General features: G+C 39.5%; 5 protein-coding genes across 9 annotated transcripts; 3 read left to right on the top strand and 2 right to left on the bottom strand.

Annotated features, from left to right (window-relative positions):
• The first annotated feature begins 26,639 nt into the window (after window positions 1–26,639).
• Window positions 26,640–66,031, top strand: vipr1b (vasoactive intestinal peptide receptor 1b). The gene is made up of 13 exons (XM_020646613.3): window positions 26,640–26,905; window positions 32,670–32,760; window positions 35,632–35,742; window positions 47,196–47,296; window positions 49,578–49,675; window positions 52,231–52,363; window positions 58,901–59,054; window positions 59,182–59,242; window positions 59,355–59,427; window positions 60,327–60,418; window positions 60,978–61,107; window positions 61,596–61,637; window positions 63,183–66,031. Exons 1-13 carry the CDS (start codon window positions 26,852–26,854, stop codon window positions 63,372–63,374), a joined length of 1,332 nt encoding a protein of 443 aa, XP_020502269.1. The 5' UTR covers window positions 26,640–26,851; the 3' UTR covers window positions 63,375–66,031.
• Window positions 66,032–77,365: 11,334 nt separating this feature from the next.
• On the bottom strand, window positions 77,366–84,407 carry sec22c (SEC22 homolog C, vesicle trafficking protein). The gene is made up of 7 exons (XM_020645619.3): window positions 84,092–84,407; window positions 82,112–82,323; window positions 81,777–81,940; window positions 81,369–81,548; window positions 81,073–81,191; window positions 80,784–80,849; window positions 77,366–80,687 (listed from the first exon to the last, which is right to left on the bottom strand). Exons 2-7 carry the CDS (start codon window positions 82,291–82,293, stop codon window positions 80,487–80,489), a joined length of 912 nt encoding a protein of 303 aa, XP_020501275.1. The 5' UTR covers window positions 82,294–82,323; window positions 84,092–84,407; the 3' UTR covers window positions 77,366–80,486.
• nktr (natural killer cell triggering receptor) lies at window positions 84,389–99,529 on the top strand. Of its 5 annotated transcripts, none has more exons than XM_065948677.1 (17): window positions 84,389–84,499; window positions 86,293–86,371; window positions 86,976–87,050; window positions 88,085–88,192; window positions 89,312–89,356; window positions 90,569–90,656; window positions 91,453–91,482; window positions 92,356–92,501; window positions 93,313–93,526; window positions 93,721–93,888; window positions 93,982–94,069; window positions 94,323–94,471; window positions 94,725–97,283; window positions 97,422–97,505; window positions 97,764–97,823; window positions 98,586–98,687; window positions 98,873–99,529. In XM_065948677.1, exons 2-17 carry the CDS (start codon window positions 86,314–86,316, stop codon window positions 98,940–98,942), a joined length of 4,044 nt encoding a protein of 1,347 aa, XP_065804749.1. In that variant the 5' UTR covers window positions 84,389–84,499; window positions 86,293–86,313; the 3' UTR covers window positions 98,943–99,529. The 5 variants fall into 5 exon arrangements, with proteins under 5 accessions (XP_065804749.1, XP_065804747.1, XP_065804748.1 ...); XM_065948675.1 differs by having other exon boundaries at window positions 98,870–99,529; XM_065948676.1 differs by having other exon boundaries at window positions 84,412–84,429; window positions 98,870–99,529.
• A 1,245-nt stretch (window positions 99,530–100,774) lies between these two features.
• zbtb47b (zinc finger and BTB domain containing 47b) lies at window positions 100,775–125,011 on the top strand. The gene is made up of 6 exons (XM_020645847.2): window positions 100,775–101,207; window positions 115,936–117,309; window positions 118,502–118,649; window positions 119,093–119,208; window positions 120,041–120,185; window positions 120,982–125,011. The coding sequence occupies exons 1-6, from the start codon at window positions 101,205–101,207 to the stop codon at window positions 121,407–121,409; spliced, it is 2,214 nt and encodes a 737-aa protein (XP_020501503.1). The 5' UTR covers window positions 100,775–101,204; the 3' UTR covers window positions 121,410–125,011.
• Window positions 125,012–126,676: 1,665 nt separating this feature from the next.
• On the bottom strand, window positions 126,677–131,120 carry klhl40b (kelch-like family member 40b). The gene is made up of 6 exons (XM_020646363.3): window positions 129,762–131,120; window positions 128,377–128,537; window positions 128,158–128,265; window positions 127,843–128,028; window positions 127,317–127,466; window positions 126,677–127,067 (listed from the first exon to the last, which is right to left on the bottom strand). The coding sequence occupies exons 1-6, from the start codon at window positions 130,887–130,889 to the stop codon at window positions 126,956–126,958; spliced, it is 1,845 nt and encodes a 614-aa protein (XP_020502019.2). The 5' UTR covers window positions 130,890–131,120; the 3' UTR covers window positions 126,677–126,955.
• Window positions 131,121–131,340: the final 220 nt, after the last annotated feature.

Genomic DNA, 131,340 nt, shown 5'->3' with positions numbered 1-131,340 from the left:
GTCTTTGATTTAAAGACATTTAAGTTGATATCTGTGCCTTATAGTAGAGTGTAAAACAAAGATATCATTGATCCCTGCAAAAGAAAGGACTTCCAACACTCTTTCACCAGTGTTTGGATGCACTACAGGACCATCTTAAGAAAAATAAGATCAGTCAGATGTGCTGGTTATATCCTATCAGCTCTATCACTTTATAAAACTTATCTACCTCTTCCCCTGTTTTAACTCCACTGATCTTATCTTCAGTGTGAGTACAGGTGTTGAGAAGTAAGACTAAATATGAAGAAGATGTTCCAGTGGGAGCTGAGTGAAATCTGATGACCGTCTGAAGTTTGTGAAAAAACACAAAATCTGTGGATGGAGTTAAAAAAACAACAACATTTATCTTGTTTCTGCTTCCTGCTTGAAAAAACAAAAAAACCAACTTGCCTTCAACAGGCAAACCTGAATCTCAAAAACAACTGTCTTTTCTCACACTGCATTGTGGGTAATGTAGGCACCAAGGTTTTACAGGGACAGTATTGAAGATATGTCGATTTAACATGATTTTATACAATCACTGTCATCCAGTGTATCCAGAGTACCACAAGGTTGTTAAGAGTACTTACTCAGTGGTGCAGTCGTAAAGCCTTCAATGCAAAACGCAGCAATGGTGTTGAACAGAATGAACTCCTTGTGGTTGTATGTCTCTGAAAACCAGTGGAGATGCAGTTAATAACGGTATAAGCCCTCAGCGGTACATGCATCCATACATTTTGTTTATCTGTGTTCCCATGATAACGGGTTGTTTCTGGTTGTTTAATTTATCCCCAGAGTTGGAAAAGCACAAAAACAAACACATAAGCTTAATCGACCTAATGAACGGGGCAGCAGGGCCTTTCACAGTGACCTTAGGCCTACTGATTTGTTTTCTTGATTACAAAGCATGTGTTGGTGTGATCCCTTTATCACACCAACACATGCTTCTCAAATGAAAGACAACCCAAGACGGGTTCTATCATGGAGAAATAGATTGAATGAAATGTATGGATTCACGTCTGCTTTGGGCTATCGTAAATCAGTGTTTGGATACACAATATTGAAATTATTTGAAGAATGCGTAACACCAGTCACAAAACAATGGCGTAAGAAGCATGACATTGGAAAGGTTGCACCACAATCCTTTACAGCACGGACCTTGTCCACTAAATATCTTATCAGTTCATACTCACGTCCAAGTGGATGCTTGTGCTTTGAAGATATTCCCTTCAGGTTTCCCTCTGATACGATGTTCACAAATGTGGTACAGACATACACACAACCTGAAAGCAAAATGCCATCAGCCACAGCAGCCGTGTGTGTGTGTGTGTGTGTGTGTGTGTGTGTGTGTGTGTGTGTGTGTGTGTGTGTGTGTGTGTGTGTGTGTGTGTGTGTGTGTGTGTGTGGGAGCATCAAAATCTCTCTCCTCTGTTGCAGGCGACATGAGGAGAACGTTTCAGATAAGTTGTCACATGTTAAATAAAAAAAAGCCCCAGTTTGTGCAAACATGATCTAAAAGTGAGGGTACCTGTGAAGTTGAAAAAAATAAAGCAGATTGGGCGAAACTTCTCTCTAAAGTCTGTTCTAACCACCTGGATGAAAAACTATGTCTTCAGCTTGGTGATCAAAAACAAAGATGGATGCCAACCAGCACCCTACCCTATAAAATATAAACCCTGGAACATGGGAAAAAACTGTTAAAATGTGTTGACTACAAGTGTCTTTCAACCAGATTGCTGCCGGTGATTCTGAAGTCAGGCTGTGGTGTGTTATAGCAACATTCTTGGGTTTTGAGATCACAATGAAGTCATATTTATTTAACAGAAACAAATGATATGCTGATGCATGTTAGGCAACTTGTAAATATCTGATTGTGGTCGAGGTATCCCTTTGTATTGTTTAGTTATCTAGTTATCTACATTTTATACAAATGTAAATGTCGGTGGCTGTGGCTCTGTTGGTAGAGTCGTTGCCTCTCAACTGGAAGGTTGAGGGTTTGATCCCCAGCTGAGCAACATGTCTTCGGGCAAGATACTTAACCCAGCATTGCTCCCGCTGCTTTGGTGGCCGTGTATGAATGGATTAGTGTTGTACTTACTCTCTGATGTACGTTGCTTTGGATAAAAGCGTCTGCTAGGTGAATTGTAACAAATGTTAACCTTTAGTTAACGGCAGCTTTGACAGTTTGATTTTGAGAAACGGTACCTTTGCTCACACGCAGGCGCAAAAACAACTCAACACACATACACTGATCTGTCATGAAACATTAACTTCATTAAGACCCCAATTTTGTTGTTATTCCTTTTCCCTTTCTATATACTATGAAAGAGATAGTGATACACTGTTCCCTCAACAAGAGTGCTGGGATTGCTCCATGATATTTAAATAAGCTACAAAGTGATTTTGTTGCTTCTTCATGAAGTAAGAGCAATCTTCTTTTTTTTTTTTTTTTTCCAAATAAGAGCTTCAACAGCCTGCCATCTGATAAATGATCACCCCTAAATGTCAAGTTTTATCCGTCTGAGTAGTCTGACTGGCCTTCCAGCACGACCGCAGTCAAGTGGAAGCTACTTTGACCACCTGAGTGTACACTAGACTGACCTTCCAGGGTCTTGAATTGAGATATATGATTATAGTTCAAGAGTTTTTTACTTCACTTCAAAGAGCATTGTTGGTACGTCACCATTGGATCAGTCTGAATATTGGTTTGCCCGTCTAAACTTGTGATGAAGTTGATAATAAAGCGAGATAAACTCAACTGTTTTTTGGGGAGAATTCATTTGTTGTAGCAGATCAAGAGGGAAAGTCGGCGGTAAAAATCACATAATCAGCAAAAAAGGGAAAATTGGGATGTTCATTTTGTGGTTGCTGCGTTAACATGAGGTGACGTGCAAACGCAGAATCTCATTCTGAATATTGTTTTAGTGGTGAGACAGCCACTGAATAATGTAATACTGAGAGTCTGCCTCTTAAGTTTAAAATCAGCCCTCACCAAGAAAAATGCTATTTCTGACTCACACTGCTATCCCTTAATGTGTCTCATAGTTTAACTGGATACAGTGAAGACTCTTTCAAACATAAACGTTAAGGGTTTGAGCTGCAGCTATGTAATTACAGAAATTAATTTGTGATAATGATTACGTTTTTGTGATAATCTGGAGAGATCATTTTAGCGAAACAATGTTTTTCTTTTGCCAAATAGAGATTATATGGTGTCATTTGTCGAAACTGAAATGTGCATATTTCTTGACCACAATTCTTCTCAGGCATTAAAAGCAGATGTAAGCCCCTTAAACTCAGAAAGTGTTCACACCTCTGAATAATAAATGTGACCTGCAGCATTGTGAGCCTTTAGATGCATGAAGAAACAACGTCATCCCAAAACCTGTTGGCCGGTGAACAGAATCAATAATCAGCGCGTATATTTATTACACTTCACTTCTCTGAGCTTTGCACGCCATGAATTCATTTGTCCACACAAAGGCTATACAGGGTTTCTGCCACCAGTCTAGGTCTTGGAACAGAGCTCTAGCATTCAGTATGATTTCCTTCCTTTGTTTAAGTTGGCGCTGCACATTAGTTTGGGTCCGCATCTGAGCCAAAAGGCCACAGGAGTTAATAAACTCTTTACAGGGTTAGCAAACTAGGAATTATGCAAGGATATTTTACATGTTATTTTTATTTGTTTATTTCAACATTCATGTCAAACACAGAGGCACAATCTAAAGCAAAGGTGTTTTAATAGCAATTTCTTTAAGATGTTTGTGCATCTTTTGCACAAATCTGCACCCTGTGTTACTCAACAAAGCACAAGAAGAGTTTCACACTCATCTCTAAACCCATCTGTCCCTCTACTCTACATGTGTTGTTTTTCAGCTAACCGAAGAGGTCGACACATGCTGCAAAGAGACAACAAGAGTCAGATTACTTCCCTGCACCATAGCTGTAACTGCTGGTTATTAAAGAGTCCAAGTTCGACATTGATGTCGACATTGATGTTTGTCCTTCACATACTGAAGAGTGTCATAAAACTCAGGGAAAACATGCAAAATGTAAACATGACAATTTTAAGCCTTGAGCTTAAATAAGAACATATAAACAAACTCTCTGTCTCTTTTATGTTTTAAAATAAAGTAAATCAGCTCTTTATTAAGGTAACTTAATCCATCATGTTCAGAGCAGCAGAATGATGGCAGAAGGGACTGTAAGTTTCACCCCCCTTTTCTCTCTGGCTGTGTTGGAAACCTCATACTGTCATATTATTCCTAATAAAAGGGCTTTCAAACTTTCATTAAAAGAACACTGAAAACGTCCTTGAAATTTTCAAACCCAATTCCATATTGATTTTCTTTGTTGTGAATTTGAGTCTTGTGGCAAATGTTTGGACAACAGAGGAAAACTTACTTAAACAGTTTAGTATCTCACACCTGTTTGTTCATGCCGGAGAGAAATTTAGAAACAAACACACAACTTAGCATTTTCTGATTCATTAGTGCTTTAATACACAAAACACTGATTGAGAAAAACAAGGCTGTGCAGATGTTTCTGTGTAAATAGACCGGAGGAGAAACAAACAGCGACATGATGACTAACGTCAGTAGATTCCTGACACCGTGCTTTTGTTTGAATTTATCAAACACAGCAGATTCACTAAATTAGCCAATCACTGTCAAGGAAGATCAGGTTATGCAACTACACAAAGTTGATAGTACACTGAATGGATGATAACAGATTGTTATTTTAATGTAATCTGTTTAATGTTGTCACACACACACACACACACACACACACACACACACACACACACACACACCACACACACACACACACACACGCACATATACACTCTCAAAAGCAGATCTAATTATAAAGTTTGTGTTTGGAACGAGTCCGATCACAGAAACTGTTTCCTTGATCTAAGCAAGTGTGCGTAGTACAAAAGAAAATGTTGATGTAAGCAATATATTTTTAGCTCTACGTAACATTTTTTTGTTCTAGCATGCTGTAAAAAAAGACTTGTTAAAGCATTGAACTATTACACTTTAAATGGAGCGATCACATCTGATCTGGCCCCCTTTCATTTCAATTCCATATTGATCTTTCACATTAATGATGTCTACCGGTCACACACCTCAGCAGCCGAGCTTGACTCAGTCTCATCCACCTCCAGCCTCCCGGGTAAATTAAGTCCTGGTCCTTTTGAACTCTCCGAGGGGAAATTAATAAGATTTCTCTTGAGAATATAACAGATGACTTATAAAGGTTCTGCAGAACAGATGTGCAGGGTAACAGTCTTGATGGGTCCTCTGGGAGCTACAACATCCCCTGCATCTAAAATTCCAATTATCTTTTGACAGCCAGTTTGGCAGCTTTAACGTTACCGGTTTGTTAAGAATTATCGTTGGAAAAAGGAAATCAATGAACAAGCTTAATATTACAGTTGCCCACGCTAGTTTTCTTCTCCTCGATTAAGGGAAAAGTAATTATTCACACGTCGCCTCTCCGAGTATTCACTCTGGACCGCTAGCAAAGTAACCTTGAATGCACTGCACACACAATGCTCCATCTGAACACTTTGAAAACTACAAATAGACAGTGAGAGCACCACTCCAGTTAGCTGCTCCAAACTGTGAGCTCTCTGAGCTCTGTGATGAAAGACACAAGAGGGGAACTATACATTCATAAAAGAGTCAGTCAGGGCATTATATTTGTGTTCAGAGTCAAATCTATTGGTTCTTTTCCTTTTCTAACATAGATTTTATGAAAAGTGTGTTAATCACTTACCTGGGCAGTCGTCACAAGGATTAAAGAAGCTATGTAGAAATCAATCTCCAAACTGATTACATTTTTTTTTTCCAAATCTGTGCATACATGTATAAAAAAAAAAGAAGAAACTAGCTCAAACTGCTTTAGGATGGATTCATAAATATAAAAAGAACAAGGACGATAACATCTAATTAATAAAAAAAACACATCTAACTTTCCCTTTACTCAAGCCTTTTCTGTGCTCTGGCCCCAAGCAGTCAGGCAGAAGGTTCATAACCAGCCTGGAGCTCCTTTTGTATCTCGTCTCTTCATCCTGCTGTCAACCTGTTGCCTATGTCTCACACTCTGGAGGCATATTAAGCATTAGTGATGGATAAAAGGTTCAAACAGCTAAAAGCAAAAGCTTAAAATGTTTAAAAAATGTAGCCAGGAGTGATGGATAAATACTTTGCATGTCATTGTTTTCAGTCTGTATAAGAACTTGTCAAGCTGGAGTTGAGGGATGACAACTAGGACAGGATAGTAAAATAGATTTATATGCAAATGTCTGAAACTGAAAATGAAATGCATCGCAGCCGATTAGATCCGCCTCTTGCTCTCTGAACATGTACCTGCGTACATCCACAGCCTGCTGAACTGCCAGTGGACAATACGACTCTGATTGCAAACAGAAACCAGAATCTCTTGTCCCTCGCCTGTTGATTGTGTTTACAGATTATTCATTATCTGTGAGAGTAGCTAGTGATTAATAAGAACCCTTGATAAAGGGAGCTTAAAGAAATATATTTTTTAGTGTATATAAATCCTCTTGAAGGGATGAATAGGGAGCACCAGCATGCGCCCAAAATACAGTACAGAGTCCCACTGCCGACCCAGGTTCCAGCTCAACACTCGACATTTGCCGCATGTCGTCCTCAAATCTCTCCTCCCAGTATCTCCTGTCATAAAATGGAGGATAAACATCTTTTTTAAAAAGTGATGAATACGAATTTAAACCATACAATACCATGTGGTATTGGTATTGGTACTCCTCAAATCTAAATGAACATTTGGAGTCAACAGGTCATTGAACCAGATCAGGACCTACAGACATACAAGCCATGTGAAAACACAATACTTTTTCAAAACAAATGATTTTCTATAAAAAACTTATCTAATCTGATAGTTATCATCAAAAATATCGCAGCAAAAAAACACTGTCAAAATATAACATACTTAATGTTTTTTGCTGATCTCCTCTAAGTATTGACATCCTTTTACTTTAACCTGTCATTAACACAAAATGTGACACACTAATGAACTTTTATATATTTACCCACTGTCCATATAACCTCCCTCAGGGATTGACTGCCTTTCTGGTGATGTTGTGACAGATGGAACCCAAAACAAACATAATTTCTCACTCAATGTGACTGCTTTGGGAGTTTCAAAAGCCACAGTTTTTAAAAAACGACATTTAAGAGTTTTAGTCACAATGAGAGATAAATTGAAGGGGAACTTTATAATTGGTGTCTTTCTGCTGCAGCACTTCTCAGTCGTGTGCTGCTGAGATATCCCGGATTTAGGTTCAATCAGAAACTAACAGATTGAGTTTCTAGTGGTTAGAAGTTATGCTGTCTGAGTCTGGGGTCTCTTTTATTTTCCGCATTTGAACCAATTAAAGCAGACTGCTGTCTGGCAAGGAAGCCATGACATCCCAAATTCAGTTGCCTCAGAGCATTACTGCATGTCATCACCTTGCTGGTTTCTAATTCCCTTGGCCCTCCACGTCAGTTAAACAGAAATACCCAAAAGTCAACATTTAAAGTATTTTGTTTGTTGTACTCCAAACAAACACACGTTTATCCAAATTTTAAACATTTTTTAAAAAAAGAAGTGATTCTTGAAGACAAAGACGCTTTCAGGAGGAGAGGTGAAACAGATTCAAGATCTTTCATCTAGTCCAGTGGATCAAGCTTTGAATGACCATAACCTGGATGCCTACACAAACATTACATGTGTTGGTTTAAAGCGAGCTCTTGAATCCATTTTTTTTGTTTATTTTAAATGAGTTTGTTTTGTGTTTGTTTATCTTGGTCCTCTGTAAAGCACACTGAGTTTATGTTTGTATGAAATGTGCTATACAAACAAAATTGAATTGAATTATTGAAGACCAAAGCTCTGAAAGTGTTGATGCTGCTTTACAATCTACGTATGACCCACAAAACTATCACCAAATTATCATTTCAAAATCTGTAACAGAGGTTTCAATATGGAAATAAAATTAAATACCTATAACTGAAGACCAAAAACCAGCAGAACAGCTGCACAAATCCACTCATCCTAAAGAGATGCCGTGCTGCTCACCTGTTGTCTTGAATTTAGGAGTCTTTTTAGAAAAACATTTAAAGTGTATTTACTTAACATTAGATCCCCATTCGCTTTGCTCCCTCATTATTTAAAATGCATTTAATAGGGAGAGAGAGAGCTGTCTGGGCGAGTGAGAGTCAGGGAACATGCCATTGCGCCTACAAGTGGACAGAAAAGAATCAAAAACTTAAATGAATCAGCTGCTCTTGGGTTTAGAGGTTAAGTGTGTGAACAGACCGATGACATCCAATCTGCTCCAATGTGGGCTGAGGGCTCATCTGTCTGTGCGTCTGTGCGTCTGCATGTCACCCTCACTGCCTCCATTTGCCTCCAATCATGATACCCTGACCCCTCTGCTCCTTATGGTTTTAAAACACAGTATGTGTTATGGCTCTGCCTGTCTGTCTCTGTGTGAGTGTTTTTGTGGGCGTGGTGTTCCCATTAACACTCTGTGGCTCCCTCCTGATTGCAGTTCATTCCATTCACCTGCTCAAACCTGCACACCTGCTGTCCATCAACTCAACAGTATATACCCCATCCACTCATCTCCAGATCGTTGTGTCAGCTGCTGCAGTAGACCACATCTCAGGCTTATTAAGCTTTTGATATATGAAAGAGTTCCTTGTGCTTGTTCTGGTTTTGATTCTCATCCTGTTTTTCCTTTGCTTCAGGATCACAATTCACACACATAATCAAAGTCTCCAGGACAGATGAAATATCAGGAACTAAGATCTTATTTTGCAATCCAGATCAAACCATAAATTAAGGCTTTACAAAATAAATCACAACCACTCAGTTAATATTCACTCATACTGAGAAAGGTGCTACCTTCAGGGCCTTTGATGTTGGTTTGCATAATGCATGTGTATATGTTATTCTGTCCACTAGATCTCATGTTGTCTGATGCTTTTGGCTTTTTCTTTCATCGCCGCTCTCGAGGACAATATGATGTGACATCCATATTTCTGTTCTCTTATTTCTCGGTCAATCTGAAAAGGTCCTTAATTTATGTTGAACTCCACTGATCTGTTGCTTTTGCAGACAACATCCGGCTGTAAACACATTTCTTTGAAGCTTCTTCTTAACCTGCATGGAGACTTGCAAACTGACAATATCATTGTGGTGATTTAGTGCACAATAATCATGTTGGCTGGGTGCATGCTCCCCCATGAAGAAGGGTCCCTTCTCTTGCATCCTACAGTTAATCTCTCACTCTGAGACAGGCCTGGAATAAAAAATAACATCCATAAATTCACAGGGAGGGGAGGGAGGGTAGTGGGCAATCATGACACAAAATAGATCTGAGCAAGGTGGGATACTGACAAAAACACATCTGATTATAAATCCATTAATTAGAATCTTGCACATTATAAAGCTCCACATTTTTAAACTCTAATCTTCAGCATAGGCTGGCGATTGGTCTCTTGTTTGAATGTTTGAAATTGTGCATGAAGGTCAAAAGATTTGGAGACAGATGTGCTTTTCTCTGAGATCAATTCATCAGGTTGTACGTCAGTTCCTGTTTATTCAGAACAATACTTCCAGTGACAAACACTGCACTGTTCAATAATCAATGTGTTCCATTGTATTTCTAGAGACGCATCCAAGGTGAAACACAATTCGGTTTTATGCTGTCTCAATGAAAGTTACGTCATTTCTGTTTTGTCTTCAGCTACAATGAACTGTTCTGTTCGCATAGTGAGAGCCTGAGTTGAATACCTGGTATTGATAACGGCTCAAACATACATAAATGTGCCACAGCTTTGCACTTAATAAAATTTTCACTTACAAAAAAACACACAATTAAAATACACACTGTATGGTTCTTTGTCCTAACCCTGCATATAGCATCGTGCATTTGTTATATCATCACAGTATGACTGAGAATTACGTCCATTTTGTGATTTGTGCCTCACGTTGTGTGACAACTATTTCCATCCCGAGTAAGCACTTGGTAACAGTGGAAAGGTAAAACATGTTTTTTTATTGGCAAAAAACTTCAAGTATGCTAGCTAGACGGCTTTCTGCCTCAAACTGTTAGGATGGGAGAAAGAGAGAGAGAGAGAGAGAGAGAGAGAGAGAGTGTACAGAAGACAAATAGCGACTCAGTTATTTACAAAAAAACTCTACAATAATAGAAATAAGACTAAAGATTGCAATGCCTATAATAACTGAAGTATAGCCTTGACAACTAAATAATACAACAAAAATTAATAACGATCATGGGAGTAAAGCAGGTCCACTGCAGCTGTTCAATAAAAATGGAAAAGAACCTGCAAGAAGAGAAAGCACAAGAATGCTGAGGAGGACAGAGGAGCTCACTAGCAGTATAACAAAGGCTGTTTAGTGACTTTTGGTATACTTTCTTCCACCCATACCTCCCACCTGTTTTCTTAGACAGGATGTTCACGATTAGAAACTGAGGACAGGATAGTCACGGTCGGGTTTTATTTCTGGCCACAATCAAAGTTAAGTAGCTGGCGCCCTGTGGAGGGATGTTGTGTTGGGAGGCTCATCACAGGTTGTTTAAGGGGGACTGCCCACTCTCCCTGTCACACTCATAAATCCTCTAATTAGTGTAAAAGCTCTGTGAATCTTCCCTCTTTCACCTTGCGAAAGGGACATTTCAGAGACAGACGTAATGGTGTTGAAAAGCAGCCAGGAGCCTCTGAAATCCATCTGTTCTCTGACGGAGTAAATTAATAGACAAGAGATACTGACTCAGCTCTCTTAGGTATACCACTGCCCTCTCCGGTCCTGATTCAAAAGCCAGAGATGAAAAGCAGTAAAAATGATAACAGATTTTTGCTGTTTAAGAGGAAGAAAACTATCCCCCACACTGCATTAAATGTGTTATGAAGGTGAAACAAAGTTTGAGGGAAACAAAAATCTGACATTTGAGGGAAAACACCCCTTTAGAGTTGAAAACAATGTTGTTGTTACTGCAAACTGTATGCAGGACCTTGAATGTGGGACACAAGTTAACATCTGCCTACCACCCCCAAACCAACCTTACAGAGAGAGTGAACCGTGTTCTAAAATCAATGATAGCGTCCTATGTAGGGGACAATCACAAACACTGGGACAAGCACCTGTCTGAGTTTCGGTTTGCGATTAACTCTGCAGTCCAGGAGTCAACAGGCGTTACTCCGGCAGAGCTTAATCTTGGTCGCTCCCTCAGAGGACCTCTGGATGTAATGTTGCAACCTCGTGAAACTGCTCCAGACACCCCTTCCTACACCAAAATTACACAGCTAAAAGATCTTTGTTCGTTTGTTTCTAAAAATCTGGACTCTGCTCGTCAACGGCAGAAAAGAAACTACGACAAACACAGACGTGACCTTGAGTTTCAGGAACAGGACAGAGTCTGGTTGAGAGCCCATCCTCTCTCCAAGGCAGAGAAATCGTTTGCCGCCAAATTAGCCCCAGAATGGCAAGGACCATATCGGGTAGTGGAACAAGTTGGGCCTGTGAATTATAAAGTTGTTCTGGAAGATTCAGGCAAGGACTTGAAAGTTGTCCACGTTGCCCGTCTCAAACCTTGTTATCCGACTGCTCAGGACCTAGAGGAGCAGGAGAAAAACTGCATTCTTGAAATCCTGAATGAGGAGTCGGATGATGAGGACTTCCTTGGATTCGCGGACACCTCCTGTTCAACTTCAAATGAAGGATTGAGGAAAAGATCTACCTATGACTCACATTAATCAACCACCTGGACTGTGATTCTGTGTACACTATAGGACAACTACTGCGCCTTACCTTTGGTCGGCTTCTGCTAAGGGGGGAGGAATGTAGCGCCTGCAGAGTCAGAATCCCCTTTGTACACACCTCCATTCATTGCTTCCTCCATCATCCACCCACCTTTCATCTCACACTCCAATGGAAAACAGCCACAGTGCACAAACCCGGAGCTGAGTTTTTGTTTTGTAGTTTGAACATTGGATTGAAATGGGCTGAACTGTGGGTTGTGGGTATAGAGGAGCGGACTTTTGCCGGAAGGGAGTGAACTTTGATTTAGAAACAGAGACTGTGAAACACATTCACACAGCGCGCACATTCATTTTGTTTGCAGTGTGGTTGATACCTGTGAAAATATACATTATTGAAATCGCATCGCTGTTTTGTTTGATTGTTTTGTGGCTCTTGTTTATGTCATATTTTGTGCAGGTTGACTATTTTTTGTTTGCATTTAAATATTATCTATCAGACTTGACTCTGACTGGCACCCCAAAGTTAAAACTTTGTCAAACCTGCAACAAAAGACACAGCAGGTACTCACGGTACCAAAGTTTTTAGGTCAGTCAGTAGGTTAAGTCAGAGTTGGCTTTGCTCCATTGCGATCGGCATCTCCTGACTCCAGGGAACAGCTGATCCTCCAGGAACAGGGAAATAAACAGATCCAACCGGGAATTGGCCTGACAGCAACGGACCTCTAGTGACGAAGATGTCACACAAAATGGATATAACACGGACTTCAAACACGCTCCATGCCGAGGTAACACTTCTCCTTCACTGACTTTCTTCCAATAACTCTCCGCGCCGATCACCGGTGACTTGTACCTATACAAATGCCCTTCATGGAGGACGGATTCAGACTTCGCGGGCACTGTGGCTGTTTTTCATTGGAGTTTGAGATGAATGTGGTTGGATGACGGAGGAAGCAATGAATGGATGTGTGTACAAAGGGGATTCTGACTCTGCGGGCGCTACAATGTTCTCCATCAACCTTTCTCTGTAACATCAGACGTTTTTTTCCCCACTTCCTCTCAGTTAGTCTTATCTATTTCTTCCCTACAGGTGGTGATTTTTCCAACCTTGAATGATCGATGTCAGCATGTTGCCTTAAGCTGTATGCAACGGGTTGTTAGTCATGGGGTAAGATCAAAAGAGTGTTCTTACTAGTGAATACACCGTGTTTTCTGTGTGTGTTGCATTATGATCTGTTAAAGCTATATACACATGAACTAATAATTAAATCTGTTAACATTAAGATCATTTAAAATTGTTCTAATTCAAAACTTTAGTTAATATTCACCATATCCACGACAGCTCTTTCCCTCAGGTTCAGGTTAGGAAGCTCAAAGGCTTTTAGTGTTGTACTGCTACATTCCAGGTGGTAACTTGAATTGATTTATTTATTTTATGTTTCACTGCTTCCAGATTAACCAGCAACTGAAAAGATAGTGGATGCTTCGATTCTAAACGGTCATAGTGGGGCTTTTTCAGAGAATTTAGGTGCTACAGCTACCTATCAGCTCACATTAGCATTAACACTAACTAGCTAATGTGACTTTTTGATACTGTTTCACAATTCAACTGGAAAGGCATAAACAGCTATTACAGCCATTAGCTGAAGTGTTAGGTTGTGACCTTAGTTGACTATGCTAACAATTTGACTTGCAAAAAGAATAGATAGAAAAATTGTAAATTCCTAACAAACCTGCTGAATGCAGGCCTTTCTTGTCTTCTATTAGCCTACACTATAAAACTGTTAGCATGGTTGAATGTGAGCTTTTTACTAATGGTAGTGAATGAGATAATATTTGTGTTGGCTTTAATTTGAAACATAGCAAAATATTCCTTCCAAGCTTTGAATATCTGTTGTCTTTTCAGTTGTGAGTGAGGATACATCAGGAAGTGGTGAATTGATAACAACTTGTCTGATTCACTACATTTAAAAAGAGGCTAGGCTACAACATAGAACACAGCGGTATATGCATATATGACAGAATTCAATTTTCCCAACCTGAGAGTGATACTAAAGGAAATAAGGCTGCAATGAAACTGGAAAGTCCTTTACAAATTTTTTAAGTAAACCAGGAGTTACCGCATTGAGATTGAGAATCTGATTTAAGAGAGTCCTGGTCAAGAGGGGCAGCAACACACTAAACAAGTTACAGACATAAAATATAGAGTCATTTCAGTCAAAAGATCAACATGTCCTGAGTCACAAGTACAATAACGTAATTATTCAAAGCATCTAGAACAATTATAAACAGCTGTTTTTACACATTAATTCCTTTTAGAATCATTCAAATCTCTGGTATTGATTCTGCTGCCTTTGTTGTGGATAATAAAGAAAGGGGGGAATTGTTTCAGATAATCAGGCAGGAAACTGTATTATTGTGTGACACTGTGCCGTGCCAAAAACAAGACTTCAATGATCAACAGTAGCTGGATATGACTTGATGTCACCAGCATTCAAGTCACAACACAGAAATCCACCATGAAAGGCACACAGAGGGCTTTGACTGTCTCTGTTGTGAATGACTGCACCTGATGTGACCACAGGGTCCTCTGATCGCAGTGGGCCACTGACCACTGTGTGTGTAGTATGTGGTTTACTATGATTAAAGAGTAAATGACCTCCTAAGCAGTGACTTAATGCATGTTTTCTCCCCTGGGTGCTATAGGAGTAACATGAGCAGGCTGTGGTCCTTATTGTGTGTGCTGTTATTAACCACCCACATTAAGACCGAATGTTCAAAGCTGTGTAGAGTGTTGTATTATAGGAAATCATTGCATTGTTGCTGTGGTTGCCAGATGATGTTGGCACTTCAATCAGTTGTAGCTGCATGAACATGTGTAGTAACATTTTTGGTTTTAGGTGGTTTCAGTGCCTTCATTGAAGGGATACAAATCAAACATTCACAGTTTGTATGTTGTTGTTTCCAATTGTCAAAGTGCTTTTGGAAAGTTATGACCTACATTAACAGACGTTGATTAACGCATTTGCAAAGCAGTTGGCTCTTTGCACAAAGAAAAAAGATAGAGTAATGCTTCACTGGTTTCTCTTTTCTGTGTCTGCTGTTAGGTACAGGTCATGTGACAGTTCTCAAGCTTTTTCATTGCCTACTGCAGATGATGGAAACAAGGTTGATGACAGTTGTGATACTGTATTAAAAAAAAATCACAGCGCTAGAATATGCTTAAACCTTTCTAATATAAAAGTCAGGTGTTAACTCTGTGTTGGTTTGTCACCACAAGTGACATCAGTCATTGCACCCACCCAGTGTTTATATGGAAATATTGATTCATGCTGCTTTAAAGCTCTTTAAAACAGTAGGTGTGGAATTACATGATTTTGCCACGTCTGTGTTTTATACAGTCCATGTTTTTAACATACACAGCAGTCCTCCAGAATCAGGGAGCTGTTTGTCCAGTAAGTGCACATCTTCCTGTGTGATTATAATTGAAGTGACAGGCAGCTCAAGCTGTCGTCTAGCCCTCAGGTTAAGCTAAGGGTACGATGATGATGGCTGAGGAGTGATAAGCCAGAACAAATTCAGCAGCATTTTCTTTGACTGCCTGTATACAAAATGAAAAATGGCATTAATGCATTTAAGGATTTCTATCTTGTAACTTTTTTAAGTATCTACATGTTATTTGGTAAGTTGTATCCTGTTTGAGACTTGTTGTGTAAACGGCAGGTTCTGGAAAGATGGCTGTAAATTTATTTTGAAATTCACACAGCATCTTACATTTGTATTCATATTCAGAGTACATGTTTGGCTGTAGGTCTGTCATTTTAAAGCAGCGTCTCAATGTGTTCAGAAGCTGCTCCTGCTGTGATGCTGGAGCTTAAATGAAAGAACTTCCCAGCCTGACACATTTTTGAATTGATTGAATTGATTGAATTGATTGAATTGATTGAATTGATTGAATTGATTGAATTGAATAAATCTGGCTCGCAGAAAGCTTTGGAAATTGAAAGATCTGTTGGATTGAAAACAACAGAAAACGTTCCTCAACAGTTGAATTATGGTCACATGCAGTTAGTTTCTTACTTTTTCCTTATTTGTTTTCTGGTAACTCAACATTTTGTGCCCCTTCTTGCTTAAGTATTTTTCTCAGGATAGGTTCCATTGCAGACAATAATCAAAGAGTGTGATGTATGTCAAGAGGAAAATACAAGAACCAGCACAGTGTTTGTCTACAAGAGCCCCACAGGGATGTTAAAATATTTAACCGTGTCTGTTGCGTTTACAAGGCCTTCTCGGGCACCACAAACATTATTGATCTATGATATAGTCCCGCTGATCAAATTGGTTTGGAGATCCACGGGGGCTGCACAGCATCAAACAATGTTTATGCTTTGGAACTAGTATGACAAACTGATTTGACCAAATAGCATAATATTTACTATTTTTTTTTAAATGAGCCACAATTTTTTAACTTCTGCCGTTTTACTTGAACTTTTCCATTATAGTCGTTTTCTGAACATCCCACTTAAGCATGGTTCATGATTGTTGCCTTTATCATGAAATCGTTTTTTGTCAGTAAGGATTCCTCCCCACACAATTAAAAGTAGACATAAATATGGACGATTTGAATCGCTGAGACAAAAAACGTTGCACTGCTCTGTTTTAATCACAAGAGGGCGCTATCTGTTTTTTTGTACAAAAAAAGAAATAGTCTTGATTAGATCTGGGGGGGTGGTATTTTTTTTATAATGCATCTGTTTTGATTTTATGAACAATACATGTTAATTTAGAGTTAGCAGTGTATAGCTGACCTGATTGACAGGTGGGTGTGATGTAAAAGTTGGTCAGGAGGCTTAGAAATAAGAATAATACTTTTTTTGATTCTTTAAGGCCAGAGAATGTAAATAAAAAAAATATATTCATTCATTAACTGACTTTGGTTCTATTTAAAAAATAATAATAATTAGAAAATTGTGATTAACTTACAGTGTGTGGTGAATTCAGTATCATTGAGTTGAGTGTATTGTATTGTGTGCAGGTAGGTCACATCCTTTAAATGAACAAGCTACTGCCTGTGAAGAGCCATTACAAAACTGTGACTGACAGCGCTGACGCTGGGGGAAACACAGCCGAGGTTCATTTTCAGGTCATAGAGAATAAAAGTCTCTCTGTAAAATGTACTCACTTAGCCCTCAGCTCACACCAGCTCTCTGGGGCATAACATGCCCGTAGTCAAAATTGTTAATGTCTTTTTAGATATTCATTTGTTTGTTTGTTTGTTTTCACCAACAGCCCAAAAGTGAGCCTGTTACTTCCATCAGTGATATAATAACAGCAGACAGTCCCATAAGCATATTGGGTCATCTCTGCCGAGAACAGAGGAACACTTTAAAATTATGTTATTTAAAATAACATCCAGTATGACAGAACATATCATGCTATTCATGCTGCCGGATGGATGCAGATACATATAGCTAGAGGTGACTCAGTGTGCTGATTTGACACTGAAGAGGCTGAAACCTGGAACCAAACAGTCGCTAACTGCACCGCATGCACACTAATGCTTCCACTTCTTCCCTTGAAACTTTAAATCATTTTCTTCTGTTGAGTTCATGTCAATGATTTGCATCTGGAGCCCAAAATTGAAAAGACTGTGTTAGGCCCCAACAATTTCACCCAAAAATGGTAACCTTATGTTGCGTTTTGTCTCTTTGCTTGCAAGACCACCATGTTCAGGTTGCTTAAATATGCAAAGTTTTGGAAGTGGGATGGATAACCTTTGAAAACAGTGTTGTCTCTGTCTTTGTGTAAACTGGTAATATGCAGTTCCTTTGAAAACTGAGACTTTTCACATGATGCACATTACTGTTCCAGTAAACAGCCATGCGTGAGTAAGTGGACGACAACAACAACAATGGACTCCCAAGTAATGTTTGTGCTGCCCACTCTGCATCTGGAGCCCAAAAATGAAAAGACTGCTTCTTCAATGAAGTTTAGCTTAACTGCCCCATCACTTTGATTAGCAGAGACGCATCACAAACATGCCCCGGTTACTGTATCTACCTAAATGCTAGTAAATAGCAGCCAAAAGGCCATTATTGCATGTTGGCATGTTTTCACCTCAACCTTCTGTAAAAAGAAGAGTATGTGTGCATGTTGTTTTATTACAAAGTCACACTATGGACTATTAGCCTGGCATCCATACTACAGCATTTTAGTCATTTTTCTGGATCCATGTGCACGGCAGTCAAAATGTTGTCAACCTGATGGAGAACTTTTTTATAAACACAAACAAAGAACTATTCAATTTCCAGCAGATTGTTTTCAAAGAAACGTGGCCAAAATCATGAAAACATTTGAAATCTATAAAAACATTATTTGTTACACTATATGTGTGTGTGAACGTTTCATATTGGATGGCAAAATTCAATACCTTTAAATATAGCCTTTCCATCATATTCGCTCCCATTTCCTTTTAATTGATTTCAGCTAAAAGTTCAGCTTGTTCTGAGTCAATAGCAAACACTGTGAAAAAGTAAGACACAGAGGATCCAAAGGAAAATAGACCAACAGTGACTGACTGAGATAGTCTCAATATGTCAATACATGTGTCTCAAAGCTGCCCCTTAGTGCTTGTCCTCTGCTGTTGTACATCTCAGGCAGACCAAGGCCAGATCAAGATTTATTGTTTCAGTTCAGATTCTCTCAAGTGGTTTCATGCTGCTATGACGCACTTAGAACAATTACACAGTTGCTGCAGTTAAAAACATGCTGATCACCCTTCGATCTGTCCCACTGAAAATATCAGTCATTAAGATTTTGGACTAAATATTTAAGATTTGTACCAACACTACCTTAAACCTTGACATATTCTGATTTTGAATGCCAGGACACAGAAACAAATATATTACTGCAGTTTCTTTTTACACTGTGAAACTAAAATGAGGATATGTAGCAATTGGAATCTCTGTTTTCCTTGCAGTTGACAAAGAGTTGGAAAGGCTACACACAGAGATGTGAAATTACAAGACACAGGATAATAATATAACAATCCCACCTGTCAATATCAAATGAGAGCTGTTGAGCAAAGCATTTGAGGAAAATGACCCTTATTCAGTACTGTTGGGGTTTAAAAATTGACCAATTTTGTTTTTGATTGCAGAGGCAGCTCTTCAGGTCCTTGCAAAGTGTTCAGTGCAGATCATCCTGCTAGCACAGACTCATAGAATTGTACCAGAAAACAGATATGCTGTGTTAAAAAGAGTGGGACATTTATCTGAAAACACTTAAGATAAAAACCCCTCTGTCTGTATAGCTGGATACATATTGATTTAATAAAATGTGATGTTAGGTATGTTCTGGCTCATGCATCAACTAGAATGAAAGAGTTTATTTTTTTTAAAAGGGTTTCTTTTTTTTATCTCAAGTGTTATCATTTATTAAATATTTACAATATGTGACAAAGCCTAAGGTCTATATGTTAGCATCTATGTGAAACCGTGGTAGCATCTGTATCAAGGCATACCAGCATCAGCGTGAGACTACATCAACAGCAACGACTTAAGCTATATACTAACCCCAACATGCTAACATGCTTACAGTATCAGTGCGGACATGCTCATATGAAAGACTTTGCAATACATGGACGTAGTCTCAGTGATCACAACAGGCAAGAGTTGGAGCTGAGGCGGGCCTTCCTGTCCAACAACTACAACGCACGCTTTTCAGACGAAACACGTTTTTTTGAACCAGGCTGTCAAAATGGGCATTTTAATGTGGGTGTTAATGGGACTTCACGGGCTTTTGCAACCCGCCTCAGGTGGACACTCAAGGAACTGCAGTTTTTTAAACTCCAACTAGGGGTCACCACTTTCCTCATGTTTAGCAGATGTGGTCAATACTATGTTAACCGTCTTAATGTAAGAAGCTAGACTTTTTTCCGAATTAAAATCAAGGACACCATTCTGAGAAGGGGATGCAAACATTCATCCCCTTCTCAGAATGATGTCTGCAAAAAAAATAAATAATTAAAGCATCAATTTTCAGTCAAAATATTTCAGTAAGGATCCAAGCATGGCCTGTCTGGCTGAACAACAGACTGCTAGCATGAGGAACAACATGCTTATTTGTCTGATATGCCACATCCCTGAGGCAAGTTGTTTCAGGCTGTTGGTGGTCTGAGCATCTGGTCTTTAATCCTTCTGGATGTCTTCCTGTGAAGGTATTCTTGGCACATAAACTGGGAGAAAAACAAGAAAACTATGGAGGGATTAAGGATCCAATCTGGCCCTGAATCGTCTTGGGATTCCCCAGGACCAGAAAGACTGGAGCCAGTGTGACCTGGAAAAACATTGGAAATATTTGTGTGAATTTTTATCTGTATAATGTAATGGATAATTTCAAAATTTTAGGTGTATGGGTCGGATCTGAAAATATAACAAAATGCTTAGATTAAGATCTTAAACTCTATGAACATTAGTCATGTAATTTCCTCTGCCCCATATCCATTGTCCCGGATATTGTAGACCCACAGGTCATTCGATTACTTCTGAAGGTCAAAATCATTTTACACTCTAGAACCACAATTATTACTTTGGGGTTAAAGGTGAGGTCTTGTTGTGAAATAGCATTCAGCTAGACTAATTTCCCCACTGGGAGCTGTGAGGGAGGAGCTGCTCTTTTTTTCATTTTGCTTTCATTTTCATAACTTTCTAATCCTTCAACCATCATGACAAATACCTACATCTTATCAGGAAATTGTCTGGCATTTATAAAAATCTTTCAACTGATTGCAGACCATCCTATGCAGGGGCAAGTACAATTGATTATCAGTCAAACCTCATTGATAACATAAGTAACACTTTCTTAACGACAGCATCATCATTCCGGTAATGATAGTGATTTCATGGTTGCAAAGTACCAAATTATCCCGTGTTTAAGTTAATTGAACAGTTAAAGTCTCTTTGGTTGTCCTTGAGATGGTTCTTCACTCATTCAAATGCTTGTACTCTGATTGCTGATCAAGTCTCTGCTGACTGTGAATGCATGTTTTCTCACTTTTCCTGTCAAACTTTATTCACCTCTGAATAAATCTAGAGGTTTCAACCAGTGCAGCAGGAAATAAACAATTCTTAAACAGCTTGCTTTCAAAACTATCTATTTGGCAAAAAAAAGCTAAAGCTATACTCCCTTTTAACACATTCAGTTGAACTGCCTCACTTCTAGTGCAGAACAAGTTCATGACTGAACACTGGGGAAATGAGTGCAACACCTTGGCTAACTGTATTCAACAACCTGTCTTGTGCAACTACCTTTATTAAGAGTCCTGATATTGAACCACCTCAAAAATTAAACAATAGAATGAGTTGTTTATCCATATGGTTAAGGGTTGGTTTGGTTAACATAACACAACAAAACAGATAGATAGCCACAGGTAGATTAGAAAAAAATATAAAAACACAGGAAAACAACTTGGCTGTAAATGTAATTGCTGTACCTTCATTTTTGATGCACTATGTATATGATGTTTTCACCTTCTTCTTGCAGCTTAAGCTATGTTTAGTTAATCTCACCCTACCCTTTGATTGGTGTGGAGCCTTGAAGAAACAGGGCTTATCCTCAACACCTAGACCACGCTGGAAGCTGGGAAACTGTTTGGCACTCAAATATAAATCCATACTTGTGTCCAAAAAGCCTCCTCAAGTAAATCACTTCAACAATCTGTTGCTGCATTTGCCACAGAGCCATTGCCTTACCAATTGCCTTCAGTCTTATGTACGGAAACTTACAAAAGCCTACCTTCTTTGTAACCCAGACAAAGCTTAGGTGTTCAGTCCATTTACACTAGGAAGAACAGGATTACATGTTATGTGTTTGTTTTCCAGGAATGTAAACATATGTGCAACTTTTGTGAATCACTGTTCTGGCTGTGAAGATCACCCAGGGGGCACCCTGACCACTGAAGCAATTTCTTGAATTGCTTGACGGTGCAGAAAGTGATCCTTTAGTTTGATTGTAGCGACTCAGGCGAAACCATATTATGTGAATACTACTCGAACAATTTTCTAAACAAAGTGTTTAGAAATTCCTCAATGTTTGGACTGATGGCATTAAAAAAAAAACTGATTCTTCTTCCTCCTCTTGCCCTGCCTTATATAAGCTTTTAGATCCCTGGCCAGCTCTAACGCCTGCAGTCCAGATAAGACAGAGAGCCAGGCAGATGGAGATGTGATTGACAGCAGTAGTTATTCTTACAACTTTTAAATCATCAGTCACAACATGGAGAAGCATCAAGTTACTTGGAAGGGGAAAACAGTCATGATATACAACTGCTCAGTCTTGCTTTTGGGACTTAACTGTCTCGTGTCAAATTGTATTGTCGTTGCTGCAGCCTTCATCTTGGTCTCTCTCCTGAACAGCCAATTAAAAACCATTCCACACTTTCCATTCATTTTTCCCCTCCATGTGATCTCGATGGTTCTCAATTCAATTTCCGCTATTTGATCTGAATCAGCAATGGCCCTCTCATTTTCTCCCCATTGTTAACAGATTACAAAGAGATGTTCCTGATTCAACAATATTTAGGATGAGCAAAAGGCTCAGATGCAGGAACTCACTTCCAGTTTCCTCTCGCCTATTCTCTCTCCTCTCCACCCCACTCAGGCTCACATGGCAGTGGTCCTTCCTTCATATGTGTTTGGATCACATTTCTGACAAAATCACACAGTATTACACACTGCCAGTATAAATGGAGGCAGACAAGTCCAACATGTTGTTCAAGTGCTTAAACAAACAAGCACCACAGTGGTTAAGAGTATCACTGGAAACAATGATTGTGAGGATCCAACAATGATGACAGTCATATCCAACCCCAGTATCTGTCTGTTTAAAACCCTGCTCTATTGTTTAAACATACAATTAAATTAAATGTTCCTCAGCTTTGGCCCTGAACACAGTTTTTAAATAGAGTAATATTTCTTCTGAAAAATAAAAGGTTTGTTAACCTCAGGACAGTCCGCTTTGAGGACTATATGGGGCAGGCAATTTGACCGATAGGCTTTCCGGCCTCTCAAATGCTATGTGATCTGAAGAAAAATAGCCATATACATTTAGATTTAATATATTTGAGAACCTTCACACATAACAGCAGTGTAACCTTAAATTTGCCATTCTGCTTCTTTTTTTTTTTTTTTACCAGATGGCATACAGTGGAGCCATTGAAACCAGACCTACCCTATGTTTTAAATGTAGTTATGTTAAATCTTTGTTCAGCTATAAAGTCCCTCACTTAAACCAACCCCTGGTTGAAATCCCGCTACATAAACAGAGACAGTAAAAAGTAATGTTGTAGTACTCCAAATTGATCTTGGTCTCAAGACCACCATGGCAGGCTGTTTTTGCACGTCATCACTGTGATTAGAAGGAAACGGCGCCTTTCTAATACATTCATCAGTTTAATTTTATTCCCCAGCTACGCCCCAACCTTCGCGGGGTTACGGGAGGGCAGTGTTTCCCCTAGCTTTACAGTGTTGGGGGGGTGGGGACAAGCCGACATGCCGACACAAACACTTAAAGGAATCTTGGTGTTACTTTTAATGACAGATGTCCTTTTCTATTGGAAAGGTATCTGAAATGACTTCTTTCCCTGATTTCCGACTCTATCTGATATCCTATTCCGACAATAAAGGCACAAAAAGCCCAAAAATAAATCTTAAAAAAATAAATATATATATATATATGGTAGGGAAAACACTGGAGTGACACGCCCCCTGCACACAAGATGAGGATTTCTCAGTGATATTTAAGGTCTTGTTCTTATCCGGTCTCACCCTGCCTTGGTCTTGTTCTTGACTTGGTCTCTATCCCTAAATGTCTTGGACTTGTCTCAGTCTCGGAGCACTCTGGTCTCGGGTATGATTTGATCTAGGTTAGTGTGGTCTTGACTACAACACGAGTAAAAAGTGCATGATGTCTTACAGCGTGACTCATTTCCAATTCCACTGAGATCAAGGAAACAGTTTACCCCGCCTGCAAATAATGTAGTGCTTTCATTTATTATTGCCTGTTGCTTCTAGAGTTTGGAAACAGGTAGTTTCAAGTTAATTCAGTAGAAAGACTTTTGATCTTACAAAGATAGAAATCCTCTGTGTGGCTCCGTTTCTTATTCCATGGTCTGCTGGTTTAATACATCACCCGGATTGATGTAAATGTCAAACCTGTCTCAAATACTACAGGGTAAAAGAAGATCCCTTTCCTCTAATTGTCTCATCAACATGAAAGGCTGCTCTCTCCTTTAACCATCTGAAAGGGGAAAAAGGTATGACTGATTTCAACAGTATAAACTCTTCAGCGTACACAAATCAAGATTTATTAGATTGCGTTCTGAATCAAAGACAAAGTATCATTTTCAAATGTATATTCGATTCCAGCAGATCTGACTTTGATAGAGTGACAGTCATATCGTGTAAGGATGCATGTATTTGCTAATTAGTGCAGTGAAGTGTAATGGGAATACTGTTATATTTGAAGCAGTATTTATAGAAGTGTTTGACCTGCCGGCGATGCTATAGTTCTCCAAACCACAAATTTCCACCTCGTGGTAGAGAGCACTATAAGGACGACAACAAAGCCAACATACTCTGTGTGAATCTACACTAGTGTTGCAGGATTCAAAAATCGATCTAGGTCTGAGACCACTTTTTGAAGGTCTCAGTCTCGTCTCGGAATCAAAAGCATTTTTACTCGGTCTCGTCTTGGTCTCGGAGTGAGCGGACTCCCGATTTATATTGACCGATCAAGACCACCCCTGAAAGGCTATTTTTCCACTTCATAACTGCGATTAGAAGGAAAATGTTTCTTTCTAAAAGAACCAATAACTTAAGCCGCAACCTTCCCGGTGTTACGGTCTAGGTGAGTGACACGCCCACTGCACATTTGTGGTCTCGGTCTTGTCTCGATCTTGTCCTGCCTTGATCTTGGTCCCGATCCCTAAATGTCTTGGTCTTGTCTCGGTCTAGGAGCACTCTGGTTTCGAGTCTTAGCCAACACTAATCTACACATCGTTTCATGGCATTCTATCCTGTAGTTGAGACATTTTAGTTCTAATTTTTGCACTGAATGAACTGTCTGTTGCTTTTGATAGCATTTAGCTAAAAAGTCAAAAGAAAAAAAGTGTCCAGATTATGAAGAGATGGAATCTTAATAAATGGATTAAAATGTAATGCACTATCATGCTGTTACATTACATCTATGTTTCCTAGTTGTTTTAATATATCATATGATGTGACATATTATAGTGTGATATTAAATATGAATAAAACTGTATTTCATAATTTCATGCCGTCAAGCAGGAATATTTCATCCTACGTGATCTAATAATGTATCTTTACATCATTCAGTTGCTTGTAATATCATCATGTCTTGCTACTATCGTTTCACAGCAACTTTTTCATGACATGTCCACAAGCGTACATCGTGTTCTCTGTAAATTATTCATCACTAGTTTCTTGTCACATATTAACATGGTCCAACACAATCAATGCTGCTACACCAGGGTCAAAGGATGGTTGCTGCACAGCCATACAAATGAAAGTATACATGATAGCATTCGTGCTCAAATTAGACCCTGTCCATGAAGTGACGCCACAGACAAATGTATGTTCTTAGTGTTGATGCATGTCGTGTGTGTGCTCATGGTCCAAAGCATTTTTACCATCAATATTAATGGGTGGGTTCATGCAGAGAAATATTCTCGCAGGGCAATCTCAGCTGGCCACAGAGACTGAGCACAGAGCTGTGCCGTGAGGTCCAGTCAGGTGTGAGCGGTGGTCAATCAGACGAGACACTGACAGCTCGAGTGTGACACTTTGGCTTTAGAAGATGAAGAAGGGAGGATGTCTGATATTGCAGCTGGTAATCTGCGAGATGATGGGTGTCTTTCTGTGACTGCAGGGGTGCTGCAAGGGCCTGTAGATCATTATTTACCCCCCCCTGCTTTGACCCAAACAAAACAACTGGTTGTTCCCTGTCACCTCCAAAGCTAGAATCCAATTCATTGAAACTAACTGTCTTCTCTTTCCTCCGCCCGCTGTTCTTGTGTTTTGTTCATGACTGGTATGGACATGCATCACATTATTTGCGGTTACATCGTTCTCATCTTTATGCTTTAGCCATTACATGATGCAACAATGCAATTTGGGTAATGGACTTTTTTATCATGCAAAGCAAGCATCTGTTAATGGATTTCTCTTTTTACAAAACACTTTTTCACCATTGCTTTACAGAGCCTGCAGTTTTATTCCCACATTAGGGTAAATAGTTACCCCTTCTTCTTCTGACTGTAATTGTTGGCTGCAACAATCAGAATCATCATATCTCCCAAATGCCAAATTTAACTATTACCCTCTATGATGCAAAAAACACAGTTCAGCCTTTAAGCTTTTTTTTTTTTTTTTTTTTTACGCCCCTACATGCCATTAATCACCCCAATGAATCAATTCCAAGCAGGAGTGGTGTTAATTGCAACAAGTTTTGTACGATTTGGGCTTTACATCCTTATGAACGAAACACAAAGCATAAGCTTTCTTCTTGCCTAGATCATCCTCCTCCTATAACACCCAAATGAGTCCATCCCCAGCGGGCTGACAGACTTGTTCATAAACTGACCCTTGGGACATGTGGGCTGGAATTGTGAATGGGTGGTGGATGTGCAAGGGGAGGAAGAGGAGGAGGAGGAGGAGGAGGAGGAGGAGGAGGGGGGAGGTGTTGGGGTGGACAGTAAAACAGACGCAGCTCTCCGTAGTGAGGAGCGCTCACAGAGAGAAGCGCTGCAGTCCGATGGGGGCAGCAGCACAGCGCTGTCTGCACAAATAACCATTCAATACAAGCGGAGCCGCGTCTCAGCTCTTCTCAACACCCGTAAACACTTAAAAATACAACCTCGCGTTCCTCATACAGGTTTTTTCCAGGAGTTTTAACAACATCGAGCAGTCTTGGATTAAATAGCTAAAGACGAAATGGATGCTTCACAGCTGTTCTTTGTGCTGCTGCTCTACGGGTATCTGCCAAAAGTAAGTGGGTTATCTTTTTTGCGTAATTTTTCGTCAAGGAAACTTCACTTTTTATGGTTATAAAGGATAATTTCCATCTATCTATCTATCTATCTATCTATCTGTCTAATTACGCATACAGTGATATTATACCCATTAGGCTTTTTATTGTGATAAAGGGCTGTGCAATTATCTGTTTTTTGGTAAACCTTTGAATAATATCATAATCAACTGATTTTATGAAAAACATATCATATACATTGATTTATTTATTTATTTTTACTCGTTTAAGAAAAATCTATGGGCAAGTCTCCGTTATGGACTCCTGTCTTTAAAGAACATATTGAAGCCCTTATGTCTGGCTCACTTTGTTTAACAGAAGTCTACGCTTTCTTTGCCAACAAAAATCAGGACAGAAGAAGTCAAATTAGACTGTTCAGACTGAGGCTGGTGAGCACACATTTTCTGATTGCTGACATTAGAATTGAATCAAATAAGATTAAGTGTTGGTTTTCATTTCCTTTTTTAGCTTTAATCTGAAATCCTCTTAGGTCAGTTATCAACAGAAGGGCTTTCTACTGTTTTGTTAAATAGCTGCACCAATTAGGTCTTACATTTCATAGATGTTTTCCCTTTCTAATTTGGATAAATTGAATAGTTGGAGGGAAAGCCTTTGAGCATATCCCCATGATGATAGGCTTACCTTTCAGTGCCTCAGTGTTGCATGTAAATATGGCAAGTGTAAAGTGTACACATGAGGGTAGTTGACAAATTGGCTTTTCTGCAGTTATGTGTTGTATTATAGATCTCTAAGAAGCTACATTGAGAACTAAATAAGAAATCTTAAAGGGACTTTCTGAAAAGACTCTTATGAGCCTTTGACTGAATCCATGTAGCAGCACATGGGCCTGTTCTTTGTAGTCCTGGGGAATGTTGGACTTTCATTGTGTTTTGTTGCTATAGATAAATGTCTAATGTGCTCTGCAGCTGTTCCTCTCTCTCCTTTAAGTCATGTCAGGGATCAACCTATAGCTGGAATGACTATAACAGGAATGCTCTTTTACAATTTTGTACAATTACAAGATAACATGTTTCATCAGTCTATCTTGATAGGTAATAAGGTATCATCAGAACAATCAGCTCTACTCAACTTTGCCTTATTTGTACATCACCCTTCATACACCAATACATTCTGGACATAGTTCTTCACAAAAAACAGAAGGACATAACATAAATTGATCACAATAGATAGAATTGAAAGCAAAAATAAACAACGAGATAAAAACAAAAAGGAAGGTAATACAATAATTTCAATGAATAAAAGTTTAATAGAAAATGTAATGAATCAATTAAATAAAATCAATAAATTAAAAAAATATATAAGTGATAATATAATAACTTAAGCATGGTAAAAAGTTTAATAAGACAAAATAAAAACCGGAGTTAAAACAATGACAGAAACATTCAACAAAGAGGCAGTGAGTGTAGGGGCATGAAAACAAAAAGCTCTCTCCCTGGGGCTTATGTGGGTCTCATGAGGCATATAAAAAAGGAAGCATTTGTAACCAGGCTAGTAGAAGAAGATCAGTGATGTATGTAGGAGCAAGGCTGTGTAAAACTTATTTAAAAGTATTTTAAAAGAAGTTGTAACAGTGCCCAATGTGTCCTTGGGAAAGTCACTTAACCACAAGTTGCTCCTGTTCCTTCGGTGTATAAATATGTATGAATTGACAAGTTAATACTGATGGACACTTTATGTAGCAGCCTCTGCCATCAGTGTGTGAAAGGATATGGTGTGACCCGCTGTGTAAAAGAGTTTTGAGCTGTAAGAAGATGAGAAAAGAGCTATTCAAGCTAGAGTCCATTTACCATTTCACCATTTAATAATTGAAGAAACAGCTTCTTCCCCTTGTGACCAGCTCTGCGCTAACAAACTTTCAAATGTGACAGATATTAATCTGATGTTTTTTCTCCTGGTGTAAATGGCTTTGCTTTGTAGACTGACAGTTTGATTAATTGCTTACAAAAGCAATCTAATGGCTGGTCTGTCTAGAGAGTAGATGTCAGTAAGTTTTCAGGTCTCTTAGTTGCAGATAATATTGTATATTCAGCTCAAGCATAAATCGCTGTCAGAAACTTTTCCCTTGTATCTTGTATCTATATGACTTAGGAAATGTAAGTGGATTTGCCATTTCCTGAACTCTGATGATTATTTTGTTATGAACGGTCTCCCTCTTTGTGTAATCTGGCTCTAGTCACAAATTTATACAGAGTAATCCGAGATCTGATAAACTGCCTCGATGCAATGTAGATAGCTTGATCTTAGCAGCCTTAGGTTCAAATCTAAGTTACAAGAAGACCATTTTCTCCACTGTTTATGTTGCATTAATGGTCTGTGTGATTTATTGCAACTGGTGTGCCAAGAAACCCAAACACTTTCTATCCAAATTAAACTGAGCATCTGGCTAAGTTTTGAAACATCACTGTAGTGAGTTATTGACTTACAATGCACAACAGCAAGAATCTTAAACTAAGGCAGCTAATTGGACTCAGTTGATATTATTTGGATACCATTGTACTTGTTCTCTTCTGTAAATGATCAAGCCGCAATTAGTCAGAGGAAAGGAAAAACCTTAGATTACATTTTTTGTCATGTTTTGTCCTCCATTCAAATGTTGGTTCAAGTTTTACTAATCCTTAGGTCTGTATTTGCGGTCCACATTTACTCCTGATGGAAACATCACATAACATACTAATGCTCCACTGTGTTTAAAAAGCTCATTGCTTGACTTGTCTGCCAGCTCACGGTGGGTTTATCAGAGTTCTTTTTTTGGCTGAAAACAGCTTCCTGCTGCAGTTTGTGAGGTACGTGCACCAACAATCAAGTTGTGATCTAAGAAACTGAACTGAGAGATGTTATAGCACTCTCTGGAGTTAAGAACTGCAGTCTGCAGTCACTTTTAGAGAATTCATTGATATAACAGGGGATTTAACAGTGGGTAAAGGGAAATGTAAAAATGCTGATGAGTGCAGTTTTTGACACATGCTCTGTTGTTGTGGGTTTACTGAAAGCAGAAGCCAATAACTGAAATCAGTTCATTCAATTTCCTCAATCTGTAACAAAAAGAAGAGAGGCTTTTTTTTTACAAGTGCAAATAATTTTGTAAAATTGTATATACCTGTGGCAAACAGTTCAGCAACAAACTTAATTTTGCATGAATTAGACTTACTTTAAAAAAACATTATAATAGTAGAATTATGTTTACCAGACATGATGATAAAACAGTCCAGGTTGAATCACTTGTATAATGTTTTAAGCTCACTATTATCAAATGCATCCTGGGATACGGTGTTGTTTCATTGAAAACAGATACATTCAATACTCTTCCTCTTTTATCCATGTTGCTCGTCACAGAAGCATGTGAGCAGTTGAATCTCCTGCCTCCAGCCATGTGCTGCTGCCTTTACTTCAGGATATGTCGGATTTTTCAGCTGTTATCAGTTGAAGGCAAAAACTCCTGAGATCATAGTACTTTGGGTTTTGAGAGTGTCAGGACAACCTCATCCCTGGAGGGAGAGAGGGAGAGAGGGAGAGAGGGTTTTTGGAGAAGTGGTTGTAAATAGCATTGACGTATTTCACAACACTTTATGTGTGGTCTACACTTTATCATATTTTCCATGGTTGTTTCCCTAAGGTAGCTCTTACCCTTCATGTTTGTGTTGATGTGCTGCTTTCAAGTCAAGAGTAGCACATTTGGATGTTACTGACAGACATTTGCTGGAGTTAGACTTAAAGAGTTGTTGGGGGTGATTTATACCGGATTAAATCCTCATTGCCCCCTCTGGCAAACTCAATAATCTTGATAATATCTGGTAATGTGTCATGCACCATATTTTTTCCAAAACGTATAGTGTGTGTTTGAGATTGGAGAAAAAAATCTTGGAAGTTTCTTCTTAAGTGCAGGATACAACTTAGTTTCTTAAACTGGTTTTTAAACTCCTGTGGTCTGAGCTGTAGCTACAGCAGTGCTAAGAAGTATTAATGACATCATTCACCTTTACCTTAAGCCAAAACGTAAAAGCTCCTTTGAGTAGGATTTAAAGTTACCCTCCAAACATGAAAATCTTAAATACTCTGAATTTATAACTTGTAACTACTCAAGAAAGTTTGAGTACCTGGTTAGAACTTTAAATGACTTCTGCTTTCTCTCCAGAAATACAGATTTGACAACAATGTTCGTTTTAAAGCTTATACTACTACATACACGAGTCCTCCCCGGTTTTTTTTCCACATGTCCATACATAGGCTTTAGGTGTCCATATCAGACTTGAGTAAATTGGACAATACTTGGCTTTAAAAATATATCTATAATGTTGCAAAATAACCTCACATTCAAAGTGCACACAGAAATTAAACCTTATTGTCATAGCATACTTTGTTATAGCAGATACAGTTACAGTGTCATATACAGTCATAAACATAATTTTTGTCAAATGTAACATTTCTGAAAATCATTTTTATTCTGCTTGTGCAGTAAGTTGACATGGGAGCAATGAAACGCCCCCAAACACAAAGGTACTAGTTTAAAGGATTTGTAGACCCTAAGCAGATTATATCATGCATCAACTTTGACTGGAATATTATGAGATCTGACCTGATTGTTCAGGTGTAATATAACCTTTACTTTCACTTTCATGCCTGTCATTAACACTTCCAATACTACTGTCAATATTACTTCAAAGTCAATACAACTTTTGCTGCTTTCAGCTTTCTTTGGTATTTATTATTGCTATGCAACACTTCAGATTTAATATTTGACTCGTATTTGATGCTCTGTTATGCGACTTATTTTATTGTTCTGTAATTTTGAAGCACTCTGAAACAAGAGAAATCATATTTTGTATTCATATCTGTGTGCTCTTCAATATTCCTGCGAAAGTAGACATCACAAAGCCGAGCACACGACATGCTGGAGATAGTGTCCGTACTCCTTCTTTAAAGGATGAACACAGCTTTCCTCTGAGTGTTTTTTTTTTGTCTCATTGCATTGAGTTATCACTTTAATACGCATATACTTGAACAAAGAGAAAAAAAAATGTACAGAACTGTATTGTTGCTTTGTCGATTTTATTTTTTATTAACAACAGTTCTTTTTTTGTCTGAGGCGAGCTGCAGATTGCTGTTTACAATATTATCAGATGAACTGGGAGGTCGGACTAAAGGGGTATCTGTGGATGACTGATGAGGATGATTTCATGTTTGACAGCTCCAGTATGAAGCGCACCAAACAGATCAAGTGGACCATAAAAGACAGTATACATTGATATATCATGTGCTTTGCCTCTCTCATCATGACCTCCACTTCCACCGGTCTTGACATGTCTTCCCTCTCTATTCTCTCTTCATTTGCGCTGCCCTTCTCGAGCTCCGTGTTGATCGTCTTCCACGTTTTCATTGACCCACTGGCTCTCTGCCAGCAGCTGTCAGCTCCCATTCTTCAGCCTTTGTTGCCACAGATGAACAATCGGGCTAGATTACTGGGGGAACATTTCTGTGTTTGCAGTATTATTAGCCAAAGTAATTGGAACACATAAACTGACAGGCCATAGCTGCAGGAATGTGGTGCAGAAAAATGCTGGCTTAAATTATTTAAAAGAGCATATTCAGGGGAACCGAGTGTCTGTCAGTCTTAGCCTTAGTTCACACAAATCTTCCGCGGACTAACTGTGCTGTGAATGAAACACATTTGACACCTCAATGTGCTCTCCTCTGCCTCTTCCACAGGTGTCCACGCTGCAGATGTGTGACGTGGTGAACCAGATCGAGCTGGAGAAGGAACACTGTGAGAATAGTACTTTCGGGAACCTCACTTCAGGTCATTCTCTAAAACTCATTTCCCTCTCTGTGACTGTTTTTGGGGCGTGCACGAGGCCATTCGGAGGAAATGGGAAACAGCATGAGTGAATAAATAGTGATGTAATGTAAGCCAGTGTGGGAGTCTAAAGGCAGAAATGTAGTTTTTCCTAAATGGACTTTGCCTCAACAAATAAAATATAAATATAATAGTAAGAGCTTTATAAGAGTGATTGATTGACATTTAAAGAATAAACACTTGATCATCATATTCACTATGGATGGCATGGGACAGAGAAAGCTTCGGCTTTAGTGATTGATTACATTTCTATACCAGTAGAGACGGTCGAACCCATAGTCTGTAAATAAGAAGTGGATGTAGCCTTGTGGTTTTCCAAAGTAAAGACATGTGAGGAAGCACTAAAAGTAATCCAGACTATACAACTGCATTCTCTCTAATGGCCAGGAGGCGACTGAACTGGTTGAAAAGCTCTTGACTTCATTTATTTTTTCTTGTTCAGTTATCATTTCCTGTTGTATTCTGTCATTTTTTTTTTTACATTGCTCGTCTTCTTTCTGTTGTCTGATTACCACCCCAGTGTGTTTAGTCTGTGTGACAGTTTGTTTCTTGTTGCCCCTGATCTTGTGTTTGTGTGTTCCAGTGGCCTATACCACTGTACAAGCGTCATAAACCATTAACACCTAAGAGATCCTGTTTAACAGTCACATGAAGCTGGTGATCAGCCTGACAAGTCAACCCAGAGTTTCCCTAACTGCGTTCACATGCGGCGTTAACTTTATGTGCAGTAACCTCTCAATCATGAACAAGTCTGACGTCAGCTGATCATCATATTCAACTCAGAGCAACTAATATTAAAATAAGGGCTAGATTCCCAGAGGGGAAACTTATTTGTCTCCTGGTCAATTCATACACACAACAAACAATATTGACAGAACAATTACCACACACAACAAGTAAATCATTAACAAACACCATTGAAACCATTTGAGACATCATTTACAGCCATGAATCAGAGCTACAACGAACAATGTTCATTAAAATATCTGACTGCAGCTGGAACAAAGGACCTTCTAAGTCGTTCAGTTGAACACTAAGGCATTACTAGTCGCTCACTGAAGAGCTTCAGAGTCCATTAATAACACTGTGGAAAGGATTGCCTTCAAAGATCAGAACTGTTTTCAGTTTGGTCCTCATTTTCTTCTCTAAGGTAACTGTAAGTGAGTCTTGGGTAATGCAAATCACAGAGCCAGCCTTTTTGATCAGCTTATTGATCCTATTTTCTATCCCCCACACAGACTGGCCCTCCAGCGCAGCATGGACACGTGCCAAGATTCCCTGATAAAAAATTTGAAGATGGTTCTTGCTAATGTCTAAGGATCTAAGCTTCCTTCAGAAAAACAGTCTTGACTAAATACTCCATCAGTGTTTCTTTTTCCAATTCAATTTAGTGTCCAGGAAGACACCAAGCTATTTATGAAACTGGACAATCTGCTGACCTTTAATGATTAGTGTGGAGACCTCTTCCCTTTTTCTCCTCAAATCAATAATCTTTCAAACATTCAATTTAAAAAATATTGCAACACACTGGCTGACAAAAGATTCAATCTCTTTTTTGTAGACAAGGTTGTTGCCTTGGGGAAGGAGACCCACTAGTGCATTATCATCTGAAAACCTTTGGACATGCCTACAGTCAGTAGTATAAAGTGTGAATAAAAAGGGAGATACAACTGTGCCTTGTGGAGCTCCTGCATTGGTTAAGATAATCTCAGGCCTTTTATTATTAAGCCTGACAAACTGAGGTCGAGATATATGAAGAAGTTAAACACACATGCTAAGACTCAAGTCAACACAGCTGCAGTGACAAACTCCACAATACAATATGTGTTTTCTCCTTTCTATGACCCTCTATGCTATCTTCATTCAGCTTTGTTTAAATGAAAAACACCTTTTGATTATTCATTGTGCATTTAGTTAGACATAAACTACATGTATTGTAACAGTTTTGCTCCTTATCTCTGAGTAAGCCTCATTTCTCTACTTCCCTATCTGCTTCCTCACAGGAAGGTAAAGCAGCTCTGAGGTCACATCCCTAATAAATGAATACGTGTGTGTACCTCAGTGAGAGACCGTACGTTTTAAGCCTTGGGTCTTGAATTGTAGTAATCATGTACCAATTGCTGTGCATTAAATCTGGCCATTACAAACATGATTTAAAATTAGGGATGGACAAATGTATCAGCTGAACACCGTCATCTGCAGATATCAGCCCTGTTGAAAGATATTTGGCATGCAGCGAGCTGATGTGTATGAGTTGTGTTGCATCAGTTCAATGCTGGCAGGCCACTTTACTGCTGATTCAGAGAAAAGGTTTTTTTTTTAGTTACCTGTTAGAAAAACTCAGATTTGTCGAAAAATGTCGGCAGTGCGGGAGTCTTACAAGTCTTACTAGATCGACAACATCTGTTTTTAAGACACATTTCTGTGACATTTCAAGAGCAGGGACTACAAGCAGCGATTTAAATGCATGCAAAGACAGCTCATTTGAAAAATAGGCACTTGGCATTACAAAAAAATAATGATTAAACATCGGCTAAACTGTTATTCTAAACGTTGGTATCAATATCGACCCTGAATTTCTCAATCAGGGTTAGGGTTATTTTAATTCTTTACATTCCTTTGTATTTTTTTCTGCTTATTATTGATCCTATATGACATGTGGACCCTGCACAGCATTGATTGTGTCACTGGTGTCTTGTCAAGCAAATGATTGAATTTTACCAGGGCGAGCCTGTGTGTGTGTGTGTGTGTGTGTTGTTGTGTCTGACACAAAGTGAGTGATGCCATGTTAATGGTATTGTCTCCCCCGGGCAGGTTGCCAGGGCATGTGGGATATCATTGCTTGCTGGCCTTCAGCCAGTGTGGGAGAGGTGGTGACAATTACCTGCCCCACTTACTTCAGCTACTTCAATGACCAGCACAGAGGTAAGCACGCCTATACCTTCAGATAATGTAAACACAACATGCTATTACGTTTTCATATTCAGCGTCAAAACCTCTGCTCTGTTTGGCTCATCAAAGCTGAATAAAGGTTCTGCAAAATCCACTCAAAATTAGATTTTTTCCACATGAGAGCAAGAAATTATGTAAATCGTGTTTTCTAGAACTCGTTTAACAGATTGAGTATGTGAAATTTTATCATGCTGTGTTAGTGGAATCATTAATTTTGAAGCCTACAGGATCTTGTTCTGCCATTTTTTAAATATGCTAAGGGCAGGCAGACACATTTATATAGCCTCATTTATTCATATTTACATCAGCTTTGAGTGTTGTGATATTTGAGCTTATTTGCACACAGCCAAGCCTGTGGGACTAGATACAGAAGAGGAAATGTGTTGCGCTGCTTGCAAATGGACATTTAGAGTCATCAAACTGCTGTTTTTACAGTCACTAGAAAGATATTAGAAACCCTGCAGAGAGCCTGAGATAGAAAACTCAAGGCAAACTGTATATTAGTTCATGATGCTATAGTGAAAACCATCATTATATCATTGTTATTCAAAGGACCAGACACCAATTTTCACAACTTTTATTCATACAATAGTTTAATATTTGTTGTCAATATTCATCACTTCACAAAGCGAGGAGACAAGACTGTTCTCTCAAGCAGTTTTAAACAGCACCTTACAATCAATACTCTGGGAAAAATGTAACCCACAATAACAATGTTGACCCTGTGAACTTGTTTCAGGGAGATATGTGGGAGTCCTCCTGGCACCTTAAACCCAGGATAAAAGTAGATCCAGGGTAACCGTAAGCCGTGTACAGCGTTTACATGAGCCAAATGATTTAAAATGTGCGCTGAGTCACAGATTATAATCAGGGTCTAAGAAAACACGGAGGAATCCAAGGAACAAGGAATCCAGCTCATCCTCTATAACCTTTATTTTGGAAGCAGCACAGACGAAACGGGGGGAGGAGGAGAGAGGAATCACTAACCACAGATAAGAAAGAGAAACAGCACTATGTTTTTGCATTTTGTTGAATCAGCTTTTAAAGGCACGGTACTTGACTACCTTCCTCTTCAACAATGTTGTGGAATGTTGTTATGGGCTCTATTCAAAATTGTATCTTCCAGTCTTATCTTTTTTTTTTTTTTTTAAACTTGCATGTTGTTTTTCTGACTGAGGTTTTTGTTTTCTGATGCATTTCTGTGTTTTTCTTGCATTTCCAACAAAACCTTGTGTCCTTGTTTGTCGCACTCTTTCAACTCCTCTGCCTGAAAACACTTTGGCATCAGCAAAACCTCCACAGTTAAAACCACAATCAAAATTATATTAAAGAGCCACAACATGCACGGCTTACTGCATTGCCAAGAAAATATCCATCAATTGGGATGTTTGAAGAAGGTTATAAACATTCATTTGGTGCATTCCATGCAAATGAATGAACTGTGCAACAGCAAACTGCAGGTAGATTGAGTTAGAAGGCTCTTAAGGGACTTTTGTTTATCTTGTGCAGCAGTGACTGCAGCATTGATTGGAGACAGTTGATGGACTCATAATGCCAGTCATGCTCTTACTATAGGTCTTACTCGCTATTTCCAAGGAGAGTTTCACTTTTAGATTTAGCATCTGTCATCCTGCCTTCAATGTTCTTGGGGCTAAGCCTCTATTCATTCATTCTAACATGGATAAGAGGTATAAGATGCATTACAAGGGTAAACTGCACTCAGCCAGAAAACATTAGGACACTGTGTTTGTGTTGAAATATCACCACAACATATTTTGTGTCTAGGACCTTGAAGAGTGACACAATGAGGCTGTGGTGTGAAATGTAAGTTGTTATCACAAGTGCAATTTAGTCTTTGAGAAACTGGCCTTAAGATTTCAAAATAAAAGTTGTTAATGATTTCTTTCTTTGAGTTTTCATTAGACTTGGTCGACGCTTCAAGTCATTTCAGAAGCATCAAGATAATTTGAAGCTCTCGTAATTTTTTAACTCCGTCATCTCTTGTGTACTGACTACATTATCAGTGCGTCATTCAAAAGACATAAGAGCAAAACATTTGAAATAAACACAAGGTACATCCGCCCTGATGAAAGGTAAAGTGCTCAGTGAAGACTCCCATCATCCCAATTACGCTCCTATTACCTACTGATAAGCTACATATACCTTATGCCCCTTTGTTGCCACAGCAACCAGAAAAGCATTACCACCTTCAACAGACTCAGGCTCAGAGTCTGTTGAAGGTGGACCCTGGACCCTAATGGCCCCCACAACTAAAATGCAACTATTCCTGGTGCCAACATTACACATGCAAGAACGGCAAAGAGAACACAAGAGAAAATAGCAAGACCCAGAAAAAAGTCTGAAGAGTGATCTAAGAAAAGAGGGTGGGATGCCCTGAGTAAGACTAGCCCCATTTGGGCTTTCGCTCAACCTCCCCCTACTCCTTCATTATCTTGAAAAGAAGAGAGAGAAAAAACAGAGGAGAGCAATGTTTTTCTCACATTAAACACAACACACATAAAGGAGCTATTTTAACTTAGAGGCTGAAAAAGACCCTTTGTGTCCAGCAGGTTCTGGTCAAACTTTTAAATTGTAGAAAAGTGTTAAATATCTTCTTCCTCAGACTTTACCAGGATGTGACATCTCCTGTTTAATGTTGTTTTGTATTAAGGTGCTGATTTATTCAAATATTTCCTCACTTTATCCTGTGGGAACCATAAGAGAGAGATACAACCTCCAAGTGGTAATTCTAGTATCCCGTTTGAATTAAACATCAGGTTATTGAATTTGAACCTGCATCAAAGTGAGGCTGATTGTGGAGCAAATCAGCACAGACACCTGTTTGCATGTTTTCTTTGATGCTGGTGAATCTCTCCCTCAGGTCCTTATTTTCATTTTCCCAGAGAAATATATTCAGATCTCTGCTGGAGGATATCTATTCCATCTTTTCAACATCTTTTCTGAGTCATTCCCCCTTCAGCTTTTCACCCCCTCCTCTCATGCCTCTGTGTCTGTGACCCAGCAGGTCAAAACCATTCTACCCCCCACTGACTGCGGGACGTGCTGATATCCAGCTATTACAACTATTGGGGCGATGGGACTGATGTGGTCATTGTGGTATATTCTGCTGCATTATATTTTCACTTAGCTGTGAAATATACGAAGCAAAAGAAAAGTCTTCTCAGTTTGATTATTATAAGGATTTTAACTTCAAGGAGAGACTATTTCTACCTTCTTTGACTCACAGCTCTTCTCTCATGAATTGAAGTGTTTGAAGTCTTACTGCAACAGTAATCCTAAACTTTAGTAATGTTGTATTCTGAAGCCTCACCAAAAATCCTGCTGCTATTCATACCTTTGCATGTTTTTAGTCTAAGGAAAGTCAACTCAGCCAGTGGAAACTAAAAATATGGTATAAAACTTGTGTATTTAAACATTAGCACTTTAGACAGGCAGGCATTTGGAAACTCTAAATGCACTTGATGGCAGCATGCAGAAAACATGTAGTCCTGATGGTAAAGTCAGAGACATGTAACTTAGACCTGCTCATTGTCAGAGCAGACTGGATGGATGAACATACTTTTGAAAATGCTTTAAAAAAAAAAAAAGAAGGCTGCGGCTAATCATTATTATCTTCTCACTGAAATATTTTGAATTATTTTTTGCGAGCCACTAGAGGTTGAGTCTTTGTAATCTAAATTGAACATTTTTTATTCAACGTATGAGTATCAGAGGCTATTTGCTGAGCAGATCTGAGACCTGATTACCATTCTAATATTCACCGTGGTAAATACATTGACACGAGCAGGCTTTCACGTCAGACTGAATGGAGTAGACGTCTTCAAACTCATGTAAAGGCTTTGGTTGAAGTTCTTCATTTATCTTCCTTCCTTATTTTTTTTAAATTTTCACTGTGAACAAATAATGTCCGTGAACTTTTACTGATGTTTGATTGAGTCTCATGCACTAGTACTTTCTTTTATCTGTTTTTCCTTTGAGAGGGCTTCTCCTTTATATATGGAAAAACGATGAGGAACAATAGCTTTTACTTTGATTCATTTTATCTGCGTTTTATGAAAGGTACAGCACAGTCAGCGTATGTACCAAGACATTACAGAGCAAGATACAAAGTTAGAAACTTAAAACCGTAGGAGATGATCCACATTTCATTGTGGTCACATGGGTCTGGGTCTGGTCTTATTATATAATGAGACATACACATAAATACAGTGTGCTTTACTTGCACAATGATAAGACTGACTTTTGATTAGAGGATAAAATGTTAAAAATTAAGCAATCCAGACATTTATTTAAAACATGTCCCTTGTCATTGATGGATTTGATCCATTTTCTTGGATAAGGACAGAATTAGCCATCCATCCAGAGTGACAAAACTCTCTCACACACACATTCTTGACCAAAGGAGTTGGGAGGACAAACCAATCAGTGGAGCTGTATATTTCTGTCCAAATTACATATATAAGAACTGAATTCATAGATGATGGGTTTTGTTGTTTTTGTATACTTGCAGCTACTCTTAACATTTGCTAAATTAATTTTCCTTAGCCTACTTAAACTGTAAAAATTGACTTTGACTTTAATGCTAAATTAAAAGTGTAAAACCATGTGCTTTGGACATGTTATACCATTGATAACATACAGAGCTTTTCTGTTTCACCTACACATGCACAATTATTTTATTTAAGTTTATTTTCTATTTTATTCAGCACAAGTCTTTTCCTCCATTTGGTGCCGTTTTTGCAGCTTAAAGACCTCTCAGCAAAGCAGACATCACAGCTGTAAGAGTGGTTACTATGACTACAATCATAGCAAAGTGGAAGGGATAGTATTGGAATCTTTCCTCTATGGAGGGTTGCAGTTTAGGATCATGTACATTGAGACTGTCTAAATGAGAACAACTGCTGCTTAAGGGATTTGTCAAAGAAGAACCAGGAAAGTGCATTTATTTTTCACAGTCAACCATCTATCTTCAAATAAGTAGTTTTAGTTCCTGCCGTGGAATTGTGAATCAGAGAAAATTGAGAACGGAAGCCGTGCTATCACCTCTGCCACATGTGAAACTAAAAAGCTGTTTAACTCAGCCGAAATTCAAGTTTCATAATAAACACATTGAATTTTGAATAAAGTAGGAAGTATAAAAATAGTGTACTCAAGAGGAGATTGGTGAATCAGGTAAATTGAGTGAGTGACGTGTGAATTAAGAGACTTACTGTGAAAATAAACGGTTTCATAAAATCTCCATAATGGAAAAGAAGTCTCAATCTTAAGCGTAATGGGATCACCTCATGAAGACGATGAAGACGGTTCCGCAAACAAGACTCTTATAATTCATGCAAATACTGCAAGGTTTTGCTGTAAACCCAAGGCAGATATAATGAGACAGACACAGCTTGACTACTAAGAGGCTAAGACAGTCGCTCTCTAAGAAAAACCTTCTCTAAATCCACAATTTCGAAACTTCTACTTCTACAACTCTTCTATATCCCTTGTCCAGCTTCTCCTTTATTCATGTTTTTCTTTCATGTCTGTTATAAAGATGATCTAATTTTTTCAACTTGACAATGTACTCATCTGCTTACACTCGTCTGCTGACTAAGAGTATCTCCTGGAGGCTTGTTAGGTTTAAAGCTCTATATGATCATTGGTTTACCATTTTTCTGTCTATAAAAATCTTTGTACTGATTGACATTCCCTTCAACACCATCAATCATCTTTTATATTGAGCTCTATGTTCAAATAGCATAGCTAAGCTAAAATAGAATTCTGGTCATTTGTTCACCAAAAACTATATGAAGGTGACCACATGAATAAAAAGAAACACTGAACTATATATTTTAACTTCATGGGATCTTAAATCTTGGTTTGTAATAAATATCAGCATTGTAGTTATCCAAACATCTCATGAGCTCTACTTTACAGAGCCATGAGACTGACCAAAACTCTCTTAAGTTTGATAATTTTCAGATTAACTGAACAGTTGTCCACTATGAGGAAGTTGCTTCATTAATTCTCCATCAAAGTAAAATTACTTAATATCTAATTTGGTAACAAACATGGGTACTGAAAAGTGAGAGAAAACATATAAACCAGCATTTCTGGGGTTTTCAGATGTCACTTATGCAGTTTCAGCACAGATAGAGAAGGGCTGGATGAAGACAGATCAATATTTGACTAGTTAAACACAGTCACTCATCCTCTACTACAAAAAGTCCATTAAGCATCAACAGTCCCCATCATCTGAATCATGAAGAATTTAATGAAAAACAGTTCTACATGTTTCCTCCACTGCTTATTATCAAGGTCAGTGATTCACAGCAGGAATGACCTTTCTTTTACTCTTTAACTCAAGTTAAGTAGTAAATGACGACTTAAGATTCTCTCTGCAGGGAAAAGAGATGTTGTCTCAGGTTACCCCGACCCCAGCTTTTCTCTGAAAATGGCTTGACGCTGTTGATGATGACGCTGCACCAAGAGCATGTCAAGACAGCTTGCATCAGAACCAACAAGAACATTCAGAGGAAGACATTCCTGACGCATTTAGAACTCACAGATTAATCTTTCATTGTGTGAAACTTGACTTTAGGAGGTGGCTGTCTAAAGAGTCAGCGCTATGTTTATTTTTTTAATGGAGGAAATATTGTGGGTTCCTCTCGGCTTGTGTAGAAAAAAGGCTGGCTATACAATACACATCTGTTTATGTGACAATATTGATCATTTTCCTGTTGAAAAATCAAAGATACTAAATCTTACCCATCAATTTTCCTGGCCTTGCAAATATAACCAGAACATGACTGTTTATGTTTTGTTTTTGTTTTTTTGTGTTGGTTCACCGCATGTGTGTAATTAACTTTTTGAATTGGGATATTTTTTGTTGCAACAATTTAGATATGGGATTCTAGCTACAGTCAGAACCATTTTGATAGTTTTAATAATGAAGCAGTAAAAATACTGTTTCATTTTTCCTCAAAGGGATAGGTTGTCAAAAAAAAAAAAAAAACAGAAATGGGATTGTTATTTACAATCTGTGTGTACATAAGAAAAAGAAAAAAACTTTCATGGAACCGAATTAGACATGGGGTTGGATTGATTTTCATGTTTTTATATATTTTGGCATCAACAATATGATGTAATGGTTTTAATATTATAACAGCTATGGTGCTGTTAGTGTGTATGTTGCCTGATCAAAAATGAATTACAGTGCTGAAAAAAATGAATCATGTTTAAGATAATAAAGCGACAGTGTAACGCTTATTAAGCCACAGACTTCCATTTTAAATGTTTATTATCCCTCATAATAACTTGGAAAGTGTTCTTCACAGTGAACATCAAAGGGACCTCATGAAAGAGTTAATTTATGTTGAATCGTTCCTGTTATGTGGTGTCTTGATTTATTGAACACTCATATGAAAACTGGTATTCTCCTTAAAAATACAGAATGACTCATTTGCCAAACTTAAAGAGTTGTAAAGTGCGAACATGAAGGCTTAAGAAGAAAGAGGAAGGGGACAGTTCATGTTTTCAGTGTTAAGCTGTCAAAGCTTTAAAAAAATGTTTCTCTTTGTCTGCTCAGTCCTTGAGTCCAGGCGAGAATTATTCTGCTTTCATGTGCCTTTGTCCGTCCACTTTGCAATGTTCTGGGATGCAGTCATAAATATGTAGAAAAGACGGCGTTCTTAGCACCCAGACTACAAATGAATGCTTATTCTGTCTAAAAGACGACTTTACACCTACTTTAGTTATTGCCTCTGTTCAGGATTCAGCCCTTTCCATCCTAATGAACTATTTCCAAAAACCTCTGAAAAGGTGTGGAGAGGTTGCGTTTAAGAGACTGATGCCACGTTTGTTTCCAATCCCTAAGAGTGTGATTAACTCGGAGTAAAATAAGAGTCAAAACTTTAAAAATGTCCACCTCCTTGGGCTCCAGATAGCCAAGCGTTTATATTGCACTCTTAGGCGCCCAAGGTGCCACTCTGACCCTTGGGTGGGATATTGTTTTCATGTGTTTTGTGTTCTCTTCCTGTTTTATTTTGTAGTCTACCGCTTTTGTATCACACCTATAGCCCAATCTTGATGTCCACGCTCAAATCATCAAGCGCGTGAGGAATCTCTCGCTGACTTTTTCGAGCCCTTTATGCACCCTGTCTGTAAGTGGGCATATCTGCAGACTTAGGGAATTACCCATAGTTCATAGCTTTGTGACATGATACTTCTGATTCCCAGGGGAAACCCACAAGAATGGAAAGGTAAACAAACGCCATAAAAATGAAAAAAAAATGATATTGAGAAACAGATAAAAAGCAGGAAGATCAAACCACGCTCTACAGTCTACCAGAAAAGTACATTTGGAAACTACAGCTAATTCAGAACACTACTGCAGGTCTTTTAACAAAAACAAGAGAGCATATTAGCCTATAAGATAAGATAACCCTTTAATTATCCCCAAGAGCTTTTTATAAGCGCCATGGCTGTGAATGCCACATGAAATCATGCAGTCATGGTTTCAGAGAAGCCGCTAAGTGCTGTCCCATTCTTATTAAACCATTGGAGCCCTTGCAGCCTCGTGCATTCAATCACTTTCTAGGTGAGGTCAATTAATTCCGTGAGGGCTCAGGGTTTAGGGAGGACATTGAGATTCACCCCTTGTCTTACTTCCAGCCTTTGTTCTGTTTCCTTCCTTTATTCTTCACACACCTGTGTCTCACCTGCAATTAGTCTGACCTGTATGTATACCGCTGTGTTTCCACCAGCCCTCTGCCAGATTGTCTCTGACTGTCATGTCAGATTGTCAGACTGTCTCCTTAGTGTGTTCATGCTTTCCAACCTTTATTCCTCCCTGTGTTTGCTTGCCTGGTTTTGAGCTTTCTTTGGATTTTCTTGGGGATATCGTGGATTTGCCCGTGTTGGATTTTGCAGCCCTCACAGACTGTCTTTCTGTGTATGACCTACGAATGTTTAAGTAAAGAACTTTTTATTACAAACTATTTTTTTGTGTCCTGAACTTCTGAGTGGAGTTTTGAATTGTTACAGCTGGCACTTTGCTGCATGTCATTTCCCACTCTCTCATCCCGGTTTCCTACATTATCCACTGTCATGCACTATACTAAGGGTTTCTTACACTATCCACTTTCTGTCTATGTAATAAGGGTGAAAGCACCAAAATAATAATTTTTGTATGTCTTCAAGCCTAACCACATTATATCTGACTATACACAAAACTGTAGGATTTGTGTCAAAATATGATGGTACCTAGCTGAATCTGTGTCCAATTATTCAAAAAAAACTTTATTACCATAAATATTTCCAACAGTTATCAAAGCCAGAGAAATCCTTCATTTTATGGTTGAACGGGACACGCAGCAGCAACATGTTAATCGTTGCCGTGGAAACACCAGCTGTTATGTCAAACACCAATAAGGATGCGAGAACTGTTCCTGAAAGCTGCCGTACTGTTGCTGTATGGGCTACTGTGAGAAAAAGACTTTTCAGCAACTAATGCGTGGAAACATTACCTCACCGGTAAACATATTCTCTTCCTCCGATCTGTTTCAGCCGTTTGTCTTTACTACGGTCAACTCAACTATGGGTGGAGTAACAGAGAAGACTCGCTCCCATTAAATCCATACAGCCTCTACGTCATCTTTTATTTTTGTTTTGAATGAGAACCCCCTGGAAGTGGAATTGACAAACTGTGTGTTTAATGTTGAAGCATTATGTTAAAAGACAATACATTTTTTCTTATGAATGTGTCAAATCTGAAATTATTTAGACACTAGTTTGAACATGAGGTCAATATTTAGCTTGTTCATGAATTGGATCAGATATTATTGCTTCCAGTCCAAAATTCTTTCTTGGCCCGTGCTACAATAAAATTGGGCCCATTGCACAGGAAACATTACCCACTGATGGAGGAAATAAGGAGGAATTCAGTAAACATCTTCCCAGCATGAGGCTCAAATGCATCGATAGCAGCAATGATAAAACATTTTCCTCTGACTTAGCTGTTGCATTAACGGCATCCTGCTGCTCGTGCTGCCCTCCACAGCTCAGCGCCTAGATATGATAATATTTAGCTGGCCTTTTCTAGGTTTACACTTTGCTGTCACCAACGTTGCGGTGACGGCCCTGTTTTAGTTAAGCTGTTTAAAGGAACCTCTGATGCCACCAAAAGATGAATGAACAAAAAAGAAGACTGTTTTTGGTGCTCATCTCAAAGCCTGGTTCAGCTACAGCTACAGTTAAAAAGTGAAAGAAATAGTCATGTCTTATGACTTTCTGCGACAACACGTTTTGGATTCAACATTGAATTGGAAAGAAATTGCATTGTTATTATTATCAGAGGGTTAAATCACATTTTTCTTTACTGCTTACACCACAAAAAGTCAGAGCTCAATGACACACAGACAGAAAATTAACCATTAAAGGAGCAATATGTAACTCTGACACATCGCGTTTAAAATGAATACTGCAGTCCAAATTCAAAACATCCTCCCTAGACTCACACACAGGTTGCATATTTAGGACACGGAAGCCAACTTTGTCCTCTGAGGTGAACGGTAGTTGTGGAGGTAGGAAGATGGTCATTGTTGGTGTCTAAGAAATAATAAAACATACACAGTTAGTCTGATGGAGCCTGCGAGTTGTTGCCATGGTTGCTGCCTATTCTTTTTGCTTTTTGGCAGAATTGTAGACCAACTCTGTGCATACTGCCACCTGCTATATCAGATTATGTAATTACATAAGTGGACACCGGCACCAGATGATAACTAATGTTAACGCATACCAGAGGGGGAGAATGGAGGGAGGAGCAATTGTGCTCAAGCATGGAACGAAAAGTCTGTGCCTAATGTGAAAACGTCCTAAAAGAGCACTTGAAAGTGCATATCTGTTAATGTGCCTTTTAAGGTGTACACTTGAAAGTGTGAACTTGAAAAAGTGTTGTTAAAATGGAAACTTTGACACATTCAGAATCAGGATGTAAATCCCGGGTCTCTTGTGAGATCTAGGAGGTGATTGCACATGTCAATAAAATGAAATCAGGAAAGCTAATTAGTTGTAAGTAAATGTAGTTTTTACTTTAGGAGACAGGGCCGTCAAGCCAGATTTTTAACGCGCATTTTAACCTTTATTTGTGGTTAGAGCAGATGAAAATCAGAATGTCAATATCTGTCACAGCTGAGCACTATCTGCAGGCACAGATAATGTACGAGTCAATAATGGCACAGAGTAGTAGGAGAGAGTCATACAGGAGTTTGCACAAGAAGCCAGGTCACTGACAATGTCACTCTGCCTCACAGCAGCGGTGCCTGGAGTGCTGAGTGAAATTCTCTAGTGGCTTGGTGAGCAGATAACAGATATGATGTATTTCCTGGGTGGCCCTGACCCCTTTCTGTCTTCCCCATCTCCAGGTAACCTCTCCAAAACCTGCACAGCAGACGGCTGGACTGAGATGCATCCTTTCGACATCGCCGTGAACTGTGGGTACAATCTCAACGGCACTAGTGATGATGTGAGTAAATGTTAGAGAGAGAAACCCAGTGGTACCTTGTTAATGCACTCGCTGCAGCTCAGTGTGACACTGGGAAACCATCACGAGAGCCAGTGGGCAAGTTTCATTTTCTTTGTGTGTGTGTGTGTGTGTCAGAGGGAGGCTATCTACAATATGACCACGTCCATTGTTTGTTTTTTTCCCTTTCTGGCTTCATTCAATCCTTTTGCAAGTTCTTTTAAGCAGGAAATATATTTTTCTTTTTCTAAAAGCAACAGAATTGAATATGTTGTATCTGAACGCAGTTTGTATAGCACATAAAGAGAAAAATATTTTTGTATGAATCTTCAGAAATACCTAGAACTACATGTTCTGCTCCACAACTCCCAGTTAGAAAGATCTTCCTCTTTACAGCAAAGTGCTCCTCTTTATTTGAAAAAAGACAAAGATACTTCACAATGTATTTATAACTATCGTCTAGCCTTTTGAACCTGCAGGCAAGCAAGTAATCAAAAGCGGTAGGAAAGCAATTCGGCACATTGTTACCAATGTTTATAATTCCTGCCTCTGTCATCGGGAATTATGGGTCACTAGAGGTTATTCATGTTGCCTTAAGGGTCTGGAATAAATAAATATATAATAAATATAAATAAATATGTCTTTATATATGTCTTTACTTTTGTTTTTGGAAGTTGAATAAAGAGAGAGCTAGTTTAGTCTGATGATGAAGGTGGAGCAGGATGAAAAGTGGATGATGTGCACTGCAGGGTGGTAAAAGCTTTCTTTGTAGGCACTTTACTGCCTTCTGTCTGATTCAGCCTCATTAGTATGCCACATAGGAGCACAGCAGGGACCCGGCTGGTGAAGTTCTCTAAAAGGAATTTTATGTCCGTCTTTCCACATACTTGATACGTGCATGTGCTGCAGGAGGCAGAGCTTTTTAAATCTACATTTTCATCAAGCACGGAGCATGCAGTGTCTTGGCAGCAACATTGTTGAGCTATCCTGAAAGACTCCACATGTTCAAAGTCAGAGCTTTCTGAAACCCAGAGTATCTACCTATTTACGATGACAGCAGCTGTTAGGTTTGATCACATTGGGCGGTGTAGATGATTTTATTGGTTTCTTGGGGGGTAAGGAAGAGATCTCTCTTCAGGAAGTCTTTACTTACAACTCATAAAGTCATTGAAGTGTTTTTTTCAGTGAATAAAGTTCAAGAGAGAGATTCTGAGGTACTGAAAGAGGAGAAACTGTTCCTGCTTCTGATCTTCTCTTGATCCCTTTCGCAAGTGTTACCTTACTTTATTAGTAAACCGCGTCCTTTAGTGAGCCATTATTTTTGAAGTAAGTTTGAACAAAAACAATTGCATTCCAAATTTATATTAACTCACATCGACTCACATTGACTTCCCCGTGGTATTTACGGGGGTGTTTCTGATCATATGACATGATCCGAATCAGCAGGTGGATTTTTTTGTACCAAGTTTTTGTTTCCACCTCACGTGTGTGCATGCATTCTGTGAGTTTGGCTCGATCCGACGGCATGCACCATACCCATAGACTGTATAAAGCATGGACGTAGTTTCAGTGAAACCACCCATTTGTTTATGAAGCAGACTCTTTGAGACCCACTGAAACGCTGTCTCTATCAAACTTTCGGTCCACCTAGTAGCAAGAGGAAAAGAGGTGGAGCTGAGGCGGACCTTCAGCCTCCTGACAAACAGCTACACGTGCCCATCAGTCAGTTCAGCAACGCCCCTAATTATGAATAACTCTTTGCCTCAATATCTTAAAAACAGATGAGAATAAGTTCACACCCTTTACAGTGTGGGCCAATAAACAACTGAGCTATTCAGACTGTTTTTGTTTTTACCAGACATGAACATATATATTTCGAATAAAATATGCAAAAAATAAATAAATCTACTTGTAGGAAATAGACATGCAGACATGTGTGAACAGTATGTGACCGTTTGGGACTTTGCAGACAGCCTCAAGTGGACATGTGGATGTATTATCAGCGAAATGTGTTAAAAGCAGCCCACCAAAATGAAAGGACTTTCTTTAATTATACTGAGCATGTGTACGTTGTGTGTTGATGCTGTTTATGTTTTGAGATAAGGATCATTTTAACTACATCATCAAATTATGAATTTAATTTCAAATCATTATCCACTGTACAATCTATATCTGTAGGATTAATGGAGCCAAATGTAAATAAATGATCCATCCCTTTTATGACAAATATGCAATACAAATATGTAACATACAGGGACTCATATCAATGTTTTTTTTTCTTTAGGGCAAGTTTTTCTGGCAGGTGAAGATCGGCTACACTATCGGCCACAGTGTTTCCCTCATCTCTCTCACCACAGCTATCGTGATCCTCTGCATCTTCAGGTATGTACCAATGCAAAAACAAAGCCTTTTTGAAATGGAAAAGTGATGTATGTTTTAAATCTGGCTAAAAGAAGTTCTGCGCTGGAATTTGCTTTATTGACTTTAGTGATATTTCCTCGCCTCAAGCGGTGAAGTGTTTAGAAAAGGGATAGAATAAAGAACATTAAACAAAGAGAGACAGCACTGCAGGACCCCCCGTGTATAGCATTAGGAGAGCTATTTACCATAACGCACACTGACATTGACATTATTCCTGCTGGGAGATGTGATAAGGACAACATGACAGTTTAATAATTTCAGTGTCACACATCAAACACTGGGATTGAATGACCTCTGATCGGTGCTGGGCACATATAGAAGGATTATGTAAAACTGTTAAAGACAAGAAGAAATATACAACACACTTTCTGAATGAAATCAATCACACTAACTATTACTTTGATCCATTTGGGTGTCTTGATCCTTTGATAGCAGATATCTGAGGCGCTTTGGAGATGATGGGATTGAAGTTTGGTGGGATTTAAGGTGACAGATGTGTTTCCAATTTGACAAGCTAGGGACTGATTGTGAGCTCCTCAAAGACAATGGCAGTTTTGATGGCAGAGATCACAGCTTAAGACTGTATATACTTTACCCTAAAGAACACAAATAGACCATATAAATGTGCATATCTTTTAAAGACTTATGGATGGAAAACACTTTTCTTTATTATCTGCAATTTCTCTGAGTCAGATGGATTAGATTCAAACTTTGAACCCAACACAACATTGATAGACGATATGAAATGTAAAAAAAAAAGACTGATTGTGCAGATTTGTGAATATATTTATTCTTCTGATCATCTTTTAGTCACTGAAAACATTAAAACAGCCTTTTTGACATACACTCCTGAAAATTTCTACAGAATTCAAGGCGGACTGCCCCTGAAATTCTCCTGATCTGGTCGTTCAGGGGTCTCCTGAGGTGCTGACATAAAAAAAAAGATGTGAAAGTGACAGGTGACGCAACAGAGTCCGTTATAAGACACTGTAATGAGAATATTGGCCTTTGTATAAATGCTATGTGTAATGACAGAATCGGGATTTCCTCAAAATAGTAAAGAAGAGCACACCGGCCAACAGAAAATATCAACAACAGCAGTTTTGCTATATACAAAGTGATCGCACCAGTCGCTTGAATAAATGTCACCATCCCCGCCCACTGGCTCGAGGTGAATTCTCCTAATTACAGTACATCCTTCTGTGTTCTCACATCAGCTAGAAAAAAAACTACGGGGCTGCCAGGAAAAAGTCGGCTGTTTGCGTTCACACATACGGCTCGCCCCCTGAAAAACATTTTTTCAGGAGTTTTGTGCGCGTGTGAACAAGCTAGATATCTGATTTGCTGCACAGTTCCCCACATTTGTGCTCTGATATCTCTGCTCACATTAATTTCTTTGTCTTCTTAGCAGAAGTAAATGAATGTGCGGGTCGCCAGACAGCTTAATGTTGAGTAGGTCTTTTAGTGCTGGTAGATTTTTGTTTAAACATTTTATGAGATTTTGAACGAGTTAAGTTGACTTCTGGAACAGGACCTGGCAGTTTGGTTTCACTTTTGGCTCTCTATGTACAGTTGGAGTTTATGGTATACGTTTTTAAGCTGTAAAATAGCACGCTGTGTGTTCGAGAATACATACTGTAAATACTAGAATGATTTTACAAGGCCTACAAGCTACGAAATGTGATGTTTTTATGATCCCTGTGATTTGCTGGCATTAAATAATCAATAACAAATTTATCAGAAAATGACAGTCTGTGATAACACATGCTCACATTACCAACACATTGACTGAGATTCAATCTCACAGTTGCGTCTGAAATAGGAAACACAAATAAAAACAGTTGGGATTTCAACACTGATTTATTCATATTAATACTGAGTTCATATTCATATTAAGCCAAAAGCAATCTCTAAATGTTATTTAACACTATTATAGCTGAACTAATTATTGAAGTAACCTTGTGAGGTCAAAATCTGAGTAACAGCAGATAGCAGTAGTCGTTTCAAACAGCAGTGACAGAATGTGAACATGCTGTCCCTGCTGTCAGATGGGGTTAGATGAAACTTTAATGAAACAGGAGGCGATATCAACTGGCTGGGCACATGCTGCTTCACAGCAGGATATTTATTCACTCGCACTGAGAACAAGCAGCATGAGTTTCTGTAAACGCTTGCAAGTCCCCAATCATTTAATCAAGTATGAAAATGGAATTGGGAAGTCAAGCAGTAATTTAAAAATAGATGCTTTTTTAAATGTTTCTGATTGGTCATTTTGAAGTCCAATCATCTTGTCTTTATTGGTGGTGTGTGTGAATGGCCATAAATAGTGTCCAATTTGCTCCACACACACAACGATAAATGGAACTAATTGGCTATAATTGTGATTAAGTCTTTCTGTTATTGTCTGGCGTTTTAAGCTATTAACTCCAATGACATTGGGTAATAAGCATGAAGTGCCCTTGTGTTTCTCTCTCGGTCTTGTTCTGTATTCTTGTATCTCTGTCTGTGCCTCGCAGGAAACTTCACTGCACGAGGAACTACATCCACATGCATCTGTTTGTGTCGTTCATCCTGAAGGCCATAGCTGTGTTCGTCAAGGACGTTGTTCTGTACGAGGTCGGCGAGGTGGACAACTGCTCCACGGGCTCTGTGAGTTCATTATCTAAGACGCCGCTGTTTGTTGTGGGAGCTTCCAGATGAATGACTCAGGTGTTTTTTTTTTGTTTTTTTTGGTGTCCCTGAGCCATGACGAAATCAAACTCTCGCACAAGCTCAGCAGGAGAGTGTGACAAACAGGGTGTGCCGGCGTGTTGCAGAGCTGCTAATTATTCGCATCAAACCCCCTAATGAGAGATCTATACAGGGGATGGAATTATAAATATATCCACTGATCCACTAAGGACAAAATCAAGTCAAGGTTTAGATTACTATTTTTTTTACCAAGTTTTCACTGCACATACAAACTTCAAGCATTAGTTCAATTTCACAATGCGAAGCTGGAAACTGCCCCAGGTAATCAGAACTTCAGAGGCCATTCAATTACCCATCTGTCTTTGCTTTAATTTAGTTTGGGAATATTCAGCACAGAAGTATAATATTGATTGACGTATTGAGGTTGGTTCTACTTTGTTGCCTTACCTGGAGGCGCTGTCTGGAGGAGGGTCTCCATGGGGAAAACTGACTTTTGAGCCCGCAATTATCAAAGTTTTGTTCCTTATATTCCTAAAATAAGGTGTTTAATATAAAAGTAATAAAAAAAACAGAAAAAACAAATGACATTTTAAAAGCTGAATGTTGCACCTCGAGATTACTTCTGCTGTTACTTCCTTTTTACTGCCAGTGAATGCCTTCTTCATTTACACTACAGTTTCAAGCATATTATACGATATGATCAAAGAACTATGACAGAGTAAGACTTTTTACTTCTTATTATGGATCAAAACTCTGGACCACACTGCCCATTCATTTGTAACAGCTTGAACTTTTCACAAAGGATATCTTGAGGCTTATAACTGTTGGGATTTCATTATTTTCTGAAATTCTTTTTGCACAACCGCTGATTGAAAAAGATTGTCTGCGCTTCAGTATTACAGACTATAGTCTGATGCTGTTATTTTAACTCCATGGGACAAATATTACTGTTACTGTTGCTTAGTTTCTGTGACTACGCTTTAGTTGTGATTTGACACAGTGGCAGGGATTGGGTTTAAAATCATGTTAAGGACCAGTTTTACTTTCCAACCCAAACAAATATTACCCAAACAGTCCTGTCATTCAAATGCCAATTGCCAGCCAGCAAGTATTGTAAACAGGGTAGAATTCTGGTGTTCAGTTGCCTGTGGGGATGGTTGAATCTGCACAGAGGTCCAAAATTTGGCTCCATTTTACCAAAGCAAAAAATAAGGAGGAAGAGAAATGCAATTTGTTCTGCAAAATAATTTATTTCAAGGGGGTATTACAACCTCCATGGCCAAACTCATCAGCATTATGCATCAAATTAAACCTAAAGTGTAACACCTGCGACTGTTTCCATGCTGAATAAACTCTGCTACAGGACGTCTTCCTTCCTCACCCAAGCACCCCACGCAGCTGTGGTTAGCGCACCCAAAACTTTGTAGCAAGCTCTGTAAAAATATTAATCCATGTTGAACTCAGCCGGATAAAAGCAAGCAACCTAACTAAACAAGGGGAATCTCAAAAATGGCTGTGAAAGGAAACTACTGTTATTTTTGAATGTAAGAGACACACTGGTCTTAAACTTCTGGTAAACAAATAATCATTTAAAAAGTAAATGTTCTCATGAACACTACCCAGTAAATACTGTATATATTTTTGAACCATCTTCATATATTTTGACAAGCAATCCAGATGCATATTCTGTATTGTATGTTTGTGTCTGTACACAGAGAGCATTGCACACTGGAGTCAAATTCCAGTGAAAAAACAAGTGACTCTATAAAACTGCCACGAAAGACAGAACTACATGAACCAGTCGCTGACAATGTGGAAGAAAGTCCTTAAAAAAATGACTGTCTTGGAAGTTTATATTTGGAGTTATGTCAAACCACAATGTTTGGACGTCTTCCTATCAGCTATTACACACCACCTCCACCTCCACCTCTACCTGGCCACCCAACCACTAAACCGTTGAACTGCAGATCGCAGGCCCCTCAGGCCACAGATAGGCATGAGAACATGAGGTCTATATGATTTACATGATGTGAACACATGACCAGAGGAGCCTCACAGTGTGTTTATGAGCACGCTGTCTGAACAGCTCCATTGTGTTAATACAAGTGCTGGTGTTAACAGGAGCCAGCTGCTGTCATTCCTCGGCTGAAAAAAAAAGATGTTATAGAGATGTTTTAGTCCTACAGTGCTCCTCATGACCCCGAAGCTCATTACATTCATTACAACTGTTGGCTGAGTTACTGCTGTTTGTCTGTGTCCATGTTTGTTTAGGTGTTCTGCATGCATGGTTTATTATTCATCTTCTACAGTTGGACGTGTGCTGTAAGTACCCATAAGATGAATGTATTTTAGGGAAGCCTGGAAGCCCATATCAAATGCATTATTATAGATACATGTGCTTCTGTCACACTGTATGTGTGTGTTACATCATACACCCACATGCCACTATTTGCAGGCAATTTAAAATGAGGACCCTGCTAACAACGTGTGCTTATTCGCACATGTTACAACTATCAGAAAAGTCAGGGCAGCTGTCGGACACTGTCGGTCCTTTTTCCATCCCTCAACATGAAAGTGTAACTTGTATTTTCTTCCAAATCCCTGTCAGCCTCAGCTGCTGTAACAAGCCATCTGAAACATAAACTCCACGTGCAAAGACATAGATTCTCAAAACAAATGCAGGAGGTTATTTTATCGAGTGTGTGTCCATTTTCACCGGAATTGCAGGCGTGTTTCATTTATCAAGCAAACATTTACAAGAAGCAGAGCAGATGTTGAAGGAGTCAGGAAGGCTCGTCCTTATATCAGTTGCAGGAGAAGTATGCAGAGTTTCCAGCTATGTATATGTAGCAATACTTATACTGTACATGTGCTGTATCAATATTTATACTGTATCAATATTTATATATAAGCTTTTCTCATAACTGTTAGGCACTACTTCAATATAGATCAACTGAATAACAAACTAGCTCATTAACATCTATGATTTGAATAAAAGTTAAGAGGGGAAAATACTTGTTCATGTCTTCCTCTGAAAGAAGACCGCCCCACTTTTTTGGTTTTAATGATGTTAAATAATTAATGTTAATGCTGTACTTTGTCAGCATGTATTGTATCCCTGAGGAAGAATTTTAATCCTTCATTGGATTTATTAAAAGTCAATTGTGTGAAAGATTGGATCCTCTGCAAACAACAACTGTTAAATAATTGTTGTGGGGTTAAAAATCAATATCCTCCTCTAAAATGTGGAACGTTTTAGGACTTAGTTAAGTCACTATAAATATATTATGAGGAAACCCGTTTAGATGTGCTCTAAATTGAATGTGTCATGATCTAACTTTGGATAGATTTGAACAAATGTAAAAAAAATAGAGGTGTTGATAGTATAGTTTAATAGTATAGTACCTTTGGGAAAAAAATTATCTGACAGGACCCACAGTATCATCTGGAAAACGTTGAAATATTCTGCACTAAAGTGTGAATGAGAAGTAGTTTGAGGTTCTTCAGTCTACATCGATGATTCATGAAGCTCGTGTAACAAGAAGTCCTGCTCCTCTGCCGGGGCTCGGGCTTCGTACACCTGAGTTCATTATTCATGCAGCATTTGTCTGCTCATCTGTCATTTTTAGCACTTCCTGATGAGACATATGGGGAGGCACTTTAGCTGTTACATCATGATGTTTGTCCTGCTTTAGTGTCTGTGGGTTGAGCTCAGTTTGTAGTTGCAGTTTTTTTTTTTTTTTTAGCCGCATTCATATTCACACTGTTTTGTTTATTTTCTCATTCTTCACCACTCTGTCCTCGAAATGTAAGAAATGTCCATGATGTGCTTCAGACCATTCCTAACAACACTGTGTGCTTTTCACCTGCTTCCCTATTCATCCCATCTCTCATATGTGCCACAGCTGCTGAAGTTCTGAACACATTCACTCTCACAGGGTCATTTTTTAATGGGCATGGTATTGATTTTTCTCTGAGTGATGCCCTCCCTGCAGGATCTCTGGGGTGCTCGTCCCAAAACGGCTTGTTTGTGGCTAACCTCGGACCTACACAGTGAGAGCACAATGAATTACAGGCTGTGAGAGAGCCAAAGACATCATCTAAGCCCACCCAAAACATTAGAAAAATCAACCGTGTACGTGTATTTGAGATTCTTGCAGCATGGATGCTATAAACGCTCGGCACAACCAGAGTACAGCCGATTGTGTTATCCTACCAGGTTGTTTCAGAAACCCTCTCTTGTCTGTTTAACTTCTGCATATTTTAGGTTTTTCTTCCATTGGTGGGATAGAGATTGAGCTTCCATTTTATCTTCTGCCTTTGATAGCACAAAATATAGTTTATGTTGCACTGAACGCAGTTTGATAAAGACTCTGAAATTCTTCAGAAATGATAAAGTTGAACAAAATAAGAATGAGAAGTTAGCATATATGGATGGAACCAATGGATTAACGTTGTTTATTTATGTGTTGTAAATTAGTTGGAAGTCAAGAAGTTAGAAGTAAAAAGAGTTTAATGGTGCATTCCATTTGATCTCAGAAGTCGGAAATTCTGAGTTGCCAGTCTGATGAATCATCAGGAACGCCCGCTGAAGTCGGAATAATGACTCAGAAACTCGGAGGAACTTCAGTGGCCCAAGTTAAAATCCAACATGGCTGCTATGTGCATCAACAGTAAAGTTACAGCTATGCGTTCGTGTTTATTGCCAACCACGTTTTATTTTTCTTTTGTAATTAAATCGATTAAACCAATAGCATTGTAAAAATTATATTATGGGACATGTTGTTTTGTTGCTTTTGCCTGCAATCTATCACGTATTGTGTTATCGGCTGGTGCTAACAAACCACAGGTACTACTGGAGGCGTTCATGTTGCTTGTTCCACTTGTTGCCAACTCGTAACTGTAACGCGGTCAACTCGGGGGTGAAGTAATTCCCAGCTCCGACTTCTGAGGTAAATGAAACGCACCATAAATCTTTAGATCAAGATTTTCTCACTGTTTATATTTTTTTTATCCCTGAAACAAAAGTAGATTAGACTCCAGTTTACCATCATATGAAGCGAGTTTTACATTAAAGAGTAAAAAAATTAACAAACACTAATGACGCTAAAAGCACTCGGATAAGCAAACCTGTCCTAAAATTATAGTTTTATAATCTTTCAACACACTCAAACAATTCTGCCCTGAAATCTGATATGTTAACTCAAAGTTTAATTCATTCATTCATGATTGAGGGTTTCCATATTTGTCATGTGGAGTACATCACCACCTCTCATTCAACTACTTTGAAACTTCTCTTTTGGCTGCTGTAGTCGGTTTACTTTATGAATAAGTGCTTATTAACAGGCTCTGGCTAATAATTGTGACAAAGTCTACAGCAACATATGAATTATGATACTGATTTACATCTGGGATGAAGTTCAGAGTCATTCGATTTCATTAGTGAAAGGAGCTGTGGTGCTGAGCCCGTCACTGTTTAATAAGCTGTAAAATATGCGGTTACAAATGTTTATAAGACATCAATAAAATATTCCAAACATCAAGTTAGGATTCATAATAGATGAAGCAATAATGAGTTTCTCACAGCCAACAGGAAAAAACACTAATCGCAAGTGTTAAGACATCAATCAACGTTTTATTATAAGCAACGTCTGCAGATGTAAATGTAAGTTGTTGTTTTGATACGTAGGAAGATAACCAAACAGCCCAGAGGATGTTCTTCTTAATCGTTAAAACTGACCTTTAAAGAATTCAATTATTTATAAACCAATAAAAATCCATTAAACACTTTATATAAGGGGACGCTTGTGTAGTGGTACTGATGAAAATCTTCTAATTGACATTAATTGTATCCAGATGCATCAGTTTAAGGAATTCAGTTTTTTTTTAAAGACACTCAGCATGTTCAAATCATATTCCACTTTTGTACTTGATGACATATTATTCAGGCTGAGTCATGGAATGGCTTTGGAGACATTTATACTGTTAGACTCATTAAAGACAATAAAACATCTAATATATGCCCATTAAATGACTTATTTTAATATGAAGATTAACCTTTTTATATCACGCTACAATCAGCCCGTCAGGGTTTTCTATTCACTGAGGACAAAGAGGTGTTCTGGGTGTGATTAACCTGTAATTGGAATGCTTGTCAGCTCAACGCGTGTTGCCCTGGCCCCATGGGACCGCAGAGTTAACGGTGCTCTCGTGGTAAAGTGACAGGAACTCATGCAAATGTATGCATTGTGTTGTCGCATGTATGGCCAAATCCCAAAGCAAAAACACTTCTGAATACAGACAGCCTTCGCCCCTTAAGAAAAGAAAATCAATAAGTGCATTTTTCCATTTTTCTAATTGTTGTTGCTGCAGTTCTGCTTCTATAGGAAATCAAACTGCACCCTCAAAAGATGGTAATCTTCTTGTTCGACATATACAGTATCCATTGAGAGCACTGTGACATTCATCCCTTTTGTGCTCTGTGTCCATCATCAGGTTGGCTGCAAAGTAGTAATTGTGTTCTTCCAGTACTGCATAATGGCCAGTTTCTTCTGGCTGCTGGTGGAAGGTCTTTATCTTCACGCTCTGTTGGCTGTTTCTTTCTTCTCTGAGAGGAAGTACTTCTGGGCCTACATCTTGATCGGCTGGGGTGAGAACCTCTTCCTCATGTACCTTTTATATTCCTCTTTCATGCTCCTCTGATGACTAAGGTTGTGAGACCTAAGGGATACAATAGTTACTTTAATGCACACTTTTATATCTGTTTTTGTCCCAAGGTGGTCCCACTGTTTTCATCACAGCTTGGAGCATCGCCAAAGCTTATTATAACGACGTGGGGTAAGATAAAAAAAAACACGGGACTGCCAGACTAGAGGCGAGGATAAAATCTCTAATTAGTCCCTGATTTGCTGCATCTTTAAGGCGACTATTGTTTTTCACGCTGCCACAGGTGCTGGGATATTATCGAGAACACTGATGTCTTCTGGTGGATCATTAAAACGCCTATTTTGGCATCAATCCTGGTTGGTTTACAAGCTTTGAGTACTTTTTCAACAATTCCAGTTTGTCAACATCTGAAGTCAGTTTTTTCCACAGCACAAGTAATCACAGAATAACATCAGTCATATTCAGTGTAGTATTTAACATGAAGCCTTTAAACTCTTTTTAAAATTCATAATGTATGTCAACACCACTGAGAGGTTGGTATGTCCTCAACACAGGACATACCAACCTCGGGAGTTAGCATAGAGCATTTTAGTTTACTGTGTTAGTAAACTCTAGGCGCTGCAGTGCTACATGCTCAATGAACTGCAAGCATAACTGAAGAATGGTTCTTTATTCAACTAAACGACATATTAATGAATCAAAGGGTCCCTAATCTACATTTTCATTATAGTTATAACAAATAACTTTCTACTTTTTATAACATTTGAATTTAAAGTGATGCCCAAAATGGACAATTCTGAGATAATGTTGGCCCTAAGGCCTCTTCCCAGCTCTGTCCTGCTCTTGGCAGCATTTCTTAGCACAGCATGTTTTGTTTTTCTCTCGTGTTCCTTCAGATTAAGATCAGGATCAGCAGCTCGGCTGTCATATCTTCTTGTCCGTCTCCTTGTCACCCGTCTTTTTCTCTCTCTAGCAGCTGAGTGATGTGAGTGGGGGTTTAAATGTGTAGCCCTTTCAGGGGTCTGACACAAATTTAGTATTTGGAGATGCTCATTTTCCTGTGGGCGAGCAAAATAATCCAATCGTGCAAGAAGAAACACAACAGCAGGACTCTGTTATGAGAAGCATTTGTGAAACATTCCTTTACATTCATCAGATCAAACACTGAAAACATGTTGAAGCTAATTTCGAGCAAGGCTGGTTCTATTGTTTTATATCAGGGAAATGCACCTGATATTGTTCCTTTCCTCCACAGATGAACTTTATACTGTTTATCTGCATTATAAGAATACTTCGTCAGAAAATCAACTGTCCAGATATTGGAAGAAATGAGTCCAACCAGTACTCGTGAGTATAAATTCCTGTTATTTATATTCTAAATGGTTTTTAATTGAGATGAAAGATACGATGAGATATAATAATTTCTTATAAGAGTGATAGGAAAAACCTCTCTGCAGGGGATTCAATTTGGTCCATATTCTTTATAAAGTTTTGTGTATTAAAATTGTAAACAAAGATGATCTTGAAAAAGCACAGAAAGCAGAGACTGTATTTGTCCTGTGGTTTCAACTGGTGATGTAAAATTGAATGTTTCTGTAGTTCTTCAAGTTCCTAAGCAATTTAAACTTTAACTCAGAGTGATAAAATCCTTTTGGACCTCAGTAAAGAAAGACACGGTGTACACAGAGATATATTGCAGAGCTCAGTGTATGATTTTGTCCTGTAATGGAGAGCATCTCATGAAAGGTGTTTTTTTTTTGTTGCAAATTTCTGGTCCTCTGTGCTGAAATGTGAAATGAAAAGTACTCAGCAGTTGCATTCCATTATCAGCGTATAGAGAAAGAGTGAAAATTGGTTTCAGAGGAGGGAGACATGTGAATCTGTTTTTTTTGCTTTGTCGTTGTAGGAGACTGGCGAAATCAACGCTGCTTTTGATTCCTTTGTTTGGCATCAATTTTATCGTGTTTGCATTCATCCCCGAGCAGGTGAAGACTGAGCTACGGCTAGTTTTTGACTTGATTCTCGGGTCATTTCAGGTATGATGTCAGCATTTATGAACAAAAGTTTGAATTCAGTGCCTTGTGAAATGGTTTCCTCAAAGATGAGAAGAACTTCAACACGGTTTTTTTTTCACTTTTAAATTGAACCTCTACCAGTAATGATTTGGCAACCTGTCAGCCAAGACCTTTGATTGTCTTTATTGAAGAAACCCCTTGCAGAAAATTGTGGCAGGTCTCCAGGCACTTTGTGGGCTGAATCAGTGACAGTGTTACTGTTGTAAAACCTGCAGTTATTTCATACCATCGCACAGTCAGGAATGAAGGAGAATGCAGACAAATAGCATGTCTGGAAACTTCCTCCCATCATCCTCCTCCCTGTCTTTCTTTTATAAACCAGCCACATATGCTATGTTTTCAATGTGATTTGTTAATTCATCAAACAAAAGCACTAGCTGTAAAGACAAAGAATAACTTAATGACCCACACCATTAATGCTCTCTTTTCTGTGTGTTTCTTCCATATAGGGATTTGTGGTCGCGGTCCTTTACTGCTTCCTCAACGGAGAGGTAGGTCTCCCCCCCCCACCCCCTTCACAGGGGATGTAAACACTGTTTGTATAAACACACCATTCAGATTACAAGATTTCCCTTCACAGATAGCTCACTGTCTCGTGTAGTACTTCTCAGAAAATGCTGTCAATCTGTATTTTTTCTGTCGCCAATGGTAAATGATTTACATTCACACTCAGTCCTGAAAAAGGTGGGTGGAAATGTGATTGTGAGTCATCATTGCTAGGCGGCCAGGCTGTCTCTCCACCCCTGGACCTCCCCATGGCATTTTTTTTTTTTCCTGCGCTCTGCCTGCAGGGTGGGAGGGCTGCCTTTTGGGCAGGGAGATATTCAGTCATGTCTACAGAGTCTCTCTGTGGACGCATTAGTTATGTTCCCGGAGCTGTGCCAGATTGAATCCCGGATATGGGCTGGATGGCAAGCCTTTACACTATGCTGCATGAATTTTAATCTGCTGCAATTTTCAGGTGTCCTTTGTGAAATGTTAAGTCTCAGTGCCGAAGTATAATAAAGCTGTTAAATGAATGCATGCTCTAGTCTAGAACAATATATGGCGGCTCAAGCACAGTTTGCAAAGGTTGACAGTCCTCCATGCAAAAGCCCCTGGTTAGATTCCAACCCTCGGCCCTGCATTTCATCCTACCTCTCTTTGCTGTATTTCCTGTCAATCATCACTGTCCTAACAATAAAGGCAAAAAAGACCAAAGTATGAATTAAATATAAAAAAGGATGGTTCATTGTCTTGTAATCAAGTTCAATATTGATGCAAAATATTAAGTTGCAGCGAAACACATGAGATGTTATACAGAAAAAACAAACAGAAATTGCGGTACTTTTCACACATGTACACGAAACTAAATAGAAAAAGTTGGTGATTATCAATTTTTTATCATTTTTTTTATTAGACAAGGAGTTAGCTCAGTAATAACGTTATTAAAAGTTGAATAGTTAGTTGAATCAGTACATCCTATATTTAGAGCAGTGTCATGGACTATTTCTTCATTGTATGTGCTGTGTTTAGAGCTCCAATGATCCCTGACAATATGAATCAAATCCCTGGGTATTTAAAACTTTATGATGACCCAACAAAATTGAAATACAAAAATAGAATTCATTTTCATTATTTTGTTATTTTTTTCCCCATCTATTCTATACTGATTAGAGCTCTCAAGAACTGCCCTCAATGTTGTGCTTTGCCTCTCTGCAATGCCTGTCAGCACCTGTGTGTCCAATCGGACTCAAAGATGATCGTTTGCTCTTACTGACATTGTTCCCATCTTTTTAGATCCTTGCTTGTGTTGTACTTACTGTCTGATGTACGTCGCTTTGGATAAAAGCGTCTGCTCAGTGAATTGTAGAATATATTACGTGTTGTATCTAGTTGGCTATAGCTGTTGCTTATGTTATGTTTGGGAGTTTAAAGATCTCATTAACAGTAAAGCTGTTACATAAGATAACCATGTTGCTCTGCACTCTGATCAGAGTTGCAGGAAACATCAGGACTGCATCTCAGAGGGTTTTTTTTCTCCTATTACATTAAAGGTCCAAGGAGAGATCAAGAGGAAGTGGCGGAGATGGCACCTGCAGAGATACATGCGCTCGGACACCAAATACCAGCATCCATCCATCGGCAGCAGCAACAACTTCAGCACCCAGATAACCATGTTGACGCGCTGCAGCCCCAAAACACGCCGCTGCTCATCCTCATGTCACGACGACCTGTCCAGCATATAAAAACACACCGTGATTAGGACATACCCACTCTCGTGCCAAACTATAAGTGGAAAAGATGAAGCATACTTAGGCTTAAGGACATAAAACACACACTCACACACTCCATTATCAGCAGGTTATCATGCTCTTTAAGCATGTGTTTGCAGGTATGTGCACATTTGAATGAAAACAATCATTTTCTGTCGTTGAATTTGATGATTCATTGCACATATACAGGTGAACTCATGGGTCATATCATCATGGATCATTTGATCAATTGTACATCGGTTCCCTGTGTGTTCTCAGACACTGGGCAGAGCAACATGTCACATATCAATGGAGTTTGGAGGAGGGGTCCACATGTGTACTCCACCAGCAGACCTTTAACCTGATTTAATTATGAACGATTAAACATCACTTAGTGGATTCATTCAGCACCATGGCTGGTGCAAAGACACAGCATGTAGGAGAAAAAGAGCAGTTTATCTTTTGTTAGAAAAAAAGCTAATATAGGCAACATAAAAGAATGTAAACAAACAAAACAGTGTGCAAAATGTCAATTTCTTCACTCTGTAGGAAGACGAGAAAAGCCAAACAGTTTGGGACTTCAGACTAGAAGACCAGTGTGTTGCTGATTCACAGTGACATGGTTTGGAGATGTGTCCTTTTCTGCACCCTCATGAGAGACTTCCCTTTATCAGTTCAGTTCCCTCTTGTTTTGTTTGACTCTGAGCTGGTAACAGAGTTGATGTTTTTTTTTTTTTTTTTTTGCTCATGCAGTTTTGTTCCACAATCTTGTGAGCTGCTGCTTTCAGTGTTCTTTGAAGTGATACTTTCAATCAAATCACTGCTGGCTCTCGGGCTGCACAGTAACCCCGGAGAGGAAATACCTTGAAGCAATCCAGTCTCTGAATGTTTACATTAACATGGAAGGAGTCATTTAACACTGAACAGACAAATATACAGTGTATAGAAAATTAATTGCTGTTGATTGTCCTGCCAGAGCGATTGTGTAGTGGCAGTAATATAAGTAATGCGTCTCTGTAATTGTTGTTTGTTCTTGTTGTTGCAACATGTGGGATTTAGAGCATTGCCAGGAACATTCAATTCTCTTGTATGAGCTTGTTTATGTAGCAATCTGTGGCTTTAGTTAACAGTTAAATAGAGGCACTGCATTACACTGCAGATAAGCTTTATTGTTGATGCTGTGGGAGACTGACTGGAGCTTGAACTCCTAAATCGTAAATATTTGCTGAAATCTCCAGTGACTTGTCAGGTTTAATCTTCTCCACCAGAGGAGTTTGAACCTGATAAGTCAGTCGAGTCTTTTGGATTTGATAGGGGAAAAAAAAGCAAGGTGACAGGGATGACTGGCCATGTCACAACAATGCTGTCACTGTGCTTTTAATGCTTACAGGTTGAGACTTGGAAGTCAACTGCATGTGCATCGAAGTGTTGACATCCACAAGACCAGCTCTACCTGGGAAGAAAGAGTAAACTCAGCCACACCAGTGCTGGTTTAAAGGGTCTGACCCACCATGTGATATCATGGGGAAATAAACAACAGTACATAATAACCTCTGAAGGCCTTTAATATGGAATGTTTTGTTGGTGGGCTAAAAACATATTCACTTTCTGCTGGAGTGATGAATGTAAGGATTGCTCTCATAGCTGTCTTTGTCAGCTCCCAGTTAGCTTAGCTTAGCATAAAGACCTACAGCCAGTGGAAACAGCTAGCACGACTCTTTAATGAAGTTATTAATCCACCTGCATATATAGAAAATGTACTAATTGATACACCTTAAATTACATTCCTCTGATGACAAAACTAGCTTATCCCGCACACGATATAGTAACGCTGTAAACCTGCTACTTTCCTTCTTAATAAAACGTTTGTTTTTTCATTTCAATATTTTGTAATCTTTGGAAAGCTGCTTCGCCAGTTTCACGTCATTTTGCTCTGCTGACTAGCAACTGTAGCTACACATGTAACATTCAGGTATCAGAATTCACTTCCATTAGATCTCATTACATTGTTTCTCGTCTGCCTTCTCTTGTCAGTGACGTTAAATGTTATTCTGTGAATTTGCTAATTTACCTCCAATAACCATGAATGTAAATAGATTTGTACATACCAACAACAACAAAAATGTACAGAGTTTTTTTTTAAAGTCACAAGTGTTGCTTGATGTTATTTGACCGTGTTCTGGTGACCTCGCATGATTATCTTTGTATCAATGATACTTTATAAAAAAGTTGGACGATGATTCTTCTGTGTGCTTACAGTAAGTATTCTGTATTAAAGTAGACTTTATATAATATAGTTTTTTTTGTGAACTGGACATTGTGTTGTGTACATTGAAGGTTGAAGAGTTGAATATTATGGTTTGTCTTCAGTGGGCAGAACACTCAGGCAATGCACTGCATTGTGAAGCTTCAAATGTATGGCGAGTATTTATAGTTGTAAGTTCAGAGATGTCTACAAAAAAACCCACCTCTTGATTTGATATGACTTCTTTTGTGTACTGTTATTATTATTATTATTATTATTATTATTATTGTAAGTCATTTGCTGTACAGTGTATGTAAAGATTGTTTTCTTGACAGGAATTCAACTTGCCATAAAATGTTGTCATGTTACGCTCAACCTGTTTGAAATAAATGAGAGACATACTAAATGGTGGAAGTTTGATTTTATACAGTGAGGTCATGCTCTAAGACTTTCCGCACAAAGAGAACAATTTTGTCCTCACTGACAGCTACAGGAAACATATTGTTGCTCAAATGAGGCTTATTTTCATAAGTGCTTTTTGCAGCTTGACGAGGGCACGGCCTTATGCTGATTCATGTTTCATGTCACCCCCAGAGGAGCTAATCTAAACTGTAGATTCAACTTGTTTGTGCAAATATGCTAATCCCTGTTGGTGGAAAACTATTCAACAAGTTGCAATCAGTCATTTGAAATTGCCTTTTTTTTCAATGAATAGTAGATCAGATGTCTGTGCATGCAGGCATACGGCTCGATCTTCCAGCTATATTTAAGTGTAATACCAGAAAGAAGCACACAAAGTTCTTTGAGAAACAGTGTGTTTTCAACAGCTCAATAGTTTAAAATACTTCTTTCAAATGAATTGCTTCCACTTCAATATGAGCTGCTGGAGATGCTGCTGGAGCAGTTCTTTTTTACATCATTTGGTTTGAAGAAACATCCGAGGATGCACTGGGACACATCATCAGTGATGTATCCTGAATATAACAGGTGTTAGGGGTCTCACAACATCAGACATCCTATCTCAGGGGGTGACCCAGGCAGGGTTGATCAGGGTTGATGACCTCATGATCCAAAGCCACCTCAAGGCCCTCTCTGCATGTTGGTCTTGATAGCTCTCCATTTGGCAGCTTCTGCGATGTAAAGACCTTGCACAATGTGTAGCCTGCAAAGCCTCTACATCCCACCTCGACAGGCTCGCAGAAAGCTTTCCAGCCCCTCATCCGGCACTGCCCTAACAGCTACTGGTTTTTGAGCAGCTTGCGCTGATTCGCCTCTTCGATGCATGTCCCAGGGGACCTGCTGGGAAAAGACCGATGTAAGCATCTGGTGGCAGCATCTGAAGGTGAGGTAACATGGTCTGGATTCTTGAGCTGCCTGCCCAAGTCAACTCATATAGCTCAAAGTCCGATGCAGATGTGAGCAGGCCGGCTGCTGGTACTCTTTTGCTGTGGTTGCTCTGCAGGTCTGACAAATGTTGTTGTTAGTCACTGCTCTGGAGACGGCTTCTGCCACTGCTTTGAGCACCTGGTCAATGCTGCCAGCTGTAGCGGCCCTCTCCAAGAGCTTGTGGGCAGCTGATCAGGATGTGCTCCAGTGAACCCTAACCAGGGCAAAAACTCTTGTCCCAGGTCTGGAGATTCGCTGGGCTAGGAAACACAACAAACCGCTTGGACATTTAAATGACCTTTCAGTTTCAGTGCTTTTTTTCTATACACTTTGAGAGTTGTTTTTAACCCAAAATCCCCCGTGAGAATTATTGTCATTCTTCTGCAAATTGATGTGAGTGATTTAAGGTTCTTTCTGTACAGAATAATGAATGAATAACCTACATGTACCAAGTAAAACATGAATAACAGAAATGACAATTGCCATATCGGTGTAGTTACAACATCATGTAAACACATTGCAACAATAATGGGAATCTGAAATGAAACTCTGATTGTAAATGTGAATATATTGCAAATTATTTTAAAATTTGCTCTGAAAAGTTTTGGATTGAAAAAAAGTATTTAAAAAGAAAGTTTTGTTGCCATTTGCTTCACTTAGAGCAAGTGAAGCAAATGGTGAGTGTACGTTTAATTGAGTGGGACATGATGTGCTAAAATCTGACTGCTAGCTTTACTTTGAAGGTTAGACTGGATTTGACCTGTAATACGCATGAGCTTAAAAAGAATGAAGTATTCAAATTTTGATATTAGCCTCAGCTCCACAGCTCAAACATTGAAGTCATGAATAGAAAGCTGTAAAAGAGACCTTTTAGCCTGAGGGTTTCAATCAGGAGAGACCTACCCATGAATGAACAACTATTTCATTTACAAGTTTGGAAAAGAGAAAATGTGCAATGCAATGTCTACACGCTGGTGGTGGTGATGAAGTATGCAGGATGTGAAGAGGAGTGGACTTCTAAGGAGCTGGACCTGGACACTGTTGAGGTGGAATGGAAGTGACTGGGGAGAAGGTGGGTCACATCGATCAAACTGAAGTGACAAACCGACAGGGAAAGAGAGGAGCAGATTCTTGATTGATTACCGCAACAGGATAGTTGGTCCATCGAGGCCTTGGCCGAATCTGATTGGTTAAGTACTTAGAGAGTAAACGCCCCTCTTCAGCTGATCACCTGAGCAGTAATTTAGAGGGAGAGGAAGAGAGGGAGTGACATGAATGAATGATGACTGATGTATGAACGACAATGCAACAGTCCTCCTGCTTCAACTTACGCTGAGCTTCATAAAGCTAGATTTTAACTTTAAAGTGTTTTAGTGCTTTTAATAAGAATTTAAATGCTTCTTGATCCACGGAATAAAAAAGCTCTAAATCAATCTTTGACAGGTCAGATATCAAAGCAAACTCTCGTCTTAGCTCCTCTCAGTTCCACTGTCTCTTCAGTGACAGTATTTTAAAGGTATGACTGACCCCCGGAGTCTGCTTTGAGGTGATAAAAAAATATATATTTGAGTGAATCCATATGGTCCATGGGGTTTACACGTTCACTCACTGCTTTTGAAAGCAGCCGAGCTCTTCATGTGTGAGCTCAGAAGAGTGAATTTAGCCAGGTCAAAGCTGTGTTTGCGTTAAACAGATTAACAAACACACCCTGTCATGCCTGCTTTTCCCCACCGGCTGCTCTTTAAACTGAACTTCTTTTTCCGCTTGAGGTGGGAATGAGCATAATGCATATTATATGATTAACTATTCATAGAAACTGTAATGATTGTAAATCGAGGGATTTTTAAGTGTTGAAAACCTCATGGCCCATGTGTTTGAAAATGCAGAGCAAAGACATACAAATTCTGGATGTTGCATATTCTGCCATCAGATTATGTTTTGGACACTTAGATTTGGTTACATCAGAGGATTTTCCCACTTTTCACAGGCAGAGCTAGAGGAATAAATCATTCATTTCATGACCTTTGTGGTCTGGATTTGCTCCCGTACCTGTTCAGTTAATACTTCACTGCAGAGAGAAACAGTGTTGGGTTAGCTGGGATATATCCGAGTCAGTTTTTATCTTCACATTTGCATTTCACAGAGAATGTATAAAGTATTACCTTGAACTTCATGAAAATTGTAGACTTTGGGAAGTTGACTTCTATCCAATGTCAGCTGGTATGTAAGAACAAAAGAAGCATGGACTTAAAGTGCTCAACCAACAAATATAGACAAACTTTGTGCTATATGGTGAAGTATTAAAAGAGTATTTAGTACGATAGAATATCACTGGGATTTAAAATACCCCGCTGTACACTGAAAAGAACCCACTGGTTTTTCATTTAATTCAGATGCAACGACTTTATGGCGCCTGTGTTTTCAGTTGGATTCATCCAGTCCCACTTTGCCCAAAAGAACCAAAAAAAAAGAGAGGAAAAAAATCAGTTATTGAAAGCAGCTTCATAGAGATGTTATTTTTACTTAAGTTCCTCGCTCCTAATAGTGCATTGTTGTACGCTCAGTCGTGATGAATGCGCAACACACTTCATTAGAGCGCCATTCCTCTAATGTGTGCACTTACAATCAGCATTTAAGTGATCTGTCATCTCCAACACAGACTATAGAAGAAAGTTACGCCACGCTCTTTGATTCATGTTTAACCGGGGTGTAAACAAGCTCAGGGAAATTGTTCTAGCGCATTTACACAATGACAGGATGCTTGATCTTGCCGTTGACATGAATACATAATTCAGTTGGTGGGAAAATATGAGTCGTGTGGTGATTACAAAGTGCCGCCTGGACTGGGTGAAGTGACTGCATTGTATTTAGGTCTGGGCTGGTTTGGCAGGGAGAATGCTCGCTTGGTGTTTGAAGCTGGTAGTGTGTGTTGTAAAGAAAAGGAAAGAACAGCGATTGTTGATTAGCCTTAAAATGAAACCTCATTCCTATCTGTGTAAATGTGCAAACATCAAATGCCTGTTTGTCTCTCAGTTTGTTTATCTGTAGCCCTATTCTCTCTCTATTTCTGACTTTCCCTCTATCCCACAATTTGGCCCACAGCGATGCCCACGGACTGTACACCTATTAGTCTATCTCTGCTCAAGCTTTGGACTTTTAAAAGGAAGTTTTTAATTCCTAATATTGTCAAGTGCTTCATCATGTTGTATGCATTTGTGTGTTTCTAATTGATATATCAGAGAGTAGGTCTAGCACTGCTCTTTTGTAGAGTGCCTTGAGATAACTTTTCAACCCTGCTTTTATTTTGAAATTAAGTTTTCAAAATAAAGGACTTTCTGGGAGATCAAAGGTTAACTTCACCACGGAAAAAGGAGCTCGTCATGGATCAAAAACTAAAGAGTGCAAAGATTCAGCAGTGTACTTACATTCTTCTACAGGGGACACTGAGAAAACTTACAGCCCTAATATTTATGCATAATGATTTTTTAATAAATCAAACAGAAATAATGACAGAAAAAATCTGTCTGTGCAAAAATTAGCATGTGCATTATTCAATCCCTTTCAAAGTCCAAGTGCATAGCATATGCAGCTTTATAGGCCTATTCTATCTGTGAGGTAGACGTATATTAAATGTAGCGGCTCCACTGACTAAAGCTCATAGTGAAATAATAATTCCACTGGACTTCAATGAATAAAATGCATGTTTAGAAGCATGACTAAGTCTGAAATTAAGATGGTGGACAGGCGTCTGAAAATAACCTTGACTTTGCTTTCATCCGTTTGTCTCTCTCACTAATGTTTTCATTCTGGAGCTTGCAGCGTCATAGATAGCTCTTGAAGGAGCAGCTACTTTTGGACTGATAGCAGAGTCAATTTCAGACTATCTCTGTGTTCACTGAGTTTCAGAAGAGTGGGAATAATTGGATACATGCAAAAGAAATATATCATTGAATTATGTACTTTCTTTAAGGATATATTCAATTTTTTTTTCCATTTATTATACAGGAAAGTTTGAAAGTAACATTAAGTTGCAGTTTAGCGGGCCTGACTCAGTTTAAAAACTGGTTTCCAGGTTCCTGTTTCTGCAGAACATGAAACATGAACCACAGTCATGTCACATCAAGACAAACACATGTACAGGACACTAGCATGTTTAACTTCAAACATCAGAACAAAGAAACGGTTCGGTTCATCACTACGTGGTTGAAAAGTTCTTCTGTGAAATGTTTAGCTTTTTAGACTTTTTAAGCAGTGTTGCCTCTAAATCTTGGGTGGAAAGGCTTGCAGAGTAGGATTTGGATTTGTTTCTTTCTGTGAGTGTTTTTCTTCTGCTGTTCCAAATCTAAAAGTCCAATTTTGAACATTACATCTATCAAATGAACTGTTTTCATTTCAGCCAGTCATTTTCAAGACTTTACCGTCAGAAATACTCTTGAGGCAAGAAAACATGTTCCTCTATGTTGTAATTTAGTTTATCATTTGATTTTTCTTTGGTTTAGGATTGTATGAATTGTTCAGTGAGCAGAGAACATCAGAGACTATGAACTGTTGAACATCCTAATAAGCATAAGGGACATGCTGTATAGCCTCAAGGTCTGAAGGAGAATCAACACACATTGCATATTGCTCATTTAAAAGCTTTTCCAGTACTTCTGACATGTTTATGAAAATACGCTATAAAAATGTTGAAAGCCCACAATTCAGACAAGTGAAGGTTTCAGGGTTAAAACTGTTTTATTCCCCCTTAAAAGAATGTCATCCTGTCTTTAATTAAACTTTGTAGATACTTATACCAGTGTATCAATCAGCTGGGGAACTCTTTGAAGGTATAGAGTGAGATAATTACCTCAAGAAATGGTGGAGACCAAAACTGAGCTTAAAGGAAAGTTAATAATATACTAAAACAAGCCTCAACTAGATGATAATGTCATCAGATTATTCACAGAAACAACAACTTTATTGCAGTGACGATATGCTGTGTATAGCCTAAGTAATGATGTGACTTGTGATGTTATGCCCCAAAGTGCAAAATTAAAAAATTAAAAAATAAAACACCTGTTTATGCATTTTCAAGTACACAAATACAACTGACAACATTTATTGATGCCCACTGTTGTAAAAAACAAAAACAAAAACAAAAAAAACACAGACTGAACTTTCTTGGTTATTAATCTCAAATTTGTAATATTGAGAGACCTCCACAGAGATACGGGTAAACTGTAGGCCTTGGGGAAAAGAGATGAACGATGCAGGCAAAATTAATGGACACTCAAAAGTGTGGGCTGCCAGCAATTGGCATGGGCACTGAACCTGAGACAAGATTAAATAGATCAGAGTGGGTGCCAGAGTGACTCACCTTGATTGAATATAGGACAGCTCAGAGTAATTTAATACAATCTTGGGGAGAAATCCAATAGACATCTTGCCATCATATTTAAATATCAGATTAGAGCTTAATGGCTTTTTATGGGTTTTGATGCAGCCACAGTCAGGGTGAACACATTTGTACCCAACTGTTTTTGTCACATGCCCTAAAAGTCTGTAGGAAAATAAAGTCAAATATAATCAACAACCTCTCAAATCTTAATGTGATCGATTTCTTACATGGGGCCCCTTATATAAAAGAGGATTTCACAATAATGTTAATGTGCAATCAAAACTTTGCTTTTTGCTTATTCTTGTCATGAATTGGTTTCTTATTTTGTAGATTTTCAGAGTTTAGATTTCCTTGTTGTATTTAGTTCTCTTTCTTCCCTGTTGTTGCTTCCTTTTGTGTCCTTTTAATGTTTCCTAGTTTAATCTTTAGTGTTTTCTGTTTTATTTTGTAATCTGTTATCTTAGTGTTTCTCCATGTTCTGGCGTGTCTTGATGTTACATTCTTGAGGTCCTTTGTCTTCAATGTTTCATGATTTATTTTGTGTTAAGTGTTTCTTGTCCTGTGTTATTCCTGCCTCTGTGTTTCCCTCCAGTGTGATTGCCCTCATTGTCTTCACCTGTGTCATTCTCACCAGTGTCTGATTACCCCTGTGTCTATTTAGTCTCTGTGTTTCTTCCCTTCTTTGTCAGATCATTGTTTGTCAGGTGTCAGTTGCTGTCAGAGTTTCCCCAGTATCAGTCCTTGTGACTCCCTGTTTTTTTGTTGTTGTTTTTTTTGAAGAAAGTAAGTTTTTGTAGGTCTTTTGCCTTTTTGTTAAAATTAATAGTTTTAATTTGATTCTGCACTTGGGTTCAGTTTCTATTTTTCAACCACCATGACAATTATTCACTTATTATTAGCTCACTATTTATCCACAAACATTAGCGAACTATTTCAACCATTTACCAGAAAACAAAAGACTGTTTTACCTGTTAAGTCATTGTTTTGACTTTCTTTCCAAACAAAACTCAACTGCTTAATCTGCAAACAAACTCAACGGTCAGTCGTTTAGCTAGCCTGCACCCAGCTAATTCACCATTCAATAGTTTTATAGCTAAGCAGCGTTCAGCATACCACACAGTAGCTTTTTTAGCTAATATTCGATCATTAAACTTAATGATTTTAGCCACTGATGTTAGCTAACTGTGTTGTAGCCAGTTTTAAGAATTAACCAATAAAATTAAAGCCACAGTATTATGTCTTAACTATTTAGCCGACCATATGAACCTTAACTATAAATCTTTGTCCACCGATCGACGCTAACGGATTTAGCCATTTATTTTAGTGAAACAGCTCGACCATATAGGCTATCCAAGAATGTTTTTAGTCACAGAACTCCGATAACTCTTTCAAGAATGTACTTAAACCTGTTTTTATCTATTTTTATATAGGCCAGGCGTCTCAAACATGAACCATTTCAGCAATATACCCACTTTCAGCAATCAATGATTTAAGCTAGGCTGTCTATTTGAACTTTTTGATTTCCATTACATTTTGCTAGCTTGCTAACCCGTTTGCTTATTATCTCGCTGACGGCATGCAGTGTGTTACAGCCACATTATTTTTCTATACAACTTGGAATTTATATTTTTTAAAGTTCACGTTATACTCCTTTTCAACCAGTCTGAATAAATCTGAATGTCTGTGAAGTTTCTTGTAAAAAAATCCACTCTGATACGGTATCTTATCTTGCCTTGAACCCCTCTATTTCAGCCCTGCTCAGAACAGTAGTGTTGTAGTCAAGACCACACTAACTGAGACCAAGACATACTCAAGACCAGAGTGCTCCGAGACCATGACAAGATCAAGACATTTAGGGATCGTGACCGAGTCAAGACCATAACTATAAATGAAAATCCTCATTTTGTAGACAGGCTAGGGACACACACCACATGCCAGACTGCCTTTGTACCATCTGTGACACATCATCTCTGGGTGTGTTTCTGTGATCTGGGCTTGACCTCTTTATGTAAATTTAAATTAGACAAGTGCCCCAACTGTCAGACTTAAACCTTCAATTTCTAACTCTGCAAGACTTAAAAGAAAGCTCTAAACTAACTATTTATTATAAATATGTGACTGAGGTGGAGGCGGTATCATGCCTGTGAGCAGCTGTCTGCCAGTGACAAATTCCACAGAGGCAGGAACAAGCTCAGCGTGTGTCATGTTATTATCATCTTCTTTAAAACACAAATAAAATGGTAGTAGACACAGTATTAAATCACCTGTGAAATTCATTTTCTTTGTGTTGTTTTTTTTTTTTTTTGCTACCCAGAGGTTACAAGGCAAACGTTTACATGAATAATAGCAACAGTGCGGCTGTTTTGTGTACTTGCAAGAGCAAAGGACACGCTAGACTGCGAGCGATAGAAATGTGAGCCATAAACATTTGAGCAGGACCACCCATGCTGTTAAGCCTATTTGTTCAGGGATAGAGGCCAGCTTCTCATCTGCAGGAGCTCCTGCCAATTAGGATAAAAGAGGTTAATCCCTGCAAATGAGAATCACTGAGGCTGATGCTTTAATTAAGATGAACTGTAGCAGAGCTAAGGGCACCGTGGATCTATAATGCCACTTGGAGCTCTTAGAGACATGTTGTATTGGTTTCCTGGCTGCTGCAACAACACATTTCCTTTTTTGATGTTCAGGAAAATGCTGACAGTCAGAAAGCTACTCAGCTAATTACTCTGTCTGTGATCAAAAATGTAAGTTGAGTCCCTTGTTTATGGGAGGGTTTAATGGGTGTCTCTAGACATTACACAGAAGCCTATTTATAGCAAAATGCAGTGAGTGAGTAATATAGGCAAAGGTTAAAGGCCATGAAAGGTCAATGCGTATTCCTGTAAAACTAATTCTTAATTGATAGGAAGAGGATGAAAATTGAATATAGGACAGCTCAGTAATTTAATACAATCTTGGGGAGAAATCCAATAGACATCCTGCCATAATATTTAAATATCAGATAAGAGCTTAATGGCTTTTTATGGGTTTTGATGCAGCCACAGTCAGGGTGAACACATTCGTACCCAACTGTTTTTGTCACATGCCCTAAAAGTCTGTAGGAAAATAAAGTCAAATATAATCAACAACCTCTCAAATCTTAATGTGATCGATTTCTTACATGGGGCCCCTTATATAAAAGAGGATTTCACAATAATGTTAATGTGCAATCAAAACTTTGCTTTTTGCTTATTCTTGTCATGAAATGGTTTCTTATTTTGTAGATTTTCAGAGTTTAGATTTCCTTGTTGTATTTAGTTCTCATTCTTCCCTGGTGTTGCTTCCTTGTGTGAAAAATGAATCATCCTATCAGTGGGATCCATGCTGTGGAGCTTTAATAAATGTTATGACTGAGACACATGCAAACCCCTGGATAAGCTGAAACCCCCCCCCCCCAGAAATTAGTACTTTTTTATCACAGAGTATGAAGGTTGAAGAAAAAAAATCTCAGATGCTAAGAATAAGGTCTCGATAGAATACATTTTTTTTTTTAAATGTTGTGATATTACAAGGCTGCCTATAAGACCATCTTTCTCTGAAGTGGACTCAGTTTCTCACTAAATCTTTTCAGAGTTCTGATACTTGTGACTATATGGTGCAATGTGCCAAATGATTAAGTATTCAGTTATTTGTGAAAACTTTACCAAAGTATAACATTACATAAGATGCTCCACATTCCTCATTAAAGTGAAGGTGACTGGCTGCGCCTCTGACATTTCCCTTCAAAATAAAATGGGCTTACCAGAGAATAGAATAAAGCCTTTTTATTCTCATAAAATTATGAATTTACCCTTGTCAAATTACGACTTATTTTCACATCAGGACTTGGATCTCTAACAACTTTATTCTCAAAATATTACAAATTTATTCTTTCTGGAAATCTCTGATGTTTTTTTTTCTTTATTGTGGCTCCTCATACTTAGTAGTTCCTTATACTCCATTGATGTGATCCATTAGCCTCCATGCAGGTTTTGTCCTTTAAGCCTAAACTGTAACTGTAAACCATAAAGATCTGAAAAACACACGAGTGGCACTGTATACTGAAACCTCCGCATCATTAGCACAAGACTGCCTTCTTTAATGTAGCTTCTTTTAAAAGCCAGGTCGAGTTTTTTATGTACAAGTCATTAACCTGAAAGATGAAAGGCAGGCACAGGAAATTCACTTCTCATTTCCATATGTCCTTTTTGAAATATCATGAAAAGATTCTATTATTTCAATGCATGCATAACGTTTTTACAATTTCCCAACGTTCCTCTCACATGAGATTTTTCCTGCTTCAAACTGTTGATCATATAAGAATGCATGTAAGTTTGAAACACCTGTAAATATTTATTCTGAAAGTTATTCTTAAACTGTGATTGGTTGAGACTATCACACATGGTCAAATAAGAAGGTGAAATGTGACCTTGATTGAAGTCAGACTAGCAGTCAGCGCTCCAGCTGTTTAAAACTTCATGTAATCGATGTCAAACAGGGTCAGCAGGTAAAGGGGAGTAAGTGGAGACTTTTATAAATGCTAAAATTTGCTGCTTAATGAGACCATTAAGTGCTTCATTCTCACCTCCTGTGACCTCTTCTGTCTGAATAATCCGAATTTTAATAGTTAAGTGAAGTTTTTTCAGTGCTGTTCAGGATTTCTTTTCAAGGTTACAGGAAGTTTTCATCTATAAGATTAGGCCAGAGACTGTAAAAAGAAAATCATATACAGTATAGATTAGGCACATTAATAACATATTGTTAAATCAATCAGCCGATAACATGACAACAGCAACCCTTCTCTGTTGACACTGACACAAACATAGAAGGTTGTAACGTTGTAAAAGAGCTCCATCTAGTGGTGAGTTAGATACATGCATCTATAAATGGAGTAATGTTTTTGAACATCATGTTCATTTTTGGAATAATGATCAATAAAAACAAATCAAAGAACCCAAATGCAAAAAAAAAGACAATATTTATTAATGAAATGTCAGTTTCACCACCAAGAAGATAAATTAAAGCCCTGCAGTCTCCAGTGTATTTGGCAGTTCCAATGAATGATAGTATTACTTAACCTCTCATTGTCACAACAAGGGTTACACATACAGAAAAAGCACTCCACCACCCTTATGCAAGTCTTACAAGATAACAAATAACTAACAGATGCCCACTTTGTTTTGTATTAAACATGTCCTATTCATCAGGTCGATCATGTTTCAGTTGTACATTTTATTTCTCCTGTGTTGTAAACCTGCACATACACATAATAATCCTTCATTTTTAATTTCAAATATCCTCCATTATATTTGGATCTACACTTTCAGACCGTTGTTGGCAACATTATTGTACAATCGATTTGGTCAACAACCTGTAGTGAACAGTGTAAATAGTGAGTTAGTCCTCTGTATCAAAAATATACAAGCATCACCAACGTCTGACACAGAAAATACTTTTCTTTACTGATTGTATTCAAAATGTCTGTAAGTCGACCCTGTTGAAGAAAAGCTCTTGAAGTGAGTTTACTCCTCATTCTTATGCCAACACACAGCAGAACAAGGCTGTTCACTTTAGTGTAGAGCAAATAGACAGCACAACCTACAAGGTAACTAAAACTCGACTGTATCATTTAGAGACTCTATCTTTTATGCAGCTTAACTACGTTTTATTTGTCAAACATCAGTTTCTTCACTCTTTGTAAACTAAAAGCTAAAAGTGACTTCATTATACAGTTCCATGACTACCAGGGCTGTCAAACAATTACATTTTTCAGGATTTAATTTCAATCCTTAATTGTGAATTATCGCATGTTTTGAAATTCCATTATTTTGCATTGAAATGTAAAAATTGTTCGGCTTTTATTTTGAATTTTTGTACCGTCTTAAGCTGAAAGTACTTGCCATTTGAATTAAACCGTGCTTTTATTTTGAAATCAAGTAAGGAGCTTCCGGTAGATTGAAGGTTACAACATTAACTTAACAGAAAAAGAAACTCTTCACTGATCAAAAACGAAATGAAAACAGTTTCAAGGAACGGTAAAAAAAAAAGGCCAACGTTTGTCGTCAAAAGGTGGATATTACTTTTGGCTCGTCTACTGAGGAGTGTTGGAGATTTTAAAGTGAAATGAGACATTCAAAGGTGCAGCAGAGATATTATTTTCCATCTCTGTGACTACAGGGAGACACTGCACAGGCTAATCCACCGTGCGCCTAAAGGGACAAAATACAATTAATCGCAATTAAAAAAAAATAAATGCATGAATTTCAGACCTTCATTAATTGTGATTAACTAGTTAATGCTGACGGCACTAATTACCACAGTTAAGGACTTTGGGATTGCATTCCTTCAAAACTGATGCTAAAAACAGACTTTCTTTACTTAACCATCATCAGTGCAAAAAAAACCCCCACAAATTAAACTAATTCAACTAAAAGAAGACTCAAAGCTAATCTATTTATTTAGCAGCACTACAGTTTGGTGTTCTATATTCAAACACAGATTCAGACCACATGATTTCTATGTCAAGAAGAATCTGATGACAAAAATTACAGAGCGATATTTAAACCCCAACGAAGGAGACAAAAAAAACAAAGTTAACAAAACCCGCAAAATAAATATTGTTTTAACTGAACCTGATCTGCGACACATTCAAAAACAATTGTCACCACAAAAAAAATAATTTAACCACCGCTTTAGTGCAGTAAAACATTTACCCATGAAACGAGTGTTTTCATTTCTTCCCCCGAAGCGTTCGTTCTAACAATGCTGAGGTCAGGAGAAAAACCTAAACCGGACCTACTTCAACATCTACATTTACCTTTTTCATACAAAAAAAAATTGGTTTGAAATTGGAGTGAATTTGATACGACTCTGCTTTGATCACAAGGTGAAAATCATGTAAAATATGCACGTCCATCATGCCTAACATGACTATTATTTCCCTCAATGTGATTGAAATAACAGAGCCCTTACATGTGCACCTTTGCAAAGACTAGCCGAGCACTTTCCGGTGTATAGAAGTCAACACAGTAAGGCATGAAACAACCCACAGCTTTACAAACACACCTCTGCATTATGTTTTTACTACGCTATGTACAAATGAAAAGCAGCTACATTGTTCACTTGATTTGACTGTCAAAGATTTCAAACTACTCTAAATAATTAAAGTATCAAATGGCCACCAGTGTGGGACGGAAGACCTGCCTGTCTGTAGCAGGGCCCGACCGATATGAGATTTTTAGTGCCGATATCAATCTTATCAATATTTTTTAGATATACTGTTTGATCGATCTGTAGAGACAGACAGATGAAGACAAATACATTTATTGCGTCGATCCCCCAAATGCAGTTATCAAACACTCTGGAGGGTGATAATGCTAGTTATAATCCGTATAGCACCCTCTGCTGGTGACAGCCAGAAAGAGACCTACTAGTGAAATACAACAACAGTTAATTTAAATGCTTTTTTGACTGGTGACTAAATCTAATAATAACAGTCAGCCAATAGTCTCTGGATAAGCTATTAATCGGTCGGGCTCTAGTCATGTGTGCCTGTTTTCAATGTTCAGTTAGATCAATGCTGCATTAACGTGACAGTGAGCAGAAATGCATCTTAATTATAAAAGCATGAAGCGATACAAAAGTTATGGCTGAGACAGAATTATCGTTTCTATGAAAAATAAGAGCGACTGAAAAAAGTCCTTCATTGTTTTTTCAAAAACGTTCTGGGAGCAGGTGGCACTGACTGAGATTGACATCATGTTTCTAACACAGACATCTCCTTTAAGCTTTTCTGTTAGTCTCCCAATTTTAAGAGAAGATCATTTAAAAGGATCCAGTGAGTACTACATTTCACTGCATCCACAACCAATGTTCACAAAGTGCAAGTACATACTGTATACAAGACATTTGAACTTGTTCTCAGAAAAAAGTTCATGAGAATTTGTTGTTGAAAATCCATGAAACATCCTTGTAAATGATGAGAATCAAACTGTTTGCTCTCCCCTCGTGTTCTCACCTGCATTAACACTGGAGACACAAGCCGTGAGAGGAGCAACACCATCCGAGTGTCCTCTGCTCCTCAGACTCCACAGTCGCCGGATCTGTCCTGGAGTTTGCGGGTGAGGATGAGGAAGGTGGAGAGTGAGGCGACTGAAATGTGGAAGATCAGCTGCCAGGCGTTCCTCAGGCCAAACAGGTAGAGGTTGCATAGGAAGATGATACTCAACAGAGTGAAGCACTTCGGCTTCTTTCGAGATGAGTGGAACAGGTAGAGGTGGCACTGTGGATGCAGAGAAGAGGGTCAAAAAGGAGTTCAACAAATGTCTCTTACAGCAGGAGTGAACAGCTGTGCTTTGGAAATGTGAGGCTCGTTTACCTGAAACACGCAGCAGATAAACGCCAGAAGAAACGCGACAACATTCCAAATACCGTCATAATCATCCTGCAGACAGAAAATGAACCAGACAAATAAGGCGGTTAATGTGTACATCATTTTAAAAAGCACTAAATTGATTCCAGAACTAAAATCCCAGACTGCACATAAAGAAAATGACTTTGTGATATGAGGTGAGAAGGCTGTGCTGTATAAATACTTCATGTAAACTATTTTTTTTTTTAAATTACAAAACACATTTGAAGAAGTTGGGATAGGATTCTGGCCGTACCTGGAATGTATACTCGATGAGGTGAACACCTCGAATTATGTTTAAAGATGCACACATGATATTCAGGACCAGAGAGAGGATGCCTGGTGCCGTCACAGGTTCAAGTCTTACATTCTGACCTGATTGACAAAACAGAGGGAATAAAGAAATAGTCAGTAACTATAATAAAACACGGACAAATCTTTGAAAATACTGTTTCATTACAAAAATAATGAAATACAAAAAATAAACAAATATTACAGTGAAAATGTCATTTATTTGCTGTACAGTATAACTTCCATGCGCAGCAGTCTTACCTGATCCAGGACCTTGATCGATATGCCCGTTTGCAATGCCGTTAGTGAGATCCACTTCCTCTAAGTTAATTACTTGTGGCGGTTTAATCCTCAGATCCTCCTGGACCTCTGCCAACGTCACCTCCAGGGCCGGACCCCCACTCTGGTTGTACTGCTGCTTCAGCTTCTGAATGGTGCCATCTGTGGATTTTCATCCAGGGTAATATTAGAATGTGTTTAGAAATAAGAAAAAACTCTAGGGCGATCTCTTTTTTTATTGTATGTGATTTTTGTATTTCTGTTTAGTATTAAAGTAAACATGGGAGCTGTGGTTTATATTCAAGAAGTACTATTGCTATTCAAACAAACACCTTCTGCAATTTCATTAATCACGAGTAAATCTGCAGGTTTATATCTCACTAAACTCACCAAATTCCAAAAATGGATACGGCCGGGCTGCCAAGGCAACAACAGTGCTATTGAAGCATGCTGTGAACTCCCAGCGCAGATCTTCCAGGAAGCAGAAGGCCTTAGCAACAGGGAGGCTGCAGTGGCACACGGTCATGTAGGAAACACCCTCCGAACAGACGAAGCTGAACAGGTGACAGGAGAAAAGGTGTTTAGTAAACAAACCGCCTGCCGAAACATGACATGCACACCCCTGTGGTCACATGGACAACATTCTGTCTGTTTTCAGCTTTAAAAAAAAACACACACTGTGAGTCACTACAGATGGGCATGGTGGCAGAGAACACACTCCTTACTATATGTTGAGCTCCTGGCCCTTGATGCTCCCTCTGTCAGGGAAACAGGGCAGAGCCTTGCTGATGGTCCTGAGCTGCTGTTTCCTCTCCTGGAGCTCTCGGTTGTGTTCAAAGTCAGTGGAGGCCGACAGGGGGAGTCCATCCCTGACTCGAACCACGAAGGCAAACAGGATCAGAGACATGATCCACTGGGTCCATGAAGAACACAATGCCTACATGGGGTCAAGAGAAAGATCATATTATTTGTAATGCTATGGTAGGGTTACAACTACATCATTTGACAATCTTTTTTTCTTGATTTATCAATTCATTTGTGTCAGTAGTATATTACAAATTGTAAAAAGATAATCCTTAAGAGACAAAATAAACACTTCTAGACACTGTCTTGTTTGTTAAAAAAAACAACAACAATGCATATCCAAAACACATTCAGAGAACAGAGAGAGGCATGACAATCACTTGATTTTTTTTTGTTGTTGCAGATAATTGTGTTGTCTTTCATACACCTATTTGTTATTTGAGATACTATTATTTTATACGACAAATACACTGCTTTGTTTATTTATACCAAAATCATTTTAGATGCCAGTTTATTAAGCACACTGTACCCATATAGTCCATGGGCCAGATGTTCAACCAGTACCACTCAAGGTGGCAAAGGTTAGTGATGATTTTTGAAAATGTCCATGTCTGTAGATTATATTTTGGTATGACAGACTTCCCTGAGTGGTAGCTGAGTCATAGAAACAAGCTCATGAAGAGACCCCCCCCCCCCCCCAAACTTAAATGCATTTTAGACGCTGGTGCATATCTTGGTTTAGGCCCATGTTCAGGACATTTGTCAATGTTTAATACTATTGTGTTTGGTATCATTTTAAAGGGCACATTCTTGGCTTTCATTCAAGACCAATTGTGAATCTTTCTGACATACATTGAGGTAACTGTGGCTCTTGAAATTGTAAAAAAACACACATTTTCCACCAATACTTTTAAAGTGGGATACAAGAGCTATGTAAATACATCATACTTTTATGAAGCATGTCACTTTAAAAAAAAAAAAACAGTTTTATCCAGGTGTTGAAGCATCTAAAACATCTAAAATCTAAATAAATACAAATTACTGCACTCAAACTTTAATTGTGACTGAAACTGAACATATTGATTGATTGATTGATTGATTGACTGATTGATTACATTTATTTCAGACATATCAAATAAAATCAAACACATCAAAACTACAAAACGAAATGAACAGCACGAAAATACAATCAACAAAAAAAAAACAATGTTCAAATTATTTCACAAAAAAAGAAAAAGAAAAAGCAAATTACACATACTCAACTGATATGCCTGAAAAGGTATAAAGTATAAAACTTATTTAATCCTACCCCTTTTCCACAGCTCAATAATTAATATTTATTAAATTAAATTAAATAAATGTGTTCCTTATAATCTCTCTATATATACACAATCTATCTATATTACTATATTTAAGATACTATATTTGATATTTACAATCCAATGATTTTCCATACATATATACAACTTGATATACTATGATGTTTTATAATTTATATATTTATACAATCCATATATACATATCTATTTGTACTATATTTACATTTTATATATTTATACAATCCTTATATCTATACAGCTTAGTACAGTATGTTTACAATTATACATTTAATACAATCTATATATTTATATGCAATTTGATATAGGCTACTATATGTACAATTTACATATATATAATACACATTAACATACACCTGTGTATAAAAAACTTGTAAACCCAATTGTTATAAGAAGCCTTTTGTTGTTATTCATACCGCCATCTGTTTAACCATGTGCACACTGAATGTTATTATTAACTGTGTTGATTTTATTCTTATATGAACGCTGCTCAGTTAAATCCCACTCACAAAAACATATTGCTCCAGTGGAGGGTCACACAGACACGAGTAGAGAATAACTCACCTCATTATTATGGATTTCATGCTGCAGCTTGTAACTTAGCTACTTGTGGTTAGCGAGCTTACACCATCATATCATAAAAATACAAAAGTTGCAGCCAGCCATCCGCAGCTTCAGATGCACATACTGAGTTAAGTTTGGTACTTTTAACTGCCAGCGATTATACAAACACTCCCACTTATTTGTAATGTTAAATGCGAATAAAGTCGCATTAAAATTAGCCACCGAGCTAACTTGAAGGCTTCTTCCTCATACACCAAAACAAATCTTCTACGGAAACTCGGCAGGGACAAAAAAGAAACAGACTCTGCAGCGCATCAACACCCGTTCATCAAATAAAAGTGAGTTTAGCGCATGCTACCTGTCGGCCGCCAGTGACTAGCTTTTTGTTGAGCTAGCTACTGCACATAGGTAATTATTTTTTGTTTGCAATTCTGAACAAGCTCTTTGCCTTCAGCTTCATCGTCATTATTTTTATGTGAATTGTCTTTGTGGGTGAGATAAGTCGAACGGCAGCTAGCTCGTTAGCTCGACCGTTTCGCCTGCGCTAACATGGAAGTAAACGTAGTTAAATGTGATTGTTTCCTTTCCTGTTATTCATCAAGTATGCGGAACCTTTAACAACCGAGCTGATATACGTGATTATACCAGTTAATGTAAAATAATTTATAGCGTTATATTGTAGGTCATTCGTGTGTTTATGTTAATTTTAATCTGTTATCATCAACATTCCTGATTCAATCAATTAATTTATTGACCTCATTTAAGTGTTCAGGCAAACTGGCTGCTGTGGTTTGCATGGCGTTTAGCACTTTGAGCGTGTACTTGTTGAGATGTATTAAACACATTGGCTTGACATAAGTAGGATTTATGAAGTTGAAGTGGATTATTACTGTGTACATTTAACAGGGAAGTTTGATTGACAATGCAATTCTCAGAGAATCAGAGACAGACAGGTGATGTGACATGATGAGGGTGAGGCTGTCTTTAGGATTAGCTGAAATGATGGGTCAGATTTACCTACTGTAATATTTTTACATTACATTAAATAGTGTAGATTATATGATATTTTATATATATATATATATATATTAGAATATAATATTACTTTATTGATCCCAAACTGGGAAATTGTGGCGTTACAGCAGCAGGTTATCCAAACACACAATATGAGTAAAAAAAAAAAACACAATGTTAGCGAATTTAAACATAATATAATATTAAATACAAAGTAAATAAGTACTAAAATATCTAAACTAAGAATGTGAATATATACAACCAGGATTTAACTAAGCATTACTAGTCTTAAATAGGAAGATTAAATATGAAAGATTGAATGTAAATGTGTGAAAACAGAGTTGTAAATGGTTGTAAATTAAATATGAAAGGTTAAATGTAAATGTTCAAAAAGAGAGTTGTAAATGGTTGTAAATGAAATATGAAAGGTTAAATGTAAATGTATATATTAGTTGTCTGTGCAGTGTCACATATAGGCTATATATAGTGTTTCATGGGAAATGGACATCCCAGTCCTTGTGGTTTGCAGCTGTCACTAGACTGAAATTAGTTCCAACACATTTTGTGAGTTGGTATTTTAAGTCCATTTTAAAGGATCCAGAATAGGTTCAGGTTCAGAATAGAGTTTGCTTGGTCCACATGATTCCTTAGTAATAAACCTACTTTATTCTGGGTTGACTCTTCTGGGTTAACTAGTGTTTGATGTGCGTTTGCCTGTACTGCTTTTGATGTAAACTTGTTCACAAGAGGCCACCGTCATACCTTAAAGAGACATTTCTGTCTATTCTGACTCTGCCTGTGTTTTTGCAGGCTCTGTAGTATCTGCAGTGTGTGCCATATCAGTGTCTGTAAACCATCACACTCAGTGATAAGTCAGTGAACATGTTGAAGTGGAGTTCAAAAAATGTGCTGGGAGGAAGCCGTGCTTAGATTCGCATTGCTGGTACAGTGAGTCTTCTCCCTCACTCCCCTCCCATCGCTCTCTCCCCTCCCCTTTCTTCTTCTTCCTACCTCCCTTGCTGTCTGTTAGTTTCCCCACATTGTTTTCCAACACACTCTGCTATGTTGTCGTCCATAGGTGTACACTTGACAGCTGAGGAAGTCAACCTGAATGTGGCTCTTTAAGAGACTGTAGCCTGATTATTTTTAATACAGAGTTTTTATCTTTACCCTTTTTTACATTTTAGGTCAACTAGACTTTGATCACTATGGGGGTGAAAGACCGCCCTCAGTGCTACTTTGATGTGGAGCTCAACCGGGAGCCAGGTAAGAGAATTTAAAATCAGTTTACAGGTAAACAGAAGTGGTTCATTTTCACACATGGTTGCTTTGAACTGATATAATTAAAAACATAATCTGCATGTATAAAAGGTTTTTTCTGTAAGTGTGTCACTGCGAGTGGTTGTGAACAGTTTGGTTGAAGCCTAGCCTTGGGTAGCTATTAGCGTTGTGTACCAAAGGAGCTGTATCTAAGTGCAAATGATGTAAATGTAAAGACAGGAGGACCAGTTCAGCGGCTGCAGGCTATATAAAAATACACATTTAGATAAGAAAGAACAAACCAACCTTCATTACGCTCATCAGAGAGCTTTCAGGTTTGCTGTGAGCTATGGGAAAGTTTCTATAATGTCTCGGCCTCACCACAGGATCCTCCTAATTGTTGGAAACCCATTAAAAATATGCTGATGTTTGCAGTGTTATACTCCTGTAATGTACCTCTTAATGTATCCACGGCCTGGTGATTGTTATAAGCCTTTGTTAATTGCTTTTATGAACATCATGTTTATCTGACAGTGCCTCTTATCATCCTGTGACTTTTTTCATTTTTTAGGAGCTACAAGCTTACTTTGTTCTCTTCTGTGTTTTCTAGTTGGACGTATAGTCTTCCAACTTTTTTCCGATGTCTGTCCCAAGACAAGCAAGAACTTTCTCTCTTTGTGCACTGGTTAGTAATCACACTATTTCTATTCCATCCTTGTTCATTGTGTTCTTTATACCCAAATAATGAAGTACGCCGTGTGAGTGCATTTCATGAAACCTGTATGTGCTGTAGTGATCCATTTCACTGTTTGAAAATGGTTGAGGTTGTCAGGCCACATACTTCAGTAAATCGATAACTTCCTCTGATTAAATCAAGCTTGTATCATTCACTTCCAATCTGTCCCCTCTAGATAATAATGAGTAAGAAAACGAGGCTGCCAATAGGAGCCCGAGTATCACTTCGGACACTCCTCTTGGGTCATTTGATATGTTGAGGAAAGGAGCATGTGTAAATTATCCGATGACAGATGGACTCACTGGTTGGACAGAGGGGATCCTGGTCTCTCTGCCTACATACATCGTCCAACAGAGTAGAACACAGTGTACTGTAGTAGGGTTGGTTTGACTAGTCTGTTCCTTTTCCTGGACACGCAGACACAACACTGCTCAGTGACGTACTGTGTCTGACTGAGCAGTTTGCTGTGGCTTTCTCAATGTCACTACTGTGTCCTTTACGGAGGGGGATCAGTCTCCACCATTAGAAACCAAACCAATGGAACAATACTGAAGCAAAAGGAATCAAAATACTAAGAGATTAGCAACCTAAGCAGGTGATCAGAATGGCCAGACCCCCTGTCCCCTGAAAGCACACTTCAACACTTCAACACATGTAATCAAATCTCTACCTGTAGGGCTCCTTTTACTTTAGGAAGTAAACCCAATATTTGGCCCATTGTCTGCTTCACTCTAGTGGAAAACTTCTTACTGAAACGTGTCAGAGCACTAACAACAGGATGCCTGAATAAAGGCATGTGCTTTATTAAATTCTCCTCCATTCGTTCTCCACATGTGGTTTCAGAATAAATCCTGTGGCAACGTTCTCGGCTTACATTACTTTACACCTTAAGGCATCTGGTATACACAAAAGCACTTCACACAGTAGGTCGTCTGTTGAACGTGTCGCATTTGAGGGCTCGTGTAACATGTCTCTCATTGCAGGTGAAAAGGGAACGGGCAAAATCACAGGGAAAAAGCTGTGCTACAAAGGCTCCACATTTCACAGAGTTGTAAAGAACTTTATGGTCCAGGGTGGCGACTTCACTGAAGGTAATCATGTCTGACAGAGGACCTCTTTGCATCCTAAATTGACGTGTTTCATCAAGTTGATCGAATTATCGAACTGGTTGTGTTAACTCTTTCTTTTTGTAGAAGAAATGTAGCCTTCACAGTTTGTTTGAGAATGAGTCAGTTACTCTCTGGATTTTCAACAATGGTTATTTTTTGCATCGTTTCCAGAAACAGCTGCACAAATAATCACAGTATGATCTTTGTAATATGGCCTGGTGCAACTACCATCTCATAGAGCCTTTAATTTAAAAAAGAAAAAGTAAAAGAGGTGTTGGTGTGTTTTACCTGGTTGTAGAACTCATCGCTATTCAAAATCATTCTTACCTCCACAATCGTACTTAACGCTTCTGAGGTTTTTATTTTTTTTATGTATCGCTTTATCCTTTTTCTAGAAAATGGTGTTTCTGTCCTCTTAATTGACTGACTGATCTTTTGATTGTTTGTTTTCAGTCTTATTTTTCCATTTTATCAGTTAACTAAATATAATTATTCATTTAACATTTTAATAAAAAACGTCACTCTTTTGTTAATTATTTTTCTTTACTGTACGTCACTGTGTTTTTTTTACAAACTTCCCCTGGATGGATGAACAGAGTTGTTTGAATTTGACTTTGTAACATACAGAATAATAACAAAGCACTAAATGCTGCAGAGATGCACTGGCCTTCCAATTTTCTCCGGGTGTACACAAATGTCCAATCATCATTATTTAAAAAAAGTTTTTCAGTGACAATACAAACTCTAATGCGAACATACATTCCTTGTAATAGTAATGCACTTGTGATATGAGTCACACTAGTTCATTTTTTTTCCCCAACATATCGTCCAATCCTTGTTTCAGAACCATCAATTTGTTACAAAATCACCGGGGGGGGGGGGATGAAGCGAGGGTAGACACCATATTCTAATCAAAGGGTTGCTTTGTTGTGTTGATGTGGGTGTTTGTGGACAAAATGCAGACACTACACTTTTGTCTGAATGTGGGAGCCACATGCATCGCTCTGCTTATTTCTGAAACTCTGACAGGTGTGTTTAGAGTTCTTTTCAAGAGGTTTTTTTTTTTTTTATGATCTTAATGAACTCTGTTGATCTCTGCAGGAAATGGAAGGGGAGGAGAGTCCATATATGGTGGCTACTTTGAAGGTAATTGGAATTTCAAACTACCAAAAAAGCAGTATATCATTTTGTTGTCTTCTAAAAGTCAATCTAAAAGCAAAGTAACGCCTTTTGCATGTGAAATGTTTTGCATGTCACTCTAATGTTAATAATGGGTTTCTTGTGAATGTTCCTACATATGACTGTTGACCTTCACTTCTCCATTGTATAGTGCTATTGTACAGTAGAAGGCTTTGTCAAATCAGCATGGAGAGTAGGCATTCTCTTTATTGAAAGCTACAATCTTCCTGCCTAAAATTTTCAACATATTCTTTTATTTATAGAGTGGTCTTTTGCAAAATGAGAAGGTAAGAGATGTACACAGTTCAGTAACACAATGTCAACATTGTCCCCACCACCTTCCTCTGAAAAAAAAACAAAAAAAACTGTGCGAATGTTTGCAAATGATGCAGGTGCAAATTTGTTGTGAAAGGCTTGTTACAGGTTCTTCTATACAAACAGCTTCACTGTTTTTAGAGCCCCAGAGCCTCGAGCTGCTCATGTTACTTTTTTATGTTACGTGGTATTTATAACCACATGACGTCCATGACACCAAGTCAGATGCAGGCTGCAGGCTCCTGAGCTCAATAGAAGACTTATTAAGAGCAGCACATTGGCTCTCTGCTGCCTTGCATCGCTGGTTCATCAAAAGATGCTGAAAAAAAAAAATTGGAGCACTTTTTCGATTTTTAAGTTTCCAACTTCAATGTTTTTAGAAAGCCTGATGATAACGATGACTTGTATTTGTTTACTTTTCTTATATTTCATAGCATGTTTCCAGTCAATTTCTTTCTACATTTTTCTCTGTAAACATACACTTACTCCACATCAATGCACAAATATTCTAAGCATTCGATGTGTTTGGCTTTCCTTCACTCAGTAATGAAGCCGGTTTCACATCTAAGCCTCTTGTTAAATGTTACAATAGATGCAAACCATGATTCTATACTTTGGAACCGAGTCAGAATGATGTTCATTTTTAGTTTCAGGACTGAAACACACATTTTGTACTTAAGAAAAGGATCATAGTAAAAAAACGAATCAGTGCCATTATGGAATGAGTGGATGGTGAGGCAATGATTAGGTTTTATAAATCACCATTTTTATCCCCTTTGACTTGCTGTCCCCTGAATATTTCCGTCTTCATGTTTACAAAAACACGTTCCAAGACTTCCATCCGTCTTTTTCTGATGTTAACAGACGAGAACTTCACTCTCAAACACGACAGACCCTTCCTGTTGTCGATGGCCAACCGAGGGAAGGACACCAACGGTTCACAGTTTTTCATGTGAGTTACTGAGTAATTAAAACTTTCCTGCTAAACTGACAGCTTTATTTGCTTTTTTGAATGATTTTGCACTCTTCCACTTTTCTCTGTTTTAAAACTGTAGAATGAGTCATTGACAGTCACCGCTGTGTTTGCAGTTAGAGTCTAAAGTGCAGAGAAACATAGATTCATTCTTTTCTTTTTTTTTTTCCTACAAATGTGTTACATTTCTTCTCTTGCCATTTTGTGTAACATTTTACAGAAACTCTAGCATCCTGCTCCTCCAAGGTAATGTTTCTCCAAGGCTGTGTTTCTCTCTCTCCTGACTGTTTTCATCATTCTCTAGTTTTTATGAGCAAATATTCTGACGAGTACAGTGTTTACTTTGGATTGTTTGGATAGTATTTGCCAAAGTCACATGTCTTATTTGACTATGTAGACTTTGCTAATCACAATGACATGCTGTCACTATAAGGTAGAAGTTTTCTTTGTGTGTTTAAATACTTGTAACTTAAAGGAGGCTGATGATTCAAACATTTCTTATAAAGTTACCAACTCTCATTCCTGTTATTTTTACGTCATCAACCAGAATTGAAAGTTTTTCTAGATTGATTTGAAATGAAATATCATGAAACAGAAGCTGGCAAACTTCATGTTTTTATTTTTTAGAATTTTCCCAGAGGCACTGTAGCATTCACAGGATGTTGACGTGACTTACTTATTCTCGTTCTTTTCTCATTCTCCTCTTTTTTACATGACCGTGTCCCTGCCATTGGTCCACCTTCCCTGGCTTCTTTGCTGGAATTTCCACAAACAGCACAACAAAGATGGCGCCTCATCTTGATGGGTAAACAGTAGTTGTACTTTGACACCTGTAGGAGTTTAAAAAAAACATGTTCAAAGTTTATCATGAATGTACAAGAAAAAAAGGACTTCTCAAAGGCTTTGAGAACTTGTATTTAATTTTTAGTGACTACAAAAAAAAGTCAAAGTGTAAGGGCGCTCTCACACTGGGCAAAGTTGATCTGTACGGTGCTGAAGCACAATTGTCCCCACTCCTCATTCCCATGCTGACCTGCATGCACATTGCTCCAGGACAAACCGGGCCTCAGAATGTACCTCTTACTTACCTCTTAAACATGATGTCTTAATACGAAACATGCATGGCTTTTAGTTTACAAGACACTCAAAAAAAGAAAAAGTTGAGTCCATGTCCGCACATCGGAGAGCAACACAGGAGAACATGACTGCATTTACTGTCTTTGTGGCTTCTTGTGGAGTCATTTAGGACAGATTCATCCGTAACACTATCTCGATAATGGAAGGCTGGGATCGATTATACTTCATGTTCACATTGTGTGCCCTCCGTGTGCTCGCGCATGAGCAGCTGTACCGTGCCGAAGCACACCTCTTCCATCCATGCCAGGGCTTGAGCAAGTGTACCGGGCTTGAGCACAGAACGGAGCACTCACACTAGGCAAACAAACTGGACTTTAAGGGTCAAACGTGGTTGGGCACGGTACAGACTGCCTAGTGTAAGTGCGTCTTAACACTGCAATGCCCAGCTAATCTTCTTCATCAGGACTTTACTATATTTGACATAAAACTGTGGTTTGTGTGGGACAGCTTCACTGCTAGTAAGCTGTTCATTGGGAATAGTCTGAAAATCCGCTTTTAGTCAAGTTGCTCAAAAGTTGTAATGGTGTCTGTCTCTGTGCAGAGTCCACGTCGTCTTCGGGGTTGTCATCTCGGGCTTTGAGGTGATTAAGAAGATCGAGGGGCTGAAGGCTGACTCGGCCAGCAGACCCTACGCAGACGTGAGAGTGATGGACTGCGGGCAACTTTTCACAAAGTCTGCTAATGATGGTAAGCTCAGCAACTCGTCGGCCTTGTCTTTAAGTTCAGGTATCTTTGTTATTTCATCTTGATGTCAACAAATCTGATGAAAAGGTGAAGGCTGCCATCTCTATCCTGAATAATGGTCAAAAATACGAGTCATTTTTATCAACTGTTCCTTCAATTTCTATTTGCATTTAGAAAGGTAGTAGTAAACACTACTTCAACAGGACTACTTTGTGGTTTTGTTGGGGAATCATTTCTGCCTCTGGTTATGTGTCTGGATTCATTTTTGTACAGAAGTGGATCTCTATAGTAAGTCAGATTAATGCACTGAGTTTGACTCTTTTAAAAAAAAATACAGATATCTGGTGTGCATTATGTCAGACAAAGGCTTTAGATTTTCACCAATGTTTTTAAGTTATCTTTTCAAGATGCCTTCTGTCGCCTCTTCTTTTTTCCCTGTGTGAAATAAAGTGCTTAGCTTGAGATTGTAACTGGGTCGTGTTTTGTGTTCATGCTGTAAAAGGTTGGCATTCTGATGCCAGTGCCCCCCCCCCAACCCACCCCCACTGACATTCACGTGGGGCGTGTAACCCGATCTTCTGTTTAATGAGGATCAGTGATCTCTCTGGAGCTCTGTTGGCATCTGCCCACCTGACACTGCCAGGCCTGCTGTCATGGCCTCCAACATACAGAGAAGAATCACACAAAGCCCGTGTTGGTTTCATGTGACTCTTCTTGTATGAGTCGTTCAACACATCAGTGCTCATTTTCTTTGTGAGAACAAAAGCTATATTTTTGTTTTATGACATACATGCTGTTGTGTTACTGATTTCAGTACTTGAAGGCAAGAGGAAACGACTCTCCTATTCTGCTGAGTCATCCCAAAATTCCCTCGACTCCACCTCTGCGCTCTCGTCTTCAGAGGAATCTGAGAGTGAATCAGATGAGAATCAAGTTAAGAACAAGAAACATGGAAGTAAACGGCCCAAAAAGAAAAGGAGGGAATCAACAAAGAGGAAGAAAACTGTTGATCTGCACTCAGCACAGAGGTACTTTTATAATGTATCTTTTTTTAAATCATATTTTTACTTCAATAGTTACTCACCTGTCCTTGCTGTAGTTTGAGATCCGTGATTCCAGGTAGAAATGGAAGCGATAACACGATTGCTGTGTGAGCTAAGAATTTCTTCTTTGCATAACAAAGCATTGTTTTGCATGCGTCCATGTCATGACGCTCTCACAGCCCTGTGGATGAAGCGACGCTGGATGGAGAGAATGAAGTGGACGGAGAGAAGGAGCCGAGTGGAAAGAGAGAGAAGCCCATCGTCCGACCGGAGGAAATCCCCCCGGTGCCAGAGAATCGCTTCCTGCTGCGACGGGACATGCCATCTCAGGAAGATAAAACACAGATGTCAGTTTGAAGTTGGACTTCATTTATGTGTTTGTTTAAGCTGACTCGTCTAAATAATTACAGTAGATTTGACTTTTCATTCTTTTTTTCCAGAGTTGAGAAAGAAGAAACTCCTCTTTCAGCCGACCAGAAACCGGCCGTTTCCAAGTCTGGACGGAAGATCAAAGGCAGAGGCACAATGGTGAGCTCACCTCACTTGACATCTCAGATTTGGTGTTCAGATGTTTGTTTGCTGTTTGAGTAGTAGTAGTAGTATACACTGCTCAAAGAATGAAAGGAACTCTTCATCCTCACAGTATGACACCAAATCAGTTCAACTTCAGGGATATCAATCTGTCCATTTAGGAAGCACAAGTGATTTTTAAATCATTTTCACCAGCTTTGGTGCAAATGGTAGTGACAACATCTATTTCTGTACATTTTCTTCTTTGCAGAGATATCACACCCCCACGAGGTCAAAGTCGCGCTCTGTGTCTGTGGAGGAGCGTGGAAGCAGTGAAACTCCGCCACACTGGAAAGAAGAGATGAAGCGAACAAAAGTTTATCAGCCGCCGAGCGTTGAAAGATGGAGCAAAGGAGACAAGTATGGCTATTTCTTTTCTTTTTTTTTTCTTTTTTTTTTTTAACCAATAAAGCTGTTTTCACTCATGCACAAAACTCCTGAAACAATTCCTGACATTTTCAAGGTGAGCTGCATGTGTGAACACAAGCCTAACTTAAGCCGGACTTTCTCCTTCCAGCCCCGGGGTAAAATTTGTGTGAAAACAGCTGAAGATGCATGTTTTTGGTTTATTGCATCTTCTGACTTTAAAAATGGAATGATTATTTTCGTGCAGATGGGACGACAGAAGCGACTCTGCGTGGTCCCGCTCAGCAGAACAGTCCTTAGCAGGCAGCTCGGAGAGGTCCAGCCTGCAACATAAACAGAAGAAAGAGAAAAAGAAATCCAAACACAAGAAGAAGGCCAAAAAACGGAAACAGGGCAAGAAGAAAAGCTCCAAGAACAAACCTCAGGAGAAGCACCTGTCAGAGGGAGAGAGGTCTGCGTCCTCCGAGAGAAAGTCCAGAAGATCCCGCTCTCCGTCCCGCTCCTCCTCCAATCAGCATCATTCATCACCAAGGAGACCAAGGCGGTCTTCACGGTCTTTCAGGGACTCACCATCCTACTCCAGATCCTACACATCCAGTCGGTCCAGATCTAGAGGGAGATCCAGGTCTTATTCAAGATCCAGAAGCCTTTCTAGATCTAGAAGCAAGAGTCTTTCTAGATCCAGATGTCGGTCTTACTCTCGGTCACGATCGAGATCTAGATCTAGATCCAGGTACAGATCAAGATCTTCATCCAGGAAGAGGAGCTCATCCAGACCGCCAAGAAAGAGGAAAGCCAGCAAGCCCAAAGCTGACGCCTTGATCCACGTTCCTGAGAAGCTCTCAGATGGCAAAGTCCCGACTGCCCCCAGACTCCCGCCCGCCCCGGCTCCTGAAAGCGTCCCTGTGATCCCTCTGAGTGACAGTCCTCCGCCTTCACGCTGGAAACCGGGTCAAAAGCCTTGGAAGCCCTCATACATCCATATCCAGGACATTAAAGCTAAAGTAGCTCCAAGTAGCCTTTCCTCAGCTGGACAGATAGCTGACAGCATCACAGAGAAAACTCAGACACCCAAGTGTCTGCCAGCTGAGTCTGAAAGTGACAAAGCACGCAAACCTGCACTGCGCTCAAAAAGCAGATCCTCCAGGAGCAAGTCCTACAGCTGCTCACGGAGCAGAAGTTACAGCAGGTCCAGATCCAGGTCAAGGTCTTCATCCTACAGCAGATCAGGCTCCGAAAACTCCCAGAAATCCCATAGCAGCAAGAAGAATCTGCTGAGTAAGGAATGGAAAGATTATTACAGCACCCTGAGGAAGATAAAAAACTTAGACAAGTACATTTCACTCGCAAGTAGTAAAGAGGCGCCGTCCGTATCAGAGAAGGAGGCAGGATGTGAGCAGGACCCTGATATCAGGAGAACTGGCTCTCTGGAGAAAACAAAAGAGAAAGGCAGCTCTCAGGATGGAGAGATGAGACATTACAGCTCAGTGCCAGCAGAGAGCTTTAATAGCAGGTCTGAATGGGACAGTGACAGTGATAAAGTGAGCCAAAGCAACAGCGCCGCCCTGTCTAAAAAACAGAAACAGGCAGCTCAGTCCAGTGACGGTTTTGACAAAAAGTTGTCTGCTCTTACTGGATGGAACTCGGAAAGCGATTCTGAAAATATACCCGCAAGAACGTTGGCAATATCTGAAAGAGAGGAAGGCGAGGCAAGTTCAGAATCTGAAGACGAGACCTCCAAGAAGACGTCACAGGCAGCGCCTGCTGCCGTCAAATCAAAGCAAAGTCCTGAGAAGGAGCCGGAGAGACACAAGAGCAAGAAGAAAGCCAAACGTAAACACAAGCACAAGAGAAGAAGTGAAAACAAAAGCAGATCCCATCACAGTAAAGCCAAAGGGAAGAGATCTAAAAGGAAACATCAGAAGCTCAAAGAGACTTTTCACTGGCAGCCGCCGTTAGAGTTCGGAGAGGAGGAAGAAGACGATGAGTCGAAACGAGAGAAACGCAGTCCTGGAAGAGTCGCTAAAGACAGACCTGGTGCAGACAGTATGACTAAAAAGCAAAATGTAACCTCTGTGAACAAGAATCCTACCAGAGAAGAAGAAAGTACCAACAAAAACCTGAAGCACGCTGAAGCTCATCTTCACTCATCCAACAGGAACGGTGCCAATGTAGCCAACGTCAAAGAGCAGGAGTCTTTAGTGGATATGGACATTTGTACCCCAGAGCATGAGGTTGATATTGAAGAACCTTCAGTCACACAGGATCATCATAATGATGCCTCAAAATCTACCTCAAAGTCTGTAGATCTGCTTTTACCTCGTAGCAAAGAGGAGCCTTCTGTAAACTTCTCAGCGTTTGGACTCCAAGAAGAAGGATCCTCAGATAAACCTGGAATAAACTTCAAGTGGAAGCCTTTGAAAGGAACGTCAGCTTTTCAGAACATGAACCTGCAACCCGTCACCGCAAGAAACGCCCAACTTCAAGAGACTGCCAAAGCAGAGGGAGTGAGAATGGAGATAAAGAGCAAGAGCCGTGTCAGACCCGGATCTCTGTTTGATGAGGTCCGGAAAACTGCACGGCTCAATCAGCGACCGAGGAACCAGGAGAGCTCCAGCGAGGAGGGATCTCTCTCTGACGGAAAGACGAGGGGGGCGTCACACACCAGATCCCCACCGAAGAAGAAATCTAGGTCCGCGTCCAGGAAGTCTCGCTCGGTCTCCAGCCACAGGTCCCGCTCCAGAGGCAGGTCCCGCTCCTACAGCCGGTCCAGTAGTCGATCCCACAGCTCCAGCTACTCCTCCAGGTGAGACCGTTTGATTACATGAAGAACAAAAGGGGAACAAGTGGTGAATGATTCTCAATGCTGGACGGTCTTCTTCATAGAGATTGGTCTTGGAAGTGTGTTCTTGTTCTTTGGTTAACCAGTGTGATTCTTTTTTAGGAGCCGCAGCAGAAGTCGGAGGAGACGCAGGAGAGGACGGTCGCACTCTCGCAGCAGCACATATCAAAGTTACAGGAGTCACAGGTAGACACTCAAACGCTGGTTTAATAATCTGTTGCAGCTAATGGATCCCAGAGGGGAAGTCTTTTCAGCTACCCTCAGGATTAAACTTTAAGTTGGAAGTTATTTTGTTCTTTGTTTGATATTTCCACAATAAAAAAAACTATCATCTAATTAAATGTTTCAACAGTGCAACCTTTCCAACACTTTTTATTTTATTACTCACTCTTTAAGGACTTGCATGTCTGTTTTTATTTATTATTATTATTTATTTTTTTACAGTCGGACGCACAGTAGGAGTCATTCCAGAAGTCGCTCTTATACCCGCCGTCGGAGATCTAGGTTTGACACTGATATTTTCATTTGTTCCATGTTAGTGGTCACAGAGTACCTTCTTCCACGTTTATGCTACAGCTACATTCAGATCTAAACAACAAGATGTCTTTGACGGTTAAAACAGGCATGAGGTGCATGATGCTGCACTCTTCATTCAAAGTTTGAAGTGATCATTTTACAACTGTCAGTTTTTATAAAGTTTGGTTTGATAAAGTCAACATGGTCCATGGAAACAGATTGATACACGACTGTTTCGCTCAGAAGGAGAGCTTCTGTGTGGAGAGTTTTAAGTGCTGAAATGATTACATCAACGGATCATGGACTGGTTTGATCATTTACCCTTCAAGCAAATTAAAGATTTGATGAATGTCCTTGACATGTGTCGAGGAAAAGCAGCATCTATTTAATGTCTCTTCAGTGTTTGAGTATTATTCATCACTTCATGACATGTTATAGAATAGAAGATAACCTGAATACCCAGAAAACAATCAGCAGATTCATTAATTGTACGCTTTTCCAGAGAAACCCTATCTGCAGGCATTGATTGTGTAATAATTTGTTATTGTATTGCATGAAGCAGGAACAACCAATCAGTCTTTTTCACCGTGCAGCAGACACATTGATTATTCAGTTAATAAAAGGAAACAGAAACAGCGTCAGTTTTTTATCAAATCACCTGGACGTTGCTTTTCTGTTGAAATCAGCTTCTACTTGATCCATGTCCCCCAAAAAGTATATCTGTTGTCACCCGGCTGTATGTTTGTGCAGGTCAGACTCCTACGACAGCTATTCCAGCCGGAGTCGAAGTGTGAGCAGGAGACGAGGCCACAGACGAAGTGACAGCTACAGGAGCTCGGACCGGCGCTCCCGGTAAGACGCTCTGCTCCCTCCTGGACTCTGACGGACATGGAGGCAGATCTCAGACCAGCCTTTTTAACCCCCACGTCTTGCTAAACGTTATGCCACTGTTTAACACAAAGATATATTTACGGTTCAGTCTTAATTCAAGCCCAAAAAGTCAAATACTTAAATGTGATTCTGGTCTTTATTAGCAGGTCGTATCACTCCTCCAGTCGCAGTTCTTCAAGGCGCAGAAGTCACAGTCGCAGCAGTCGTTACAGCTGAGCGTCAGGCGGAGAGGGAAGAAAACCACAAAGTCTGGACACTGAGAAAAACACAAAACTAAATACTGCTTTTATAATCCATGAGCAGCTAAAATGTACAGTATATGGGAAAAGTCACTTCAAATCTTGAAATGTGTTCCTGGGCTTTTATCCTGGCTAAATGAGCTGATGTGAGAAAGTCCATTTTAGAGAATGTAAAGTCAACCTTACAAGCCAACAGGAAGGCGACTCAAAAGTCCTGGATGTATAAAAAAACAAGGTCTTTGTGATATATATGCTGTATATATTTTATATCTGTGTAATGCTTTTCTATTTTTATTTTATACACTGAAACGTACGAGAACGCATACTGTAAGTGTCCAATCTTTTCACAGGTGGGAGGGTATTTTTGATTTAGCCTTAAAGGGTCAGCAAGCAGGGTTGTTCAGTAGAAAAAGAAAACTATGCTGCAGTGGAAGCTGTAGTAGTCTTTGTTGTCTTCATTTAAAACTGTACCATGAATGTTTAAGCTGTACTCAAAGTATAGTGTGTATCATTTTGATTCAAACAGTTATGAATGTACATTGAATAAATACCACCACTTGTGAAGCTTTTGGTTATTCTTTTTCTATGGTTCTTTTTCTTTCAGAGGCTTATGTTCTGAGTGTCTTACCTCTACAATGGCGCCGCCTACCTTTAAGTATAGAATGTGCAGCTTGTGTGGGATGCACAGTTCTGTCTTTAGGCTTTGTCCATGCAGACTTAAATATATGTGTGTGCCCCACACCATGAATAAAATGTCATGCTCTACAAATCTATAATCCAATTCCTTGCTCAGTTAGATTTGAATAATTATATTAAGGAGATATTAAATAATCACTCGGAACCAATGAAAATTTGGTTTCCTTATTTTGTATACTTACATTTCAGGCTGTACTTTTAGGTGAGCCATGGAGCGTTCTTTTTAGCTTCATGGAACAATACTAAAGTTTTCCAAGAGATAAAGATCTTATTGAAATGCTACAGTACTATTTTTTTTTTTAATCTGTAAATGTAGGATTTCAGGCAGTGAAACCAACAGTTCACACCTGCTTTGTACGGATGGAGGTTAGTAAGACTCAAACTTGGATGGAGAACACTCCATGCAAGAGAAGTGAATTTGCATGTGCATGGATAACATCGTTTGATTTGATTTTGGACATACCAATCTGCTAGAAAACTATTTGTAACAATGGAAACATATTTGTAGATTCTTTCTTTTTTTAGATTTCTTTTGTTTTTTTACATTTTCAGATGTTACATACGTCAAACATAAGCAGATTTACCACATAAAATGCAATGTTAGTTGCAGCCCTAAGTGAAATAACTTGTGGTAATGTGGAATGCTTTTTGCAGCACTGTACACACCACCACCACAAGTACAAACTGCTAAGCTTTATAAGTAATTTGGAGGGGTCATGAATTAACATTAAGTTCTAAAACTTTTGTTTGCTTATTAAATGCTTATCTGGTGCATACAAAATTAAAAATGAGTTTGATCAAGTTTACCAAAAATACTGAGCACAACCACACCTCATTTTAGCCACAGGGCCCCACAGCTCAGTTAGTATGCCCCTGGTAATTGAGGGCGACCCTTACAGTCATTCCCAGTGGACATTTTGCTTTCTTTCATGCTCCGATTGAAATCTGTGCATTTAAACAATTCCCTTTGTCGGTTTGCATACATACATGTTTGTTATTCCCAGTAAATTTTTTTGTCAAATCTAGGTTTTTAAATTACTAAGAAAAATGGTAAGATGAGTGAACTTCCTGACCTCTGCCTCTGTTTGCCCGCGTGACGTCACACGGTGCAGGAGCGCACTGAGAGAGGAAGCGCATCAAGCTGCGTTTGCGCCATACGTCTGCATGTCCTTCCCAGACCTCTTGCACAGGCCAACAAAAAAAAAAAAAAAGAGAAAGAAAAAAAAAAAAACACAAGTACAGTACAAAGAAATGCGCCTAGCTCTCAACTCCACGTTAAAACAGTACCGTGTCCCTTTAAAAGCGTCTGACAAAAAGCCCATATGATCCCCGAGCTCCAATCAGCAATTCCTCCTGCAAAAGCAGCCTCTGCATTTTTGTCTGTCTGAATGCTACAGCAGCACGGGGGGGGGGAAAAAAGACTGTGGATAAGGCAAATAGTGAGGAAATGTGACAATTCAACGGTCATTTTCATGGAGAAGGGAAAACTGGTGCGAAAGGAGTTATTCCGGGACTCCTTTGAGCCTCGAAACGCTGGATCAAAATGGTAGGCTACAGAGGAGCGCTGCATTTTTGTTTATTTTTTTTGTCCCTGTTTGATCTCTTGCAAATTTGAGCTACTTAGCAGGCCGATCAAACTTATTACACTTGTGCTTCATTATGTGCTGGGACCACTGGCTGTCACTTTGTATTGCAGGGCTGTGTTTGATTTGCGGTGAAGTTTGCAACTTGCCGACATGGCACAAGTTGGAAATTGAAGCAGCTGAAAGAATGCAATGGCTACAATAGCTACATTGATGCGGAGAAGGAGTTAAATTCTTTCATATCAGGGCGCTTCTGCATAAAGGCTCAGGTCGAGACGGGTGCAAATGATGACAGGATGGGTGAAACCAAACCCCCCCCCCCTCTCTCCCAGACATGACGGACAGGACAAGTTTGTTAGGCTTTGACATTCACGCACACAGTCTGGATTCTCCTAAGAGAGATGTCACTCCTGTCTTAATAACTTCACTCTGTTGCAGGTGACACTCCTGCAGGCATGTCTGTAGTGGTCAAATAAGAATCAAGCTGCGTGTTAGATTTAGAAGAAGCCTCCATAGTGCAGAGGAATCCCAATTCAAATGACATGTTTTGATCATCAGTTTCATCAGATAATGTTTCATGTTGATGTGGGTCTTGTCTGCTGCAGGAGGTCTGTGTCAGTTTGCCAAATGTCTGACTCCCTTTAACTCCCAACATCCCTCTGTGACTGTGATTTACATGCATTTTAAAGTAGAAGTTGTGGTGTTTTTATCCCCCCCCCATATGTGAGCAAGTATGAGGAAGGTTCTGCAAAGAGAGAGAGAGAGCGTTATGGGAGTAGAGGCAGATAGTGAGGCAGACAGTCAGCTCTGTCTCCAGGGTCATTTTAGGATGCCTCATTAGGAAAGCATGTGGAGCCTGATGCAGCGGTGGAGTAATCCCAGCGCGCGTTCACATCTGGAGGCTTGGGTTAATATCTGGGTCAGGTCAGCGGGGTTAGCCCTGGTGCTCGCTGGGTGGCTTCTGGTGGGAGCAGAGAGGGAGAGGGAGGTTTGGTATTGCTGTGTGTTTGTGTTCCTCTTCTTTTTTTTTATGAGCGTAAGCTGCGATAAAGTGCAAAGCATGTTTGGCAAATACAATGGCTGGTGATTTGAGATACTGTATCTTCTGTTTTGGTAAGCATGCCCTAGATAATTTTGTCAGTTTCTTTGTCGACAGTGACGGCGGATTAGTCCATGCTAATTTGGTTGTTATCAATAGTCTCACCTTTTATCCTATAAAGTGTCTGCATTCATGGATGGATTACTGATCCGTCCTGCCGGGTACAGGCCCAGCGGCTTGAAGGGTCAGATCACATGGCCTCAAAAACCAGAGCCTCTGTGTGGAGTGACTGTTTACATGTTTTGATGTATACTAAGTATAAGTACAGAGAGACACAAATAAACAAAAAGAGATGCTTAACAACTACAGAGAGACACAAATAAACAAAAAGAGATGCTTAACAACTACAGAGAGACACAAATAAAAGCAGAGGTAAAAGAAATCAAGATGACAACAAAGTGACATTGAATAAGTAAAAATACATAAACTATAAAAAGATGTAAAGTGATCTCCGCCACAAAAGATGTTTACAAACTACAAAGAAAAGAAACTGTTTTACTTGGCAAAAAATTACAACAACAAGACACTCAAAATTAGTAATAGATTTTTTTGTATTTCATGTTGGAGAGCAATTAAAACAATATAATGAGACACAAAACTATTTAAATTAAACAGCAAAAAAGACTTCAAAAAGAAGCAGTCCAACTTTAAAGAGAAATGAAACGGGTAAAAGTATTTGTAAATCAACTACATAGAAATGTAAAATGAACCACAATGACACAAGAAAGTTTGACTGGACGCGACATTACTGCAAAGAAAAGCCGGGCAACTTACAGGAAGCAAATGAAGAATGTTAGGATTTAGGTTGGAGATTTGTTTGAACAGCGAAAGAAGAGACGCAAAACAAGAAAGGGAAAAAAAAAAAACATCAACACAAACTGCTTCAAAGTCATGCAAAAATAAAAGAAACAGAACGCGTATAAAACACCAAACAACTTCAGAGAGCCTTGATCCGACTACAAAGACACAAAGAAACAAAGTATTCAAAAAACAACTCCACAGACATCCAAAATAGACCCCCCAAAAATGTTTTAAAGAAATACAAAGAGACACAAACCAGTAGTACTTGACACAGGATGACTACAAAGAGATGCTTCAACGACTTTAAATATCTCAAAGATTACCACAAAGAGATGAAAAAAGATTTTTTTTTTTTTTTTTAAAGAGATGCTTAAAGAACTAAAAAGAGACGCAGTGACTGCAAAGAGATGCAACCTCAGAGGTCACACTTTGTGTTATCATTTTGTGACGGTCTTACTTTAACCAGGGGCCAACTGTCTCCAGGCCCTTAGACGACACTGTTTTATGTTTTTGTGTGTGTGGATGTGCTGCATGTAAAGCTGTCTCAGTTGAATTAGAGCTTCATAATGCACACTTTGTGCCCTCTGACGCTGCTTAATTTCAGAGAGCGTTGTCAGGTCCTGAGCGGCTCCTTCTCTCTCCTCACAGGGTGCTGCGAGTTTTACGTAACTGCCTATTCAGGGCATTCCTGCCCACCCTTGACTTTGAGGCTTCACTGTCTCTGGGTGCTGAGCGAAGGAAACTTGTCTTTAGTCCTTGTGACAAGTGCAGCCATTCCCGAGCCCCGGCAACAAACTCCAGCAGACATGTGTGGCCCCTGGTGGGAGGCGACTCTCCTTGGAAACTCAGACTGTACTGTAGGTGCTGCTAATTTATGCCCCTGAGATTAAGAACAGTGGACAAGGCTGCAGAGAGCAAGGTCAGACTCACCCCGCTTATGTAAGGGTTCTTTTGTTCCTCGTGGTTAAAGTGGCACAAGCTTGCTTCAAACATGTGTTTTACTTCTTGGAATAAATCCACATTTGTGTAGTTTCTCAACTAGCTCAGTGTTTTTCATGGGTTGCTCTATTTTAACCCCTGTGGCACTTCTTTAAAAAAAAAAAAAAATGACTTGAACTCTATTATCAAAGAGGCCAAACAGCTTTTTCCTTGGTGTACAGCTTGATATGAGGATTTCTATTAGCCTTTCATTGTCAGGCATTGAAAGATATTGAGAGAGTATTTTTAAGGGCTCTGTCTGGATGGTTCTTATGACTCTTAGCTGAATTGAGGCCAGAGAGAGAGAGAGAGAGAGAGAGAGAGCGAGAGAGAGAGAGAGAGACTTAGGAGGAGCTTTAAAGCAGACTGAAATGAGTTTTCATGCTGCTTTTTTTTTTTTTTTTTTTTTTTTTTTTTTAGAGATTTGCCAAGCAGTGCAGGGATACTCCAGCTGATAGCCTTTTCATGCACAAATATTTGTTTCATTTGCTCACCCATGAAGATATATGTTTGGCTTTTATAGAGGGTGACATCACAAGCACTTTTTTTTTTTTTTTTTTTTTTTAGCTCCTTCTCTGTGTTTTATGGATTTTGCATGAGAAAAAATACACATCTAATCAAAAACCATCCGAAATATCACTTCACATCAATTTAAAACGTTGTACCCTGTGACATTTTGGGAAAAGATTCTAATTTGATGTCTTGCTAGAAGTTCTATAAGAAGGATACTTTTTAAACTGTACATCCTAAACCACGATCGAATGGTTAGCTTAGCTTAGCATTAAGGGAGAAACACAGCTAGCTTTGCTACACAGTCACAATCTCCCTACTACAGTTTTTGTTCGTTGAATCTGTAGAATTACAACAATTTGCCTCTATATGTAACCAACTGTTAAACAGTGAATTGAGGTGCTTTGTGACTTTTTCCTGATTCAAAGAATGCAGCCTGTGTGCATATAAACCTGCTGTTCACCTAGCACACACGAAATCCTCCAACCTTTTCGCTATCTGAAAGCTAACATTTTCAAAACTCTTCGTAAGTAGGGATGTAAAGATGAATCGTGAAATCGGGATAAATGGATTCAAAGGTGTCAAGATTCCCATTGGTGGGACGCGTTGGTGGCGCAGTGGTTAGGGTGCGCGCCCCATGTATTGAGGCTGTCGTCTCATGCGGGCGGCCCGGGTTCGCATCCCGCCTGTGGCCTCCTTCTCCGCATGTCGTTCCCCTCTCTCTCTCTCTCTCTCTCTCTCCCTGGTTTCCGACTCTGTCCACTGTCCTGTCTCTCCATTAAAGGCCCAAAAATAAATCTTTTAAAAAAACAAAACAAAAAAACATCGGTACTCTGAACAATAAATCGCGATAATATCGTGAGCGTCAGCAGCTGTAGAGCGAGATTTCGAAGTTAAGGATGCGCCACCATCCCGTCTCACCCGGGAGCATTATGTACGGTGGCTGGGAGGTGTCAGGCAATGCATTTACAAAAAACGCTTCGCAAACTCCACAACATTTCGAAGAGTTTTGAAAATGTTAGCTTTCAGATAGCGAAAGGTTGGAGGGTTTCGTGTGTGCTAGGTGAACAGCAGGTTTATATGCACACAGGCTGCATTCTTTGAATCAGGAAAAAGTCACAAAGCACCTCAATATTATCTGTAAACTAGTATAGCATGCTCACTGCACCTTAATCTGTATATTATAATCCTAAGAATACACTTATATTTATAGCATTTATTTATATTTATAGCATCCCATTAATCCAGCCATCCATATATACCTAATAATTCACTTTTTTTAGTCTACATCTGTAAATTTTGTAATTACTGTACATAGCACAGACTCTTGCACTTTCTGCTTATTTGCACTTCTGGTGAGATGCCAAACCTCATTTCGTTACTCTATACTTGTATATGTGTAATGACGATAAAGTTGAATCTCATCTCATCTCAACATGAATGCATTAAAGCTGCAACACGAATGCAAAGCAGTAGCAACACGCATGCAAAAAGAAATTTTGAATTAAACCACAAAGTATAGAGATAACCTCAAATTTTGAATGTAATGTTGTTATATGCCCTGCATGCTGCTCTGTATTTACCTGAAACAATAACGACCCCTGAGCTAGCAACCCTATTATCTGAAACCATCAATCAGAACAAGTTCACTCACAACCCGACTGTGCAAGGGCACGCTCACTGCTCTCTGGGCTTAAAGCCATCCAGGACCATCGATAGTAATTGGTTCACAAGTACAAATGACCAAGAGTGTTTCTTTTCTTAAGTCTTAGTTATGAGGGGTTCAGCCAGACCTCTCTCCAGACTGTCAAAGCAAGAAGCTAAGTTTAGCGATGAGTCTGGCTTTTTGGGACTCTGATCGGGCAAATCAAACCATCTTACTGTTTCCAGTCTTTTTGCTAAGCTAACTGGCTGCAGCTGTATATTCAATATCCAGTTATAAGAGTGGAACAAACGTTGTTTCAATAATCTCCACTGAAAGAACAACAGTCCCCGAAAATGACAGACTGTCTTTAAGTTCATGTTCTCTGTCGTCTATTGATTGGTTGCGGCTAAACAAAACCAATGCTCCTCCTCTACCTCTTTTTTTTTTTCTTTTCCTCCTCCGTCCTCACTGACCTTCTCATCAAACATATCAACTAGCTAGCCACACACACACACACACACACACACACACACACACACACACAGTATTGGCACAACAGAGCGATTCCTCTGATAAGCAGCTCTTTACAGTCTTGTGTTAGCCCCCTCTCTCTCTCTCTCTCTCTCTCTCTCCCTTTGTGTAATGCTATGAAAGGCATAATAAAGATATCACAGCTTCATCTGGTGTAATAGCCCTCAGGTATGTCTCCACCTGCTTGCTGCTACACATCAGAAATATCTTTAGTCTCTAATAGAGCCTAATGGTTTATCTTTCACTCTTTGCGTCATGTTTTCCAATAAATGAGATGCAGCGTCGTCACTGATTTGCTTTTTGTTCAACTTGAAGCTGTTTCTTTTGTGCATTTTCCAAACAGAAAAAAAAAAAAAAAAAAATCTCTTTTTGCACAATCCTCCACACTTTATTGAGCCACAGGTATTTGGCGTCAGGTCCCTGTGTTTACCGATGAATGCAGGCGAGTGTGTGCGCCCTGCGTGTGTGCACATGGGCTGTGTGGTGTCGGCCTGGGAACAGTGTGTTATGACTCCAGCAGAGCGCTGGTGTGTGAAGCGTTGTGAGTGCGAGGAGGAGATGCCAGCACCACGGGCCTCTCTCTTGGCCAGGCTTCCTGACTCAGCGCTTCCTCTCCCCGCTCATTGGCCCAGACACAAGCTTCCTGGCAGAGCTTCAGTGCGGACGCTCTAACCTCATCTCTGACCCCCCCTTTACACCCGCCTCCAGGCAGCTTCTTTGATTATCCAACCGCTCGTCAGAGTCATCTCAACTGCAGACAGCCTGGTTGATGTCTTCTTTCTACAACACTTCTGATTGGGCCACACACACACACACACACACTCACACACACACACACTCTCCCCATGACTTTAGCACTCTGAAACAAACTATTGTCGACTTATTCAAAGAACATGCCTGTACACTTTGAACAAGACTTTAGAGATCATTCAGCTCATGCGGTCCTGCTCACGCTGTCATATTTTAATTCACTGTACGTCACAGAGATGCTGCTCATGCTGTTCTCATCCTTATTTTTGTTTGTGCATCCCAATTTCATGCTCTGGTAAACGCGTATCAGTTGTAGATTGGCTTGTCACCTGTGGTTGCATTTACATATAGATGGAAATGTATTTAAATCTAATGGTGGCGGTAGCTGGTGGAGCTCCATGAGGGCAACGCTGGGACAAGTCCAAACTGGTAGATTAAGACGGGGGGGGAAAAGCCTACAGTGTGGAGGGGAGATTGAATGTCTGGGATTAGAGCAGCACTGCTGATAATATTGTCTTTATTAATTGCAGCCAGCAGTGCCTGCTGTGGTTAAAAAAAAAGAAATGTTTTAATAGGCTGAGGGGAATAAAATAATTAGCTAAAGTAGGGGGAAATAAAACTGAATAACCAGCAGCATGTTTGAAAGTGATTTAGCAACATCTTAATTTATCCTGATGTACATTTACCTCAAATCTAATTTACTGCCATGTGTTGAGGCCGTTCAGCGTATCAAGCCGAGGGCTCTTTAGACTCTTCTTGTTCACTGGAAAATATCCATCAATAAATGAAGTTTTCAAAAATATTGACTAAGCAAAATGTTCTCCAGGGTAACTCACAGTAAAAGTTGAGAATGTTTTTAGGGTTAATTTTCAACTTGAACCCCATCCACCATTTAAATTACAGGATTTCATGATAGTAGAATATCACAATCATCCTTTTATTATCTGATAAACAGTTCGAGTGAAAGTGCAGTGTGCTGCCACCCGCTCATGGCTCTCCCTGACTCTCCACTTTGGATTTTTTTTATTAGCTTTTTTATCACAGCTCTGTAATGATGCTTGTTTAAAGTGAGACCTTGTCACTTTTGCTGTCACCAATCTGGCCTCGTCTCCTCTGGAGCAACATCCAGCCACTCCAGCGGCAGTTAGATCCATTTTTTTTTATTATCTCTCTGCAGGCAGCAGCAGTGTCATCACATATACACCAGATTTAATTGTTTTGTGTTTCCTGACATGAGCGCAAATGCATGATTATGATGCAGGTGTGCATGCATAGGCTTCCAGCGTTGCAGACGTGTAGGTGGATGTACTTGTGCTCCTCCTGCTACTGTACGTGCTTCTTCTACCTCAAGGTCAGTGCTGGGTCTCTGTGCTGATTGGATTTGGAGAGGAGGGAAGGGAAAGGGAGGGGAGGGAGCGCAGACTGCAGACAGAGGAGAAATCTTTCACAAGTCACACGGACAGATTATGAGACGGCGGGGCCCGTGGGCACAGCCGTGATCATGGCCTCCAGGACTCTGCTGTATTAGACACCCAGATCAAAAGCATGTTGTTGCTTAGTGTCTTTTTGCATGTTCAGCATCTATCTTTATGGAAGCGTTCATGTTTGTGATCATTGGTGTCTTCCTTGGTGTTCTGCAGCTCTTTGTGCTCATTATACATTTTATTTGTTGATGTCTTTTAGCATCTCTTTGTGTTTGATTTGCAACTCACTGCATCACTATAGCAATAGTTTTAATCTCTGTTGTATATTTACCTCCCCTCCCTGTTTTTGGTCATGTTGTGGTCATTAATCATGTTCTTGTAGTTTGGTTTGGGGGTATAATTTCAATCATTTTGCGTTTGTTTGAGGTTGTTTTGTGTCTCTTTGAGGTTATCATTTTGTAGTTTTGTGCATGATGTTGCTCATTGTACACCTGGTAGTGGCTCATTGTGTGTCTTATTGAAGTTGTTATACAGTCTTTTAGCATGACTAAAGTTTGTAGCTGTGTGAATGGGCTTTTTATACAATACTGAATCATCCTATAACAATTCAGTGAGGCTATGACTGTTTCTAGTTGTTTTGTGCCTCTTTTGTATTGTCTCTGTCCTGATGTTGTTTTTGTATCACTTCTGTGTATGTTTGCATCTTTAGCTTAAAAAAAAAAAAAAAAAAAATGTTGATGGACACGCTACCTTTAACAGATGCTCTGGGTCAGGGATGCCCCCCCCCCCCCCCCCCGTTTGTACAGCGATCCACCCACGACCGGCTCAAGTCGTGAGCAGGGAGACAACTTGGCAGGCTGTTGCCATTCTTGCCCTGCCAGTTTCCTTGACCAGATGAAAACCAGGAGTTGAAGCAGTGCCACGATTCACACCAAGGGAATTAGAATGCACTCCTCTGGCTGGGGTTTCTCTGGGAATAAAACTCTCTGTCATTTGGCGCGGCTGCAGGGAAGGTCTGGTGAGCACACAGAGGACACAGTGTCACTCATTACCCTGATGACTTTTTAATGGCTGTCTGATTGGACTCCACCACAGACGACATGCCCTTGTCCCGTGCCGACTGCTGGCGTTAACATGGAGTCTGACCTACGCTCGGATGTCGCTGTGAGTCCTTGCTGGTGTAACTGGGTGTCTTCTGTGTGCGGAGTTTATATTCTCTCATGCTTTGCTCTCGTCTGCCCTGATGATGACTCAGGGATCTGTGCGTGAGGGGGGCGAGGGGGTGGGGTGTGTGTGTGGGGGGGGGCTCTTTTCCTACAGTCTCCTTGCCAGTGACTGAGATGAGGCCTGACACGGTGCCCGCTCTCCTTCCTCTGGGTGTCAGTCACAACGAGCCCTACGCTGGACCCCCTCCGCATGACACCGGCGCACTGTGCTGAGTGTGCTCTTCACTGTAGGTTGAAGTAGCAGATTCCCCCAAACCCCCCCCCCCCCCCCACCACCCCCCCCCCACCCCCCCCACCCCCCTCCCCGCTGGGTGACAAGAGGGCCGGAGCATGAACTCATGAGCTGTCTCCACTGTGGCTTGTTGAATGTCTCTTTTTTTTGTACCTGTTGGTCATTTCCCAGTAAAGTGAAATCTCTGTGCACATGTTTGACATTTGGCTGCTTTTGCATCCTGCACTTATTTTTGATTTAAATTCAAACTCCACCCAGAAATTGCTTGTTCTTTTCAGCCTGTCAAAGATATGTCAACGTTGGCGTAACTGTTCTCATATGCACAGAAAACCAATCAATTCATCAGTCACTCGTGTGCCAAATCAAAACGAACGCTTTCTCAGGACACTTGAAAGAATGAGCAAGTGTCGACTGTACTCTTTAAGTGACCAAACTTTCCTTGTTTGTTCGAGAGGACAGTGGATGGAGTAGGAAAGCGGGGAGAGAGAATAGGGAGTGAAGTGCTGTAAGGGAGCGGAGAGTCGGACTTGAACCCTTGCCGCCCGCTTGGAGGACTTAATCGTCCATACATGTTTGGCCGTCAGCGTCCTGTGACTATTATTATTTTTGACGTGGTTATCAATGTTTCATTCTAAATGAGTCACTGCTCTCAAATTTGATGGTGGAGAATCTGAGGTTCAGACTTTTCTACTATAGTTCTTTTTTTAAACAATAATTATCAATGAATAAAAGTTGTGTGTCTGTCCCCCAGCACACCTGCTTCAGTTTAAAAAGGGTCGAGAATTGAACGTTTGAGGACACCGAGTTCAGTCTGAACTGTTTGTATGCAGACAGAGAGAAAGCTTTAACCCCCCCCCCCCCCGCAGGTTTCTCCCCCTGGGACTCCCTCCTGCCTGAATACAACCTGCCCTCCCTCGCACTATTGATGTGTCCACGACTTTACGCTGTGCTCTGACATTGGCCCCCGCTAATGGCTCAGTCTGTTCACTGGCCAGCAAGCCAGTCGAGGTAGCTGTTGTTTCGTGCCCGGCTCATAAATCTGTCGAAATAACGATGTGCGGTTATTATAACACGAGATGAAACATTAAAATGGTTACAAAATTGAAGGCATTATAAAGTTTTATCGGAGCTCAAATTAAAGGTTTTCATGTGCAGTACTTATTAGTGGCCTTGCAGTTATATTGTTGTGATGTTTCATGTATATTACATTCGTGAGACCACTTTCCAAACGGCAGCTCTGTGGAGGTCACGACACAGCCAAGGTTTGTAGCTCGGCTGTGCAGTGATGGAGACTTTACAGAGTAGTAAATCTACATGGGCCGTCCAGTGCAAAGGTGTGGGAGAGAAAGGGCATTCTCACCAGTGAAAGTCAAGTAAGAGAGAGAGGTTTCATTCCCAGACTCTGCTCTGTCTGGCTCAGGTCCAGGGCTCCAGTATCTGCCAAGTGCAGACCACGCTGACCTAGACGTGGTTGATCTGGTTGAAGATTTACTCTGAGAATGTATTTTTATTATTACAAGCTTTGACTGACTCATTGCGTCTCTCTGTGAGCTTGTCTTACTGTTTCTGAAGACAGCTAAACGTGCATTAGCTTCTCTTCCAGCATAATGTTAAGCAGCTTCACCAAAACCATAGAAGTGAGCAGTTTTCCATTTTTAAGACATTGAATTTGAATTAAACCACTGCTATTGGGGTGCTCAGGGCAATGTTTTTCTCGTTTTTTTTTGTTGTTGATTATTTTAATAAAATATACCAATCTTCAATAAGTGGGCACATTTTATGTCACACACACACACACACACTCAAATGAATCCTTAAAAATGTTTTGGATAAAGTCAGGAATTTCATTTGCTGTTGAAGACCATCTCAGATGATCAAGCATCTACCAAATACTAAGATGTGCAAAGACGTAATTATCTGTATCTGATTAACCCAAAAAATATCTGTATCTGTATTAGCATACAAGCTTCACACCCTGAGCTTGGTGTAGAAAGAACATGAAATCAGGGGAAAATGTTTGTGTCCAAGGTCGAAATTTCAGCATTTAGGCAAAAGTCTAAACACATTTCTGAAAGTGCTGAGAAAAGTATGAATATCTGAACTTCTACAAATCCGTGAAGACTAGGCAGACTCCTTTCATGAACTGAGCTCATTTCATGTCAACAAAAGTTCAGAAACATGTACTAACTGGTCATAGTGGGGCGACTGTTCTCTCAGTGACAGGATACTGTTTTTCATGGAGCAACCTATTTAAAGCTAACTGTCTTTTCCTTTTTAAACCCACAGCCACAGTTAAATAACATTGAAACTAGTTAAATAACACTGAGTTAACATCGGAGAGTTGGGGTGTGAAACAGGCCTCTATAATACAAAGATCCGCCCCCCCCCCACATGTTGTGTTTAGCAGTCGAGTGTAGAAAGTGTGTACAGGGCTTTGATTGAAGCCTGTTTAAATGACACCTCTTGTTTGGTGCGTCAGTAATCCCCCCGCTGCATGTTTGTCACAGGTCAGGCTCGATATGAATAATGTATGAGGAGACATCTGACTGAGAGGCTGGTTAAAGGTGGCGCTCTCTCTAATGACAGCAAACAAGCTCTCTCCCTGACATTTCCTCTGAAAGGAGGGGCGGAGAGAAAGGTGCTGAGAAGGAGCTAATGACACTCAAAGATGGAGCGAAGTGGATGCATGCAGTCCTTTAAATGCAAAGTACTCGCTCAGTTTGTTTTTGAAGCAGAGTGTGATGAAATATGACAAGGTGTCGTTGTCTTTATTGTATTTGGACAGACACAGCAGCTGCAGGCTGAATACGACTGTCTGCTATTGGATTTGATAGTTTAAAGCATTGTCCTGAATAAAATAATGAATCATTTAGAGATTGAGTTCCTTCTATTATTTATCAGTGTACAAATCAACTCTCAGGGCATTTTCATCTGAATAACTTTGCCGTAGAAAGATACTTGAAATAATAATTATAGTAATGATGAGCACACAATTGAACAGTTTGAGCAAATAAAACAATGAATCATATTTTCAAGAGCAGAATCACAAACACTACAGTTGATCATTGTCTAACCTGACATTGCTACAAGGTTAGCCTTTCAGAGGAAGTGCTTTACTTCTGATTCTTTCTTATTGTTGTTGATATGGGGATCTGGCTTTTTCTAATGCCGGAACAAAATTGCATTTGCAAGGAGCACATGACAGTATATCGCCATATTGGTTTTTTGAGCATAGCCCGAGTACAACTGCACGTATAACAACGTGGAAAACTTTGAACCATTTAAAGTGTTTTTATTTTCGTCCTAAACCATTGTTGTTTAATGTGCTCTGACATCTTATCCGGTAGAATTGAATCTTCGCCTGTGTTGTCCCATTTGAATCCACAGAAAAAGGAGTCGATCGTTATCACCAAAGGAGCATAACTTCCAGTCTGCAACTTACACTTGATCTGATTAAGGCTGCAGCATTTTGCCCTTGGGCGATGTCTGTAGCCTCGCATGGAGGAGAGATAACCCGATCTCCGCTCCTCTCTGGCTCAGAGTCCAATTTAGCAGCTCAAAACTATGAATAAATCTAACACTCTATAATTGAATTCTTCAAACAGGCCACAATTTCAAGGTGAGGCCTGAATGCAAATCCATTTTCTGGCCTTAACAAAGAAAAGTCATTTTCATCTGGATAGAAAAGTCGAAGAACAATTTTTCAGCGGAAAGAACAATAGACTTGTCTTTTTTTAGTTTGATTCATGCTCTTTTAGAGTGTTACATAAATGCCACAATGGTTATTGTACCTAAATAAATGACTCGTTTAGTGTCTCGTCCTTTTCCTTTCTCCTTTTATTGTAAGAGTCCTTTTCTTGTCCGGCCTCAAAATACAGAGAAGAGAATCAAGGATGTAATTACAGCTCACAGCTACATCCTCTTTAACTACATGTCTGCCAAAATAAAGCTCATATCTATACTTGTCCTATTCTGCCTCTAAGAGATGCCCAGAATGATAAATTCCATTAATTGTTTAGAGGGTTAGTTAGTATTTATTCGGCATGGTTTGCCTAATTATTTCTCCCGACATGTTTTGTCTTGTGCATAATTCTGCGCTCCTCAGGGACGGTGTAGCGAGTGGGTGTGCAGAGAGAGCCGGCTAATGGGATGGAGATGGCACTGAATACCAATGCTCTGACCAGCCAGTCCTTGCAGACACCAGACACTGTGTTTGTGTTTGTTGTTGGTGTGTGTGTGTGTGTGTGTGCGTGAGTGTGCACATTTGTGTTTTTTTGTGCATGATTGCACATCACATACGTGTGTGTGTGTGTGTTTGTGTGTGTGTGTGTGTGTGTACTTGCGTGTGTGTGTGTTTGCTGTTCTCACTGCTCTGTCCCCACTCACATCCCGTCTGGATCGAAACCCTGCCCTTCCTGTGCTAAAATAAACCCACCTTGGGAAGTGGAGGACCTTGTACAGAGAGCTGAGTGTTACACCTTTTGACTCGTATAGTGCTGCATGCATACAGTCTGTGACTTTGTGCAGAACACTTAAGAAAACAATAATATGTTTTCAATAATTGTTCGGTTAGCTTGTGGTTTGTATACATCTACATATAGAACAATAACCACACATCTCTCCTTTGAGGTACAAAGAATAATGAAGTGGTGTTAAACTACATTAAGTCTTAGGCATGAACATTGGTCCCAAAACATACAAACATAAGGCTACATAATAGCTAGCCTATTTCTGGAGGTCAATTTGCATGTATAGAAGTAGTTGAAAGCTTAATTTCAAAAGAAAGAACTTGGGTTGCTTTTGTCAACTTTTTTTCCATTAATTATTATTTTATTTTTTTTGCCTATTCATTGAAAATAAAGGAAAATAACATGGCTACATGTTCCAAGAGAAAACATAATTTGTAAATCAATGCTTAATCCAAAGGCAACTAGAGTTAATTGAAGATCTTGAAGTTGTTTCCCTTCTCCTCAAGAAGGCTTCTTCAGTTCTAAACTAACTGGTGGACAGAGCTAGACATTTACGCTGTCTTTAATCAGGTCAAGGTCAAGGATGGTCTGTGGGTCGTTAGGGTCGCATGTTACAAGGTCGGACTGGGGCCTCTGTTGGGAACTTGTGACCTCAGTGTCCCCCAGATGACCTGGGGTGTTGACTCACGACTCAGCTAGCTAACCCCTCTGATGTGAGTCATCTTTGCCCATTAGCATGCTAATGATCCACAGAGGCTGACATTTCTAGCTCCCTCAACCAGTCACAACCAGAACTGAAGAAGCCTTTCGGAGGAGAGAGAGGACCATTTCCATGTTGGCTGAGAACATACACAGAAACGGAATTTGTAGTCCTGAAGAGTTTGAAAAGCTTCTTTCTAAATAAGCCCCTATATGCAAATTCACACAACAAGGAAGAACGTTAAGAAATATTTAAATAATTGTACTTCTATGTAATAATAAAGTCATTCATATCTAAACAGTTTCTTCTCTTCCGTCCCTCTCTAGCTCATAGTGGAGAAGACCACAGACTTCCCCTCTGCTGAGTTCTCTCTGGTGGAGGATGTGGCTCTGCACTTCACCTGTTTGATGGACAGGCTGAACGAGCAGCGCCTCTTCCAGCCTGACCTCTGCGACGTTGACATCGTTCTGGTGCGTCAACACAGCACCTTCCCCGCCCACAAGGGAGTGCTGGCGGCCTACAGCCCATTCTTCCACTCCCTTTTCGCCCAGAGCAAACAGCTGCGTCAGGTGGACCTGTCGCTGGACGCTCTGACCTCTCAGGGCCTGCAGCAAATCCTCAACTTCATCTACACCTCCAAACTGCTGGTGAGCAGCCGCACTGTCCGTGACGTCCTCAACGCAGCAACCCTTCTTCAGATGAGCGACATAGCGGCCTCCTGTCGTGACCTTATCAGCAGCCACTCGCTGAGGACCACCTGTGCCGATATGGCCAATCAGGAGGGGCTCAGCGGCAGTGACCCAGCGTTGCCCCCCAGCCAGCTGTACTCGGAGATCAAACAGGAGTCAGAGCTGGGGAGGGTGTACAAGAGGGATGGCAGCAGCCCGTTCTCTGTGAGGGTGGAGGAGGCAGGGAAGTCGACCTCCCAGCAGAAGCAGTATTACCAGAAGGAGGATGGGTCAGGGGGCGGGGCTAACGCCGGCATGGCTTCTTTGTGCAAAGTAGAGAGCAACGGAGAGGAGTCAAAGACGGCAGATAGCCACGCCTCCTTCAACAGAGACCAAATCATCGTTGAAGTCAACTTAAACAACCAGACCCTCAATGTGTCAAAGGGGTCAGAGGGAAAGTCGTTGACCGCAACAGAGACGGCCACCATCTTTGGTCATTGCCATGACAACGCGCCAGACTCAGAGGACGACGAGGAGAACGAGGCGGAGAATGAAGACACAGTTGAAGAAGAGGATGACGATGACCTGAAGAGGAGGGACCTACTTGGGCAGAGTAGCGAGGAGGATGACGAGGAGGAAGATGAGGAAGAGGAGGAGAACACTTTAAACATTCCAGGGTTGGAGCAGGCGGCCTTGTTGGATCGACCTCGCAGGGGCACCAGAGCCTTTGCCGTGGCGGGCACAACTGCGTCCATGCGACAGACGCTCACAGAGGCCACGCTGGCCAACCAGCGGCAGGGCGGGAAGAGGACGCTGGACGCGGAGGGGCTGAGTCAGAAAGTGAGGCTGGAGGAGAAGCAACACTTCCCGTGTAAGAAATGCCCCCGCGTGTTTAACAACCGCTGGTACCTGGAGAAACACATGAACGTCACACACAACCGCATGCAGATCTGCAATAACTGCGGGAAGCGCTTCCTGCTGGAGAGCGAGCTGCTTCTGCACCAACAGACTGACTGTGAGAAGAGCATCCAGGTATGACTGACCACAAACAACTATCCCTTACTCACGTCCTAGTTCTAAAGTTCTGTTCCTCCCATCACTTTTAGAGAGGGTACTTCAACAGAAAAATGAAGTTAAAGATTATTCAATGTGATGATGGTGAGCCTATAAATCAGAGCTAATATTGTAGGTTTGCTTCAACTGATGGACTTGTTGACCAATGCAGGCATGTCAGGGCTGATCTTCATCATGAACTAGAGAAGCTGCTGTGGTCAATTATCTGTCTAAATCCCTCCTGTCAGAGTATAACTGCTTTAAAAAAAAAAAAAAACGGATTTGTTTGCACACCCCTGTTTACCTTTTGAATAAATGTTTCAGCTGAGCAATGCAGCAACGCAAGTGTGAGCAGAAATATTTTGCGACCTTCGTAATGTAGTGATCACTGGATCACTCGCTACATCACAGCAACAGATTCTGCACATGGGTGACTTGTTGCTCTGCGTATTTTTTTTCTGTTATCATGTCCCACGTGAGGAGCAGTGTATGTTTTTGGGCCTCTTGACAGCCCTCACTGTACCCCTCAGTCTACGATGAGTTTGACCTAATCCTACATATTGATGAAGCTAATAAGAGCTGGATGTAGCCTGACGAAATGCTCTGCAGAGACTCATTTGGGTGGGGAAACAAATCATTACACCATTATTCTTGATGTTTTAGAAGAAAAAACATTATATTTGAGCTTCAGTTAGGAGGTGGCAGCATGTATTTAAAACATTTTCTCACAAAACATCCTTAAATTACACCTCAAACCAAGCTGAGGCAAACCAGGTAAACCATGGATCCTACTTTAAACACAAACTGATGCCTCTTTTTGGCTTATATTTCTAATGTATGAACAGTATTTAGAATGTTTTTTTTGTTTTTTTTAAACTGAGTCGGTTAGTCAGTGAACTGGTAGTTATTCATAATCAATTCTGATCTCTATCTCTGTTCCTCCTCTATTGCCCACTCTGTATTGAGCAGCTGGACTCCTGCTGTGGTTTTGAAGATCATTTGCCGCTTTAATCTTCTGGCTCTAATTGCTTTTTGCTACAGTGCACGCTCAAGTATCTGTATAAGCACACACACCTGGATTGTATTTGCAAAGGCCGGTCTTGATAATGATCTCCTTAATGTGTCATACCCAAATAACTCCAGTAATAACTTTGTTTTTCTCCCCCTAAAGTGTGTAACATGTGGTAAGGCCTTTAAAAAACTGTGGTCCTTACACGAGCACAACAAGATTGTCCATGGCTACGCCGAGAAGAAGTTCTCCTGCGAGATCTGTGAGAAGAAGTTTTACACCATGGCTCATGTCAGGAAGCACATGGTCGGTGAGTGGCAGTGAAATGGAAGATTCTGGTTGGTCGCTTTGTTCCCGTTTGTTAATTTAAGCTTCCTGTCCTACATCCTTTTGATTGTTGAGGGGGGGGGATTTGTTTTGGGTGTTTCTTTCCTCTTCCATGTTTTGGCAGATAAACATCTTTTTACCCAGACTTACTTTTGTCATACTTTTGTGTTTCAGCTCTTAAGGAAGTAGTGTAAAAGACGGCGTATATCTGACCAATGGTGTAACTTCAGATTAACTATCATATTTACCACAATCAAAGCATTCATGGTCCTTAGCATTGAAATGAACCAATAAAAACATTGCATCCACTGATGTTCTTATGTGCTTGTAAAGTAAAGGGCAACAGTTTGCTTACTTGTCCTCCTGTTGCCATTTGATCAAGAGTGACTCAATACTGTGTAACATTTTGTTAATGTGTGTGTTTAGCCCATACGAAGGACATGCCATTCACCTGCGAGACGTGCGGGAAGTCGTTCAAGCGCAGCATGTCCCTGAAGGTTCATTCTCTGCAGCACTCCGGAGAGAAACCCTTCAAGTGTGAGGTTTGAGCTCCTTTTATTCACTACTATGACTCTCCACTTTCATGAAGGAGTTTCACTGGATCTGAGATTTCTACCAGTTTTGGAACTTTCTTGAGTCTTTCACACTCAAAGTTAATAGTCCCCGTACCTTTGCTATTATGACGGTAGCTTTTGGAAATATATGATATAAGACTGAAATATCTGGAATAGTTGTTGGGAAATATGTTGAATTCTCTCCAAAACTAAGATTAGGAGATCGATACCATGTTCGTGTCTGTGGAGTAAATTAGAGAGTTCAGCCAGGAGAACTTCAGCAGCTACTCTCAGCCTGTCACAAAATAGAAAAAAAAGTACTGAGTCAAGTGATCTGCTTCTGGCCTTAGCTTGATATTTACATAGACATGTCACATTGGTATTAACTTTCTCATCTGTGCAAATAGTATAATTCCCAATATGTCAACCTTTTCTGTAAAGCAGACTTTGAAATGTCCTTTCGTTTCCAACTTTAGTTTGACCTCATAACATTAGACATGTTCTTGTTTTCCAGGCTGCCTGCTAAACTCAACAGGTGTCATGCCATAAAACTGTTTATATTTCACGTTGAATACTTTTTATTGGTTTCATGATGGAAAACGGTCTCAATGTGTTTTACAGAAACACATTTTCTCACAGCTGAGTGGAATCAGATATGTTGTTAGATATATCAGCATGTCTGGCTTTTGTTCACTTTCTTTTTACTTTTCTGCAAACATGTGGATTTAAAAACACTGAGTTTTTATTTTTGTGTCACTACCAGTCATGATCAATTGTTTTTTTTTTTGTTTGTGAAAATGTTGCCTGCTTGCCATTTCAGAACTGCAGTGAGCGCTTCCAGTACAAATACCAGCTGCGGTCCCACATGAGCATTCACATCGGACACAAGCAGTTCATGTGTCAGTGGTGCGGAAAGGACTTCAACATGAAACAGTACTTTGACGAACACATGAAGACACACACTGGTGAGTGAGGATTTGAATCCATCTGAGGTTTCTTCAAGCGTGTTAAAGCTGGATCACAGAACTGTTTTTTTTAAACTACCATGAACAGATTTTTCAACTTAAGTTGTGTGTGTGAAAAAAGCCTTACAAATATAAATATAAGTTCAAACTAAAGTCCTCACAGTGTCACTGACCAGACGTAGCGAGCCCTGAGGTCTTTCAAATGTGTTTGAGAACATTATTTAGTCTTCTTTTTCCTGTCCAGTTGCCAATTGTGCCAACTAGTGGTTAAAAAGCCCAACGGTTACCTTATGTTGATGCCTGCTGGTTAGAAAAAAACATTAGACACTATACTAGACATGTAGCAACATTAGAATCTAGTTTGAGTTAAACAGCTGATAAAATCATAATTGAGTACTTGTAGCTCAGTTTTGGTCCCCACCAGCTCCTGAAGGAAATGTCGTGCTCTTATGCTCCTGACGGGCCACAGTATGTTAGTTACTAACTAACTTTATTATGTCGACATTTAGGGCAGGGCAGGTTGTGTGGAGTGAGTTTTAAGTTGGCTAAAAGTGATCCTACATATGTGTTTAGACTTAATTGAAACGTCAAAAAACAATTATCTACAAGATTATCAAAAAGCTCCTTGGATCTTGGATGATCATGTACAGCATGTGGCTTGATACTCTGGGTGACCCATTTCGCATTGCACTCTTTCTTATAAGATTAATATATATAGTATATAAATGTATGCTGATTTTTAATTTTTAATGTAGACAATGTATGCAGAAGTTGTAATTTGTCCCTCCCTGTGCAGGAGAGAAGCCGTACATCTGTGAGATCTGTGGGAAGAGCTTCACCAGTCGGCCCAACATGAAGCGCCACCGCCGAACCCACACCGGAGAGAAGCCGTACCCCTGCGAGGTGTGCGGCCAGCGCTTCCGCTTCTCCAACATGCTCAAAGCCCACAGGGAGAAATGCTTCCGCGTCAGCAACCCCATGGTTACAGACATCAACAACCCCCTCAGTCTTGACCATCCTTTGGGCCTGCCTGCTGTGGACTCCTCCGGTCAGGTGCAGCATGGGACAGCGCTCCCTGCTACATCTGTGACCACACCCGCTGCTGCCTCTAGCCCACACCCTCTTCACCCCTTGCTGCACTCCATGGGAGGGCTGCCACCAACCCCTCATTTACCCCCACCGCCTCCTCTGTTCTCTGCCGGTAGGATGAACTCCAACAACTAACAGATCTCTGTAGCATCTAAAGCACTTTTGTTACATTTATATTATTTTTCTTAGAGCTTTTACGAGGACTCCTGCAGCAGGAGACTGATGCTCCTCAGTGACATTTACACTGAGGGGAAACACTGACTGAAGGCTACATGGAGGCCTCATAACAACCAACCTACACCTTCCACATTATGAAAGAGTTATTTTTTACTCTGTTAAATACAATAGATAACCTCAGAGTCCAGTAGGACATGTCGTCACCACGCTTTTCATCATGAATTTCACAACTCTGTTCTGGTTTTATTATTTCACAACCGCCACACACATCTCTCCAGAGCCTTGCACAATGCGTTGATTGTAGCATCTTTTGCAAATTGGGAGGAAGAGTTTCCTAAAGTCAGTGGTCATCAGAAGTAATGAGACCACAATATGATGAGAAAAAAATGTTTTATTTGGATCATTCTCTGCCAAGTTGTAGCAAGTGGATCTGGTATGACCCAGCAATAACCAAATGCTGATTTGTCTTTGAGCGTATACATGTATATGGCAATGCCAATAACCAAATCCTGTAAGCTCACGTAGTTAGTTAATGTTAAACAGCATTTATAATCGATCCTGCACCTTACATTTAACTCTAGTGATATTTACTCCTATTTGTCTTCATTTTTATAACCGTGATAGTATGTAATTCGTGGCACGTTATGTCAATTTGTAAGGACGTAGGAGAAGCTGAGACCTCTGGAGAGTCAGCTGTGCAATTCTGTTTGTGTTGTTTGTGTCCGTCTGTGTGTGTGTGTGTGTGTGTGTGTGAGTGTGTGTGCGTTTGAAATGTGAAGCTGAGATGGTAAAAGAGGATCTTTATATCTATGTGCAGCCAATAGAATTTGAGCTTCCCGAGTCAGGAAATTGAATAATTTGTTGACCCTCTTCTTTTGCTTACATTAAGCAAGTGTGCTCCATTCCTGTAGATCTGGCTTTGAGAAAATCTCACACTTTTCTGTGACTAATGTACTCAAACCTTAATTTAATGTACTCAAACCCATAGGTTATAGAGCTACTCTTAATATTAACCAATGGCTCATTTCCCAACTAAGCCTGCTCTGTGTAATCAGTTTGCAGGATAAAAAAAGCAACAGGTGACTATATTAATGGAATACTTGCTAACTTAGTTCATTAAATGTGTACATTTCATCATAATGTATATTGTGTAATGATAAAGATTTATATTCCAATCTCTTCAAGAGCACTGACAGTGATTTTTTTTTGGCACAAAGAGTGAATCAGTAAAAGGGCTCTTCACTATTATAAACCAGACAATTTCTTATTGAAGTGATCTATAAGCTGATCAATGTTAGAGAGCTGCAGTTTTTTATACTGCTTTGAGTTGGGTGTCTCGGCATGCACTTTTGACACTTGTTGTCATGAACTTTCTGAAAAAAAAAAAAGATGATTTATTGAAACATTTGTCTAAAAAGTTCTTACCTTAAAGGAAAGATTTTACATTTTGGGAAAAACATTCATTTAATTTCTTGGTGAAATAGGCTACCAGTCCCGTGTGTAAAAGCAGAACTAGCTAACCAGTAGTTAGCCAAGCACTAAGACTGAAAACAAAAGGAAACAGATATAGCCTGGCCTAGTCTGTAGGTCCAAACAGTTTTTGTAAACTATTTTAAGTGTACTTGTACAATAAGAAAAGTTGAAAAAATTTCAATAAACACTTTTTGTTTTTTTATTTAGTTTAACAAAACGCTGTCAATGAGACGGCTAGCAAAGGTCATGATATAGGCTACATCCAATTGAAAGAAAGCCAGACTTTGAATTTGTTTTCATCTTTAAACTATTTGTGTACATATCAAACTAACATAAATTAAATTCACAAGGTTTAAAGATGTAGGTAGACAGAAGATGTAGGTAGACAGATTTTGTAGGATGAATCCAGGCTAACCGTTGCCTACTGTTTACAGTATTTACGCTTAGCTAGGTCAACTGGCTGCTAGCTCAAGCTTTATACCAAATTCACGACTAAGGTATCAGTTTTCTCATGTAACTCTCTGCAATAATAGAGGGTGGAAGAAAATCCAAAATATCAGAGTAATACTTTAAATTCTTAGTTTGAATCAATTACTAATCCAAAAATATTCGCTGTGCACTATTGATGCACTCTTGCTCACTTTACCTAGAGATAGCAAACTTTAAGTGTAGCGTTCACCTGTAAATATAGTTAAGGTGTGTTTCTTCCTCGTTATCAAATCCTCATGTTTACATTTGGAGAGTCAGTTGAATGTTGCCCCCATATGTGTCTTGGCTGGTACTACAGAAAGTTGGAATTTGCAGTTAAGCTTTTTTAAATGTAATAATCTGTTCATTGTTTTATTTAAACGACACATTTAAGCACCTTTAGTGTATTCTCATGTTGAAGTTCACCCAATTTATGTATTTCAGAAACTAAATGGTAAGGGCCACATTAGATGTGATTTGATATTGGTACTATTTTCTTTTTTCTTCGTGTGTCTAACACGTTTTGTATTTTTATCGTTCTCATTTTGTACAGGGTCCAGTTTGAAACTGCCCTTTAAATGAAAAGTCTAGACCAGTGAAATTGTTCACTATATTCTGGCCTTTACTAATCAAATTTACTGCTTAATTGGAGGTAACCTCCAGCATCAGTAACGAACTACAATTTAGAAATTTTAGGCAGTCTGATGAGGTATGATCTGGTCTTTAGATGTGACCTCTGATTGTTGAGAGAGAGAGAGGACTAAAGGCTTCCTGTCAATGTCACAAAACACAAGACTGTTGCTCTCTTGTGGCACCTTGGTAAACTGCACTATCTAAGAGGTCTAATGCTAAAAAAAGCCTTGTAACACATAATCATTTATGAGGCTAAATTTAAATGCATTATATGTATTCTCCCAGAAAGGCCTACTGTTAAGAGAAGCACTTGCCCAAGAGACAAAACTGAGATACTGTGGTTATAGTTTGTGTGTTTGCCTTACAGGTGGAGGGAATTGAATGTTTTAAGTTCGGGATGATGGTAATGGAGGAGATAGTAGTCAATACTACTGACTTATGCACTTTGAATTTGATTGCCTCACTTTAGCCCATAATAGGGAACATGAAAACAGAAAAAAGGTTTAAAATTTCCAGAAAAATTCAAAACATAAAGCATACATTTGATGGTTGAAATGTATGCTCATATTTGATGAGCAGTTAATGTATTAATGTTGTTTGTTCAAGTTTGATCAGACAGGCTGAGTGAGGGCTGACCTGTGTTTTTGTTTCTTAGTATAATTTAAGGTGATGTTTGGCGATGCACCTAAACTGCTATTCTATGTTCTGGTCCGCCTTTTTGCACTGTGCAAACAAGTATTTGTGTCACTTTCAGACATGGCTGTTTCAGATCTGTTTCTTTTCTGATCACTATTAAAGAAACTAGTTCAGGTCATGAAAGGGTCCAAATATGTGACTGTTGTATATCATGCCAAGAGAAAATTATTTGCCAAACTGAGGGGAAAAAAAGGATATTGATAACCGTAAGCACTTTATACTCCAGTTCAGTGACCACAGTTTGAAGGCAGTTGTTTTGAATCTGCTGACAACATGTTGGCAGGAGTTCAGCCCTTTTAGACACTTTTTTTGTTTAAAGAAAACTCTGTTGTTCAGACCCCACTGCTTGGAATCAGTGAAATGAACTTTAGAATCTGTTATTTATGGGTTTCCAAACTAGTGCAGTAATTAATTGCAGTAAGAATAGACCAAAATGCACATTTTCATCATTTGAGTGGGAAAATGACAACATTTCTCAAAATAATCTTCAAATTGTTAAAAAGTGAAGTATAAAGTTTTTAATGAAATGTTATCACATTAGACGGCAGTAAAGCTAGGATTTTAGAAACCAGGAAGGGAATTTTTGCACAGTTTTTGGATCTTCCATTGGAGGCAAGTGTTTCTTTATGTCTTTTAATCAGCCAAATTGTCCTTTCCAAGGCTAGCGGCCAAAGGCTTGGGTTAGATTAGGCAAAGGTGGACCTGCCCTTGTCCTTAGAAGAGAGTTTGCCAGTGATTTAAGTGAATGCCAAGGCACCACAGTGACTGTGCTTCTGCATTGCACCCAAGGCAAATGTTTGCCACATAATGAAGCATTAAGCATGACAGTTGGTACAAAGCAGGGGGCTCTTGGGATTGCCAAGTTGGGGCTCTATTGGGAATTGTAGTTTGGGGTTTTGCTGCATGAGCCGAAGAGTGAATCCAAAAGGATTTGATTGTTTGGCCTTCAGCTTCAACAAAAGTGTTGGGAATATTGTGATGTTAGGACGTACTTAATACGGAAGTTTCATGACAATATTGGAGAGAAAGCTTTGTATGTCGGTTGTATGTTATAAGAAGTTATAGAAGTGTGTTGCCCTTTTGATGATGACAATGCCCCCCTTTTTTTTGAATGAATGTTTTTTTTAAATCGTTGTTTTAGTCCAACACTTCTTTGGGTGCAAATTTATAGAGCTACAGAATCACTAAATGGTCATCAAAAGAGTCAAAAATGTAACTGTACAAATTGACTCAACTTTCATCTGATTGGTTGTTAATAAAATTACACATGTATTGATATGTTCAGATGTGTTTTTGACTCTTTTGATTATGTGTTTTGTACGCTTCTGGCCTCTATACAACTGAAACTTAAAATTGAAAAACAGGCACTGTTGGTTTCAGGTTGGCTGTTCTATTCATTTGTTTGATTGTGACTTTTTTCTTTTATGGGCAGCGATATATGTTATGATATCCATAAGCACCAATGCCATTTTCTATTCAGAGCTGTATTATTCACATCCCCTACATCTCCCATACTTACTCATACTGCAGTTGTGTTAAAGAAATCATCATGTGTTTTGTCATTTGCTGATTCTCTACTTTATAATGTAAGCACTATGTCTTAGTTAACTCTGGTGTACAAAGACCATTGTGTAGACAGTAGTTGTCAAGTTCAGCTGTATTAAAATATTTAAAACCGTACAAGGACATTAGTGTCTAGAGGTGCTAATAACATTAGTCTGTATTTTCTGTCTTTTATTGTATTATTGACTAGTGTTTACTGTCTGTAACACAACAGAGCGTAATGAAATCATTTCAATATTAAACAGTATAGATATATTATTGCAAATACAGATGTGTGTTGTTGTTTTTTATTAAATCATGCTCAAGCCATGCTCTACTGTGAATACTTTGCTGCCATCTGTTGGGAAATGCACACCTTTAACCTACACATTTTAAATCAAATCAAGACTGCATATTAAATACTTGAATTTTATTCCATACAGTGCAAAAAGTCAACAGGCTACAGATGAATTTATTCAACAATCTCAGTCAGAACAAAACCACTAAAACACATATAAAAGTCTCCAATTGAAAAAGATTGACCCCAATGTGTAACTAGAAGTACAATTAGATAATAAGAACTACTATAGAATGATATACAATCAAATAAAGTGATCATAGATGACTCCTCACATTCACTCGGTGACGTTTTAATGTCACCATGACTCCTGGGAAGTACTGTTTCACAGGTTTTACAACTTGGTGAGACGCAAGGTGTTGAGGCGGACCCCTAGGATGGTGGACCCTGAAGCGTACTGGATCTCTCTGAGGATGCCGTTCCACTTCTTCTCTGTCTCATCATACCTGAGGAGGATTACAGACATAGTCATGGTACCTGGTATATGATTTTTATGTACATATCTTGAATAAAAATATACAAATTTGTTGGGTAAATTAACATAACAGAGCAAAACTTTAATATTGTTCCTGACTTGCTGAAATTGAGACTTTTATGTGACATTATAGATAAATGCCCTAACCAGGGCTAACAAATACTTTACCTGTAGCGCTATGGATTAAGTGAAATGTCTGATGTCTGTTGTTATGTCTCACCTCCAGATGTCATTCATCTCTTTGGGAACCATCTCCTCACTGTCCTCTAAAGGCATCATAGCAAACCCTCCTACAGCGTACAGCGCACCAGCCAGAGACACCAGATTTAAAGAGCTACGCTCCTGAGGGAACACTCCAAAGTCTGACCATCTGACAAAGGGAAACACACACATACAGGTACATTTGAGTAAGTTACAATACAGAATATTTCTACATTTCATTTAGCAGTTCTTTTAATTCAAGAAAAAAAAGGAGCATGTTTCACAAATTGAACTTAGTTAAACCTTTTAAATTAAAATGTACCTTCCTTTTTGAATTAATTCCTCTATGGAGGCTATGAACATCAATTTCTTCCTTTTATTATTGTAAAATAAAATAATTGTTTTTTGTACAGTTATCCTTGGCTTTTGTATTTCCCCAACAACCAACTACCTTCAAATAAAGTGAACATAAGTGAAAGCACGGGTGGGAGCCAGTTCATGAATTCACTTTTTGTCAGTGTGAAACTTGATTTTGGGGAACTCACTTGTTGGTAGCGATGTCGTACACCTCCAAAGTATCCGTTAGCCCGGTGTCTGTGACTCCTGCTGCCACGTATATTTTGTCCTTGTGAACAGTGGCTCCAAATAAAGAACGTGCAATCTTCATGGGCGCGAGCTCTTTCCATTCAAACCTCAAAGCGTCATATGCGGAAATCTTCTTCAGACAATTCCTTTTAGAAACAGACAAAGAATGTCAAAGATCGGCCATTCACTTGTTGTCACTTGTATAACTTTCTTTCAAAGTAAATATTTCAGTTAACACAGATTGATAAAATATCCTGATTACACAGAATACTCACATGTCATCTCCTTTTCCTCCAATGACATAAATTACATCATTGTGGGATATTGTTTGGTGTCCATAGACTGAGTAAGGAATTGGCTCTGATTCACTCCATTTAAAAGATCTGTAAACAAGAAACAACCGGGAAAGTGTAACTTCACGTTAGCAGTCTGGTGAATTATTTCTCTAAATTCCTCCTCCACTCTTTAGATTTGTCACATTAACTAGTACTCACTGTCTGTCATATATCAAAACAGAGTCCAGCGTTTGCTCCTGCTCCTTCAGTTCCCTCCCACCCAACACAAAGATGGAGTTCATGGCCTCGGCCATACCAAACAGGAAGCGGGGAGACGGGATGGGAGGCATCCCCAGCCAATCAGCGCTAACGGGGTCATACTGAGGTCACAGGAGACAGTCATTTGTGAATGTGTTCCACTTCAACCACTTGAAGAAGACATACTTTAGCACATACTGACAGACACAAACAGAACGTCGTGCTTCAACATTTTTTTTTTATTTCCCCATATGTAACAAAATGAATTAGACTGAAAGGGGCTAACATATTTGATTCTAACATTATACCTAATGTTATACATGTTGTCATTATTTATGAACTAATCTAAGCTTTTTAATTCATCTATTAGAAGATGTCTCCGAAAGATACAGTAATATTAATGTCTTGTACATCAGTTTATCAAACCAAAAAATCACCTTGATGACATATTTGGTATCTCTTGGATCCCCATTACTATTTAAAATGCTTCACAGCAAAATAAAACTCATCATTTGGACTCGAGTGGGGTATTATATCCATATGACATTATATCCTCATCCTGACTCTTGTGATTCAATTATTATCCCAATATAGATATTTGAAATAAATAAAGATATGACTCTCTCAACAGATTTTCCTGCCAATTCAAACCGTGTCACCACTTCATGACTCCTCATGGTGGCACGTATTACATTAATGATGGGACGGGGAATGGAACTTAATTTGTCATAGAAAACGCTGACAGAAGAAAAAAGGGAATAATGTCAGACTGCAGGGATTAGAAATTAAGAGAATACATTAAGAGAAGTATTATTTTATTCACTTAATTGCAGTGAATACATATATTAATACTGTACTCCACCATTTTAGGAACATTTTGTGTTCTTCAACTAATCCGATACTGCAGATGTATCATTATATGATTATCTTACAATTTATCAATTACCCCCTAATTCCATTATTGTTAAATTATTCATGTGTGCCACGTAGCCCTTATCTATCATACTGTTTTATACCTTTTCGTATAGTTTCGTTTCATATCGTTTTGTTTTGTTTCGTATCATATCCGTGGTTACGCTGCCATTCCCTCCCTTAACTTGGCCAGTGGTTTTTAATTAGCTAAATTCAAATATGTTGCATCCTTTAACAGAGGAGGCATAATGTTGTATATTCGTAGAATTCCTTATTCTTCCTCTTTGAATGATAAATATCAAGTTTATTACTTTCTTAGTCTTCAGCAGTATTCTGCAGGACTTTAATATACTAAGTTCCAAGAAAACGTTAAGTTGACATTTTGTTCCAGTTTTGAACATTTCTCATCAAACTTGATTTAAAGGACTCCCTACCTGCAGGAAATACGAGCTAAGTGGATCCTCTTTGTTCAGTTCATCATAAAAAAATCCTCCTGCCACAAAGATCTGGTTCTCCTTGGTGGCCAGGCTGGCATGGTTCTTGGGGATCTGTGTGGAAAGCGATGCCACATAGCAGTCGTTGCCAGTCGGATCGTAGGCCACAGCGCCCGTGTCGTTCACCATCATGATCAGGTTCCTGACAAACATTCCGAACCTCAGGTTATCATTCAGGATGCCCGGGAGAAGACCTTCTTCCTCCTCATTTTCTTCATTTTCTCCATCTTTCTCTGCTTCAGCATCTTCTGTTTTGCTTTTACTTTTTTTAACCTCAGGAAATTTCCCTGCATGTGCATCCTTCACCAGTTGGACTTTTTGCTGCAGCTCTGAGTTTGAACAGATCATTTTGTTTCTCTCTACTTTCTCCTTCAGGAAATCCTCGCTGACCAAACGCAATCTAACACAATCCAGCAAACCTGGTAGCTCTTTCTCTCTGCTTTCAGTATCCCGGGCGACCCAGTTCATCAAGGCCTCATACACCAATTCCTCTGTCTCTACGTTCAGGTTGTCGTTTGTTAAAATGGCTGCGAGCTCACTTGGGAGCAACTGCAGGAAGTCCTCATCTCTGGAGATGAGCTGGAAGCGCTCACAGGCGTAGTTTCGAGCAGATACAGCCAACCTGGGACAGTCCAGCATCAGGCCAAGTCTGAAGATAGCGAGACAGTTGCTTAGACTCAGGCGCTTTTGGAGGAAAGACACACACACAGTGAAAATTGAAGGGATATGGTACATGTTAGCCACTGCAAAGATGTCCTGGACGTTCTGCTCTGTCACATTGATTTTGGAGGTGTAAAGGTACTTTAGGATCAGCCCCATGACACCCGGCTCTACATCCTCCAAGATAATTTCTCGTTTTTTGCTCTCGTCTAGATCAGACAGAAAGATGGCGCGGAAGTAGGAGCTGCAGGCGCACAGGACCAGCCGGTGGCAGGGGAACTCCTTGTCTTTGATCTTCAGCGTACAGTCGACCAGCTTGTCGTTCTCCAGCAGGTCGTACAGGCCGTCCTGAAGCAACGTCTGCTGGTACATTCTGGGTTCATCCATGGGATTAATGGGTAGAGCCATTGTTCCTGGATGGGAGGGTCTGAGGAGCCTTTCAGGGGCTTCAAATCAAACAACAGTTGATCTTCTTTGTAGCGGAGTAGCTGTAGTTACAAGCCTGGAAAGAGGATTCAGAAGCACAGTCAGTCCACACCAGCTGAACCCTGAGACGTCCCACTTCCTCAGCTGTCCTGACCCTTCAACTGAGCTCCAACTGGTGGGTTATTTATAGCCCGGGCGCTCACTGTGGAGCGATGGGCTTCATTCTAGAACATGAAACGTAATATCCACCCTTAAATCCCAACCCCACCCCTACCCATCCCCCAGGACTGTCCATCCACTCTCCAGGACTGTCCACCCACTCTCTAGCAGCTGACACATGGCTTCATGGGTAATATGTCTGCCCTGAGTCATGAGGCATCTAGAGTAGGTGATGTAGGAGGGTGCCCCCTAGGGGGTCTCTGTGACTGAGTCA

The sequence above is a fragment of the Labrus bergylta genome, chromosome 20, assembly GCF_963930695.1.
Source record: "Labrus bergylta chromosome 20, fLabBer1.1, whole genome shotgun sequence".
Classification (NCBI taxonomy): Eukaryota; Metazoa; Chordata; class Actinopteri; order Labriformes; family Labridae; genus Labrus; species Labrus bergylta.
Note: the sequence above shows the minus strand (reverse complement) of the source record. Positions and strands in the feature narration are given on the sequence as shown.

Coding starts and splice junctions, on each gene's coding strand:
- vipr1b (XM_020646613.3), top strand. CDS start 26,852: ATGGATGCTTCACAGCTGTTCTTTGTGCTGCTGCTCTACGGGTATCTG. Junction 26,906..32,669: donor TCTACGGGTATCTGCCAAAA/GTAAGTGGGTTA, acceptor CCTCTTCCACAG/GTGTCCACGCTGCAGATGTG. Junction 32,761..35,631: donor TTTCGGGAACCTCACTTCAG/GTCATTCTCTAA, acceptor TCCCCCGGGCAG/GTTGCCAGGGCATGTGGGAT.
- sec22c (XM_020645619.3), bottom strand. CDS start 82,293: ATGTCTCTGATCCTGTTTGCCTTCGTGGTTCGAGTCAGGGATGGACTC. Junction 81,549..81,776: donor GTATCCATTTTTGGAATTTG/GTGAGTTTAGTG, acceptor GAAAATCCACAG/ATGGCACCATTCAGAAGCTG. Junction 80,688..80,783: donor TTATCTGCTGCGTGTTTCAG/GTAAACGAGCCT, acceptor CTGCATCCACAG/TGCCACCTCTACCTGTTCCA.
- nktr (XM_065948675.1), top strand. CDS start 86,314: ATGGGGGTGAAAGACCGCCCTCAGTGCTACTTTGATGTGGAGCTCAAC. Junction 90,657..91,452: donor AACGGTTCACAGTTTTTCAT/GTGAGTTACTGA, acceptor TTCCACAAACAG/CACAACAAAGATGGCGCCTC. Junction 97,506..97,763: donor CAAAGTTACAGGAGTCACAG/GTAGACACTCAA, acceptor ATTTTTTTACAG/TCGGACGCACAGTAGGAGTC.
- zbtb47b (XM_020645847.2), top strand. Junction 118,650..119,092: donor TGTCAGGAAGCACATGGTCG/GTGAGTGGCAGT, acceptor GTGTGTGTTTAG/CCCATACGAAGGACATGCCA. Junction 119,209..120,040: donor AGAAACCCTTCAAGTGTGAG/GTTTGAGCTCCT, acceptor TTGCCATTTCAG/AACTGCAGTGAGCGCTTCCA.
- klhl40b (XM_020646363.3), bottom strand. CDS start 130,889: ATGGCTCTACCCATTAATCCCATGGATGAACCCAGAATGTACCAGCAG. Junction 128,266..128,376: donor GTTTTGATATATGACAGACA/GTGAGTACTAGT, acceptor TCTTGTTTACAG/ATCTTTTAAATGGAGTGAAT. Junction 127,467..127,842: donor TACGACATCGCTACCAACAA/GTGAGTTCCCCA, acceptor TCCCTTTGTCAG/ATGGTCAGACTTTGGAGTGT.